Genomic DNA, 121,537 nt, shown 5'->3' with positions numbered 1-121,537 from the left:
GCTCAGAGAAGCACACCCCCGATCTCTGCCTTCACGCTCACCTGGTATTTCCCCTGTGTGCGTGCTGGCCTGTGTCCAAAATCCCCTGGATTCGGACCCACCCTTGTGACCTCTTCTTAAGTCAATCATTTTCAAAGACCCTCTTTCCAAATAAGGTCACATCCTTAGGTCCTGGGGGTTGGGGCGTCAGTGCCATTTTGGGGGGACACCATTCACCCCATAACATCCCCTTTTTACAGAGGAAGCAACGGAAAGTTCAGGAGGTTTTGCAGTCAGTAGGAAACAGAGCTGAGTGCGTGTCACCAGGAAAAAGACACGGACACAGGGAGGGGAGACCTTGACAGCCCCTCTTCGTGCCATCGGACACTGGCTCCTGCCCTGGCTCTGTGCCACTGGCCTCCCTTTGGCTTGCTCCAGCCTCATTAGTCCCGGCACATCAAGGTGACTTTACACTGTTTACAAGGGCCACTGAAGGTACAGTCATCCTGCCCCCACCAGCTTATCAACTCATTTACCTTTCAGAGCTCCCTAACAGGCTGCCACCGGGAGGGGTGGGCAGGGACCTGCAGCCCAGGAAGGGCCTGCGTTCATGTTATCTGGAAAGAAAAATCTACCTGCTTGGGAATAGACCTAAATACAACACATCAGTGCAGCTAGACCATTAATCATCCTCCACCAGGACACGGGAGACTAGGGCACAGCCATTGTGGGTGCTGGCTTCACACACAGGGGCCAGGTGGAGAAGCCGGGGACGCTGCCCGCTCCTGCTTCTGGAGGGCATTCCACAGGGATGGGGGAGCAGTAACAGCGCCAGGCCGACAACACCTTACATGGGAGGAGGAGATGGGCGGGGCAGCCTGACCCCATCCTAGGGGGGAGGGGCAGCCTGACCCCATCCTAGGGGGTCAGGCCTGGAAGGAGGTGCTCCCACTGGAGCAAATACCCCCCCTCCCACCACCACCAGCACTGGATGCAAAGCACCTCGGAACCGGGAACTCAGTTTGCCAGGGAACTGCCAGGCCCAGCAGTGCCGCACGTGTCCACAACGCCCTGTGGGGACCCTGTACTGTTCTCAGAGGAAGGGGAGGTGTCAGAATAGGGGAATAACAGGGACCTAAGGCAGAACCAGGTCAACACATCAAAGGCCCCCAGACCCCCGGACCCCCAGGCCCGATGTTTTTTCCATTCTTTACCCCAAGAGACCAACCCTCCCCTGCTGCCGACCAGCCTACACTGCATCCCATAAACAAGCCGTCCCTGCTGGGTGCATCCCTGGTTCTGCTGCCTTCCCAGTCTCTCTTACTTAGTTCCTATTCATTCTTCGCCATCCAGCTCACATGTGACGCCCCACCTGTCCACTCTGTGCCCTCTGGGGTCCTGACTGCTGGTCTCCCCCACCCGAAAACAACACATCTGACCATTGTTGATGCCGCCTCCCACTGTGCCTTGAGTCATGTGCTGTCTTCTCAGGCGCATGCGCCTCACGGCACAACAAAGCAATAAAATGGGAATAAGTTACCATGCACTGAGCACCTACTGTGTGCCAGGGTCTGTGTGAAACACCTGCTCCACATTGCCTTATGTAGTCCTCATAGCAGCCCTAATGGACAGGGGTGATTCCCCCCACTTATCATCATCATCCAGGAAACACAGTCAGAGGGGTGGTGCTGGTGGTTTGCCGGGGGTCACACAGGGGGTACATGGCAGAGTCAGGGCTTGCATCCACGTCCGCCTCACTGGAAGGCTGGTGCTCCTGGCTGCTGTTTGACCCTCTCTGCTACGGTTCCCTCCCCACGTGTCTCTGCCCATTTCAGGGGGTAAAACCCAAGTGCTTTGCCTGGCTCTAACCTGTAATCCTGCTCCAGCCTGTAGTCCTGGTCTCTGTCTCACCATGTCCTGCAACGTGGAGCTTTTTTCCCTCTGCAACGTTGCATTCCTCTGCCGGGGACACACCTCTGCCGGGAACACACCTTTGCCGGGAACACACCTTTGCCGGGAACACACAGTTCAGCCTTCCAAACTCAGCTCCAAGGTCACCCCCCTGGGAGCCTTTCCCATCTCAGCCACACCTTCGCTGCACCCCTGTAGGGTCTGCGACACAACACGCTGCAGCACTCTGCACATGGCGTTGTCGACACGAGTCCTCGAGTCGGTCTCCAGCCCTGGAACATAGCTCCCGGAGGGCAAGGACTGGCTTTTCTCACGTTTATATCATTCTCCATCCCACCGCCACTCAATGCCTATCGTAGGTCCTGGCATTACAGTGACCAATAAACGTTTATTGAATGAACAAACGAAAGCGAATGAATTAGGAAATACAGGGTAAGACAGTGACGAGCGAGGCAGGAGATCAGGAGGGGATGAATGAGGAACGAAGCGTCCCTGGGGCTGCTGGGTGAGAGCGTTGAACACGACCCACCTGCAGGGGGCGCCGTCACGTGGAGCTCCCAGATCATGCAGGTCGCACCCTGGCAGCAGCCCCCAAACAGAACACACTTAGGAAGGCAGAGACCCTCTTCCCGGGGAAAAAAGAACCGGCCAGTCGATACGAGTTGAAAGGGACTTTGGGAAAAGAGGACGTGGATGATAGCTACGGAAGAGGAGCCGAGCCGGTTTGGCTGCAGACGTGTGATTGGGGTCCTCCCCGCTGGCTGGCTGGGCCCCTCACGAACTCTAACGGGGGACAATGCCACCTGTTTTCCCAGACCCCATTATAGGTAGAGGTTGTCATGTGCCCCTGTCAGATGAGACTTAAGGGGGAGTCTGTTGGGGGACAAGGGCATTTGGGCAAGATTTTCCTCCATGGCCAAAAGAGAGAGGGAGAGACGGGGAAGGAGCTGCGGAACTCATCTTGCAGCCCTGAAGGAAGAAGCTTGGAGAAGCAAAGCCAGTCAGTGCGCAGAGGATGGCGGGCACGAGAAAAAGGCTGAGGCTCGGTGGCCTCGGGGACCCAGCACACAAACCACCCCTGGAGCACGTGCCCTAGTGATAGGAGGTGACGCACGTTTTCATTGCTTAGATCACTAGTACTTATTTTCTGTTACTTACATCCCAAAGCATTCTAACTGATGCGCTGGGCGGGGCAGGGGGCGGGGCCATGCTAAAACAGGCAGTGCCTTTGGGGAGCCAGCCAATGAATGTCAACTGGATGTAAATGAGTAGAACAGGCCCGAGCCCTCACAGGCTAAGAATCCCTAAGTGCAAACATTAGTACAATAATGCCAATGGTGTGAATTTGGTTTCATATTTTTGGTGATTCCATTTCTCTCTGATTTTAAGTATGATAAGTTGGCACTGTCTCCCCTTAGTTTCAGTCCACTATCCCCCACCAAACGATTAGTCTTTGGGCCAGAAATAATACCCTGCACATCCTGGTAGCACTTCACAAAGTGATTTTCCATTAGTTAAATCACAGTAGCCCCCACGCAGGTGGGACGAGGTATGGGAATGGTCTCAAGGCGCAGGCGGCAGCAATGAGATCACTGTCTGGCTCTAAATCAGTCGGGCCACGGGAAGAAGTTTCCAGAAGGGATCCTTTTGCACCTGAGCGCCTATCTGTGCCAGACACTGTACTGAGCACATCACCTTGGTTAACTCCTCCGCTCCTCCCAGCAACCCTCTGAAGTGGAGATGCGGTTCTCATCTGCATTGTACAGATGAGAAAACCGAGGCAGGGGGAAGCCCTGCGGTAGTCCCACCTTGAAAGAGGCAGAGCTGGGTTGCAAACCACGTCAGTCCCAGACCTACACTCCCCTCCACAAGCCTTCCTGGAAAGAAGAGCAAGTGGTTCTGTGCTTATGAACCGTGTGCCTCCAGGAGGAAGCCCAGAGCCCTGGCAGGAGCTGAGCAGCCCTCCAGCTCCGCTAGCCTCTCAAGGGGCCTCTGCCGCCCCAGCCCCTGGAGCTGCTAACTCCAAGATCCGACTTCTTCTCACCAGACTTCCCTCCCAGGGCTGACACCCATGGGTTGTGGGGGTGGGGAAGGGTCCTGTCACCTCCATGAGGACTGCATGAGGCTTACTTAATAAATAACGTGGACTCCACAATCTTTCCCTGTAGATCGCTTGGTATTTGCCTTCGGTAGGTTCAGAAGTAATTAAACGACCATGCAACCAGCCTGCAAACCTCAGGAAAGGCCCTGTGCTTTACTTTATTGGTAAAGTAAAGCCTTACTAATTACCAATTCAGACAAACGAGGGGAGGGATGAGGGAAAACCGAAAAGAACTGTGGCTTTCCTTTTAAAAGAAAACACATTTTTCACATTTCGAGTACTTATAGTAAATCACAGCAAACATTAATAGCAGCCAAATGGAGTTCTTGCTGAGTTTGTGTGAATGAATAAATAAAACTAATTTTAATTAGCATATTCCTTGTATACAGATATCTTCTGTTAATGCTCTTTGGAGAACTTGCTGTTTGAAGGTTAAACTCGCACTCGTGCGTCCCGCAGGCGTGCAGGGGAACCGGCGCCGAGAGCCCACAGCGGGCTCCTATGTACTCTGTGCCCACAGCCGAAGGTGAAGGGACGGACGGACGGACAGACAGACGGGGTTCAGGGAATGCCCTTGAAGCATCTACGCATGCAAGCAAACGAACTATGATACACTGGGCTAAGATTTATCAGAAATACCTAAGCAACGTGCTGAGTGACCACAATCTACGGAATGACCGACTCTCCCTACGAGGAGGTGAAAGAAGGCTTCCCTGGGAAGGGGATGTTGGAGCTGGGTTCTGAAGGATGAGTAAGAGTCTGCCAGGAAAGAAAAGGCAAGGGCGGACCAGGGGCCTGGCGGTGGTGCTCCAGTGGGCAACTCAGCAGTCAGGCGTCACAAACGGTCAATTGTTGGAGTAGAAGTTTTCAAATAGATGATTTAATGCAGAAAACACTTTAAATCTAGGAATCCTCTTAATACAGAAAAGTGCCAAAGGTAATAAATACCCAAATACTTGCCACTCAAAGGAACAAATGTTAACCTTATGTCATTAGCTACAGGGTTTTGTTTTTGTTTTTTGTTTTAGTAATTTTTTTAAGATTTATTTATTTATTTATTTATTTATTTTTAGAGAGGGAAGGCAGGGAGAGAGACAGACAGACAGACAGGCAGGCAGACACATCAATGTGCGGTTGCTGGGGGTTATGGCCTGCAACCCAGGAATGTACCCTGGCTGGGAATCGAACCTGCGACACTTTGGTTCCCAGCCCGCACTCAATCCACTGAGCTATGCCAGCCAGGGCTATTGTTTTTGTTTTTGTTTTTAAGAAACAAAATTTATATCAAGACACTGACACTGTCCATCAGGTGTCCTGTCGCCTACTCCGATGGCCCCGCCCCTCAGCGCCCTCTCCAGGCAGACCACCCCTCTCCTTTCTCCGTCGGGGGCCTCTGCTCGGTCCCCGACAGTCTGAGCTCACCTTGTGGGTCTGTTCACTCAGCTCCCCTGTAAGGTCATCTCCGTACGAGAGGTAGCAGGAATGTCTTACTTACCACGGGACCCTCCGTGCCTGACTTATACGAGGTGTTCCACAAATATTTGTCGAAGAAAGATAGGAAAGGAGGGGGGGAGAGAGAGAAGGTAGCAGGGAGGGAGGGAGAGCTTGTGGGTTGGTGCAACTTTTCAGAGACAGAAACAGTCTTCCACTGAAGGGACGGTGCCAGGAGAAGGGACAGCAGTTCGGTTTAACTCCACAGATACTTCTGGAACGCCTCCAATGTGCAAGGCCCCGGGGAGGCACAGGACAGGCCCTGCCCCCGAGGACCTACCCTCCAGGAATACCCGTGTTCCTGGGAGCAGGCCCCAAGGTGGGGGTGGTTTGGGGCCTGTCCGGTGGGTGTGAGAAATCCAGGCAGGGTCAGGCCCCTAGGGCTGGAGACAAGGGTACTGGGGCCTTTGTCAGTCAGTCATCCTGGAGCAGAGGTGGCTGGGCCTGTGGCAGGTCTGCAGCGGGACTAGGCTGCACATGGTAACCAAGGAGACTGAGCAAGGTGAAAGTGTGACAGGCAAATAAAGGACATCGACATTGAGGAAAGGTGACAAGTTACACATTAAACCGTGGAATGGGAGAGGGCTGGACCTGCCCCACAGCATATCCCTAAAGACCCGACTTTGTGCTCCCACGGAAGAAAGGCCCTCCCTTCCAGACATCATTAGCATTTCCCTTCCAGGTACCGCTGGGCATGAGGCTCTGGGCTGGGGGTAGGGGGACTTAGTAGCAGGTGGCTTAGGAAGAGGAGCCAACGCTGGCCCCTTATCCTAACTAACTGCCCTTCTCTGCCCAGCCCACTGATACCATTCATTGAATAGGTGTTTGCTGAGCACCGGCCTGGGGCCCGGCACTGGGCTGAGGACCAGGATATGGACATGAACAAGCCTTCTGAAGAAGGTGAACACGTGAAAGGACAAAGTATAATACAACAGACTAAATCCTAAGGCAGAAGTAGAACCAAGTGCTCAGAGGACTTGCCTCAAGGTGTTGGAAAGAGTTTATGAAGCAGTGAGATATCTGGGCTGGGTTTTGCTGCCTGAAGAGGAGCTTGCCAGGAATTAGAGGCAGACGAGCGTTGTATTCCAGGCAGACAAACAAAAAGCATAGAAGATCCTGGCGTACCTGGAGGAAAAAAGGGGGAGATGGGGCAGGAACTGGCCCCCGTGCCTGAAATGCTCAGTCTTGCCTGGTGGGCTCCTTCTTGTCATTCAGATCTCAGCTTCGTGGTCCCTCCTCAGAGAGGACTTCCCTGGCCACCCACCAGTCAGAGTGTCTATAATTTACCTTAAAAGCCCCCGGAGTGGAAGTGGGATATGCGGTGTGTGTGACTTAGGTTAAGCTGTAATCCCGGGGTTGCTAGTGTCTCCACCAGGAACGCACAGTGCGGGGCGAGGGTTGGCGATCACCCAGGAGGCCCACGGTCGGAGCGTCTGGTATTTGTGTCCAGATGAATAAACCACTCTTGGCTAAGCAGCTTAAGTGAGTGTCAGCAAGGGGGTTTTTACTGGTAAATTAGGATCGGGCTCTCCTAGGCAGTTTGAAGGTCTCTGGGAGAGGGTGCTATGGGCGCCCCAGCCCTGCCCATCTGGTTTCACTCACGTCTGGGTGGCCAGTGTCCCAGTGACCTTCCACTGCAAGTACCAGTATTTTTTCTCTTTTCTGCCTGGTTTCTCCACCACCACTGGAGCTTGCTCTGCTAAAAGCACGTCCATCCAGGAGAGCTAGTGCCTGCGGCAAATTCTCAACCAATAGGAGATACCCCCTGTCTCCCAGTCCTTTGGTGGGAAGATTCCGACATTTGCTCTGCATGGTATCTTGGGGGTCCTCAGATGGATTAAGGACCACCTGTTCATGGCCAAGCCTCTCTCCTTAGCACGCCCTTTGCTGCCTTCTCTCGGTTCCCTGCTTTAGTTCCCTAGTCCCTCACTGGCGCCTCCTGAAAGCACCTCCCCAGTCAGATAGCTGTACCCAAGGTCTAGCTAACATGCTTTGGAAGCAGTCTCCTCCCTCGCATGACAGAATATGAGTCCAGTGGAGTCTGCAGGTTTTACCCATTGGGGTGATGCTGTAAGCCAAATCCCCAGTGGTTCCCTCATCAGCTAGCCGTGAATTCTGGGAGATTCTGGCTGCTGGTGGGCTACCGGGGTAATAAGAATTCTGTCTGTGGAGTCTTGGTGGTCTTTGGAGTACTTGGAAGGACAGAGAGCTAGGATTCCCTTGAGCCCACAGAATGAGTGTATGAACTGGTTTTGTGCTTGCCTTCTGGTAGTTTAGTCCACGAAAGTCTTTATGATAGTGTAATTTGGTCTGTAATTGCTTCTCCTCTAACATGGTTGTAAAATTGCAGGGGTCACTGACACTCATCCTCTTCAAACTTCTTGAACCACTCCCATTATGTCCAAAAAGAATCTAAAAGATGTCATTGACCCGATTGGCTAGTTCAGTTTACAATACCACCTACAGTAGTCACCTATGTGCATTCACATAATCTTACTTTAATTCCGCAAATGGTCCTTACTGTGTTTTTAAAATATTATTCTTTTTATTTACCTGTTGTTTGTTTCCTGTGTCCATACTCTCTGCAACCCAACCTTGATGAAAGGTAAACTCAGGGCCTTGTCTGTCTCTGTCTCCCCAGCGCTTACAACAGTGCCTGGCGCTCCATAGATGCTCGACAAACCTTCTGTTAAGTGTGGAAGAGTGACATCAGGTACGGGGAGGCCAAATAATGGAGAACCTTGTATTTCAAAAAAGGCAGTTTGCATGTTCACCTTCAAGCCCATGATTCTTAGGCTATGGGGGACATGGGTACCTCTGAGAATGAGCTCCTGCCTTCTCCCCACAAAAAGCACACATAATGATACACCCCAAATTATACATGTGATTTGAGGGAGCATATAGACCCCCGGGTTCAAAATTCCTGCTTCTAGCCATGTGCAAGCTAGAAAGGCTTTAAAACAGACACGTGACAAACCCGGTTTGGTTTTTTATGAAGCTGACTCAAGTGGTCACAGAACGGTGGAGGAGAAGGGAGCGGGAGGCAGGGCGACCAGGAGAAGGTCTTGAGATAGGACCAGAGACAGAGAATGCAGGTGGAGATTTAGGCAGCGCTAGGGAAGGGAGAGAAATGAGGATTTCTGGGAAACATTTCTGAAACAGAATTTATAAGATTGATAACTGACTCCTTAGTGGAGAGGAGCAAGGAGGAAGAGGTAAGGTAGTTGTGAGAGTCTGTCCAGGGGCCCTGGCGAATGATGAGAACCTGAAATGAGGCAGAGATGTGTGCGTCCCTGCAGTGAGGGGGAGTGACGGCCTGACCTTCAGGTCCAGGCACACCTGTAGACTTTGGCCTCCCCTCAGGCTACCCTGCAGCTCCTGGGAAGTAGCCTGAACCAAAGGCCAGGAGCTGAGAAAGGGAACCCACTTCCTCTGCTCCCGAAGGAGCCCCCTTCCCTTGTACTAGTTTTCCCCTCTTGCTGAATCTTCATTGGCCCTTCCGTATTGAAATGCAAGTTAAGATACAGAAGTCTGAGGGCAGACAGGTCAGAACCTTAGCTCCTCTGGGACGTCTGTGGCCTGAAGCAGTTTGGCTGGCTCTGCATAGCTGTTGTTGAACTGTCTGTGCTCCTCACAGAGGTGACCCCCTCGTGTGCACGGGACCCCAGTCCCTCTCACCCACTCAAGGACACGGCTCCAGCAACTCTGCCCTTTCTCTTGCATCACCCATATTTGCCCTCTACTGGACTATTCATCCATCTTTGCAAATAGGCTACTGTTTATCCAGTTTGAAAAAGCTCTCTCTGACTTGTCTTCCCAACATAGCTTCTACCTTTCCTCTTTGTGAAGGAACTTTATTGCAAAGTTCCTTGAGTCGTCCATACTTTCTGTCTGTAATTTATCTTCTGTCAGTCTCTCTTGAACCCATATATAAAAGGCTTTCTTTCCTACCACTGCACCAAAGACCCTTCTCAGAGTAACCGACTGCCTCCACATCACTAAATCTGGTGGCCAACTGCCCATCATCACCTAATGGGACCTCTCTGTGACACAGGTGACACAGCTGGTCACTCTCTCCTGGATATCACACACTTTGCCTTTTCCTGCTATGTCTCTGGATAGTCCTCCCTCATCTCCTTTGCTGCTTTTTTTCTCATGTCTTGGACCTCTAAATGTTGGGGGAGCTGGGAATCAGTCCTGGGCCTCACTTCTTCTCTACCTATTTCTCTCTTCATGATATCCTCAGGTCTCCCAACTTCCAATATAATGCTGGCTATTCACAATGCCTCCTGCATTTACATTTCCAGCCAGGCCCTCCCCCTTGAATTTCATACTTTTATGTCCAACCATCTCATTCCACTTGAATTTCTAGTAGGCATCGCCAATTAGCCTATCAAACGTTGAGTTTCTATAATCCCCCTCTCTGCCTCTACAAACACGTTCTCCTCTCCTCATAGTAAATGGTTTTCCTGTTCTTCCAATTGCTGAGGCCAAAATCCTTGGAGTATCTTGACTTTCCTCTTTCTCAACCCATATCAGATCCTTTGGATTTCATCCTAGCAGTTTCTCTTTTATACCCCAATCCAAGACCTTTCTTCCCTAGACTACTGCTTTCTAACAAGTCTTCTTGCTTCCTCTGGTGCCCTTCTTCTACGAATTCACTATACTATAACCAGAGTGAACCTGTTAAATCATAAGACAGTCATGTCGCTCTTAAGCTTAAAACCCTCCCATGGCTTCCCATCTTATTCACAGTAAAAGCTGAGGTCCTTCTGAAGATCTCCAAGGTCCTCCATAAGTGGCCCCCACTTCCTGTTGGACCTCACCCTCTGCTACTCTCCCATCACTCATCTGTGCCAGCCACAGTGGCCTCCTCCCTCTTCCTTAAACACCCTGGGTGTGCCCTGCCTCGTGGTTTGGCAGGTGCTGCTCCGTCTGCCTGGAGTGCTCTTCCCCCAGATGCCGCATGACTTGCTCTCTCTCCTCCTTCAGGTGTTTAGGTCCCATTTCCAGTGAGACCTCAGCTGGCTGTCCTACGTAAAACTATAACTCACTCCCCCAAACATTTCTATTCCTCTTTCTTTATGTGTTTTCCCTCACACTTTCTGTTATTTAACACACTATATATTTGACTTAATTATTTTGCCAATTTTCCATCTTTCCCATTGAAATACAAGTACCACACATACAGGGACTTTTGCTCTTTGTTTATTGCTATGGCTTCAGCACTGAAACAGTGCCTGCAATTGTAAGTAGGAACTCAGTAAGTATTGTTCAGAAAATGTATGAATTCTAGTCCTAGATCAGAGCCTAAATGACAGTTCTAGGGACTGTAAGAAGAATGTTTCCTAAATGCTGTTTCTCAGTATGGGAGAGCACCTGTATTACACCAGTAGTCCCACCAAGAGCAAACAGAAAAGTTGGGGGGCATTGGAGAGTTTCCAAACAGTGGGATGTTGAGGAGGTAAGATGACTTGAAACCATCCTGAGCTCCCAGTCAGAACATCTGGAGAGCCATGCCCTGAGAGTGAGGAACGTCAGGGGAAGAGCAAGACCTAACACGTCTAGGTCCAGCTTTGAGTCATCTCAGTCCCCATTTGGTGAGCGGCCCTGCCCTCGCTGCCTTCCAGCAGAGAGAGTGAAACCTTTCTGGAGGAAGTTGACTTTATCCAGAGCCTCTACTACTGCTCTTACACCAACCTGGGGTTGAATAAAATTTCCTGGCACACAAAAGTAGAGGGCAGAACAATAGAAACAAGGCTACACCCTGGCTGGTGTGGCTCAGGGGATGGAGTGCCGGCCTGCAAACCAAAAGGTGGCCAGTTGTATTCCCAGCCTGGGCACATGCCTGGATTGTGGGCCAGGTCCCCAGTCAGGGTGTGTGAGAGGCAACTGTTCGGTGTATATCTCACAAATCAATGTTTCTCCCTCTCTCTTTCTCCCTCCCCTCCCCTCTCTCTAAAAGTAAATAGACAACTTAAAATAAATAATTTTAAAATCTTTTAAAAAAGAAACAAGGCTACAGATGAGCCAGATATTAGCATTATTAGACATAGACTTTAAAATAAATGTGATGAAATGTTCAAAAATACATATAACTGACAAAATGGAGAACTTCATCTAAGAATTGGAATGTGTTGAAAACATTGGAAATTCTACCACTGAAAAAAGTGCAGTATCAAATTTAAAAACTCAATATACGAATAACGGCACAATGGACAAAAATAAAGAAAGCATTATTTTACTGTAAGATCGGTCAGTAGGAAAAAATCAGACTGAAACACAGAGAAAAATGTAGGGGAGGGTGAAGAGCAAACAGGCATTAGTATGGTGAAAAGTTCTAAAAATATGTAGATCTGTGGTCCCAGAGGCTGAGAAGAGAGACAGTTAGTGAAAGCAGTATCTGAAGAAATAAAGACCTAGAATTTTCAAAATTGATTAATGAAATCAAACCAAATGTTCAACAAGCACTACAAATCCCAAGCAGAATAAACACAAAGGAAGTCACAGCCAAGCACATCCTACTCAAAGTTCTGAAAATTAAAGACAAAGAGAAAACCTCAAAAGCAGCCACAGTAAAAAGACAGGTCGTACTCGAAGGAGCGGCGATAACTCAGACGGCAGACTTCCCAATGTGAACAATGGAAGCCAGGAGACGAGGAGTGACGTCTTTGAAGTGCTTGTAGAGACCTAAGGTACTCTGTGGAAATCCTTCAAAAGTGAAGGCAAAATAAAGACACTTTCAGGCAAACAAAAATAACTATGTTGTTGCCATCAGACTCGCAGTCCACCACGAAGGGCAGTTCTCCTCAGGAGGGAGGCAAACTGCCCCGTGTGTCAACGTGGAAATAGAGTGAAACATGAAAAGGGCATATATTGTGGGTAAATCTAAAAATTATTAAATACAAAAAACAGCAGCTGTAATAGAACAAGGACACAAAAAAAATCCATATGAATATAGAAGCTCTGCCAACATGATTAATGAACTTGAACTAATTGATATCTATTGGGCACTTCATTCAACAACTTTAGAAAATACATTTTTTAAATGTGCATAAATGACGTCCAACAAAATTGGCCTTATGCTCACTACAAAGCAACTCTCAGCAAATTCTAAATGACCAAAATAAATCAAAATAAGTTTTCTGATCACAGAGTAATTAAGCCAGATATAATTAACCCAAGGATAACTAGATGATCCCCAAATGTTTAGGAATTAAGTGAAATACTACTAAACAACTAATTAGTAAAAGAAGAAATTGTGATGGAAATTAGAAAATATTCCTAATTGAATGATAATAAAAATGTGGCATATTAAAATTTTTTAGGGGAATTTAAAACTGTGTTTAGAGGAAAATTTATACCCCTAATTATACACACACACACACACACACACATATATATACACATACATATATATACATATACATATATATAAAATATAAAACAAAACAAGAAATGCTGAAAGCAAATGACCTAAGAATTCATCTCAAGAATTTAAAAATCAACAGTGAATTAAGTCCTAAGAAAGAAGCAAAACAGGAAACAATAGAGATTAGAGCAGAAATTATTTAAAAAGAAAATAAATGTATATAAGAGAAAAGTCAACAAAGCCAAAGAATTAGTTATTGGAAAAGACTAAAAACTATTAAACCCTCAGTAAGATTCACACAGAGACATGAAAGGAAAGAGAAGGGGACACCATTGTGGATGCTACTGACTTTAAAAAGATAAGAATATTACAACTTTGTACTGATACAGTAGCAATTTTAATGACATGGACAAATTCCTTTAAAAATAAACTGAAAACTGCCCTGGCTGGCATAGCTCAGTGGATTGAGTGTGGGCTGTGAACCAAAGCATTGCAGGTTCAATTCCCAGTCAGGGCACATGCCTGGGTTGCAGGCCATGGCCCCCAGCAGCCACACATTGATGTTTCTCTCTCTCTCTCCCTCCCTTCCCTCTCTAAAAATAAATGAATAAAATCTTAAAAAAATAAAAAATAAACTGATAAGAAAAAAGAGAAAATCTGAATAGTTCTCTTTATATATTAAAAAATTTAAATCTGTACTTTCCAGGCTGAAATGGCTTCATAGGTAAAGATTCACCAGAAAACGTCCAAATGGCCAACAAGCATTTAGAAATGCGCTCCACAGAGGCTGTTACCAGGACATGCCAATTAACTGCAGTCGGATACCGCTCCACACCGAATGGCTACAATTACACCACATAGAGCTGTACACATTGATTTGTGTATTTTCTGTATGTAGATATCAAAAATAACTCCAAAATTAGCTACACGTTATTCTTGATTGGTGCTTTTTTAACAAGTATGTTGAGATTGAATTTATATGCAATAAAATGCACTCATTCTAAGGTAATAGCTGGATGAGTCTACCCTAGGGGTTAGCAGGTAGGGCCTGGGAGCTAAAACCAACCACACCCATTTGTTTACATATTGTTTACATCCAGTTTCATGCTGCCGTGGCAAAACCCAGTAGTTGTAACAGAGACCACATGGTCCTCACAGCTAAAAATATTTATTATCTGCACTCTTTATAAGAAAAAAATTCTGCTGACCTCTAGCAACAACCACAATCAGAATATAAAATATTTCCATCATTCCACAAAAGCTTTCTCCTGCCTTTTGCCCACCTCACCCCTGGGCCTGGACAACCATTGATCTGCTTTCTGGTACCCTCAGTTCATTTTACCTTTCCTAGAGTTTTGTATAAATGGAATCACAGAGTATGTACTTCTCTGTATCTGACTTGGTCCATTTATTGTGAAGGTTTTTGAGATTCATCCATGGTGGTGTGTGTATCTGTAGTACTTTTTATTGCTGAGTAGTGTTCCACTATATTATTATACCATAATTTATTCTCTATTGGTGGACATGTGGGGTTGTTTTTAGTTTTTACAAATAAAGTATTTTCATGAACATGTTTTCATTATCTTGGGTAAATAACTCAAAGTTGAATCCTGGGTTGTATAGGAAATGTACGTTTAACTTTATCATAAACTAGCAAACAATTTTCCAAAGCAGATGACCATTCCGCATTTGGCCAGCAGTGTATGAGAATTCCAATCAGCCCAGTTCCTCACCAGTACTTGGTATTGGCAATCTTTTCAATGTTAGCCATTCTAATGGGCATGCAATAGTATGTTGTTATAGTTTTAATTTGTGTTTTGCTCATAATTAATAACGTGTATCTTTTCATGTACTTATTGGCCAGTTGCGTATCTTCTTTCTTCTTTTATCCATGAAAATCTTTTGCCAATTTTTAAACTGGGTTGTTTACCTTATCAGTGAGCTGTGAGACCTCTTTATGTATTCTTAGTACAAATCCTGTGTGTGTGTGTGTGTGTGTGCGTGCATGCGCACACGTCTGCTCAGTAGTGTCTGCAGTAGTTTCTTATTGATGCCATAACTAACTATCACAAACTGAGCAGCTCAAAACAATACAGATTCATCATGTGATGGTCCTGGAGGTCAGGAGTCAGTTTCACCGAGCTGGGATCCAGGTGTTGGCCAGGCAGCAGGGCTGCTGCTGGAGGCTCTCGAGGACAATGAGTTTCCCAGCCTTTCCTGGTTTGCAGAGAGAGCCTGCATTTCACCTGCTGCTTCCATCCTCACACCTTCTCTCTTACTCCTGCCTCATTTTAAAGGGACCCCTTATGATTATATTAGGCCCAGTGGACAACCCAAGAAATCATCCCTGTCTCAAATCCTTCATTTCATTACATCTGCAAAGTCTCTGTTACCATGTAACAGAGACACAGACACATGGTAACTGACCATGTTTACGTGAACATAGTCACGGATGCCAGGATTGGGGCATGGACATCTTGGGAAGCCATCATTCAATCTACCACAGTGTCTTTTACTGAGCAAAAGTTTGTGTCTCTATTTGTCAGGGTTCTCCTGAGAAACAGAACCAATAGGAGAGTAGATGGATGGATAGATAGACAGATAAGTAAATGAGTAGAAAGTTCAATAGATAGATAAGTAGATAGATCTTTATGTATATAGGGTATTTATAAGGAATTTGCTGATGTGGTTATAGAAGGCCAACAAGTCTGAAGGTACACAGGGTGAGCTGGCGAGCCGGAGGTACAGAGGAGCCAGTGGCACAGTTCCTGCCTGGGATCTGTCAGGTTTAAGACCCAGGAACAGCTGATGTATAAGTTCAAGTCCAAAGGCAAAAAAAAAGTAGCGTCCCAGTTCAAAGGTAGTCAAGCAGGTGGAATCATCTCTTACTCAAGGGAGTGTCAGCCTTTTTGTTCTAGTCAGCCCGTCCACTGCTTGGATGAGGCCCACCCACATTAGGGAGAGCCATCTGCTTTCCTCGATCTGCTGATGTAAATGTTAACCTCATCAACAAACATGCTCATAGAAACATGCAGAATAATACTTGACCACATACCTGGGTGTCCGACCGTTTGGGTCTACATTTGAACTCTCCCTCCTGTTCCACTCACCAGTGTGCCGGTCCTCATACCGATCACTTACTGTCGTAGCTTTACAGTTACGTCTTATAGTCTGGTAGTATACATTTTACAACTTTTTCTTTTTCTTTTTTCTTTTTCCAAATTGTTTTGGTTTACCATGAGGCCTTTGACTTTCCACATAAATTTTAGAATATATTTGTTAGTTTCTATTTTTTAAAAGCCTGCTGGCATTTTGATTGGAATTGCATTAAATCCATACGTCACATTCAGGAAAATTAGCAGCTAAAATTCCAGTCCTTTTTTAAAGTAATATTCTGACTGTTAACAATCTGAGGATCTTCATTGCTGATGATACTCATAACAAATCATAGCAAAGAGAAAAATATCTATAGTTTATTGAATTCAGCCTTGTAGAGACACTCTCTCTATATTATTTCACTTAATAATCCCAGCAACAAAAATGACACAGGCATTATTACCCCCATTTTTAATATTTATAGATGAGGACTCAGATTCTGAGAGGTAAAGTCACCTGCCTGAAGTTACAATATTAAAATACTTTCTCCAGAGTTAGGATTTGAACCGACAGCTTCCTGGCTTTTTTCAAAACACCCGGCTGTTTTACATTGGATTCCTTGTCCCCTGTCCCCTCCTGCCCTGACTGCACAGGCCACCTCACCAACTCCCTAATTAACATTGATTGAGCTCCTAGGATGTGTGCCTCCTGCTGAGCGAGGTGATTTCTGCACATCGTCTATTCCCTCAGAGGGATACATACTGGCTCCTGCACTGTCACGAATGGATGCGTGCGCCCAGCAGCCCCGCGACTGGGCTGAGGTTCGGTCGGCCCACCGCCAATCACGCCATGAAGGTGGGGGCGGCTGAGGGGCGGCTCCTCGGCCTGTGCCCCTCCCTCACAGCCAGCCCTAGACCTCCGGGGCTTCCAGAGCTCCTCGCTCGGCTCACCTGTCCGGTTGCTCCTTGTAGGAAGAATGACAGAATCCCATCTTTGGGGAAATGATTTGATCCTTTTCTCTGACTCTCAATAAATAAGCAAACTTGTGCAAACCAGCCAAGACGAGTCGCAGAGGACCCATCTCTAAATGTGGGAAACCAGCGCTGCTATTTTTAGGTAACCCACTTGCTCTGCAATCTCACCCCTCTGTGGATGGGTTCCATGTGCTCACGCAGGACTAGCTCCGAGGAAGCAGGTTTTCCGGACACTCTTTCATTCCCAGCCACTCTGTGTGGCTCCCCACCCCGACCCTGGCACACCCAGGCTCAGGCCCAGGCCCCGAGGGCTGCATCCGGCTCTGAGACTAGAGACCAGGAGCAGCAGCACGTGAATGCCAATCTCTGTCCGTGGCAGTCGCAACACCTGCGCGAGGTCTCCACTCAATGAACGTTAAGAAGGAACTTGGATATATGTGGGGTAAAATGGCATCTTGGGGACACTGTCATCTTTCTGTCATACTTAGCAGGAAATACTTAGACACCCCAGTACCACTACAGAGCGGTGTCTGTTGCAGCACAGAAAATTAGGGAAACATTTAGAGGCAGGCTGGATGTGAGCCAGATAGAGTCGTTCGGGCATTTGCTCCTTCATTCAGCAAACATTCATGGCACAGTCAGGGGTCCCTGGTACAACACTAAGTGAAGGGGACACAAAAGCGCACAAGACATAGCCCTTGGTCTCCAGAAACTCACAAGCTGGTGCATAGGCTACAAACAGCTGCTTGAACCTCAGAAGGAACTTGAAAGACAGAGCTCTGAGGAAAGAAAGGAAGAAACAGCGGTGAAGAGCCAGACGCGTGAGGCGGGAGGCTCCTCACCCAGAGAGCAGTGGGGCGCCCTGTGGGCCCACCCTGCTCACCGGGAAAGGGTGAGAGGAGGAGGATGGGCCAGCCCAAGAGACGGGGCCCAGGGCCACTGGCAGTAGCGCCCGATTCACTGCCCTGTCTCCAGTGAAGACAGGACATAAGGGAGAAGGCCAATGCCACGTGGCGCACATGTAGACGGCTTAGTGCTATCGTCAGTGGAATGGGTCGTCCAACCCTTTTTGTGGGTTTCCAAAATACAAAACTAGGTGATGGCCTCCAAGTCTCAGACCTCGGGAAAAATGGAGCCGGGGGGTTAGGGGGTCCCTTCTGAAGTACACTAAAGGTCCTGGCATGTGACACACTAAAGAAGGTGCCTTGAGAACTTCAGGGCAGAAGTGGGGAACTTAGACAAAGGAACACAGAAGAAGAGAATATATCTGGCCAGGTGTGCATTATCCATTGAGCAGTGCTTAAGGGTTGAATCAGGCCAACCTTAGGTTCAAAACTCAGCTTCACCACTTCTTACTTGCTGTGTGACTATGGGTAAGTTATTAAACCTCTCTGAGCCCCAAATTCCTCATCTATAAAAAGGGACTCAAATACCTGTCCCACAGTTGTGAGAACCAATGAGACGTGTACATTAATCTCCTGCCCCCGCCCCGCCCCTCACACTTGTTCAGTGAATGAACAAACGAAGTACTACCTGACGGGCAGTAAACAGCCAGCACCCACTGTGCTTATTGTCGTCCGGATTCCTACCCCATCTGTGCCCACCCTACCCAGGGCTTGGACTTACCAGTGAGTGGCCGTCCTGTGTATGTCTTTAGAGCCTGTGCAGAACGCTGTGAAATGCAAGCCCCCGTGCAGGTCTCAGCCCTGGGCTGTCTGCTAATCAGCGCCTTGCTTCTCCCCTGCCATCCCCTCTTTGGGCTTTGGACCGGGTTCTCCTTCCTGATCCCAGTCAGTAATTTTCTAAAACGAGCAGAGAGGATCCTGGCCCGCACCTGTGTCTGTGTCTCTGTTCCTCTCCCTCCACCTCCCCCCTTTATTTTGGCCCAGGAACGTGTCCCCAGCATGTCAACAGCAGTGGGAAGTAACCTAATTAGTAGTTATTTGATAGACTGCCCACCCTCATGTCCCACTGGCAATCCAGCAGCCTTTTTCTGCAGACAGAAAAATATTTCCTTGCTAATTAATCTGAGCACAGGGATTTGAGTTTGGACCAAGGCAGGGAAATCCATCTCCATGAGTCTTGTTCAATTGCATCTGTTTCTCCGGCAATCATTTCCTTCCCTCTGACTCCCCCTGCACCTACCCACCCCTCTCACATCTCATCTACCTTTATTAAGGCTGGTTACCCTGATGATTTTCCTGCGTGCCCCCTGTGGCCCTACTCATGAAGAGGCCGCTCTCGGAGGACTGGCTTTGGGTTCGTTTTCCTCCAGCACCAGGTGCTTCCCAAGGATAGGCGAGTGCACATCCCTTGGCTCGGGGTGGAGGAGACACTAACGGCCTCATCTGCTCCGCTCCCAGTCCCCATCAGACTAGCCCACACCTCACCACGGTGCCCCCTGCCCCCGCAATCCACACTCCCAAACAAATACAGACATCTCACTGTCGTTTTTAAATAAGGTTCAGCTTCTGTCCCTGGGCCCTGCCCTGGTCCTCTGTAGAATCGTCTATTTGCATCCAAAGAGGTTCCTCAGAAAGGGGCAACTGTACACATTATTTCACACGCTTTTCGTAGTTCCCGCCCGGGCCTGCTTACGAGTATGTCTCCAGTACACACACTTGACAAGGGCAGCGGGGAGGGCGGCCTTGGGTGCGGATGGGAGTCCGTGAAGGGAAGAGGGCCATCCACAACGAGGTGGTGCAGGTCTCGTTTCTGCTGGACGGGCCCGGGGTCAATGGAGAGAAAGCTGTGTTTGCCTGATGCTAACTTAATAGACAAACATGAAGAGTTCATGCGTGTGTGTGCACACGTGTGTGATTAGTTGTAAAGCAGTAGACAGCCTATTGTTTTTGTTTCCCCAGTGTACCCTTTTCCTGGCACCTTCAATTCAATTTTGTCTTGGGGAGCTGTCCCACACCCATTTCTTGCAGCCTTGGTGGTGCTGTCAATCATGTGACCCAAGCTGGGCCAATCGAATGCTTTCTCTGTGGGTGGTGAGTCTTGAGCCAGGTGTCCCAAAGGCTGAAAATGGCCAAGCATCCCCAGGGCTCCTGTGCCCTGACCCCTGGACTCGCTGAGGCTTGGCCCTGTCCATTCTTCCAGGGCACTGCCGTTTTGTTCAATTTAGCTCAGTCAGTCTCTGCCGCTTACAACCAGACAACAGTGGGGCTGCTGATGAGATACACCGACCAGCCTAATCTTTCCCTCCCTCTTCCCTCCTGTGATCAGGTCTGTGGGAATTTTCTTTATTCAGGGGGCGGGTGATTTTAGAATGAAACTACAACATAGGAGATTAGAGGTTAATGTTCTGCATTCTTTATTGTGTCCCCATGTTCCTTCTCAGAAACTTCTCCATCTCCTGGGAGAACCACCACTAACGAAGTAGGGGCTCCATGTGTCTCCGTCCTTCCTGTCTCCCTGCAGTGTGCCTAGGCTAAGCCTATCATGCTTTAACTGTAGACCAGGTTGACCAGATGGTCAGGATGGAGCTAACTCCACCCAAGTGGGATCTACCCGAGCTGGGTGGGAAAAGGTGGATGTGGGTCCTTCTGGGTGGAGCTATCCATCAGTAGCTGAATCAGTGCACACTTCAGAGAGGCCAGTTGCTTCATCTAACTGGCCCACTAAACTAGGCACATACACAGAAGACATTAATCTGGTGGGATAACACAGTGTAAATCAACTTGAAATGGTCATGTTTTTTCAGTGACCAAGGCATCTTTGCCTCAGAGAGTGCTTTCCTATGATTAGTATGTAGCGTCTCTCTTCTCTCTTGCTCCACACAGGTCCCGCCTGTAAAATGAATACACTACATTGTCCTTCACATTGGTGTTCTTTGTCACTTGAAGATGAGCTCTGGACTCTGCTAAATTCTGGAGTTTCCAGTCTCCCTGAGAGACTTTGCCAGTTCCTCCAGAGCTGAAGGAAGTCATTCACAAGAAGGGGAAAGAATGTCTCAATGAGCAGTTTGTGTTGTCCCTACTTCCAGGAGAGAAATGGCAGGATTTCACTATTTAAAGAGCACACTAATACATAAATTCAGATCAGTTCCATTTGTCCCCAGGGTTAGTGAGATCAAGTCCAGATTATTTCTTGTCATAGACAAGGTCCTCCAGCTCTGGAGGCAGAGCTGTGTCACACACTGCATGAGGCTTCCTCAACTTAGAAGTGTTCCTTGAGGATGCTGTCAGGGATTATTCCCTCCTGTTCTGGGTCTGAGACCCCCCTGATGACACTCCCTTTCTTACAAAAGGAGGGCTCTTTCTTGCCTACCAGGTAACTAAGGAATAAAGCTCCCCAAGACCTAAGTAATGTATATTTCTTAACGTTCTCTAGGACAGGGCTAAATGAATCTTAAGGGAGATGAGACATTTTCCAGAGGTCCATGGCAAATCTCTTTTCACCAGGACATTACTTTAATCTCAGTCTCAATCTGTGTGTAAGGTGACAACCTGAGAATGTCATCCAAGCTCACTCGCCCCTCTCAGACAGGCCTTAACCACCTGAGTGGCTCTGTCCCAAAGGGCCCCTCAGCCGCCGTGAGGCAGAGCGGTCAAGCGCGGGCTCTGGAGTCCAACAGCCTCAGTCCCAATCCTGGCCCAGTTCTTGGCTGTTGCATGAGTTATCCACTGCTGCGTAACAAATTACCCCCAAACTCAGGGACTTAAAACACACTTATTGTCTCGTAGTTCCTGCAGGTCTAGGCACTGCCTAGCTGGGTCGTCTGACTCAGCTTCTCCCCCAGGCTTCCATCAAGGTGTCTGACCAGGTGTCACAGTCATCTCAAGGTCTCACTGGGGAATGGTCCACCTGCAACAACACTCTCCTGGTGGTTGGCAGGTTTCTGCTCCTACTGGGCTGTTGACCAGAGACCATCCTCCATTCCTTGAGGTTTCTCCATAGTGCAGCTTACAGTATGGCAGCTTGCTTCATCAGAGCGAGTGACCTGAGGAGAGGTAGGAAGAGAGAGTGTGAGCAAGACAAATGTCACAGTCTTCCACAATCTAATCTCTGCAGTGGCAGCCCATCACTTCTGTGATGTTCTGCTCATGAGACGCAAGTCACTAGGTCCAGCCCCCATGCCTGGGTGCACATGGTGTAAATGCCAGAGGCAGAGATCCGTGAGGGCAGCTCAGGGGTGGCCCGCCACACTACACATCTGAGTGTGGCAACTCATCCCACCTCTCAGGGCCTCAGTCCCCTCATCTGTAAAGTGGGCATTTAACAATGACCAACACTTAGCCTCTGGGGGGTGTAGTGTGGATTAAACATATGGATGCAGGTGAAGAACTTAGAGCACTGCCTGGGAAGAGTGCATGTTCAACGTTGGCAGTTACAAGTATTAGAGTACATGAGAAATAACAGAGTGGCTTTGAGATCCTAACACACACCTATTAAGCTAGGTGCTTGCCTGCCTTGCGGCTGCTGCAGACAACATTCCGGCACACAGAGGGGAGGGGATGAAAAGGCTGTGGGTGAGCCCTGCCGAGGGTGGGAGAGGAACCTGGCAAGCCGAGCTATTCCTGGAGCCCAGGTCTTTGTGTCCCAAGCGCCCAGGGCCCCAAGTTGAGGTCTATCTCATCTGTGGTGGCCACACATCTGAGCTGTTCCTGTGTACGTATGTACTGGGGACTATGCGAAGTCCCCTATGAGCGTTATTTCATTTCATGTCCGCAGCATCCCTGTAAAGTCACTACTAACACTACCCTCAATTTACAGGTTGTGCATACTGCCATGGGGGGCGGGATTGTAAAGGGAGGGTCTAGAGATTGAAAATTAAAGCTCAGAGAGGTTAAAAAACCTGCCTGGGTCGCACAGCTCTGACATGGCAGAGTGCGGAATCAGATCGAGGTCCGCCTGATTCAGTGTCCACTGGGCTCCCAGGCAGGAGCCGGCAGAGAGCAGGCAACACACTCACAGCATCTGCATCGTGTCCCATGCTGAACCCCACTGCCGGCCTCCCCAGTGTGACAGGCAGTTTCCCTGGCCTCTCCGGATCCGAGGATGTCATGACCCCCGCCTCCCCTCACTCACCTCCTTAGCCCCAATGTGGCTCCTGACACGGCCCATTGTGACCCACCTGGCTCAGCCTCCTCGGCCCTGCACACTACTCTGTCTTAACAGCAAACTCTCACTGTGATTACGACCTCATTCTGCTCCTTCGCGTTGCTCAGGGGTGGCACAGACTCCGCATGCTTTCCAAAGTCACCTTTCTTCTCCACCCTCCCATTAAACCTCTCTCTGCGGATTATTTTATCATTAGGGGTCTGGCCTTGCTGACCTCTCATTCTCTGAAAATCACTGAGACCGTCCCTCCCACCGCCCCGTACATGCACAACCCGCATCACGCACCCCTGTGCCGCGCCAGAGATGCCCCCTGCCCGACCCACGGCCCTCCCGGAGCAGAGGAGGCTTTTCGCCGCCCCGGCGCCCGGCACCAAGATGGGAGAGAGGGTGCAAGGCCCACGGGAGGGACCAGACAGTGATGGAGACCGAGGTGGAGATGCGAGGGAAGCGAATGGGTTCCAGGGGGGCTATAAATTCCCTTCTAATTCCAAATAATTCCGATTACACGGATGAGTAGTTTTCAATCAGGAAGATAATCTCGGAGATGGATGGCAGGATAATTGTTCGTAGCGCCGACGTAAATATTGTGTCGTTTCTATTAATCTCGGCGAATCGGCTGTCAGAGGTGTCACTCATTCATCACAACAAATTAAAAATAAAATTTTAAGAGAGAAAGGCACGCCTGGGGGTGGGGTGGAAGAGGCTAGAGTTGCCGTGGGAACCATGACTAAGAGGGGGAGGTGCGCGCAGCAAGCTGTTGCCAGAAATAAATTTGGTTTACCTATTTAGTACACTTACTTAGGAAAGCGAGTGGTAACGAGGGCTGTAGATCTCTATTAACCTCCCTGTGGGGTATGCACGCTCGTGAGCAGGTGCGTGCCCGCATGTGCATCGAGGGCCACCCTGCTCACACTGCTCTGCAGTGAGGTGCATCTTCAGGCCCCTCTGGACCTGGGTGCACACATTCCAGAGGCAGGCCGCCTGTGTTCTGCACTCCCCAGCCTGACCCAGCCAGCAAGGGGTGACGGCAGGGGGGTCAGGGCAATGAGATCCCCTCGTCATAGCAAAGACCTGCCTTGGAGAGAAGCAGTACCTGGACCCACACTGGAGTTCCTGGAGCTGGCTGCCGATTTTTTTCACAACACTGTGGCCTTGCAGGGTTCCTCGGGCACCTCGGGGCATTGATCCAGAATAAAGCCTCTTCCAAGAGATACCTGAGAAGTACAAGAAAGAGCTTATTCCTCTGTTTCTCCCTTATTTAGATTCAGTGCAGGAGGGGGCCCCTCCGGGAAGAGGCACACACTTCCACACCATGCTTCCTCCATGCCTGACCACCCATGGGAGGAGGTATGCTAAAGTACCACTGGGCCGAGAACGTGTCAGTGAATTTTGCTCTCTTGTTCCATCCCCCTGAACCCCTTCATCCTCACGAATGAAAGAAAAGAAGTTAGAGATCACTGAGGAGCCAGGTGGGAGCAGCCTGGATGCCGGAGCCTCTTCTGGGGGAAAGACCACCTGACCCACACCAGGCCGTGAGGTGCACACACTGTCAGCCTTCATGGTGTTAAACCCCTGAGAACTCAGGGTTTATTTGTTGTTGCATCAGGGCCTGGAGTATCCCAACTAATACAGCTGCTTTTTATAGCACACTTCAGTAAAAGCCAAGAGCACATATTCCCAAGAGACGTTTGCACAGGGGGCCAAAGCCATCCAGTCGAAGTACACAGCTCCCCCGTGGTTCTGCTGGGCCCAGGAGTGCAGGTGGAACAACGGGAGACACAGCCAGGTTATATATGCTCCAAGCAGACCTCCATGATCATGAGTTTTTGAAATAAAAAATTTCCTAAGAGCTGGGCAGTTCGATCGTTGAGGTTATATGCCGTATCAAGGATGTGCCATGCAGACACTGTGTTCCCAGTTGAGTGCTGACATATAAGCTTTGCAAATGAGCCAGATGGGAGGCGGGATTAACACCCTCTTCTGGAAGTCAAGTTGCTAACCAGTACTCATGCCTGACTAGGACAGCTCCGAGGCCCCTGGAAACCAGCAGGCTGAGGGAATCCATCAGACAGTTCTAGAGTTCCTCCGAGAGTGGCACCAGGACTGTGGGGCCCCAGGACAGATGGGCACAGTAGGCATCTGTGCTTTGTCTGCTCGTCTGTTATTCCCTCTTTCCCTGGGAGGGAGGGTGTTCTCCTCAGCGGGACCTCTCCCCCTTCTCTTCACATCAGTGTGGGTTAGGTAGGGCTGGTCTCGCCCACTCATAACATGTGACCCAGTCTGGCCAATCAGCATGCTGTGTTTTCTAGGCCACGGTGATCAGATCAGGACAAGCATGAGATCTAGGTACCCTTGAGGGCGTAAACCTGGGGACTTTGCAGTAACTACGGGGGGAAGAAATGTTATTTCCCCTGGGATTGTTAAGCTGAATGAACATGAACTTGGTTTTGCTGTAAACCCTGCTGTTACCTTGAGGGGAGCAGCTCCCTGGAAATGAATCTAACTGAGAGGGGAACAGAGACAAGAGATGGAGGGAACAGAATCAACCGCATTTGAGCTCCTGGATTTAGTCAAACCTGAGGCCCATTCTGTGTCTAGATTTGAGGGCTGTTTCCTTTTTTGCCTTGGCTGGTCTGGGCTGTGTTTTCATACGTGCAATAGGAAGGGTCTTGTCTCATAGATAGGCCTTTCAGGCCACCTGTGACTCATTCTAAACTCCAGAGAAATTCCTGGGTCCATAAATAAACATTAAGAGCTGGAGTAGGAAGGAAGAAACTAAAGATATTGGACACTGTTTGGACCTCAGCGATTTCCCTCCCTTTCCCTTCAGCACAATTCACTTCCCTTGCTCTTCAATACCTACACACAACCTGTACCTCCAAGACCTATACCTGCCTGGCGTGAGGTGTTCTGTTTGTTTGTTTTTTTTTTAACTGGATTTCTTGATATTCAGAGAAGCAGTCAGGGATGAATATGAAGGCAGGCAGACCACCCCCCAAAAATCTACATGGTACAAGGAGAGAAAGGGACATCTCAAAAGCCACCAAACCCCATACTTTCATTCCTACCCATGATTCCTGGTATCTGTCTTTTTAAAATAATCAAATCGCCCCTGGCTGGCGTGGCTCAGTGGATTGAGCGTGGGCTGGGAACCAAAGTGTTCCAGGTTCGATTCCTAGCCAGGGTACATTCTTGGGTTGCAGGCCATAACCCCCAGCAACCGCACATTGATGTTTCTCTCTCTCTCTCTCTCTCTCTCTCTCTCTCTATCTCTATCTCTATCTCCCTCCCTTCCCTCTCTAAAAATAAATATAAATAAATAAAATCTTTAAAAAAAATAATCAAATTGCTTCTAAGGAAGGAAGGAAGGAGAAAGAAAGAAAGAAAGAGAGGGAGAAAGAGAGAGAGAGAGAGAGAGAAGAAGAAAGAAAGAAAGAAAGAAAGAAAGACAGAAAGACGAAAGAAAGAAAGAAAAAAGAAGAAGAAAGGAAGGAAGGAAGGCAAAGGAAGGAAGGAAGGAAGGAATGAGGAATTACGAATACTCCCCCTCCGCCCACACTCACCGCCCGCCCGCCCCATCCAAGCCAGAAGCCATAAAGAAAAAAAGAAAGAAGTACTGCTATCATTTATTGAGTGCTCACCACGAATCGGTCCTGATGTTTTACAGTGAGTCTGGGAAGCAGGACCCATTACCCCTATTTTACAGAGGGGGTCCTCGGTAGTTAAGTAACCTCCCCAGGTCTGCCAGCCAGTCAGTGGCATCACTAGGATTTACTGATTCAGGAGTCCATTGTCTGCCCATCGAAGCATTTGTCATCGAGGCGTCTGGCCCGCAGGGAGGACCCAAAGGCCATATGCACTTGAGTGTGCGAGACAGAGCAGCAGAGCTGTTGAAAGAAGAGAAAAGCTTGTCCTCCCCACCAGACTGGAAGCTTCCTGAGGACAAGAATGGCTCTCCTCCCCCGGGGGCCACACAGCACCCTGCACGCAGGAGGTGCTGGGACGACGGAGTGGGTGAGGGAACCAGTGATGATGCTTTGGATGACCTCAGCCGAGGCAAGTGCGGGGAGGTTCGACAGAGGAAGTGGTTACTAACCAGATAACCACGGTCACTCTGCAGTTAGCTGGGGAATCCTAGCTTCGGGATGGGGTGTCTCTCGGAACACACAAAATGTGGGAAGCGTGACGTGGGCGCATCAGTCACTTCTGCTCACTGCCCCTAAGGCAAAGACAGGAGCGCAGCCTGGGGCACGACCAAAGTCCAGGCCTCTGGCAGCTCTCCTGGGCTATTTTTGTTACAGAAAGGGGCCTCTGTGGTTTGAGCACCTACCAGCTCTCCCCTTTCCTCCCTCCTTGACAAGCAGCAGCTCCTGGACCATGTATAGGAGTGACCATCAGCATGGGCGGGGCTGGGGGGTGGTTCTGTGCCCTCTCCTGCCAGCAGGGAAGATCTGCTTTGAGAACCTGCCAGCTGACGGCCGCTGGGACGTGTCCATGATCATGAAGAGTCATCAAAATGCAGGCGTGATGAGGGTTTCTTACCTTTTGGCTGATGTGGCAGTTTAGAGTCTCCTTTCTTCCCACCGATTCCAGATCTGAAGCGTGTAGCAGTGTCCTGAGGATTCCCTTAGAACGTCTACCCACCCACCACTCCATCTGAGTAAGACCATGTTGCAATTTACACGGTCTTTTGGAGTCTCAGTCTGTTCCTGTGTGTCATGGGAACAATACCACTACGCCAGCTGTTGTGGGGTTTGAATGAGTTGACATAGGTCACAGGCACAACAATGCCCAGCTAGCGTTAGCTCCTCTCCTTCCCTTGTTCCACGAGGCTGACCTGCTTGCTCTAGGAACTGACACCTTGATGCTTGCTCAACCACTGTCCCCCCACCCCTCCACATTGTCACCCCACCATAGAACATAAAATGTGTTCTCCTTGGCATCTGTACTCCTCCGAAAACTTGGTCATCTTGCATCCTCTTGGAACCCCATGTGCCTCCATGGTCAGTATCGGGCCGGCGTGGCTCCCGACAGCAACACCTGCAACTCTGTGCCACAGGAGCTGTAAATAGAAACTTCAGCTCTCCCCAAAGCATGCGCAGTCACGGCCATGATCATCACTATTCTCACAGCTTCTCCGGCCCATCTCGCTCTACTGTGCTAACAGTCACTAATGTGAAGAGCAAGTCTTCTAGAAGACAGCAGGCAGCTCTCCCAGAGCACCAGCGGTATGCCTTCAGGTGATTCTGCACTGTTTCATAGCAATGAATGAGTATTGCTGCAAAGACCAAAGAGGAAAGGGCTGAGGCATCCTGCCCTGCCCCGTGTGAGGGTCTTTGCTTCCTCATCAGCTTCAGAGAGCAATGGGCCTAATGGGCTCCTGCAGGTGTAAGGGTTGGCTTGTCAAATGAAGCAGACTGCCAGTGATAAAACAGAACATCTTCCATTTTTCAAAACTGACCTGAGTAGTGGATGGGCCACTCTGTTGACTGTCTGGCATGTAACCCCCCCTTCCTGTTACTATTCCAATATGGGCAGTCCACACTGGGTGTCCTCTTGGAGGTAGGGAGTACGTGCCCATCATTATGGGGAATCTTGGGGAAGAGGGCGCCTGCCTATCGCATGGGGAATCTCGCACAGGGTGACATCTTGGGGGTAAGGCAGTCCTGCCCATCATCAGGAAGCCGGAAGTCAGTCCTGAGTCTTCTGGCCCGCACCCACAGTGAGCAAGAGCCTGAGTCCAAGTTGGCCAATCAGACACTCTCTCCCTGGAGCGAGTGAGACGAGGATGCATGATAGTCGGAGGTCATGTCGCTGCCGGGCACAGGACAGCCAGTGCCTGCCCCAGGGGCTTTGGCTCAAGTTCCTGCTGTTTGTCCTCAAAACAGCCCCTTGGCCTTGGTTCCTGACATTCCCAAACCTGGCTCTCCTGCCTCCTGACACATTCAGGAGGCCTCACTGTCCCATTAGCAAGTTCCCTTTTATCCATAAGACAGAGAGGGCCAATTTCTGTTGCCTGCAACCAAGAATCCTACCCAATACATTATATATATAACATGTAATGTATATATAATATATGGTGTATATATTATATGATATACAATGTATATAATATAGTGTACATTATATAATGTGTGTATATTATATAATTTATATCTAACATATAATGTATATATAATATATAATGCATTATATATCATATATATTGTATTATAATAGCTACCATTTCCTGAGTACTTTCTGAATGTGGGATAATGTACATCTTCCGGTATGACTATACCTACCTTATATAAATCACAAAAAGACACACCTTTAGGGTGAAAACATTTGAAAAAGGCTCCCCGTCTGGCAGACAAATTACAGAAGATGCCCCTCCCCCCATGCTGACACAGCCCCATGTGGACACGGGTCCCCCCTGTGGAGACACCAGGCTCAGTGGCCGAGCATGCGCTGGGTCCCTTTGAGCATGAGCCACCTGCACGATCATACCTGGCAGCCCTGATGCAATTCCTGCACCTGCTCTTCAAGACCACTGTTCTCAACAGGTCATAGGAGGCCTAGGCTCAGAGACGTTAGGTACCTCGTCATGTCACTCAGCCAGTTAGGTGGCAGAGCCAGGAGACAGACCACGTCCTCCCGCCTCCAAAGCTCGCCAGTTACTCAAGACCGCCTTCCTGGAGCCAGAGGGGCGGACTCACAGGGACGGGCCCTTGGAGTTAGAGACGGAAGAATGGTGGACAGGGACTGAAGCTGCGGACCGGTGGTTCAAGGGTCAGAGCCCGCCCTTCCAGTCACCGGCACCCAGCTGACCGAAGCCCACAGGTACCCGTTCAGGGCAGTCTGGTGGGCACCAGAGTGGGGTACGGACACAAATCCCTGGTAACCACTCCAGTTCACCACGTAAGGTAGCACAGCCATGACAAATGGGATTCCTTCTCCCTGCTGCTCCTCATCTTCCCAACATCAGCTAGAGCAAAGGTGCATGAAACACAACTTCCCTGTCGCTCAGCAGTTCCGCTCCCAGATACTTACATAAGGGGAAAAAACAGGTCTATAAAAAGATCTCAACACAAATGTTCATAGAACTTTTATTTATAATAACCCCAAACCAGAAACACAGCGCTGCCCACCAGTTAGAGCTAGACAAACTAATTGTGGTATATCCATACAATGGATTCTGTTTGGCAATGAAAAGGGACAGACTGTGGATGCACGCAACAGATTAGATGACTCTCATAAACATTAGGGGAGTGACAGCAGCCAGACAGGAAAGACTACATGGGCTGTGATTCCAGTTTATGAAATTCAAGACCTGACGACACCAGCCTATGGTACCAGAAGCCAGCATCCTGGTTGTCGAGGGCGGGGGACTGCCTGGGAAGGAGAGCTTTCGGGGCAATGCCAGTGTTCTGTGCTATGCTCGGGGTGGCAGTCTCATAAGGGTGTACATGGTCATAACCCGTGGAACAGAAGACCTGCACATTTCATTATACATAAATTATACCTGAATCGTATAACTGAATCACATTTTTAAAAAATGTGAATTAAAAAGAAAAAAAGCACAAAGGCTTCGGATGCCTCGGGTCAAGGCACCCCCCCCCACCCCCACCCACGCGGCTGCCTTACTGACCTCCACCCTCAGGCAAGTCCCTTTGCCCTCAGCCTCCAGCCTGCTCTCCCCTCCTTGGGCTGGGGGTGGAATGACCTCCCCGGGCTTCCAGCTGGGGGGAAAAAGACTAAAGATGCCTCCCAACATCCAAAGGAACTCCCGAACTTTGGTTACAATTGTTCCATTTGGGCCTCCCTTCCCCACGGGCTGACAGGACCAACTGCCAGCTGGAGCAGTCTGGGAGCAGCCCCAGGGGGTGTGAAGCCAGGAGCTGGGTCTTCCGGTGCAGGGCATCCCTCTGGGGAAGAGAAGGACCCATTTGTCTCCCTAAACTGAGGGTGTCAGCTGCAAGGCCAACTGCTTACACAGAGGTGCTCGATGAAGTCCATAGGATTTAACGGAGCGGGGAGAAAGCTCCTCTTTCCTGAGACACCTTGTGCATGAGGAAAAGAACAACCGCTTTGAGGCAGAGACGTCCTGGGTTCAAATCCCAGCTATGCCACTTGTCAGGTGTGTGACTGGGAGCAGGCGACAGCTTCCCCGAGCTGGAATGATGTCCACATAGACTCCTGCCTGTTAAGTCCCTGTCCACACTCACGCTGAGCCAACCACACGGGTGCTAAGGAGGATCCTTGCCGACACCCTGCTCTTCCCACAGCTGTGGGACAACACACATGTGGATCACACGTGTGTGCGGAGGTGACCTGGCTGTGCGTGAACAGGCAGTGCTCACTTTGTTTTGCACCTCCGGCTGTGTCACTTCTGCAGAGGCGCCTTCCCAGACCCCTCCCAGACTGAATGTCCCTTCCCACGCTCACTCTCCAGCACGCTCGTCTTAAAGTGTCATCAGCCCCGATATCATGTTCATTTGGGCTCATGCACCTCCTGCCCCCGGCACCCCTCGGCTACTCGTCCCGTGAAGGCAGAGACCGAGTCTGCTCCCTCTACCCACTATTTTCAGCAGCCACGTAACGTGGCGTTTGTGTCCAGTAGGGATTGGGGAGTGAACAGATTCATGTCCGTGGTAAGAATGGTTGGAAGATTCACCTGGTCGGACCCCCAGAATCTGGAAGGTGACGGCACCTGTGTGTAGCTACATGTCAGCAAAAATGCGAGACGTTTCTGCACAAATACGTGTGTTCGTAAAGACGATCATTGAAGTGAAACCCGCGGCACTTGACTCCCGGCCGGGATCCGCCAATAAACCAGCATCTGGCAAAAGCATTATTTTCCACTCAAACAACCTACAGCTGCAAGACTCACGTGCCCATAACCAAACACAGGCCTTTGTACTTGTAGAAGTTCAATAAATCATTGGTGATGTCTTTAATGGAGACCAAATTAAATTAATACTACCAGCTTTTATTTTTTATGCAGTTCACATTTTCAACATTTATTTTAATGTAGTTCAAGGTCTGCAAAATCCCGTGTTTCCAATGGTCTGGGGTTTCCAGGTTAATTTCCATATTCATTTAAACTATAAATATAATTAGGATGTAAATCTGCCAAAATATATATATATATATATAAGTGCATTCTGAAATCAAAGGTGCATTCAGGATTACCGGTGGATACAGATGTCCTCGGTGAAAGAGCTCTCCAATAATACCAGGGGAAGTAAAATTGCTCCATCTCTACTGAATTTCTGTGGAAGCCAGCTTTTGAAGTTTTGTGCTGCCCTATTAATCAGCAACTCCCCATTCTTACAATGTTCCCTTGTGACTCACTCCTTCTGGAAAGCCTGTTCTAAGCCCTCTGCAAGAAAAGCCACTCAGATGTGACCTGACAGCATGCCCCCCGCCCCCCGAAGGACTCTGTCACTCGGAGTGGAGTGCACGGGACTGTTCTGAACAAGGGGCCAGCTCCCTGCTGCTCAGCAGGGCCTCTGCTCTGCGCTGGGCGGCCTCTGTCCCACCTGCTTCTTAGCCTTGAGTCTGTACTGCCTGATACTCTCCTTTCTGAGCGTATACAGTGAGTGGGGCGCTGTCTGGAGAACAGTGGGTAGGTAATCTCAGCTCTGTAGTCTGTCCAGCTCTATATCAGCTCTAGACTCTATCCCCATTTTACACATAGAGAAATCAAAGCTCAGAGAGGTTGAACAACTTGCCCAAAGTCACACAGCACCAAGTGGCAGAGCCAGGCAGACCACCTACAGGCTGCCCTCTTAATCACTCTACTGCCATGCGCTGAGCCATCTCTGAAGCCAATGTGCTGGTGTGTGGGTGTCTGAAAAGGCGTGTGCCCAGAAGAACACAGAGAAGCACCTGAAGGAGCCAGGCAGACCTCCCCTCGCCCACAGAGCAAAACTCCAGTCTTGGGGTGGAGAACGATAACCGTACCTGCCTCATGGGGTGGCCGTGAGAATGAAGTCAGCAGACAGAGGTAAGATACCTGGAACATACTTTGTGTATGTAGTTGATCAATATTTCTGTTAGCTATCACTACCATCACTGCCACCACCACCTGCACTAGTACCGCTACCACTAGTACCACGGGAGCTCAAAGAGGGACGCAAAACCCACCCACAGGCAGTAGTTTCCTGCACCTACTCCGTCTGCTCTTGCCCCCTCCCCAGCCAGCTGGTGTCCTAAGACATGGAAGAAGAAGGCATTGGGTTACTTTCCCTGCCCCTACACCAGGGTCCCAAAATCAGCCATAGTGATCAATTCTCAACCTCATTTTGCTCAGAATCAGGCAGAGGGACACTAGAGCCACAATTAATGCCCTAGTTATTACGCCAGTGTCCTGTACACAGTAGATGCTTAAAAATGTTTATTGAATGGCTGTAACACAAGGGACGAGAATAAAGAGGAAAGTGAGTGAGAGTGCAGACAGCGAATGGACAAGCAGGCAGGAGAGCCACGTGCACCGCTGGCGGGATAGAACCTGGGGACCAGTGTCCTGCGGCCGTCTCGTCTTCTCCCCTTGTGGCCAGAATCTTTGCTCTTCCCCGGTCCTCGTCCCGTTCAAACCTGCTGCGCACCCACCCTGGAGCTCACATCGTGACCCGCTGGGCCACCTTCTGCTCACAGGGCAATGTGACGGAGTCGCTATTTATCTTTGTTACTGCAGCAAATGTCCAAAAAAAAAAAAAAAGCAGCTTCAGAGATCACGTCTGTTGGGATAACCTATTGATTTGTGCCACGTCTCTCCCAATCCCCATTTTATTGTTGCTCGAGACGGGGTCAGAGGGGGTCAAGAATAACTCTTTCCAATGGAGGCAACAGACTGAGGAATTCTACCAGGAATTCTAAATTCTCTGAAAGTGAGGGCCAAGGAAGCAATGAAAGACCGAGGTAGCCCAATGCCACACTGGAGACTGGGGCGGGGTGGGGGGTCAGAATGAAGTCTGCGATACACAGGCTTAGGGAGAACAGAAAAAAAATAGCTAGGAAAATAGACAGGATTCCAGCTTAGGGTGGACACCCAGGACAAGCTTTTACAAGGTTTTTTAAACATTAGTTTTTCATAGCTGTCAAACTACTTTGCTGAATACAGTTTAAGTGCTAGGCAACTATTCTCTGATCAATGAAAGGGAAAGCACTTCATTTGCATGAATACCAGACCCTCTGCTGAACACTTTATCTACATCAGGGTTGGCAAACTACAACTGAATCCAATCCCTGGCTGTTCGGTAAATAAAGTTTTATTGAGACACAGTCATGCCCATTCCTGTTTTTATCATCTGTGGCTATTTTGCTACAACCATGGAGCCGAGTAGTCGCCTCAGAAACTGTAATGCCCACAAAAACATCAATATGTACTCTCCGGACTATTGCCCCCAAAAGTCTGTAGGATCTTTGTTAATTGTCACCCCTCCATCTTACATAAGGAACACTTAAACTCATCAAAGTTAAATAACTTGCTCAGAATCAGATTACAGGATGGCATTGGGATTCTGGGATCAGAATACAGGTCTGCTTGGCATGAAAAATTTCCCCTAGACATGACCTACTTTCCAAAGGAGATTTTATGCTCACCCTTAATAATGCCACCTACGTACGTCAAATATCCACACGAATCGTACCTATGGAAGTCAAATCTGGCCCAAGGAATGTGCAAACCCCACCCTCTCACTGGACCGTCATTCAGCTGAGCAGTGTCGAGGTTAAGGAAGATGTCATTCTTGGGCTTAGAAATCTTTTAGTTGCACTGAGATTTCTGGTGCTGCCATTTGTCATTGAGTTAACCGATGCCTATTTCATCTTGTTAGCTCCCACTTGTTCCTTAGTCTTGACCAACACCGACCAGGTGGATGGGGGACAAATATGAACAATCTCTTAGAGGAGGCTAGGCAGAGGCATGGAAAAGCAGCAACAAGGCACAGCTGATAGAAATTTAAGGATAAAACTGAGTTTTCTGTGTATCTTTCATCTTCAGTCCCTTCCCTGACAGTAGAGTCATTTGCTCAGACACTGGGCCCAGCAGCTGGTGATATTCAGGATGAGGGAGGCAGGAAATCACAGAAATACCCAAAAGGCAGTGCTTTCCAAAGACGTTTCTATTCTCTGTCTAACTCAGAGGGCGAAAACACTCACCATGGACAGAGTGGAACAAGGAAATACACTGGTTTTAGGAGAAAATAATTACTACATTGGGGGAAAGGAAGGCAAAGGCAGAAAGATTCACAAAGGACGGAACATTACATCAGTGTCTTGAGAGCAATTGTTTCAAGATCGTCAGAGAAGGAACAATTCATAAAATGTGATTATCCAATGGCTGCTAGCTCCAAAGGCCTGCAGTGTGAGCCCCTGCCCCCAGGTGCTCTGCAGCTGTCACTACCAAGTCATTTGCACAAGCTGAGAGCAGCCTGACAGCAATGGCCATGGAATGGGCAAAGAATGGTGCCTGGGACTTAAAGAAGGACCTCAAAGGCAAGGAAAGAACCACCATGGCAGCATTTCATTGGATGATGTGAAATGAAATCCACCAATGCAAATGATGGCTGCTCCCCATCACCATCAACATGAATTCCAAAGCTAAATAGCTTCCGCAATGTGACTTTGCTCAGTCACCCTGGGGAGCCCAGGAGACACTAACCAAGCCTGTGTTTGGAGCAGGCACGCCACTGGTTACACCAGCCCTCCTCCACATGCCCCAGACTCCTGGGTTTGCTCCCACAATGTCATCCTTTCCTCTGACGATCCTGTAACCGGGCCCCTTTCTCGGCCTTGCTAGCCTGAGGGGAGAGACCATGTGGCCTTGCAACTCACCCTGTTCTTGCCACACAGCTGCCCCACACAGAATGGCACCTCTGCCCCATTGACACCCCGGAGAAAGTTGAGTTACAGTGATGGGAAAACCAGAAACACAAGGCCCGTGAAAATGACAAGAACACATGGAGAGACGCAAGAATAGAACAATAAAACTACCACCCAAAAATTTCAGTTTATCTTGTTTCTTCAAACTTTCCACCTTCCCACTGAAAGGAAAATGAGGGAAAAAAAGAAACAAGTACACACTAAAAGTAGAAAACGATATGAGTCTCTCATATCAAACCTGACCCTGTTTTCCCTCCCCCTCAGGACAACCCTTTCCAACAGCAGAAATTAACCCCCATTAGTCTCTCACCGCTGCTGGGGTGCACACGGGCCCGGCCAGAAGCAGCCCTGGTCCTGGGCAGCGGCACAGCAGGGGTTAACCAGGGGTATTTATTTACAGGTTAAAGAGGCGCGCTCTGGAGCGAACAGCGTGCTGAGGAGATGCTGAGCGTGAGCTAACAAGATGCTCTCTCTAGCGGCATTCTGGGTGATTACCCCCGAGCACCCAACCATACCAAAATCAATAAACAATTTCAGCGCAGCCCAGGGAACTTTGCCACACTTAATAAAAGTCTCCAGCTGCAGTTATGGCTTCATTTCACCTTAACGTCTTCTTTAACTGTCCCCTCTTTTCAAGATCAATTAGAGGGACATGCAAAGAGAATAAAGAAATATGCATGGGCAGCGCGCACACGCCAACACTCACGCAGCGAGCAAACAAGGTCAAAAGTAGTTATAGGTGCGGCGGGCTCCCCTCCCCACTCGTCTCTTCCTCTGTGAGACGGCCCACGGTGGCTAAGGCCTTGGATGGAGCTGGGGCAGTGGAATTGGTGTAGAGGGGAACGAAGAGGGAGCGAGGTAAGGGATTGGTCCCATATTGCCTAAGCACATGTAACAAATCCCAATATGAAGGGCACTCCTCCTCTGCTCAGAGACTTCCCAGGATCTCTTCCTCTCTGAAAATCACCTGAGAAACCTTGCTTTTGACAGCTTCCTTACTCCCCAGAATATCCATTCTGGAACAAGTGAAAATAGAAAGGAAATGAGGACACACTGAGCTGATGTTCTTGTTGGTGTCGTGAACGAAAGAGTTGAGAGACAGGCCTGGGGCAGGGGGGTTGGAGGGAGAAGAGAGGAACCCATCAGCTAACGTGACGTGTGGTGGTGAACTGCCAGTATGTTTGTGTCCTGCACACCAGACGCCCACATAACGCTGGCTCTGGAACTGGGCCTGGTGCTTGCCGAACCAGCCAGGCTCATCAGCCACCTTCTAGGCTTGGCTGGATAGGGAATGAGAGTTAATGAGAACCTGTTTAATTTTTAAAGAACGGCCCCAGTGTGCATCACATTCTACACGTCCGGAAGTTCATTATCTGTGCACAACTCCACGTTCACATACCCCTTCCTCTCGCTTTAGAAAGTGACCGGACTCTGTGAGAGGGGCCACCCACCCTTTCGGGAAGTCAATAACACTAATTAATTCATCATCTTTCTTGGATTCTTTGCCACTCAAGTGTGGTTAGAAACAAATACAATAGAAGCTCTATCTGCAAGGACCCCAAAGATAAAGACCTTCTGTGACACCAACGCACCTTACAGAAACAGAAGGAGTCCCTCAGTGATGGGAAGAGAGATGGTCTTGGCCATTTGGAATACATAAGGAAATGGTGACTCCCTTTCCCCCTCCTCCCCTGTCTCCAATGGCAGCCAGCTCAGAGCAGCGAGCCCCAAGCGTAGGTCAAGTGGGCCAGCTTTCTCCGTGTAGAAAAGTCCCTTTGGAGGAGGAGACAGTGGCTCTTACTGCTTAATTGGTGAGCTCTCCATTCCCTCCACGGCCAAGGCACCCTTGCCCTTGGCCCTGTGAGACATGCACACGTGGAAAAGGGAAGGCTTTGCCCGGGGGCTCTCATCTCAGCCCCAGAATCCTCTCTGCCTCCAGGTGTGTCAGTGCATCGGTGCCAGTTCTCCGAGCTACGGCCTTTCTCCTGTTTTCGGAGGACTTGACTCCATCATCAAGACATCGCCATCCTCTCCTTAAGTCTGTCTCATCTTCTCATTCCCACCTGCCATTTCCAATAGACTCGCACCCCTCCCCAAGGTGACCAAACACTCAGAAGGGTAGAAGAAAGAGTAAAACAATGACAGCGCGGTTCACATTTCTCCCTGACGGTATAGAAAGTGGTTCTACTTAAAACGTGCAATTCATAAGAGGAGCACAAATCATTGCGAAGTATTTGGCAACTTCCAGTGCAGTTACTGCAGCTGGGAATGCTACACACTGCAGTTTGGTAGGATGTTGTTTAACGGTTTGGAGCAAAAAATAAAGACATACCAACCACAGAAAGAAAACGCTTTCTAAATTTGTCTGCGTGTATTCAAGACCAAACTAGGCATGTCGACAAGTCGGTCACAGAGCTGTCCACATGCTAGACATCTCCTCAGGCTCCAGCGGCCTTCTATGGCTCCCGGGCTGTGACAGGTTCATCACACCTGGCCAACACATTAGGTGGGAGATGGAAAACCTACTGGCAGCTGACACAGGACAAACCACAGGTACGCCCGCCTTTCTGAAACTCGGTCAATAAACACATTTGTAAAAATATTCCACAAAATGAAGATAAAAACCACAGGTTCCGGCGGGAAAAAAACATAACTACAAAGTGTGTGTTCTTGTGCCTTCCTCATGCCTCTATCCTATTTAATATTTTCATGGTGAGCACAGAGGCGGAAGCTTATGTCTAATTTTGTCTCTGGATGCCCTGCAGGAGCTCGGGATGTGCGGCCATCTTTGTAAGCAACCTTCACAAGCACACTCATTTGAAAAATAATCAACTGGGACTCTGGTTAGAGTAATGCTTAGCTATCAAAGACTGAAAAAGGCCACATAGAGATGAATGCAAAATAGATAGGATGCTAAAGAGAAGAGGCACTCCACCTGGGTATCTGCAGACCCCTTTGCTTCAAGGAGCACATACGACTTGTAGGACAACGCACCTTCACGTGGTGACTCGCATGGTGTAATGCACCAAACTCACAAATGACAAGGGCTGATCTTTGTATGTTCTCTGATCTCGGCATGGTTCTGTGTATCACACAGAGCTTTGAAATATATATTTAGAGCCAGGCAACAAACACAGACACTTATTTCAGCTATAAATCAATTCCCAGTTACTGATTGCTTTTTAAGGGAGTTATCTGAAAATTAAGTGTGTATAGAAGCCATAAGAGGCAACTGAAAATCTTCCTCTAGGAAAAGAGAAAATTCAAAACCATCGAACAGCATGCTAACCGGGCTGCTCCCCTCCTAGGCCGCCTCCAACGCCCACACTCATCCCCCACCACAGCCTCCATGATAACTGATGGCCTCACACCCAAGTCTTGGCGCTATTCACTGGTCAGGTAATACCCAGAGTCTGCACAGCCATGGCTAGAGCTGCCATGGCCGCTCCACCAGGGCCTGCCTTTTACTCACCCGTGTCATCCAAGTCCCGCAGGAAGATCTGAGTGCCTACACAAAGAAGGCGAGGGCCTCCATTCCTCTCGACTCCAGGGCTGTGGGACTGTGATTCTCGGTGGGTCTCAGCCTCTGTTGGGTCGTACGGGGTCCCCTGCTGGGCCAAGCACACGATTGGGGCCTTTCTTGGTTCTCCAGGGCAAATAATGAGCAACTGCAAAGACTGTATATATATAGTCTTTGTGTGTATACACACACACATATGTATATACACACACATATGTATACATGTGTGTGTGTACATATATGGCTAAGGAGTTCTTACCACTAACCCCTAAGGAGAGTAGTGAAGATCACCGAAGTTTCATATGCACAAGCTCGCACGGGCACAGTCCCAGGGCTCACCAAGGACCTGTCACCCTGGGGCTGCTGAGCCACCGTGCATCTGTGCAGCCCTTGGCCACTCCGCAGAGCAACTCCCGGACATGCTCGCCCAGAGCCAGGTCTCCCACAGCCCGGGAAAACAATCTGTCATCCGTGTGCCACCGGTCATCCATGTTGTCTTGAGTCGGTCAGGGTTTTCGATACTTGTCATTCTTTCATTTAAGTTGTTAGTTGCTGTTGGTTTGGCTTCAAACATAACAGGTTGGTTCGTCACAAACCCGGTAGTATTTTCTGATACGTATGTGTCGATCTACTTGGGGTCTGTCGTTTTTCCAATTAGTTGAATTGAGGAACACCTTTCTTTTTTTTTGGCATTTAAGTGTGAATCACTCCCACCCTTTCTCACAAAAGATGTACTGACGAACCTCCCCCCCCCCCCCCACAACCCCGCACACACACGATTTTGTTGTGGAGACCCCGGACTGCCGTCCCTCGTGAGTTCTCCTTTCCGTCAGGAGCTGAGAACAGACAGGTGCTCAGCCAAAGTCATGAATTCTGGCTTTTTTTTTACAAGTACACAGAGTTCTTGGACATTAACAGTTTAAGATGGAAATTTAACATCTGTGGGGAATTAGATATTTCTCAGTGACATTAAATTTTTTCACGAGACCATCCAAAAGGAAGCACACGGCAGTATTTAGTTTAGAGTTCTCCTGCGATTAAAAACAACCCTCCAAGACTGTAATGTTTCCATTCACAGAAATTCTGGAAGTTGTTCCTGGCTTTAGGAGACAGTTCACAGAGACTTGTGCTAATATTACTTTGCAAACCAAGTCCTTTCTAAAGGTTGAATGGAAAAAAAAAGCATTCAGAAAAAGGTGGTTTGTTGAGAACAAAAATAATTCTACGAACATCAGTACTGCCTGTCAGAGCCCGTGCCTGGCCGCCTTTCCCCGGGCTGTTCGCACACCAGCAACCTGGCCCTTCCCCTCCAAGCACCTAACAAGGCTGGTTCTCCCCCCCTCCGGCACCGTGGAGGAAAGAGAACCCCTTTCCTTGTCAATACCCCTTCCTCACAAAGGCCTGCTTCCATTCCATCAGCTACCGTGAGGAAGATGTTGTAGCAACTTCCAGAGTCCATACCAAGGGCAACGGAAACACACCTATGGATGAGTCCATTGCTAACCCAAATTTCATGTGGGAGCAGGAGGCCCAGCCACCCCTGGCTGACCCACACCCTTGGTAATCCCAGCACAGCATGTTTACTGTTAACTTGCTAGGGCTGTTGCTATATGTTATTTTGTTACACCCGACTTGGAGATCTATATGCACACACATCTGTATATGTGTGTGTATGTACAGATAACTATGTAACAATTATTTAAGTCCCCATTATGTACAATGTAGGTTCTTTGAAGGGAGATTGACAAGAGGCTAACAAATGTGAGTGTGTGAGCGGTGACACAAAGATGAGTAACTACAGACTGAACACACGTCTACTCTGTGACCCTTCAACCTAGCCCCTAGGTATGCGCACCCATATTCACCAAAAGAGCGTTCAGGAATGTTCAGAGCAACCCTCTTTGTAATAGTCTCAAACTGGAAATGAGTCAGATGACCATCAATGACAACATGAATACATAAGCTGTAGCGTGTTCATGTTGTCTCACGAGAATGAACAAACTACTGATGCGTGTCCGTTGAGATGACTGTGTGGTTTCGGCCTGTCGTTCTGTTAATGTGGTAGGTCCCATGGTTTGATCTGCAGATGTAAAACCAACTGTATATACATACGTTAAATCCCACTTGGTCATGGTGCATAATCCTTTCAGTGTGTGGTTGAATTTGGCTACTGAGGATTTTTGCCTCGATGTTCATCAGACACACTGAACTGTAGTTCTCTTTCCTGTGGTGTTTTAGTCCGACTTTGGCATCAGGGAGATGCGGGCCTCGTAAAATGAATGTGAAAGGGTTCCCCCTATTCCTATCTTTGAGAGAGTTTAAGAAGGATTGATGTGAATTCTTCTTCGAACGTTTGGAAGAATTCACCCAGGAGGCCATCAGTCTGGTTTTGGGCTTGCTTCTGCCAGACAGTTTTGAGTACTGCTCCATCTTCTTATTCGTTACTGGTCTGTTCGGCCTTTCTAGTTCTTCTTGATTTGGTCTGGATAGGTTGTTTCTTCCAGGAACTTATCTATTTCTTCTAGGTTGTCCAAGTTGTTGGTATATGATTAATTGTTTATAACAGTCCCCTATGATCCTTTTCATTTCATCCATTGTAATGTCTTTTCTCTTTTGTTTTCAATTTTATTTGAGTCTTCTCTTTAGTTTTCCTTAGTCTAGCTAAGGGCTTGTCAATTTTGTTTTTGCAAAAAAAAACCCCAGCTCTTTGTTTTGTTGACTTGTTTTTAGTTTATATTCACTATTTGATTTATTTCTGCTTTAATCTTCATCATTTCCTTTCTTCTGCTTACTTTGGGTTTCATTTATTCTTCTCTCTCTAATTCCTTGAGTTGTAAAGTTTGGTGATTTGAGATATTTCTCCTTTTTTAGTGCAGGCATTTCCCACTATGAACTTCCCTTTCAGTAGAGCTCCTGCTGCCTCCCACAAGATTTGGTAAGTTGTGTTTTTGTTTTCACTTGTCTCAAGGTATTTCTTAAGTTCCCTTTTGATTGCCTCTTTGACCCAGTGGTTGTTCATGAGTATAGAATTTAGTTTCCATGTATTTGTGAATTTTCCTATTGTCTTGCTCTCATTGATTTCTAGTTTCACGTGCTGTGGTCAGAAAAGCTCCCCGACACGATTCCAGTCTTCTTGGACTCGTTTTGTGACACGTGATCCATTCTAGAGATCGTGTGCCTTCGAGAAGACCGTGTATTCTCCTGCTGTGGGGTGCAAAGTTCAGTGTTTCTTTCTTGATTTTCTGTCTGGACACTCTATTCATTATTGAAAGTGGGGTATCGTAGTCTCCTGATAGTATTGTATTGCTTTCAATTTTTCCTTTCAGATTTTTCAACATTTGTTTATATACTTAGGTGCTGTGATGTATATACACACAATTGTTATATCTCCCTGTTGAATTGATTCTTTAATCATATGGAATGACCTTCTTTGTTTCTAGATACAATGTTTCATTTAGCCTGCTTTGTCTGATAGAAGTACATGCAGCCACTCCTGCTTTCTCTTGGTTACCGTTTGTGTGGAGTATGTTTTCCGTACCTTCATTTGCAGCCTATGTGTGTCTTGAGTCTAAGGTGAGTTTCTTACAGACAGTATAAAGTTGGATCTTGATTTTTTTATTCAGCCAATCACTCTGTGTCTTTTAATTGGGTAGTTTAGGCCATTTACATTTAAAGTAATTCTTGGTAGGGAAGGACTCACTATTGCCTTTTTCAAAACAATTTCTGTTTGCCTTGTAGTTCTCTTGCCCCTCTTTTTGTCTCCCGCTATCTTCCTTTCAAAACAAGAACATTTTTTTTGTATCCATAGGTGTTGATTCCTTTTTCTTTTGTGTAACTTCTATAGATATTTTCTGTGTGGTTATACTGGGGCTTTTTAAGTATTTCTCTGTTTGTATGTCTCACTTTGATAGGTGTACAACCCCTGACCTCCAGATTAGAACAGGATACAACAGAAAAGTGAGCACAGGGACCATTTTACTATGTCTTAAAAAGTGTCATCAGGTTTTTGTGCCAATTAGGACATGTTCAGCTGCAAGTTACAACAAAACCAACTTTGACTGGCTTAATCTAAAATATCTAAGAAAAGAATTTCACACGCCATCAAGCGCAAAGGCAAGGCAATAACAAGATTGCCTAATTCATGATCTGAGAAAAATCATAAAAGACCCAGGCCCTTCTCACCTTCTGCTCGCCCATCCTCCAACAGCTTCCCTTGCGTTTACCGGATGGCTACCATGATTCTAGAACTCGTGCCCACACAGCCATGTTCAGCAGAACTGTTCCCTCCACGATAATCTTTTTGAAAGAAAAAAGCCTTTCCCAGGTGTAGACATTTCCTCATAATTCATTGGCCAAAACGATACCACATGACCACTCATGCACCAATCAATGCCAAGTGGTTTGGAACCACTGTGGATGGCTTCAACTACTCGGGATTTGCCCTGAGTCCAAATGAGGAATGGCCACCCACACCTGCAAAGAGGGAAAGGCTACTGGTAGGCAACAAACAAGAACACAAAGCAAATGGGGGTTTGGAAGAAGAGGGAGACATCTCAAGAACAGTTTATGAAGGAGGCAACTTTGGGGGCAGGACCTGAAGATGCAAGGATTTTTAAAGGTGGAGATGAGAACTGTGGAATAATTTCCGGCTGGTGGGCAAAGGTGTAAGAGCCCACGGGGTGTTTGGGCCCCAGCAACTAGTTCAGCTGGGCCTGTGCAGGGAACACGTGGGAGATGACACGGGAGGGTCTGGGCCACCTACCTGAGCAGCGAGCACTTAATTTGAGATCATGAAGAGTCCCTGAAAGTTTCTTAGAAGGAGAGGGACAGAATCGGCCTCAGCAGAGGTAGCGGTGTAAGGTTTGTCATACTATACATAATCTGCTCGTTTTCTATTACCGTGTAGCAAATTATCCCAAAACCTGGTGCCTTAGAACAACGAACTTTCACGGCCTCACCGTTTCTGTGGGTCGAGAATTCGGCAGCAGCTTACCAGGGCGGTGTGTCGCACGGACTCCTTCATGAGGCTGCAGGCAGAGCGTTTCTGGGGGTGCGGGCGTGCAAACTGGGCCGGAGGGCCTCCTTCCCCGGCGGCTCCCTCACGGGCCATTGGCCCGAGGCTTCAGTCCTTGCCACGCGGGCCTCTCCACGGGGCTTCCTCACGGTCCTCACAGCACGGCAGCTGGCTTCCCCCGGCCTGGTGACCCCAGGGAGTAGGGAAGGACAGAGGAAGCTACAATGGCTTTGATGACCTACCTTCAGAAGCGGTCAAGTTTCAGGGAAAACAGGACTTCTGCCGTAGTCTCTGATGATAAGAGAGTCACTAAGTAGAGCCTGTCCCCAATGGATGGAAGATTAAAGTCCACCTCCCAAAGGGACGAATGCCACAGGACTTGCGGGCCTGTGTTAAAGCCACCTCACGGGGCACTGACTCTGTGCCCTCGACTTACCTGCTACCAGACACGGGGCCTCGGAGGTGGCGGCAAAGGCGGCCAACAGCCCCAGGAACGCAAGGTGTTACGTGGCTAAGAAATCTTCTCCCTACTTGTTCCTGGTCTTCCCTCACCCTCTGGGGTTGGTGACAGTGGCCAGACTCCGGTCAAAGTGGGTTCTGACCAGCAAGTGCTTTTAGTTTCAAAGGACGGTGTTGGGAAGGGAGCCTTAATCTCTACCCAGCAAATTCGATCTTTGCGCCGGCTGCCTGCATTAACACACGTATATTTGCAACACATACGGTTCATGTTATCTCTCTAACTTCTAGAAGAGTCTACAAAATCTGAGCAGCACCATATGGTGTTTTGCCCAAATGAGAACTGAGGAAACACCCAATATATAGTAATTATAATATAGTATAGTGAAGTATAGCATAGCATAGTATAGCACAGTACAGTATAGTGAAGTATAATACAGTGCACTATAGTGAAGTAAAGTACAGTACAGTATAGTGAAGTACAGTATAGAGCAGTATAGTGAAGTATAGAACAGTAGAGTGAAGTGTAGTACAGCATAGTACAATATACTGAAGTACAGCACAGAATGTGCCTGCTCAGATTTTAAACGTCTGCTTCCTTGTGACTCCAGCATATGCTGCCCCTAACCTCGCCCAGCCTTACTTCTACACCGGGTTCAGAATGGAGCCCAAAGACGAAGGCTGTTTTCGGCTAGCCCAGGTGAAAAAAAATGAGATGGGAACTCCCAGATGGGTCACAGCTGGTGGCCCATCTTAGGGTGCTCTGGGGAAAGAAAAGGAAGTTTCTTCCGAACAGTGGTTCTCAGCGTGTGACCCTAGACAGACAGGTAACAGCACCATCGAGACAGCTGTTAGAGTGCAGATTCCCAGGCCCGCCCCAGCCTCACTGGGCCAGAAACTTGAGGTGGAGCCCAGCGATCTGTGTCTCAGCAAACTGTGTGGGAGGTGCTGACAGGGGCTCAAGTCTGAGAACCGCTGGTTAGAAAATCCCTGCCCGGACTCCCCGCAGCTGACTGAGCAACACCTCGGTCAAGCAGCGGGCTGGACACTTTCATTTACTCTTGTCTGTGCGCAGACACACAGTCACAGACACGTGCACGGAGACATCGGGCCCCACCCAGTGCAGTGGCACAGCCGACGGCTTACAAAGTCAACCGCGGAGCCCAGGCCCCTGATTCCAGAAAGTGGAAAATGTCTCGTGTTCTTTCAAGAAGTGGAATATGAAGGAGGTGAGGGGGTTGGGGAGAGGAGGAGAAAAATATTGTGAATTTTCAAACTCGGTTCCATGAGACACCAATTGTCTCTAAAGACCATCATGGAACTCAAACACCGGTGATCTTCACAGATGCCTTACTAAGAAAATTAAACGTTTTAAAAAATTTTATACCTCAAAAAACTCAGCCATTTTGAGGGCATGGCTCACGTCTTTAAAAGAACAAACGTCCTGCCAGAGATGGGTCTGCTACCTCAGAACTTTCTCCTGAACAACAATTTGCTTCTACCTCCTAGACACCGTGATGGAACCGCTGGTCGGGTTTCCTTCTTCCAGAGAGCTCGGAACCGGATTAGCCTGATGTGAACGTCAGTCGGGCTTTGGTGTGAGAGCCTCGCGTGGCTGCCCGAGCTCTCCAGCCTGTATTTCCCTGGCCGATGTTCTTCCCTTACTGTGGTCTCTGCCTTGCCACGCCACCCGTGTTTCTGTCTGACATTTCCAATCCTTGTAGGAAAGAAACTGGCAATAAGGAAAGAAATGTAAAGCAGGGGTGGGGAGGGCAGACTCCCCGGGCAAACTGAAAACCTGGGAGGGGAGGCCGGGCGTGGCCGCCATGGGCCCCAGGGCCATGCGTGGCGGCTCCAGAGTTATGGCCGTGGGCCCACAATCGGGGTCACCTCCTGACCAGCAGGAGTGAAGACAGAGGAAGAACAGCTGTCAGCGGCAGAATCACTCTTCGTGCAAGTCGTTTCCGAGGGTGGGGTAGGAAAAGGGGGTGAGAAGAGGCCCCTGAGGTCTAGCTTCTCTGTCTGCTGAGAGGGGCCTCCTTCTGTCCTCCTCAGTCTCCTCGCTGTAAGACCAAGCCGGCATCCTCGAGGGCTGGCGAAGCCGCTGCCGGCCCGCAGATCCCAGCATTTCTCCCTGCGGGCCTAGTGCACCAGCTGCAGCCGGACCGGCCCGGCTCCACCCTGCTCTGGCTCCCAGGGACCCGATGGTGGCTTCAGGACAGGGAAGTACAGGCAATTAGGGGCGTCTGGTTCCAGCTTGTTGCAAAACCGACAACACTTACTGTTCCGATTTTCTATCAAGTTTGGAACAGGTCAAGGGTCTTTTCCATGGGTAGCTGCCTCGGAAGGACTTATTTCAGCTTCAAGACAGGCTGATTGGAAGGAATCAGGGATCAGCCACGGAGCAGGGGCTCTTTGGAGCTGCCCCCTCCACCAGCCAGCAGTGCCTCCCAGGAAAATTTCCATAAACAGCTCCGTCAGGACGGAGCGTCAACCTTGACCAGTCACTTCTGAGCCCAGGTACATCCATAATGACACTTCTCCACCTTCCCCTTCCCCCGGAGCATGACAGATGAGGGGCTTCGTGGAACGAGTCCCCGAGCTGCGATGGGGATCCGTCTCGCTCCGCTGCAGGAAAAATATATATGCCTGAACAGCTGTGAGGAATTCTTTCATTATTTATCTGCACTGTTACCGCTAGTCCGCGCTTCCTCTTTTTACAATAAAAAATGAAAACAGATTCAATGGCATATTCTGACGACGACTGTTTTGAAGCACCCAGGCTGGATGGACCACGGGGGAGGGGTGCTGGTAGAGAGAACACTGAGAGAACACAGGGTTTGGGGAGCCCGGGGCCGTGGAAACAAAGGGGAGACCTGCCCCTGCAGAGAGGAAGGGCGGGGACGTTTCCCAGGGTGGCCTGTCTGCACGGCGACCACACAGGGTCAGCTCAAGGCTGCATGCTTATTTTATTGGAAGCAATTTATAACCATTCAGAAATCACACTGGGGGAGCCAGGCAGAGGGGAGCAGGTAAATTATAGCAAAGGCAGAACGATTCACAGGGTGAAGGAAGCACAGGCAGACACCCACAGGCCGTACGCTCAGTGCTGTTCACTTTGGAGGGGAAATTACCGCGTGTGCTGAGAAGGTACCAGTCCTTTGGGAAAAGTTACTGGGAGGGTGCTTATCTCCCCGGAGACGCATCCTGAGGTCATGTGAGGGGGCAGAGAGACGGCCACGGGGGTGGCGTGGGGTGAGGGGTGAAGCAGTGCTGCTGGAGTGTGCGCGGGAGGCCTGACCACACAGTCAGCACTGATACCTGCCGCAAGACCACCTCCGAGGCAGTGGCGGTGGTGGTGGGTTCGACCGTCCGCTCACTGGCTGGAAGACTCACTCAGTAGAAGCGGAGCCTGGCCAGCCCTCACCCAGCCTTCGCATGTACGCATTCAGTCACTTCGACGTAGATTCCGTGGACGCCCACTGTTCACTCTCTGTACCCCTCACATCATCACCACCAGCGTAGCAGCTTCAAACAACGCACGTTTACACCCACGTGTCCTGTAAGTCGGGAGCCCGCCTACTGTGCACGTGAGCTCTCTGCTCGTGGGTCTCGCCAGGCTGCAATCCAGGCGCCGGCTGGGGGTGCTCCCACCAGCGGCTCGAAAGAGAAAAAATCAGCCTCCAAAGTCCCTCAGGGAGTTGGCAGGATTCATTTCCTCGTAGTTGGCAGACTGAGGGTTTCAGCTGTGTGCAGGAATCTACCCTCAGCTCCTAGACCCTGCCCACAGCTCCTCGCCACTTGCTTCTTCAAAGCCACCGACAGTGAGGCGGGGAGGTGGCAGGGAGGTGGGGGGGTGCATCTGGCAGTCAGAGGACAGGGGCTGGATTCAAAGCTGTATCAGCAGATCTCAATATCCGGACCTCATTTGAATCCTGGTTTTTCTTAATATAAAAAAAAACTCCTCATAATTATGCAATTAGAGATTTGAATATCAACTGGGCATTTGATGACACTGAGAAATTACTGTCAATTTGTAAAGTATGATGATTGTATTGGAGAGCCAAGGACTCCTTGCTAGAAGGAGTCCTCGGCTCTGAGGGCTCCATACTGAAATATTAAAGAAAAATGCTACATCTAGGAGATTTTCTCCAGAAGCCCACGGGAACAAGAGAAGGTGGAGTTATGGATGAGGGGGAGTTCTCTGAGGGCTGTGGGCTCCTGGGATGGGCACAGGGGTTCTGTAAGCTTCCGTGGGCACTCAAACTCCTGCATAATACAAGCTTTAAAAATAAACATATGGGTATATGACCTTACTAGCAACCATGGAAATACAAATGAAAACCATGCGATTCTACTTTGTGTCTATTAAATTGCCAGAAATTTTTTAAAATGGCAATACCCACTGCGAGTAAGGGTGCGATAAAGCAAACGCTCGGATACACTGCCGGGTGGGGGCTGGGGAGGGGTAGAGTGTAAACTGGCACACACATTGGAAGGCATTTTGATATGTACCAAGAGTCTTGAAAATGTTCATATTCTTTAATCCAGTGATTCTACTTCTGGGAATTTACCCTAAACAAATAGCCCCCAAAGTGAACTGGGTTTGGGCACAAAGATATTCACTACAGGATGTGGAGTGGAGTCCACCTTACCCAACGGGCGGCCTGGCCTTTGCCCTCAGCTGCCGGGAGGCCATCCCAGGGCTCTTGGAATGTCCCGCCTGAGCCGAGTGTCTTTGTTTGCCTGGTGGCCTTGGCCACTAGGCAGTCTAGCACTGTGACTAATGATGGGGGCTTTGTCTGAGTGGTACCTACTCTGTGTCTGCAGGGGCAGGAGACTAAAGATCAGCCCTGCGGGCAGTGGGCCATGGCGCCCCAATAAAAACCCCGGGCCCAAGGCCCAGGTGACCTCCCCCGTCTGGCAATACTTGGCGCACGCTGTCACACATCGTTGTCAGGAGAGTCACACTGTCTGTGACTCCACAAGAATAGGACACCTGGAAGTCCCCCGGCTGGCAAATTCCTGACCTCCGCCCCCTGTGTCTCTCCCCTTGGGTGACCTCCCTCTGAACCCTTTCACTGCAGCAAAGCACAGGCCTGAGCAGAGGAGCTACGCAAGGGCTACCCGTGAGTTCTGGTGAGGTCTCGGACCTCCAGGCGAGTTCGGGGATGCCCTAACTCACAGTCGGTGCCGCCGGTAAGGCTGCCTGTGGGGACCGTCCCTAATTCCGCAGTTGGTATCAGAAATGGGGGCAGTCTTGGGGATCGCGCCCCTGTAACCTCACATGGGGGTTTTTATTTTGAAAAATGTCCTGGGAATATATATCTTCACTGATCAATAATAGAAGCACTGAGTATTGCATGTGTGCAATGTTATGCAAGCTTTAAACATAGCATTTTAAAGAATTTACACCAATGGAGGGCATGTAGCATGTCTCCCATGAAGTGTTGATACACAGTACTATTACTGTATGCATGTAAATTTCACAATACATGTAGAACAATGTCTAGATGAATTCTACTAACATGCCAATGAGTAGCTGTTTTAGAGTGGTAAGATTATGTGATTTAAAAACATTTCTACTTCTGTAAACTTTTTTTTAGATTTTATTTATTTATTTTTAGAGAGGGAAGGGAGGGAGAAAGAGAGAGAGAGAGAGAGAGAGAGAGAGAGAGAGAGAGAGAAACATCAATGTGTGGTTGCTGGGGTCGTAGCCTGCAACCCAGGCATGTGCCCTGACTGGGAATCAAACCTGTGATGCTTTGGTTTGCAGCCCGCGCTCAATCCACTGAGCTACGCCAGCCAGGGCTAAACTTTTAAAGTATACAATATGTATAACTTACTTTGATCATCAAAACCGTGTATTTATTTTGTAAAGTTTTGCCACATTAATGGTGATCCCATAGCACGAGGAGGGTCAGTCACGATTAGCAAACTCTCTAACGCTCACACGTGACTGTGGGACCAGAGTCACCGGAAGAAGAGAGTGGAGGATGGAATGTAAGGAAATTTATGCCGCTGCAGGAGGAGCTGTGATGAGCACGAAGGTAAAGTGGAAGAAAGAAGCACAGAACCGAGAGCCTACCTAGCAAGCAGCTGGAAGCTCTGAGGACAGTGACAGCCGGTGCTGCGGAAGAGCAGATCACGATGACAGGGTGCCGTGAGTCTATTTCACAGGGGCTGTGGCCTGGCAGACCCTGTGGTAGGCCCTTAGGACCCCGGCTAACACCAACAGCAGGGGCCTCGGGCCTTGAGTGAGACAAAAGGAGGTCTTGATACAGAGCTCAGAAGCACTTTCCCACAGGACCGTTCTGTTCTGTTCTCATGGGCTTCTTGTCTTCAAAATCTCGGCAGGGAGGAATGTGAACAGAAGCTGCAATAAACAAGATGGGTGTTGGTTGAAGAGTACAGGGAGGTGGAGGCCAGCAAGGAGTCGAGACCTACAGAAACAGCCACGGGCGTCAGGAACGGCTTCTACTTCTTAACGTTAAGTTTAGGGCAAGTGGAAAATAAGAGGAGACACGGGCCACTGTTTGGGCACGGCAGTGATTTGCATCAGAAAGAAGGCGGAACTCATATACCCCTAATTTGCTCCCTTCTTTGCTGTCAATAAAATCTTTTACCAAAACATGGGTAGCATAAATGTCGATAAGAGAGAATTAAAGCCCTGAGCGAAGAGATTGTAAAAAGTACACCTGTTCCCGAGCTGCTCTACTGAATTAGGCACTTGCCTCAGTGAATTACTTTCTAGGATGCTGATAACCCTTTCAGACGGGATTGCTAAATTATTACCAGGAATCTCGGAGGCAATCAGGATAATAGGAGATTCTAGAAGATGAGGGCTGGAGCTTTTATAACAAACTGCAGACTAGATAAATTAATGAATGACTCTTCACTAAGCATTTTTACACAAATTCTTGTTTGTTTTTTGCAACAAATATGGTTGGATCAAATGAGAAATAAATACTAAAGGGTAAAGTCCCATGTGTCCAAGCCAGAGCTTTTGATGAAAAACCACAAATGAGGGTTCAATCTAAGGGGACTTAGCAGGACTATGGGAACTGGATCTAAGTGGAAGAGGTGGAAACGAGATGGTGGTTAGTTTAAGAAAATACTTTCTAAGAACTGAGCTTGCTGACAAGGATGAGCAACACTGAGAGGCAGGAGTGTCCAGGCAACCGTGGGATTTCTCAGGAAAACTGTAGCAAGTTCACACACGAGATGGGAAATAGGGATGGACCACGGATGCGAGCCCCTTTCGCTTCTGACTCTGCAGTCCTGTCACACGACGGCGAACACAGAACCTTGTTCTGACTACAAGCACAGCACCCATCACGCGAAGGAACACCAACCCGTGACGTAACCCAGAAATTAAAGTTCAGGAAGGCCACCCCTAAGCGGCCACGTCTGATGGGTAGCCAAGCTCCTGACACAAGAGTTCAGAGAAACTGAAGTCTCGTTTTCCTTGATGCCCACGGAGAGTCTGCAACCAGCCAGCTGAGGGCCGCAGCCCTGCGCACGGCGGGCACGGCGGAGTCAGCACCCGTCTCAGGAGACTGATGGAAGCTGGCCACATGACCCCTGGTCCCACATCCATTCCACCAAATGGAGAGACATGACAAGCCTTTTATTTTCAGGACAGAGCGCCATTGATTATTCCCTGTTAATGCGTCCCTGTCGATGGCAGGCAGGGACTGGAGGGAAATGGAAGGATGTGATATCCGGGTCCCCCAAAGGGAAAATCAATGTGATATGGTTTGCATTTCATCCTTGGATAACCTCCTTCTCAGAGCCCGGGCCCACAGGCCACTGTTTGTCTCTGAATCAACTCCTGCAGACATGTCGCCCAAGGACAGGGAGGGAGGGGATAAGGAGCAGGCACCGGGAATTATTAAACTCTGCTTTCATTTTCTTTTGGGAATTTGCAGACATGAAACAGGCTACAGGAAGCACAGAAACTTCCTCAGCAAGTTCAGATCAGAGGGGAAGAGCCTATCAAGTCAGCCCAAAAACACCCTTGTCTGACTTATTACAGATGCATCCAGCAGCCTGCTCGTCTCAAAGAATGACCTTGGAAAACCGACAACCCAGAAACTGCGTGCCCCCTGGCACAATGCTGAAAGTTACAAGTTCAGAGGAAGAGGCAGCAACTTGTAAAGCGGGGAGGTGAGAGGGAAGAAGCAACCTTTCTTTGTGTACACACACACACACACACACACATCAAACGCCGGACGTGTTTGTGTTCCTGTCTCCCCAGAAGGAGCCCGACATTTGAAACAAAACACTTGAGAATCTCGGATCTAACAGAAAGGGGAATTTCTGTTCCCTCTTAGGTTGCAGGGTGAAGAGAAAGCAATACTACTTTATTGCCTTTCAAGTGGAGGTACAAACCAGTAATATCCTGGTACCTAGAGCTACAGTACTCCTCGGGTTCCAGACAGGGCTTTTCATTAGCATTTAACCTCCTCAGCATTACAGGAAAGGTCCAGGATTGTCCATCTTTCCCCTCCTCGGAGGGGTTGCCTGGGGAGCCAGACTCTCTGTAGGGTCTCGGTGGTGCAGGTTGGAGCAGCCTGGCCTGCAGGTCTCTTTTCTACTTGCACCGCCTGAGCAACTCACACTTTATGGACCTGCACAGGGTGGATACCAATTCCACTGGACCTATAAGCAGTGCCTTTTCCAGTGCATTTCTAGATGTACAGGATTGTATCTGTACAGGAACATGAGCTACTTTTTAAAATATCTTTGCAATAAAAGCAGGTGTCCTGGCAGGAATCGGTTTTGTTTTATGTTAATTCACAAATGACCTTCCAGGAACGTGAGGCAGTGGAACTTGGACATTCTAGAATGGTCTTGAAGCTGCCCCTCTCTCTACACCCTCCTAGATTCCTCCCCCCAAGGGATCACCTTCAGGCCTTGGGCTTTGTGCCTTCATGTGGGCATCAGCTGCGCACAGTCACTTCTGCCCCGAGTCCTCCTCCCCTGGGCCCTGGCCCTCTGGCCCTCTGACCTCCCTGTCTCCTAAGCTCTTTTCTCCATGCCACACTGACCAGACAGGTGCTCAGGCCCTCTGAGGTTGGGGGCAGGGATGCTAAAGACATCATGGGCAGCTGCTTACTCTCACAGCAGGATACCCTCCAGGGAGGGCCACCGTCCTATCAGATAGGTGCTGGCCGGAAGACCCAGGCGGAGTCCCAGCGCGGCCTCTGCTGTGGAAGCTCCTTTTCACACAATGTGCGGAATCATACGTAATGGTGTGCCCCTAAGCCCGGGGCCGGGTACCTAGGAACACCCTTCTACTCCACTTACCTGCTGCTCCTGGAGGGCTGTTTCTCTATCAGAGCAACCGTGAATGGACTCACCTCTCCCCTGGGCTTCCAGCATTGAAGGAAAATAGGCAATTTCTGCGGCATCCTCTTAAAACAACCTGTTCTTGTTTTTGAAAGCGACTAGAGCAAAAGTCAATGAAATCTTTCAAACCTATGGCCATATAAAGGTATTATCCTTTGTGTGCCAAAGCAAAACTGATCCATAAGCCAGGACAGGTGCTTTGAGCTGTTAATGGTAGTGATGGAGAGTCCTGAACATCTCCTATGTTCAGACTGTTGCTAAACACCTCATAGACCTGCTAGCAAAATAGCTGTCTTCCAGTCTTGGCCTTTCTAAATGCACCTTTATTTATGTTAGATACGTACAGAACCCATTTTATGCCAAGCAGTCTGCTAGCTGCCGAGTAAAGACATTCCTGATGTCAGGAAGTTCACGGTCTTCTGAGCAAGAGACTAGGAAAGCAAATATTACAATATAAAGCGATAAACTTTGAAATAAGAATATCAGGGCATTTTGGTAAGAAGGAAGTCACTAACTCAAACAGAGCAGGAATAGCATGTAAAAAATACTGAACCTGAAGGATAAGCGGGAGTTGAGTGAAGAAGGGAGGCTACCCAGTGTAAAGAGCATGGTCTGTTCAGGGTGCTGCAAGTAATTTGGTCAGGCTGACACATAAAGTGCGCAGAGGAGCAGGGAGAGGTGGGCAGGAGGTGGAAAGTGAAGGACCCCGCGTACACCAGCTTGCTTGTTGATTTGGGGGGGCTGGTGCAGCACTGTGCTTAACTGAGAACTAGAGAAGGGATTTCATTAAGGTCAGGAACAAGACAACAATATCCACCTATTATCACCAACACTTAAAATTTGTCAAGAACTCTTTGTCAAGAGTTCTGCAGAACTTAGACAAAGCAATTAGACAAGAGAAAGAAATTAAAGGTATAATAACTAGAAAGAAGTGGAGGATAAAATTATAATTTACAGATGAGGTGATCGAATTGTTTGCATGGAAACTAAAAAGGACTAACCAAAAACTTACAACCAAAAAAAAAGAATTTAATAAATTAGATGGCTACAAAATTAGAAATCAACAGACTTTGTGTATACACTGTCCAATTACATGCATAAGGAAAGACCTATTTTATAAAAGCAGCAGAAAGTGTATGAAATACTTAGAAATAAGCTCAGGAAATATTATTTGTAAAAACTTGAAAATGCCAATGAGAAACACAGAACGAGACCTGAACAAATGGAAAGATGCACCATGTTCCTGCACAGGAACATCAGCATCATGTGGCAAAATTTAAAAATAAATGTAAAAAATAATACTCTAAGTGTGCTATAAAAAAGAATTTTTTTTAATAACCTAAGAGTGGAGAAGGCCTTTCTAAATATGTCAGAAGACCCAGAAGCCACAAAAGATTGCTAGATTCATCTTGGAAGGTGTAAAATCTGTCTTCGTGACAACAGCACCGTAAGCAAATACAAATGAGGTCGTGGGGAAGACATCCGTGACTCCACCCAGATGAAGGCTAATTTATCTCATCAAGAAGGAGCCCCTCAAATAAAAAAGGAATAGATCAGCACTCTAATATAAGCAAAGGAAATTAACAGGGATATTTCATAGAAGACAACATACAAATGACTCTTAAGCATATGAAAATAGGCTAAGTCTCACTTGTAATGAGATAAAAATTTTACTTATCAAAAATAATAAAGTCTGATAACACACTATAATGGTAAGCATGTGGTTAAGTAGGCAGTTTCACACATCGTATAAACTGGTGCAAACTAGGAAGGGTGGCAACATCTATCAAAATTATAGAGGCACATTCCAGCTTTTAGCCCAACAATTACAGGGATTTTTCCTACAGACACACTTGCATACACCGTTTTCAGACACACACAGCCCAAGAGTCCATTTCTATTGTGGAAAGGGGTAGCACAGGGCATTGGCTGGTGATGGAAACTCTAGCACCAGACAGACTTGGAGCCCAAATCCCGGCTGACTGATTAGCTATGTGACTTGGAGTGAGTTAATCTACAACTGTGGGCATATTTCATTGCTTTACAACAGAGATAAAAGTATCTTACCCTAGGGTCATTGAGGGTCAAATGAGATTATTTAAGACCAAGTGAGATTATATTACACGGCATATAATCGCTCAGTAAGTACTTTTTGTTGTTGTTATTGGCTCTGAGAAGGGTTCTCCTCGTTTCAGGGGTTTAAGGAACCTCAGAAGACCCGGCTTCGGGGCAGCCACCCTCTTCCCCTAGAGAACTCTGAGGGTTAGTGAACACTCAAGCAACGATTTTTCTGAATCGAACAGGGCAATGGCTCTAGTGGACCTTTGTTATTCCTTCCAGGGGTCCGGCATCTAAACTGCCCCCTTATGTTTCATCTGTCCTGAGAAAACATTCCGAATAACCTCATTCTCACTTTCTACAGCTACAGCCTAGGTACATGACTGCCTATCAGGTCCTTCTATCCCAGATTCTGAACCAGGAACTAGTGATTTGAAGAGGCCAGAACACACAAGGTCCCTTCTGGTGGTGGGGGGGTCGGGGGGGGGGGAACGGGACCCCTACCTACAGTTCCCAAGACAGCACGCAGTGATGGTAGCGAAGTAAAACATCAAGTTCCACTTTGTTGTTAGTCAAGGTAATTAGTGCTGTAGTACCTGAAAGCCCAATATGAAGTTCTCTTCATATTGGTAAAGGTCCAACACGGTATCCAAGGTCACAAAGTGGTGAGGAAACGGGTCTGTCTTACCGCCTAAGTGCAAACTGAAATCTTACCAGTGGCAGAGAGAACCTGAAGAGAGCACTGGGTGCGAGGAGGGGCGAGTGGGGTGGGGGTGGGGGAGTCCTCTGTGCATGCAGAAGGGGGCCCGGGCCTCCTCACCAGTCCCAGATCCCGGAAAGGAGAAAGCCGAAGAGGCACCACAGTTCAAGCCTGACTTTCCGTGAACTGGAGCTCCACCCACTAATAAATAGGGTGGTCCATTTCAGAATCCAATGTGCTTAGCAAGCCTCCCTACCTCCACGGGCAGGGAGGAGAAGCAAGGAGAAGTGAAGGAAGGAGCAGAGACCTTGGGTATGTGTTCCTAGACATTTACAGTATTAATGAAGGTAAATTTTCACTCGAAGCCCGTGCATTACGGTGATTTGGCAAAGGAACTCATCGGCACATAGGTGTTAACTGAAGTGTTGGAGGTGAGGACAGAAACAGACATTCAGTGTGTGGGACTGACCAAGCTGCCCACCTCTGGAGAATGATGAAGAGCGAGGAAGGAGAAAAATGAGAGCAGGGTCCGAAAAGAAAGAATACCAAGAAGAAAATGGTTATACAGTATCAAGCCACGAAGTTCAGCCTAAGGACCAAAACTTGGCCGTTAGAGGCCCTGGTGAGCCCAGCAAGCACCCCTGTAATGGCGGTGCGGGCAGCGGCCGGGTTTGGGCGTGCTGCCTGCCAGTCTCACCTCTGCATTGCTTTAACATGACCGGGGCCTGTTCCCCCTCCCCATCCCGATGTCACTGAGCTGGGGTTCACCTGGGCAAATTCGGATCTTTACAAATCTTCCAGCGAGCCCTAACGTGCAGCCAGGGGTAAAAACCACTGTGTCAGTGGGTTGAGAACTACGGGACAGAACGGGCCAGTGAGGGCAGTACTTCGGTGACAGTCAGGGGTCCTGAGGGCTAAAGAAGGGCATTTCATTTGAAGGCAGAGTCTGTGGACGTGTTCGAATACAGAGTTGTATGTGCCAGCAGTGAGAGGCTGCAGCTAGACTGTGCGAGGCAGCTCTCTGGTTGAGAGAGGGACCGAGGGCATCGGAGAAGGGACTTGTCTTGGGCAGGGCAGCCGCTCACAGGGAAAGAAGGTGAGGAAGGGTGCGTGTGAAGGTGGGTAAGTGGGGACGCCTGTCTGTAATGTTCTATTGTCTGCAGGGAAGGGGGAGGGGAGCTGCTGAGGTTGAGAGGAGCTGGGGGAGAGATTTTAAATGGCCAGTTTTCAGTGGCTGCCGACAACAGGTGGGAGGCTGAGTGAGGTAAATACCAAGAGCAATGCAGAATGACACCACGATTTTGGGGTGGTGGAAGCTTGCACAGGCACGGAAATTTTTCATGGAGAAATACACAGCCCACTGGAAGGAGCAAGGTAAGAGAATCTAGCCCTGGCTGCTGTGGCTCGGAGGACTGAGTGTGCAAACCAGAGTCACTGGTTCAATTCCCACTTGGGGCACATGCCTGGGGTGCAGGCCGGATCCCTAGTGGAAAGCATGCAAAAGGCAACCACACATTAACGTTTCTTTCCCTCTTTTTCCCTCCCTTCCCCTCTCTAGAAATAAATAAAATCTTTTTAAAAAGATAATCTATTCATAGCGAAGTGGGTAGATTTAAGTGAAAGTTACTGAGGCCACTTGTAAGCTCTCTGATTATTTCCTTTCCTTTTTCAACTAAAATCATTTGAATGAGAGATCTGCAGGGTCAGAAATGACTTCTAGAGGATGAAAATACCAATTTCCATAATTTACATCTTAATCTTTTTATATTCCCACACCTTGATAATATCTAGTAGCAATAACATTTTTGGCCAAAGGTACTTTTCAATGGTTTCAAGATTGAAAAAAAACTAGGTGGTGCTATAAAAGAACTGCAAGATTGAATTAAGAGGTCAACAGCCTTGTATGTGAATTAATCATGATCTTAGAATTTCTGTAAATGACCATGCTTTGACACCCTAAGAAACCTTTCTGGCTGGGGGAGGACTGCACTCCCAGGACCAGGCAATTCTTAGGGCAGGGGATGTAGCCAGCAGCACGCTTCTGGCGTATAAACCTTCCAGGTACGATGGAGCCACACCTCCTCCACCTGGCCCGTACACCCAGGAAGCGAACACCCCTGGGCCAGGTACCAGGCAACCAGAGAGCACACGACAATCCAAAGGACCTGGAAGTACTCAAAGTAGCTGCTCCTGAACGGTTCACCCTCCGGCCGGGCCGGTCAGGAGGGAACCCCGACACAGGCGCTCTGGACTCACCCTGTCACTGGCACCTGGTCTTCTGCCTCCTGACCCAGCCCTGGTGCCCATCCTGCTGGGCTGCATGGCAAGGGGCGCCCCGTGTTTCTCAGGAAACTCTAACATGACACTGACCTCTCCATGTTGTCACCGGTCACCTTTACGAATTAAGACCCAGGCCCAAAACCACACGAGCACCTGAGGAAACGATGCTCGAGTACTCCTCCGAGCCACACATCTTCCCTGGGCTTTGGTAGTCAGTTAGGGCCCAGCCCAACTCACAAAACAAAATCTGAAGGAAGAGAGTGGTCATGATTTCAGTTCAACACCTTAGGATTAGAGTCCCACGTTCTGAAAAGCTGAATCCATGAGTCGGACAAAAGCCACAACACGCTGTGGCTGTTGGTCCCCAGCCCCCGCAGAAGCGCTGCTGGAGGGAGATGCTACACAAAGATGACAGGACAGGGGTAAGCAGGGTAACTGAACACGGGATTTCACATGTGCGAAGCCCTGGAATTAAGTCCTAGCAAGAGATTACCAATCACTCAACAGGTATTTGATACAAAAACTACGTGCATAGGGTAGTTTTTCTTCTAATATTTTTTCATATTTGAGTTATGCTTTAAAGCCTTCATCATTCGTAACATTTTCCCAGGAGACTACGATATAATGAACAAATATCATAGAATCATGAATGGCAATATCTTACACAAATGTCTTACTGTCAGAAGTGAAAAATGACTATCACTCACAGACTAAAAATTCATTGTTGTATTTTAATCCATTTTAAAATGTTCCATCCATTTAAATGGGGCCTTGATGGCATTTTCTCCACATTATCCTTTCTAAATTTCCGGGTAATCTTTCAGGAGCACGAGGGGAAGGGTACGGGGGATACAGACATAACAGTCTTTGCGAGTATCACACACAAACATCTCCCACGGAGGGGAACAGAAGAGAGCACCTCAGAGCTCAGGGACGGGGTACATTAAAACAGTTCTTTCTAGCTGCAGAAAAGCCCGTGGTTCTCAAACGACAGCGTGCACCCGAGTCCCCCGAGGGCTTGTCTCGGACTGCCAGGTCTCCCCCTCGGACTTCAGACCCCACAGGGCTAGGGCCCGAGGGCGTGCTGTGCTATTGGCCCACGCACCCTAGCGCCCCGCCTGCAAGCATCCCACCCCCCCACCCCCCCCACCCCGCTTGCCCCCTCACTTCCGGACCTCGTCAAGATTGCTTTCCTTGGTGAACAGCGTCAGGGTTTGTCCCATTCGTCAGTACTGTGCTTTAAATATTTTTATTTCCAAAATTTGGCAGTTTTACCAAGTGCCTATGTCTGTCTGCAGTAGGAGAACATTGTCTTCTTTTGGCCGTCTGTTTTGCTGGGTTTGTTAAAAATCTTGTAATCTACGCCCTTCAGCACCATCACTCATTTTCCTTGTTTTTTTTCAGTCCTGCTGTTCACGGGCAGTTGACACTCATCTGTTGTGACCTTAATGCAGGTGGGAGCATCTCCGGACCACCCTGTGGTCAGCACTAACAGCAGAACCCGCCGGTTTCCTCGCCTTTTCCCTCTGTGCCAGTGTTCACTGCCTGTCCTGACTGGCGTGGGAGATAAGGAAATACTGACAAGTAAACCGGACAGCCCAGGCATTAGCAAACGAGGCAGCTGACAGCAAGTGCAAACCGCCCCTATCATCCCTCCCGCCATCCCATAAACCACAACACATCCTGCAAGCCACGCCACTGACGTGACTGCGTCCACAGCTGCTGGACTGAGCCACTCCACCCTCACCCCAGCTCAGGGAGGGCTCACCAGACACAGAAAATACTGACTGTGGCTTCTGATGCCAAGATCTTTACACAGCCCAGGAAACAAAGTGTGTGGCTCAGAAGCACAGCAATGAAGTCAAAATACAGCGAACACCTAGAACAAATCGTGCATCACCAGGAGCGTTCACCCAGAGCCTGAGTGGAGAAGCCATCGCATCAGCGATGCCAGCGTGGCCAAGCTCCCTGCCCTGAGTGACGTCAGTGATGACCCCGCCCCTCTGCTTCCCAGCATCAGGACTTCCACTGCTCTGGTCCCAACTGTGTTTCCGACTCCACAAGGAAAAGATGTATCCGATTAAGCTATGTGGGATTCATACACAGCTTAGTCACCTGTGCCAGGTGTGGAGTTTCACTTAGCAAAGGATGCCGTAAGCGCTGATTAGACTGATTGCAGCTTTTGGTCGTTTTGCTGCCCAAATGGCCGTGTCTGCAGCCTGTTTCATAGCCCAGCAAAGTAGTGTCAGATGAAATTTTCCATAGTTTTTGATTTCTAAAGAATTCAAGTGTAAAGACACACACACCAGTCAATAAAGACCATATTCTGTCCCTCCCAAATTTGCCACCATGTCAACAGCTACTAATTTCCTCTTCTAGACAGTTCTTACCAAAAAAACAACACAAGTGTTTTGATGCAAATGAAGTTGCTCCCTTTAAAATACTGCATCTGAAAATCTCAAATTTCCTTAAACTCACACGCAGAACTTAACTTTTGTGAATGACAGCAGAAGATAATGCCCTGACTTTCGCCTGTTGTGGAAAACACACGGCCAGGACCCAGAGAGGCAGGCTGCGCGGGCAGCGGGGGTGAGTCCGAACCCCGAAGTGCGTGGGTGCGATGGAGCTCAGCTGCAGGTGCTGCTTTAGAGCGGACCAAATGCACGGAAGCCCAAGGGTTATCCTCACAGGAAGTAACACCCTTAGAGGTTTTTTAACGTTATTATAAAACTGGACTGAAATTGTCTCTTTTGTTGAAAGGTAACAGACTTTTCTTAATTTATGACATTACATAATTTGCTGTATAAAAAGATTTAAAATCTAAGATTCAAAATACACGCAATTCTAAGGTTCCTCTGAAGGGATCCACACAGAAAGCAGGTGGAGTTTTAACCATTCTGTCTGCGTGCACACTCGCACAGCAGCTTACAGGGGAGAACACAATTTAAAAATCTCTACTGCAAAGTACTTGTGTGTTTAATTGCTATTTTCGTAGGCAATTAATTTTCTTCCCCAATTACTATAGGTAGATGGGACATTTTGGGGGCTCCTGCGGAAGCATTGGAAATACGTAGAAAAGCACGCCCAGTGAAGACCATATACACTTGTGGCAAACTGCTTCAGAAACATGGGCCTCGGAGCAACCCCGGCCTGTCAATGACAAACACAAGACCACAGCCCAGGGCAGAGAGAGTCTGGAAGTCGGGAAGGGCAGTGCACGGCTCCCAGGGCGCCTCCCGCTGCAGCACTGCTCCTCGGCCCACGATCCGTGACTGTCCTGCCCGCCACCATATTCCTCGTTGGGGACAACTGACGTGTTCTCAGTCTTACATAAAGTGCCATGTAAACTTAGCTTAAGTCTCCCTCTCCGACTGGATTCACGCCAGCCCCCCAGACAAGGAATTCTGGAGCCCCCACTGAGAAGGACTGCCACTTTCAAAGGGAACACGACAGAGCAGCCCACCGTCTCGCTCTGTGGGAGAACTGGGGGCAGCCGCCCTTCTGGGGGAGGAGGCTCAGCCCACTCAGTGCCTGTTTTTAAGCGCAGACACTATCCAGGTGCGAGGCCAGGAGTTCCTCCAGATCATTAACTACCATAGCAGGGGGCACTTAGAGAACAGCTTCTGTACACTTCAGAGTAAATGTACTCAATTTGTACCAGAAAAGAACCCTACTACCAACTAGGCGCATGATAAAACTTTTTAAGAAAGGGCGGCTTTTCTCCAGCAGCTCCGGGTAGCCACCGACTCCCCATTTTGACGACACAGCACCCAACCTCAGGCACGGCTGTGTGTGCGGCTCCGCCTGCAGCTGGGCTGCCACGAACACGCCAAGTAGAAAGGCAGGCCCAAGACATTTTCCTCCCCAAAGTGTAACCCCAAGAAGCCATTATTATAATCCTCGAGTGAATTTCTGCTGCAGGTTACTGACCTATACACTAACAGTAAAATCCCAGTCAGTACATAAAGGCGTACACCGCAACATGAACTACTGAGACCCAATCCACTCTTCACAGTCTTCTGTACGGGTGAACCGTCCTTCCTTACACCAGTGTGTGTGTGTGTGTGTGTGTGTGTGTGTGTGAGGGAGCACGTGCGACGTCCTCTTTTGGTAGAACTCGAACTTTGGAGATGAAGCAAAGTACAGGGCAACTGCCGGCCATCCCACGAGGCCATCCAGAAGACTGGAAGAAGTCCCGTGCTGCTGGTGTCGCTTCTGAGGCTCCAAATTGAGACCGTGGTGGATTTTCCTCATTGGCACTCTGAGTGACTCAAGGCCAGGCTCAAAGGCAAGCCTTACCTCCCGCAAACACAAGCCCGCACACAGCCCCCGACTCAGCGTCCAACTCTGCCTGGGGCTGACTGCGAATGCGGCCCTTCCTCGGGTGATATTAAAAGCTCTACACAAAAAGTAGGTAAAAGCAGTTACTAGTTTCGCAAGAAAAAAGACACACCTGCAAAAAAGCAACAGCTCTGTACACGGGGCTGGCAGTAACTGTTGAGACGGCAACAGCAGTGTAACAAATACAGTATAAGATGGCTTTTTAAAAAAATCTGCTGCCCTAATACTTCACTAACTTTTTTTTAAAAAAAAAAGGATTTCCACAATATGATTTTCTGAGAGAAAGAGTCCACTGCTTTGTTGCAAGAGGAAGGAGCCAGACTTGGTGATAGACAGACTGGGAATATCTATTAAGATATGCAAGACTACGCAACACAAAACCTAATGTTCACTTCACAACTCCCCACTGGCTCCTGGTGGGTCGAGTCCTGCCCTCTAGCTGCACCCAGGGCTCTTCTCCTGTGGCATTTTAAAAAACGCAGCTGCGGCCGAGTCGGTGGCTTTCTCTGTGGCAGAGGTCCTGACCAGCCACTCCGCGTTTGGAGGTTTCTGGGCTTGTGATACTGGCGTGGCTGGCTCCATGGCATCCACATGGACTGGCGAGATTACTACAATAAAAGTGAACAGGAAAAAAGTCAAGGGAAGACACGTTAGAATGAGACACACTCCAACCCCAAATATTCTCAATCCTTGTATCCTATGCCCTAGTAACCCAGGAGCCACATAAGGTTTTTCTTCACAAAGAAATGAAAGCAAGATTTAAGTGAGATATGTATTTCTCTACCTGAGAAAATGACTTAACCACATGAATAAATTCAGTAATGTGAATTCATAATGTAGTAATTATCACTTAGCAAGCACTTATGTGCTAGGCACTGTCCTGTGTAAACACTACATTCATAATCTGATTTCCTAATGCAAACTCTCAGACGTGGGTGTTGTCATCTCCATTTGCCAGGTCAGAAGACTGAGCCACACCAAGAGGGCAGGTAAGTGCTGCAGGGACAGAAGAGAGCTGGTTGAGTAGCCACATTCAAACTCAGACACTGGACTCCAAGCCCTCCGTTCCTTCCACCACACCCCATGCCTCTGACGTACGTGTCAGCAATAAACAGCAGGCAATAAAGAAATGGCAGAAGATCCCATAATCACACCGTTTTTCAACAGAAACACCAAGCACATTCTAGAGAGAATAGTACTTGCTTATACAGGGATGTCCTGTATGTTTGAGGACACTTACCACTCTGGACCCCATCTACTGAATGCCAAAAGTCCTCCCTAGTCACTCGGACAGCCAAACAGCCCCCTCATTTCCAAATGCCCCTGAGCAGAGTAGTAAAAACCACCATCACACCCACTCTCTTGATAGTGAATATAGACTAACATGTAACAAAATCCAGATAGTTTCACGTTTAGCATGTCACTCAAAAATTCCAGGAATATAACCTACAAGAATAATTTTCAAATTGTGGGTAACAGAAATCAATTTAGGGGGTCATGACCATACTTCTTCTTCTTCTTAATGAAAAGGAAGAGAAAATATCAGAGTGTACCCAAAGACTTATTTCAGATTTACATGTGTACCCACACATACATTCAAACACGAGTTTCTTACAGGGAGTCGTTGTAAGAATAACCTTGAGAGCTATTACTCTGCGGCACATACACGAGTTTCTTGAGGGCAGTCGCTTTCAAATGCTTTGGAACCTCAAACCACAACAGCAGGAAATACATTTGACATCACAACCCCAATCAATCAGTCAATCAATCACTCTGTCTTGTGAACTCACACTCACTCATTTAACTGAAATTTCACAAAACTATATTTACCATTACTGTATGATCATTAACCACAGTGGGGAAAAAAACCCTACTACCCTAGAAAAACATTTTTTATTTTGCTACATTTTTTATTATGGCAAAATATACATAATATAAAATCTTTCACTTGAACAACTTTTAGGCGCACAGTGGGCGGCGTCAGCACACGGACGACACGGCTTCGTGGCCACCCCACACTCGTGCGCAGACTCTCTCATCCCAGACGAAGACCCTACAGCCATTAAACAGCAGCTCCCTGTCCTCCCCTCCCCCGCCCCCAGGAACTACCCTTCTGCTTTCTGTTTCTATAAATTTGACTATTCTAGGCACCTCCCTTAATCGGAACCATATAACCTTTGTCTGTTTGTGTTTGGTGTATCTCACTTAGCCTAAGGTCTTCACCCACACTGCAGCATGTGTCAGAATTTCACTCTGAATCGTGAAGGCGCTCAGGTTGGACAATGCCCCGCTGTATACAGTGTGTGCCACGTTCTGCTTATCCATTCGCCCAGCAATGAACATCTGAGTGGTTTCCACCTTTTGGCTACTGTACACACTGCTGCCAGAGCATGGTATACAAGCACCTGTTTGCCTGCTGAATGCCTACTTTCAATTCTTTTGGGCATATACCCAGAAGCATTACTGCTGTACCACATGGTAGTAATTTTGTTTAGATTTTTTTTAACGGTACAGAGGCCCTTTTTCCCCTGTACCACGCCATGAACTCGCAGGGAACGGGCTCCCACAGCCCAGGCTCTGTCCACGGGCTCTCACACAGGGTGCTCCTCTGGGCGGAGCAGGCTGGTGGTCAGCTGAACCCAGCTACCTTCCTCTTTGGCTTCCTTCTTTTTCTGATCATTTTCCTTCCCATGTTTCAGGAAGTCACCCTAGCTGTTAGAGTGCTTTATATGCTCAATATGTACATTAGTTCTCTTGGCAAAAATCTTGCCCTGAACTTGCTTGTTTACAACGATGCCCACCGCATGCCGGGTGCCGCTGTAGACCCCTCCAGCTCTGCACGGTAACATCTGTGGGGCGTTCCTTTCTGAACGGCACCCATTCCTTTGATGTCCACAATGTGGCCTTTCTGGTGGATGTGCATGTGTGTGCCCAAAGGAACAACTCCACGTCTTCTAAGGGCCTACAGAACATACAGCAGGTGTGTCTTCTCTTCCCCTCTGCCTTAGCCATTTTGGCAAATTACTGGCAGATGGTGGTTCTGGCTGAAAATGTTGTGTTTAGAAGTTTGAGGAACCGCCATATTGTTTTCCACCGTGGCTGCACTATTCAGACTCCCCCCGGCAACGCACGAAGGCCCCGATTTCTGCACATTCTTCCCAACACTGTCTGACGGGTGTGGAGTGGCCTGGCCTGGAAAACACTATCGCATGTGCTCGCCCACAGAACAATGCCGTGTTTTTCACAATAGCATAAAACGGGATACAATCCCAGTGTGCATCAAGAATTTTTAATTGTAGTATATTCATTGTATTAATACAAGAGAACACCACAGATGTGGCAGAGTGAGAAATGAATGAATCTCAGGAACATAATCGGGTAAAATAACTTGTAAAACATGACACTCCATTTACACAAGGTTCAAAACCAGGCAAAACTAGACAATATACTGCTTAGAGATGCCTGTGTCTTAAAGCAGTTTTTAAAAAAACAAGAATGATAAGTGATTAACAAAAAATAAATATCAGGATAATGGTTACCCCTCAGGAGAGTGGAACAAAATTCTAGACATGATATTCTTTTTCTTCACATTGTTGGTGGGTGCATGGGTATTCACTGTGTCATGTTTCTTTACTCCTTGTATTCCTTCTATAAGGCTTTTGTATAGCCATTCAGTACTTATTAAAAGGCCTTTTTAACTTTAAAAATCATTTCAACTTTAGAAAGGCATGGTGGGGAATAAGAATCTGCCCTATGGCTCCCAAGACCAGGGTAAACCTAAAACAGAACTACTGAATCCAATCACAGAATTAGAGTAATACTGAGAACAGCTCCGTTTTGACTTTAAGACTCTATTCACGTGTTCATACAACTATCTAGTGAGATCCTCCCATCTGCTGAGCATCACTTTAATGTCTCGGGCTGCAGCAGCAACAGAAGGGAAACTAATCCCTGTCCTTGCAACCGCATCTCTAGCACCGCTGGCCTGATGTTCGGAATCTGACAGAACTGACTGGCAGATTCAGCTTGACTGCGGGCACCCTTCCGGCTGACACTCTGAAGACACCTGTCCTGTCCCAGAGAGACGAAGGTCAGCAAAAGCAAAACAGGGCTCTGAAACCACGCCCTGCCATCCCGGTTCTCCTTTATCTAAGGCCGAGCGCTCCCTTTTGGAAGGAAGGGGGTCTGTACACCAAGGCTCTGCCCTGCCGTTCCAATGCAGAAAATCTCAAGAACATAAAGTCTGGTTTTCACCTGTGTTCCTTATGCTTTTCCTTATGCTTTTTTATAGCTACTTAATCGCAACCTGGGGAGAAAACAGCCCATTTTTTCTTTTCCAGTTACATTCGTTAAGAGCACATACAGTGAATTCATTTCGGCACGAGGTGGTGACGGCTGGGCAGTCCCTGTCCGAGGCACGGGGCGTGTAAGCAAGTTCACACAGTTACGCACTCACGCAGATCCACAGCGGCTCTGTGCGCCACATGGCTGCATTTACAAAGCCGTAAAGAGAAGGGGATGGACATAAAAAGAAGAAAATAAAGGTGCTACACCTTCCAGAAGGATCTACTCAAGGACCCTATGAACAAGTCCTTTTCCTTGGCCTTCTGTTAATATTAGTACAAAAGGACAAGGCACGCTACTCCTTTCCGCTCTTCACCTCTCTAGCCTTATTAATATCTTTAAATTCAGTCACTTTCAACTCAAAACTTTCCACCAGCGGGGGAGGGGAAAAGGGGAAAGATTTGTGGCTGCATGTTTAAGAAAGAAGCTGAATTCATCACAGTGACAAGGGAGAGTGTTGGCAGAGATCTGAGCTATTTATTCTTTTAGGAAAACCCTATAAAGAATGACACAAGGAAGCCTCTATCTGCAGTCTTGTTCATCACACCGGTGAGGAGTCCGATAACAGATGTATGCGGCAGCGTGATTTAGTGCCAGGAGCTGGCCCCTGATGTGTATTAATACGGCGGCAAAGCGGAACGCACCTCTCTTCATCAGTCATTCCTATAAAAGAGGTGGAATCTGAGATGGCCCAGTGTTAGGCAGAGCAAGCCCATTTGTTCTACTGACTGATGGCGCGGGCCCGGGCTATGTCCTTCACCTCCGTGGGGCACTCGGGTTGCGGATGAAAAAAAAGAAAACATTCAGTGAAGCAAGCCTTAGTCAACAAGTGAGGGGCGGAGTCTGGGTGAGTAGGGGAAATGTTTAATGCTCCAGTCTTGTGTAATGCTTCCCAGTACATTCCTCAGCTCGAATACGGAATAGGGATTTCAAGCCCTTCTCAACAGTTCTTCTCTTATAAACAAGTAGAAGCAAAAAACAGAAGCTAGATATTAAAGACAAAAAAGGAACAAAAAGCTCCAGGAGGGGAGAGTGTGTTTTAGCGCCTCCCGTACCACAGACAGGATGAGGACCTGGGCCTGATGCGGAGGCACCGTGTGGAACCAATCCCATCACGCAGGAGACAGAGCACCTGCAGGGTTTAAGAGGGCAGCTCTCGAGTCACAGGGAAGCAGGTCTGACCTTGGCTCTGCAATCTATCAACCATGTGACCTTGGGGAAGTGATTAACCTCTCTAAGCCTCAAATAGCTCCTGAGTATTGGGAATAAAAACAGCACCTTAGAAAGTTGCTGCAGAGATTAAGTGAAATAATGTACGCACAAGGTTTAGCTCAGGGCACGGCCATGTGGAAACCACTAGAAACGTTTACTACAGCCATCAGACCTGTGGGTAAGACTGTCTGCGACCACGTCCGTGTGAACCACTGCCCAGCAGTCCTCTCAGACAGAAGCCTAAAGGGGTCGGTCTCACTCAGAGCGTGCTGAAACCCACTAAGTAGGGAGAAGAATTCCACACAGATGTACTCCCTACTCAACTATCAATTGCTCTGATCTATATATACAATATATATAGAAATGCAGTATTTAATTATAATATATAGTATTTTCTGAAGAAAATAAAATAATCTATAATCTTCTCAATTTCCACAGAATAAATTCACGATCCTCAAGAAAGTAACTGCAGGGATCAGTGGTCACCAAAGAAAGGGACTGAGGGTACGTGAACGTGGGGAGGGGGCCAACTGTATGGTGATAGATAATAACTAGACTTTTGGGGGGCAAACGCTTTGTACTGTACACAGATGTCAAATTATAATGTTGTACACCTGAAACTTACATAATAAAAAGAAGGAAAGGAGAAAAAAAAGAACTGTGGGTATTTTTGATTGGTCCTACAACCAGATATGGTCTTTTTATCCAGAGCAATTCACCCTAAGCTGTATTAAAACGACAAAGGATTTCGTACGATTACTAATTGCATTTAACTATCTCAACTCCAAAGAAAAAGACCTACAGACACCCAATACTCTTGCTGATATAAATAACTATCCCCCTTTGTTTTCATTTAAGGATACCACGCACACAGTTCAGTGCATAAGTCATAAATGTATACAGTTCAGCGAATCTTTACGTATTGTGTACCCACGTAACCCCACCCGATTCGTGACGCGGAGCACCCTGGCATCCCTGAAGATTTCTTCACGTCCTCTCCTGGCCCCCAGTGAAAGCCACTCTTTTGGTTTCTACCAAGTAGCTTTGCTCAGAAAACTAAAAGGTTTTAACTTGAAAATTTGTTTTTAATTAGAATTTCATGACTGGTAAAATATTAGCACTCTACTATACATAAAAGGATGTCTGGTGGAGCATGTATTGTATTCCATACTAAGTTTAAAGAGCACACACACCTGTGCTGGCCGGGGCGGAGCACTGTCCCATAAACCGAAGGGACGCAGGTTGGGTCTCTGGTTGGGGCGTGTAGGGGAGGTGACTGACCGATGTTTCTCTCCCTCCCTCTCCCCCATGCTTCCCCTCTCTCAAAAATCAGTAAGCATGTCCTCAAGTGAGGATACAAAAAAAAGTAAATAAACCCATGTGGCTCCTTGGCTACTGGGTGACTCACCGCCACCCTAATGAGACATTCATTAACAAAGACCTAATCTCCTACCTGTGCTAAAATGAGAGCACCAAAGACTGAAAACTGTTTTTAGTGAAATATAGGGATTCGAACTCAAGAAAGCCGTGTGACACAGCGAGAAACAGACTGCAGGGTCAGACAGAAGGAGGTTTAAATTCTTCTACCACGTGTGACCTTAGGAAACTGCTTCTCGCACTCTCAGTTCTCCCATGAAATAGGAGTAAAATGACCCGCCGTATCATCAGAGTGGGAGGGAGAGGCATGTAAACCACATCACTCTGTGTCTGACACCGAGCAGGCGCTCCGTACGCAACACCCACGCACGGTTACCTGCACTGGGGCTGGAGAGAGACGCTGTGGCCACAGGTTTCCGCTTCCTCTTGATGTCGCGTGAACACGGCGGCCCCAGGTGTATGTTCGCCTGCCTGCAGGGGCAACAAGGAAAATACTGCTTTAACTTGGTAGACCCCAGTGTTTACGACCCTAAGTTCAGCCCAGATAAAGTCCTCGGCCCATCACAGGTACATGCTAACAAAGTCAGCATCATCTTTGCCATCAAGTGGCAGTACAAGATTACTCACAGTTAATCATAACTCACTCTTTACTCACGAAATCTACCCATTCTAAAGTTTTTAACTGATTACAAAAGAGCAAACATTCAAGATTAATTTCAATAAATATGTGTTTCATTACATGCTGATTTTTCATAAAAACTATAACCTCAATTGCTCTAAACTCACTAATGAAAGACCTAATCCCAAGAGGTAATATATTGAAAAGTTTAATGTTGCATGAACACAGACATATACATGGAATTTGAATAGGAAGCTTAACTCTTCTATCACTATATATCTGGGTTTTTAATAGTGTCTGCATGGCAAGTTAAGTTTCTGTGATTTTTAAAAATACAAATTATGTGCTAACAATATGTCCCCTTTTCTGAATGTTCAGCTTATTTTATTTTTTGATTTTTACTTTTTAAGACTTTATTTATTTTGCCCTGGCTGGTATGATTCAGTGAATTGAGTACTGGCCTACAAAGCAATGGGACACCGGTTCAATTCCCAGTCAGGCCACATGCCTGGGATGCAGGTCAGGTCCCCTGTGGGAAGTGTGTGAGAAGCTACCACACATTGATGTTTCTCTCCCCCTCTTTCTTCCCCTCTCCTCTCTCTAAAAATTAATAAACAAAATATTTTTTAAAAAGAAAAAAAAATATTTATTTTTAGAGAGAGGAGAAGGGAGAGAGAAAGAGAGGGAGAGAAACACCCGTATGTGAGAGAAACACTAATTGGTTGCCACTCACACACCCCAAACCAGGGACCAGGCTGCAATCCAGGTATAGGCTCTGACTAGGAATCGAACCAGCGACCTTTCGTTTTGCGGGATAATACCCAACCAACTGAGCCACGGCACTCAGAGCTGTTCAGCTTATTTTAAAAACAAAACAGTGATAGCTTCAATACTAAAAAAGCAGAAGATTGTCTGAAAGACAATAGGCCAACACTGAAGTAGGAGGCATGCTGTTCTGGTTCCCCACTTCCTCCTTCCTCTCAAACTACACAAACACGACCCCTGATTAAGGACCAAACTGAGTCTCACCTTTACACAGTTTCCTTGAATAGTCAAGACCTTATCTACCATGAATTATTATTTAACTGCTGTACACATATTTTGTTTCCCTAATGAGGCTTAATCTTCTTGAGAGCAGAGACCATATTTATATTTCTTTCATAATTTTCAGTCAGCTACCAAACTCAGCAAAAGGCACATAGCTGATCCCCATTAAATAAATACCTGTTGAGTAGAACTGACATGAATGATTAAGTTTTAAAAAACCAAATAGCCAATTATACACTTAAAATGATTAAAATATACATTTTATCACAATTTTTTAAAAATAGCCAGAATACATAACATACATAAAGGAATCTAGTAAAATTACACTAGATGGCCTCTGAATTGGTAGTCCCAGCTGGGGATGAAGTCTCATGTTCAGCAGTCTTAAAACTGGAGTCACAGTCAAATCTAAGAGAACTAGTTAGCAAGTCAAGAAGACCACTGTTGAATGGACAAATTTTCCTATCGGGTGCCAGGGGACCCCACCTGCCAACTTTCACAGTTTGAAAGAATATATGCATGCTTCTCTCCTTCCCGCCCTCACTCCTCTCTCCCTTCCTTCCTTCTTCTCTCTCTCTCTCTCTCATGCTCTTTTCTCCAAATAGTGAAAGCTTAAGAGACCACTCAACATATAAACAAGGAAAGAAAAGTATTGACTGAAATCGCAAGAAATTTTATAGAACACAAACACCACCAAAATAGGCAGATTTACGATATAAAGCCTGTGGCTTGGAAAGTCCACCCAAATCACCTTTTATCAATCACTCTGTTCTGTATGGAAAAGAAGTTAACTTTAAATTAAATATCCCATGAATAGTTAATTCCAAAATTCCAACGTGAAATGTAAATATAAGTGTGTAAAGAAGGGAACACAACTCATTTTTCAAACCTTACACAAGTCCTGGGAATAAGTCCAGACCAGCATGCTGACTTAATAAGGAAGACAGATGTCAAAGTGTCAAAAGCAGGCAGGCCGTTAGTCTAAATGCAGAGGTGCTGATTCCCTTTGAAGTCAGACAAAGGCTGAAAAGAAACTGACACTACAAAATTTTGGTTCTCCTAGCCCTGACCAGTGTGGCTCAGTTGGCTGGGTGTCGTCCCGAAAAGTGAAAGGTCACTAGTTCCATTCCCAGTCAGGGCATATGCCTAGGCTGTGGGCTCCGTCCAGATAGGGGCATGGACAAGAGGTAACCCCTCGATGTTTCTCTCTCACATCCATGTTTCTCTCCCTCTTTCTGCCTCCTGCCTCTCCAAAATTATTTTTTTTTTTAATTTCTGCTTTTCCTCAAAACAGAGAAACACACAGAACAGTTTCCACCTTTTCTACAAACGAGGCACCTGAGCACAATCAGATGAAACTCAGACTGCCCGAGCACTTCGTTCTAGTTCTACCTGCTTCTCCTACGGAGCTTCAGAAAGAGAAACGAGTCAAACACAGGCTGACAGTCTATATTCATGCTCTTTCTCCTGCACTTTAAGCTCACTAAAAGACTCTCCAAAACCTTTTAGATTACATGATAACACCATTTCTTGAAACTTTTTTTTTAAAGGTCAAGTGAGAATTTTATTTTTTTAAAGGTTTTATTTATTTATTTTTAGAGAGAGGGCAAGGGAGAAAGAGAGGGAGAGAAACATCAATGTGTGGTTGCCTCTCACGTGGTCCCCACTGGAGACCTGGCCCGCCACCCAGGTGGGAATCAAACTGGCGACCCTTTGGCTCACAGCCCATGTTCAATCCACTGAGCTACACCAGCCAGGGCCACTTCTTGAAACTTATGTTGTCAGACATCAGAACAGCAGTTTTCTTTGAGATGTGGGGGGGTGGGGAATAGAGACAGTGACGAGGAGCCTCTGGGGTTCTTTATGGTAATGTCTGTTTCTGGATGCTGAAAATTCATCAAGTATATATTTCTTTGTAAATTCTCTATGTACACTGACCTTCAATTAATTAAAGAACACTTCTCCTGGCTGGTGTAGCTCCACCTTTGGAGTTCAGTGGGTTGAACACAGGCTGCAAACCAGAGTCGCCGGTATGATCCCCAGTCAGGGCACATGCCTGGGTTGCAGCCAGGTCCCCAGTAGGGGGCATGTGAGAGGCAACCACACATTGCTGTTTCTCTTCCTCTCTTACTCCCTCCCTCCCCTGTCTTTAAAAATAAATAAATAAAATCTTCGAAAAAGAAATAAAATCTTAAAAAACACTGCTTCTTTAAGATCAATGCTTATAAAATGCTGTTTTAAGAAACAAGATACAAAATGAAAAGCCTAAGAAAAATACTCAAAAGAGCTTTAAGATCATTCTCAGAGTCTCAGCTTGGGCTGAACTAAATAAATGCTGCATTTTATTTACACTCCATCCATGTTGCCACAGCTCTGTACGTCTGACGTATGTCAGTGAGGTGGGTAAGGTCACCTACTGACCATGTGGCTCCTTCATGGACCTAGTCAGTATCGCTTCTCTCGCACTTTCAAGGAATGACACATTTTAGAGTGAAAAGATGAAACCATGCATGTGCCAATGTTTAAAATTTTAACCCTTTTCAATAGAAATGCAGTGGTGTTAAAAATATCTATTTTAGTAAAATAAAAGTAGTACCTACTACTGTGCACATAGATCATGAGACTGCACTGCACTCTGAAGGTCCTCGGGGGCTGCCGGGACCCGGAGGCTCGGGAGTCCTTAGGATGCCCTGCCCCTGTGGGCCACGGTTCTCAGACCCCCACTATTGCCCGCCCAGTGACGTTACGGGCTTCAGGGTTAATTGTCCCTACAAAATGCCCCCCAACTGCTAAGGCTCCTGCCTGTTACTTCTCTCTGCAGTAAACGTTCTACTTCTGCCACCCCATTCCCACTCCTACTGGTTATCTTGAACATTCTCAAATCCTCCAAATCTTGTAAGTTTCCTCTGGTTATGACTTAGGACACAACTGAAGGCTTTCCAAGGAAACCAAGTAACGAAACTTATTAAGTCAATAACCTTATTTTGTTGTAAAAGTATGTGTTTTGTGTGAACTATTTCCTGTCCACCAGCAGGTTTCTGCCCCTCCCAGTGCTCGCTGAGTCTTTGGCGAGCCTGGGGCACGGTGGCACACAAACCGTCCCCCCGCCAGCCCTGCAGCCCGGTGCTACTCCAGCCGCACAGCCTTCCGGCCGCAGAATCTGGATCATAGAGAAACCGAGGAACGGACAAAGAAAAGTCGTGCTCATTCCTAAAACTCAGTTCAATGCTTCCTCCTTCTTAAAACATCTCTCTCAAGGCCACTTCCAGGTTGGAGAGCTACTTCGTAAGAGGCAGAACAACACCGCACCTTAAGGCTGAGCACAAAGGGGCTGTCTGTCTCAGGGTCTCTATGCCCCTGTGGCTCCCTGTGGGTAGAAAGGGTAGAGGATTTAACTAGACTTCTAAAAACTCTTTTTCAAGAGCAGGGTACTGTTGTGTTTGTGTTGCAAACTATGTACTATGGGGGGGCACTCAATTATGAAGAGGCTAAGTTAAGCTAAAATCTCTACCAAGTTATTAAAACTTCCTCCTCAGCTGAGGTGGCAAATGTTCATTACAATGATGTAAGGAGCTTTTACAAAATGTACAACCCCCTCCCTCCACGTGGGGGTGGAAGAGGAATCAGTAATATGTTTATTTTGACATTTCTCCTCAAGTCATATGGATAAGCTTCTACCTACTATGAAAATTACTGAGTTAAAAATATACCTATTCCCAAAGCTAAGCTAGTCAATAAAAGAGATCTAAATATTTCATGTGAAGAATAACAGAATGATTAAAATGAAGAGATGTTTAGACAAAAATACTGTTCCCTGGTACGCAGGCAATCAGCCTGCAGAAAAGGCGGGCTAGGCTCGTCCAGTCTCAGCTCACAGCCGCAGCACCTGCCCCGCAGCACCCCCTCCCAGCAGGAGGCCGGGTCTGTGCTTCCCCTGAAAGCCTCCCATGCAGCAGCACTTGCCAAAAAGGATTTATGAGGGGAAATGAGCATTAAAAGCAACAAAAAGTCTTTAAAAACTCTTACTTCAGGAAAAGCCACTCAACTCCTATCACGGGGGAAAGGTGAATGCTAAAGACTGACAATTAATTGAAAGAGTGTTCTGTGCATCCACACGTCAACACGACATCTCCACTTTGTTGTCTGCTGCAGGAGCCGACGGATCGGGTGAGCCGTCACAGCCGCGGGGGTACTTAGGAGACTGGGATCACCATGTCCCTGGGGCAGGAATGTTCTTTTAGGGAGAAAAAAAATTACTTTGAGAAAAACATGCATGTTTAATAGAACCAATGTTGGCAAAAAATAATCGAAGTGACTGCCGTAGATTCAGAACAAAGATGTGCACAGTCACTCCTAAGGAGACAAAACAGCCTTCATCTGCCAATGGTGAGCTAACGCAGGACCAGCTCACCTTCAACAATCACTCCTTCTTAAAACCCAATGGGGAGTTCACTTTTTTACATAAAATTTATCGTGAAAAGGTATTTATTTGCTACACTTTTCCTTAAACACCTACAAATTAGTAACACCAAGAAAGAATTACTGATCTTTCTCAGGAGCAAAGGTCATAATATAACCCAATTATTCTCCTTAATTGCTAATCTATTTGCTTCAATTATCTTTGACAAAAATGAGTGGAGGCCTACCCTGTGCAAAGCACTGTGCTGGCTGTGGAGGGGACACGCAGGTGACTGAGCCCAGGGCCGCTCGGCCGGGAACTCACGCACGGCGCGGGGGGCTGACGCGTGCGGAACTAACAGAGACAGACACTAGGCTGTGACTAAGGAACACGCGGAATGCCGAGGCCAGACGAGAGAAAACAGGCTGAAACCTGGGGAAGAAGAGGCACCCCTTCCTCACATGTGATTTTACCTTCAGGGTTAACTGACGCATACTAAACACCCAGTAGGGAAGTGTGTTCACAGACCGGCATGTAGGAAAGGGCCCAGGCCTCTGGCGCGAGGAGCAGCTGGGAGAGAAAACCACCTACAATTACAGGACATGGCTCACCTGCCAGGAGAGACCCGGGCCGTCCCGCTAGTGCGTGCACTCCGAACGAACCCTCGGCAGTCTGTCACAAACTGCCCACCAGCACCTGGCACTGTCTGTAACCAACCTCCCTTGCCTGAGCCAAGGCTGACGGGAAGCTGCCAGGTGCCACCCACCCACAGGAGCAGCAGCGCGCCCCATCGGCGGGGAACACGGGCACATCACAGCAGCAGCACAGAGGGAGAGGAACGCTTTCCTCGCTCCACGTAGGCAGTGAGACGCCAGCCGGCTGAGAGGTGCTGGAAACAAGGCTCGCCAGCAGAGCACAAGCAATCCAAGGACGGTGTACTGTAAAAAGGGGAAGTTCTGGTAGGACTGGCGGCCTTGTGGACAAAATTATAGCAGAAACACTCCCTCACACGTGGCCGACACCGAAGCACTAAGAGGTGAGGAAGAGCCGCCGTGCACCGCGGCCCCCGCAGGAGACAGGAGACCAACAAAGGTTCCTCCCCGCAAGCCCCGAGGTGAAACCGCAGGCTGTTTACTATGGCTCCAAAGGTCAAAATTAATAGAGTGAATTGAGTCTTCTTCTTGCTCTTTGAAACTCCTTGTCAAGTGGCACAGCCAGCTGGGCACACAACTCTGATATGTAGATCATAACGTTTGTGAACAGAAAAAATGAATTACAATGAGCACAGTCTATCATATTTCAAATCTCTAAAGGGCAGGAATCTCTCTTTTTAACCCCAACACTGTCCAAATGCCTCCTCTTACAGTCCATTTGAGGCCATTCAAGCACCTCAAGAATCTGTGCTACATCTCATTAGCAAACAGCTCTGGAAGCCAACTCAGTTAGTAAAACTATAATTATCCTAAGCACAGGGCAGGGCAGTGACTGTTTAACAAAAATAATAATATTAGCTACCAGTATATAAAATATTCATATGTATTATTTCATTTTGATCACCACTAGCCAAATAAATATTGATATTTCCATTTTAAAGATGAGGAAATTGAAGTGTGGGGAGGTTAAATCATTTGCCCAGGTAAAGCCAAGATTCTTACCTGGGTCTAACAGGCACTGCTCTGAGACTAAGAACTTCAAGAAGAAATAAATGGAAATGGCGATACATTACCAAATTACTACCCGAAACGGAGTTAAGGTCAGCAATGGTGGAGAAAACTCCAAGCTGCCACAAGGCATTCACAAACCATGACTGGTGACCCGTGCATCACACAGAGAGATGCAGCAGTTGGTAAGTTCTAGTTAGGGTTTTCTAAGGCAATAACGGTTAAGAAAAGCCATCCCGGACGATCAATAACTCTCTCACTTTGGGAAAAGCTGCCTCCAGCACTAGCTCCTCACTGCCGTTCTCGGTGCCCTTGACAGCAGAACCGCTGCCTCTCCCGGCACACCAATCGCACCACCTGCTGTCGGAGCACAGCAGTCCTCCACACCGACGCCACCTACCCTGGGTCATAGCAACGCCCCATCCCAGGAACAGAAACAGCTGGTTTGAGAGTGTCATCCATGCACCTCGCCAGCTGTCCGCCCACCCACACGCCCACCCAGCAACTCCTCCCACAGGTTAATCACTATGTGCAGCACCCTATGGGAGACCCTGCCCTCTCTCAGCACCTTAGCACTCCTCCAGAGCTAAGAGCTGTCCAGGGCTCCACCTCCCACAAGGAATCCCGGCATCAAAGCACAGAGCTGAGCTGATTACGGAGTGAGCGCTCGCTCCGGCAGTGCGGGTTCTACAACTGGACCGATCCACCCGGAGCGGATCAGCATGGCCCTGTGCGCGGATGGCACACAGACTCGTGAAGTGCTCTGTGTTTTTTTTTAAATATGAAATGAGATTTCCTGTTAAGCAAATTACAAAGCACAGGACATAAAACCACATGCATTTAGGGCAATAGGTCTTAACCCTGGCTGCATATTAGAGTCGCCCGGGAGCTTTAAAATAATGCCAAGGCCTGGCTTGTCCCAGATCAATTAAATCATCATCTTGGGGAATGGGGCTCAGCATGAATATATGTTTTTTGAAGATTTTTTTTTTTGAGAGAGAGGGAAAGAGAGAGAGACAAAGAGGGAAAGAAACATCCATCAGCTGCCTCTCAAGCACGCCCTGACCAGGGACCAGACCCACAACCCAGGCAGATGGGCTGACCAGGAATTGAACCTGCAACCTTTCGCTTCACCCCACCCAACCCACTGAGCCGCACTGGTAGAGCTAGCATGGATATCCTTTTTAAAGCTTCTCAGGTGATTCCAAGTGTAGTCAGGGTTGAAAACGACCAAACTTAAGTATTTCCAGAGAGGTATTTCTGCAACCCTCTTAGCCACGAAACTGTTAGGTGGCACAAACACCTCAAAGACTCCTTCCCCATCGACTGCAGCTGCCATCAGAGCTGTATTAAAACCAAACATCAATAAAATGATCTCTTAAAATCACGGTCTCATTATTTCTTTGTTTATAGCAATGAGATACGAGACAAGAGAGAGCCTTGAGGCCGTCCCGGCCCCCAGCGGCCCCCTGGCCCCACGCGGAGCGCCAGAGCTGTATAATGAACGCTCTGGCAGTGAGGAGGTGCTTGGGGTCCTCCCTCTCCTGCAGCTGAGTGTGGGGACTGTGGGAGCGGCCGTGTCCAGGCAGGAAGCAGCCGTAGCTCAGTAACCCAACAGGAGGAAACCTTCACAGTTCAGGCACGATTATCAAACTCTTTGTGCTCTTAAAGGAGAGTAATTATAGGCATGTGAAAAAAGAAAAGCACTCCCCGAGGAACTCTTCCTCACATGCTTCCCAAGAGGCACCAGGGCCATTAAAAATTCCATGATGAAGAGGAAAAACAGCCTGGGAACAGCCAGGAGGCAATACAGCAAATTAATACACCAGCCCTCCTCGGGGAAAGCTGTGATAAAACAGGAAACACTTCTCTCTTCGCAAAATAAAATTATACCACTAATGATAACACAGTCACCACCATACACACACAAACCGTTCTAATGATGGGTGTGAAATTCCCAATGCTGCCCAAATGCTTTGAAAGAAATTTTTCCTACTACAGATAAAATGGAACAAGAAAAAGATAAAATTTCCATTCGAAACAGTTTTTAGCACACTCATTCACCTGACTCTTCCCGACCACCACCACTCCGACGTCCCCCTCCCAGGGGCCGGGCTTTGTTAAGTCGCCCACTCTTCACAAAGCCCCCCACCCAGCTCTGAACCCAGTCCCACCCACCAGCCCCACTGGAACGAGGCTGCTGCTTCTCCACTGACCACACGCTGGGCAGGGACCCCACGATTTTAAAGAAATGAGAGGGAGCCCCAGGGGGTCCGTGTTTCACCACCCACATTTTCTGAAAACTACAGAGAGGTCACTTGTGCCAACCACTCCCATAGATCAGTGGTCACTGCACTTCACTGAGTGTGCACCTTCATGGTTAAAAAATCTGAACACTGCGTGTACATGTAGCACATACACGTAAGACAAAAATATATGCTGCTAGACTAAAGTATGCACAATTTAAAACAAAAAACCTCATACATGCAACCCACTTAGTATCCACTACCCTAGAAATGAGGACTACAAAGACAGACTGAGCCACAATCGTCCACATTCTTTTAGCAATAAGCTGTATTTCCCTGGAGCTGAGTCACCAACATGTACCCCTAAATTTCCTTATGTTTCCCAGTGCAGTGACAAGCACTGCCAGCAAGAGAGTGCAAACAATGGTGTGGATAACGAGGTACACAAAGAAGCAAGCGGCTGACACCCACTCCAGCTGGCACAGGGCGTTAGAGGCAAAGGGCAACCCGACGCAAGCGCAGATACTGAGCACAGCCCGGCTCCCGGTGGCAGAGATAAGGGAAGGCAGGCTAGCAACCCACTCGCAGCTCTGATGGGACTCCGTGCCACTTCCATGCCACTAAGACTAAAAGCTTGAGGACTGCTTTCCTATGAACGGAAATCTAGTGTCTTCCAAGATGGCTTGACCACTGCCTCCTCTAAGCAAACCTCCCTGAGCCTCTGAGTTAGGAACCTCCTCTGTGCTTCATATCATTCTGGTGCACACCTTACACACTTACCACTCTGAACAGTCTTAAAATCATGGTCTCATTATTTCTTTGTTTATAACAATGAGATGCGAGCAATTGAACGGTAATGGTCCATTTCCACACCTGACTTCCCCATGAGAATGGGAGCTCCCAAAGGGTAGTACCTAACCAAAGAGCCTGGAACATAGTAGGGAGTCAGCAAACATTGAATGAATGAATGAATGAATGATGAATAAACTGAATGCTACTGAAGAAGAGGCTCACATCATCATCCCGCAATGTTCCACTCTCCTAGTAACACCATCTGTGATGGTCTCTCTTCTCAAAAGACTTTCCCCATTAACAACTACTTCTCCAGCAGCAGCTCTGGCAGCTGTTAATGGTACAGAGTTTACTGTCATAGCCCACGGTGGGAGTTCTAATAGTAGCCATGAAAGAATAACTCCTTTGTGCACTCTGTAACCCAAATCTATGAACATGTCCATTTAAAAATGTATTAGGAAGAAAAAACAACCCTCAGACCTTGGAAAGAAGTTCTTTGTGCTGCTAGAAAGAATAAAAGTCTTTTGGTTCAGCCTATCAACTGCTCTTTTGGGCACAATAACCCTGCTAGGGATGCTACAATTAAAGCCATATTTACTATGCCTGTCACCTAACTTAAGAGAGGGTATGCTGAGAGGCGCTAAAATCATTCTGCTATGTAGGCTCAGGACTCATTCTGACTCATACATACTAAATGCCTGGCAAGTGCCAGACACTGCGGGTCAGATGCCAGGGCTGTGTCAGGGAACAAGACCAGGTGCCTGCACGTTCAAGTTTCTGTTCTTGCAGGGGGAGGAAGAGGGGGCAGGGGGAGTCCAATAAAGTCATTAGTGACGGTGTTAAAGCTCTAAAACAAAACAGATAATAAACAGAGAGTGGGAGAGATGGCCCCTGAAGCAGGATGGCGGCGGAGAGGTCCTCCCTGAGGAGGTGGCCCAAGCTGGGAGGAGGAGCCGATCCTGGGAACTGCTCTCAGACAGTAACCCAAGCAAAGGGAGCAGGTGGAAGGTCAGAGGCAGGAAAGGGCTGTGTTCTGGAAGAATGAAGTGGAGCTCCCTGGTGCAGAGGAGGAGGGAAGTCTCTGGAAGGGGTCCGCACACACAGGCAGCAGATTATGCAGGGCTTTGCAGACCGTAACAAGGACCATCGATAACGGCCTGCAAAGATGGGCTTCTAGCAGAAGAAATATGAAATACGAGCCAGAAGCCTTAGGTCACAGTTGAAACTTAAATCACATACTCGTCACATGACTGCAGGAAAGATACCTTGCCACTTGGCCTCACGTTCTGCATCTGTAAAACATCCACTGACCTCCAAAGGTTGTTGCAAAGACCAAACTGGGTAGTACATGTAAACATACTTTATAATTTAAAAAGTGTCATAAAAAGGACACTGGTATTGCCTGGAAGCATCAGCCTCGAGAAGACAGTTACCTGGCAGAGCACTGTGCTGGTGAACACCTCCGGTGAGAAGCATCAGCGAGAACGTCCAGGGAGTAGAGCGGGGAGAGGGGGTTAAACTGCAGAAAAAAACAAGACTATTTTAGTAAGGCTTGTGGGAAACGGACCTGACCTGACAGGACAACCTGCTACTGGATTACTGCGCCCCTCTGACCGTCCCACAGACACCATTCAGTGAGGCCGCACGTGTCCGGTGGCACACCCTAGCACACCTCGTCTGCCACGCCTAGAAAAAGGACTGCTCTTCTTCAGAAACTTCTGATAACAGTAACCACTCAAATGGCAGAAGACAGCACAAGCGACCCTTTGCACACACGGGGTGGTCAGGGATGCCAACCCCAGCACAGCCGAACACCCACGTATAGCGTCTCACTGCCCCAGACCTGACTACCGACAGCCTACTGTTGACCGGAAGGGAGCCTTGCTGAAAGCATGGTCAGTCGGTTACCACATATTTTGTATGTTATATGCTTTATATACTGTATGCCTACCAAAACAGCTAGAACATTTTAAGAAAATCATGAAGAGAAAATATGTTTCAGTGTTTAGTTTTAAAAATCTGTGCATAAGTGGACCTGCACAGTTCAAATCCCTGGTGGTCAGGGTCAGCTGGGCTTCATAACTGACATATGGAAACGTGGGCCTGCTGAGCATCAGCCTTTGTGGTGAAGCAGAGAAATTTCTGCTTTCATTTCCTACGTGAAATTTCCTTTTCATTTCCCTACCCTGGCCAATGTCCCCAGTGAATGGCTGCTGGCACATACCAGCAGCAGAGTGTAGTGAAAACGGAACTACACTAAGAATCAGAATAACCAACATTCAGTTCCAGTCCACCACCGAGTTGCCATGTATTAAAAACAACATCATCTCTTTGAGCTTCACTATCCCTACCTGTGAAATGGATGTGTCACTGAATGTCTTCACTATTTTACAGAATTATCATGAAGACTGAATGAAACATTACTTCAAGCTTATTAAGAGATTTCACTTTCTCATCTGCGAAACCTCTGTGGACCTCAAAAGGAGGTTGTGGGGAACAAAGGAGATGCTATACATAAAAGCACCCCACTTCATGTTTGCTGGCTCTCTTTGGATTTTTTCCACTATAAATAAACCTCCCCCCAAATTTCAGAACTAAATATATGTTCAGGCTGAAAGAGCTCCAAGTGGTAATTTCAAAAGAACTTAAAGGAGTACAAAGTAGGATGGCTGTGTGGCCCAGCGGGTTGAGAGCCGGCTTGAGAACCAAAAGGTCACCGGTTTGATTCCTGTCGGGACACATTTCTGGGTTGTGGGCCGGGTGCCCAGTTAGGGGATCTCAATTGTGTGTGAGAGGCAATTGATCAGGGTTTTTTTCTCCCTCTATTTCTCCCTCCTCCCCCACTCTCTAAAAATAAATAAGTAAAATCTTTAAGAAAAAGAATACAAGTCACGGAACTGTTCTCCGTGTCGGAAGCTCTACGGCCTTGGACAAACAGTTAATCCCTCACTGGAAATGAAGGACAGGGTGACCCTTAAAGGTCCCCTGCTGCCGTCAGGTCTCCAACACGAACGTGATGAGCGCTCTGGCTCAGGGTTCCCCCAGATGCCGTCTCTGCCTGCCGCCTGCTCTTTCTACGTCAGTCATCCCCCCTCAGCCTCGTCCTTACTCTAGTTCTGGGAATAACAAGTTTGCTGTAACAATTACTTCTACCCTATAATGAATCACCAAGATAGGGCAACCTCTCCCTTCCAAAATCCAAAGGTTTAAACAAAGGAACACTAGCCACTGCCGTAATTTTTAAATTACGACCCTTACAAAGGACTCGATGTTCCAAGGGCCCCCTCGGGGGGTAGCTAGGGACAAGACCAGGAGGACAAGGCTCCAAGGCCTCAACCCCACGTCACTCAGAGCGGCACTTCCTCCTTCCGTTTCATGTGTGTGGGCGTCCACACTGTACTTCTCAGCACAAGGCTCTGACATTGAAATTGTAAACCACAGCAGACGAGGTTCACTCTGATTTCTTACTGCAAAGTTTAAAACTAAAATAAAAATGGGGTTCCTGTGAAATACGTGTTGGTAATAAACTAAAGATCACAGCTGAACCTAAAGTTCTTATCGGTGGATAGCTGTCCTTGCGAGACGGGCCTCCAAGAAAATCAGAAAAACATAGACAGCAGAAGCCTTACCTCATGTGCACAAGCAGAAACGTGAGGAAAACCAGAAGCCAACACTTTATTCTTTCTAAAGAAAAGGAAATCAAATGATAAAATAAAGATAATAAAGAAAAGACCTTACCTGATTTCGTTCCCTTTTGCCAGCTGATGGTAACCAGAAGCTAAAGAGAGGAAGAGAATGACAGTAAAGAAAACAATAAAGGAAGTGGCAGGAAAATTACAGGCAGGAGAAGACCGAAAGTTGTTGGCATAATGAACTGAATACAAGGAAAGAAATGGGAAAAGATGGAATTGGAGGAGAAAAGGAAAGAGGCATTAACTGTGTACAAAGTTTTTTGCAGAAAGTAACTCTTCAAAGGAACAAGCCTCGTAACGGCATGTAAAAGACCTCACGCTCTACCGGTAAACCAAAGGTCACACCGATGCACTCTCGGCTGTGCAGTGACAGAAGGACCCCCAGCTCAACAAGGGCATGAACTGCACATACACCTTGTCTGTTTTGTGAATTAAAAGTCTGCCCAGACTGGAGAGGTAGAGGATCAGAACTGGGACTGACTGTGACATGTATTCGGCAAGGAGACATGGAAAAGCCAATCATGGCAGGGGACCAGACTGTACAAGAAGGGGTGGAATGATTTCCCCAAAGCTACAAACAGGCTTTTTAGCTCTACTTACCACAGTAGTTAGGACAAAAAGATATTTCTCTATACAGAGGTCTCAAAATGGGAAGAGAATATAAGAAAATGTAGAGACTATCAACCATTTTGAACAAAAAAATTAAGAGACAGAAAAATATAACATTTTTATTGGGGGCTACTTTTATAATATAGCACCTATAAATATAAAAAGCAACAACATAAAAACTACTTTAGAAAGGAGAAACTAATCACTCTCACTCAAGTTTAGGGCAGTAGCCATGCTGACTGTTATAAAGGACAAATCTTTAAGATCCCCTCTTTCAGTTCTGAAGTCCGATTTCTAGGTTCCTTTACAACACCTTCCTCTGGCTCCTCCTCCTAGGAACAGACTAGAACAGCCAGTAAATACATACACACTTACTCTTTCTGCCGAGAGTCACTAACGATGTGGCCTATCCTCTCAGAGCCCAAAGTACTCATGCTGGTCTCCTGAAAAGACAAGGCAGACAAGAGTGTCAGCTAATCACAGAACAGATACAGGAAGCACAACCCGTCAATCAAGTGCACACTTTCCCGTAACAGTGCCAGCAACCCCAAAGGCGCATGTCAAATGTCAATCTTAAAATCCAACAGCAACTGTATTTCTTTTTATGGGAATCTAACTTAGAAGCATTTCATGTTACCCTAGACTTACTTTTCTCCAGTACTCCAAAAAACGTCATTTTAAATATTGTGTAATGTATATAGTGCTTTACTCATAGTAATACCTCCTGGAGTTACTAAGGTATATAGAAATAGAAACACTTCTGTAAAGCAACCCGACAACAGCTAATCTGTACGAAGCTAGCAGCACACCGAGCCTCCAGAATCGTCTGATTGCAGCCCGACAGGCTTCGCAATGAGGCGTTCACAGAGTCCTCGCTGCTGACACCGGAACACCTCCTGGGTGAACACATACATGTCAGAGGACTTCTGCAACTTACAAAAACTGCCGCCCCATACTTCGTCTGTTAAATGTCATCTTTTAAGTAAAAGTAGTAGTTCGCACAAATTAAGTTTGTAGATTTGGGGTTCTCGAGATTGCAATATGAAATGTTACCGTAACACCACAAGCAATTCAGAACTAATCATCTCCAAAAAATCGGAGACTGACAGGAGGCGCTCGCCCTTCGTCCACTGTGAGCGCATTTACGGCGAGTGCCCGCCTCGGCCCCTGGGGAAGCACAGCAACGGTGCGTGTGTGAATGAGGGCTGTGCGCGGCGTCGGTGCGTGTGGAGATGGGGGAGTGTAAGTCACAGGCGTGAGTGTCGAGAATGTCAAGCCTGTGACTCACACACATTTGTTTCTGGGTAAATATTATTATCTGCATTCATCTGTGTGTATAATTAGCTTAAACATTAGGGTAACACATTTGAAACTGGCTACAGAAACATTAATTTGAGGTCAGATTCTGGGCAGGAGTGGAGCTCAATGAAAAGGTTTCACATACTGCATTCCTCACATCCTTCATCCCTTACGCCTGTGCCTCTCGGTCACAGACAAAGCCACGGTAGTGGGGCCCAGGGAAAAGATGGGTGAAAAATGAGCTATTTGTTACAGCAGAAAAATTATTAACTTAAAGTGCCGTAATGTTTAAATTTACAGTTTATTACTGTGTAAATTACAAGCAGTACTTTGTGTAATTAGCAGCTCGCTGGCAGAGAGCTGTGAATAAAACTCATTATTTATGATTACAATTTAGAAAAAGAGAAGAAAGGTGGGGGAGGGGGGAAAGGAGGATAGAACAGTGACCTCTGCTAAAAATGACAAACACCCCTTTAAGGTGATGAAGATGAATTAAACAAGTAAATATTATTCTATTCATTTGAAATCATTAGAGATGCCCAATAGGTCCTAGCTTCTTCCAGGCAAGCTAAAGGGAGCCTTCAAGGTAAGCTGATTTACTTCCACAGAAGTGGAAGGTTCCTATTCTATAGGAGCCGGAAGCCAGTAAGGTAGGAGGTACAAAGAACACTGTCAAGCTGAACAAATAAAGAGGGGAAAAAAATCAAACCATTGCTGTTTCCCACTCCCAACCTCCTGCTCCCCTCCACCCCACACCCACTCCCACCCTGCTGGCTGTCACGAATACACACCCAGAAGAGCAAGTGCAGCTTCTTACTGTCGGGAAAACAAGTGATCCAAAAGAAGGAGGCATCACTCTTTCAATAATCAAATGTCTTTCTAATTAGACATTTGAAATTGAATTTAAAGATAAAAAGAAACTAAGTTCATCTGGAAATAAAGAGCCTCACTTCTTTTGCATGACTAAAACTTCAAAAAAAACCAGTGCCCTAATTAAATTATAAAACAGTAGCTCTCTGAGGGCAGGCAGACTGTGGCCCCGACCACCACAAACACCACAAACCCGGCGGAGCACAGAGCCCGCCCCACGGTAGGCACTCAGTGCCTATTGAGTAAACCAAGCAATCAAGTGCTCTAAAATGCTCTCCGCCCTCACTCTTGGCCCACCACCATCTTCTCTGAGTATGAGCCCCAACCTGAACCTATATATTCCATCTCAAAGCTAAAGTAAAAAATAAATAATTGTTAAAATTTAAATTAAAAACAGTAGACCTGGGTTTACTCTCTGCTCTGCCACTCATAACTGGATAACATCAGACATCACTGAGCTTCTTTGAACCCAAGTTTTTCTCACCGGCTAAAGGGGAATAGCACCTTTTTCACAAGGTCGTAGGCAGGGTTAAATGAGCTGAGTGCCCAGCACAACCCTTGGGAAAGGCAGAACTGAGTAAGTGGTATATATTCCACTGGCAGTGAGGCAGTTTTGAAATTTGGTAACAAGGTTTTTCCCAGTTTTTTCTGTTTTAATGAATTCTAGAATAAAAGACCAAAGATAGGACAGAAGAAGCATCCATGAACCCAGAAGGAGTCATAAAGAAGCCAAGAGTACTTTAATTTATATAATAATAAGATTAATCAAACGGACAGAAGAGACAAGAGACCAGGCCTACAGATTTATAGACAACAGATACTGCCACGGCAGCGTCCGCTTTGTCGGAACTTCCGTATGGACTAAGCTTCATCCTTTATGTGTGTATCTACTCATATGCTACATGATGTTCCCTCTTAAGAACTTGCAAAATCTTCCAGCTGGCTCAATGAACTCCAGGTGTCCTGCGGCGCCTCTGGCTGCCAAGAAGGTACACAGGTCCCACGGGAGGCAGTACGCTCCCACGGAGCCTGGCAAATGAGAAGAGCCATCACCTTCCCCACGAGCCTTCTTCGTCCCTTTCTGAGGCATCGGGCTGCGGCTCCCGGCAGGCGATTCAAGCGGGCGTGGTACCCTAAAAACAGAAAGTCCTCAGTAACTAAATGCGCAAGATTCGTTAGCGATGACATGCCACTAGCACCCCAGATGCCTTGCCACCCAGGATCTACTAGACTGACCCTCAAACCGGTGTCACTAGGCTACTTGTCAAGGATTCATTATTCCCAGGTCTTTGCTGTCAGCGGGGTGAGAGCAGGCGTGTCGTTCACCTGTGACGGAGGCATCCTTCTCCGCAGGAGAGGGGTCGCCTCTCGCTCAGTCCTATCGCGTAGGGGTGTTCTGAAACCAAACTGGACTAGCACATGGAAGGTACTAGTAAACTGAAGAAAACTAAACAAATATAAGGTATAGTCAACAATTTCTAATTATAAGTTAACGACTAGTTATTACTCAAAACCATTCTACTCCATGCAATAACGGTAGAAATAGCCTGTATAATCTAGTCACGCTGTTCCAGCCGCTGCGTGTGTTCTGCACACAGAAAAGACGGCTGGAAGGACACACCAAGATGCTCCCAATGACGCTGTCTCTGGATGTGCGGTTACAGGCCATTTTGAGTTTCTTCTTCTTCTTCCTACTCTTGCTTATTTGTGTGTGTTTTAACTAGTCCATAAAGAGCTTTCAGACACGGTCACTGAAACGCTCCATAAACATTATTAAGGTAGCAAACAGCGTGACTAGCCAGAGAGTAGTCTTTACCGAGAACCAACTCCTCTGAGAAGACCTTCCATCACTCAGATTCCCTCCAACAAAATGCTACGGGAGTTCACAGCTCTGGGCGAAATTCAGACCACCAACCGATGCTCAACAAATACTAGATAACTGACTGACTGGATAATCATTGATTATTGGGAATCCTATAAATTTTTTACAGAGCTAAAAGAAACCCCTGAAACAGCTTTGTTCCATGTCACAAAACCTTAAATGACCCTGACATCCCAAGGAAATGAGTGCCTGTCACAGTCAGAGCGAGGCAGGCACTCCCAGAGAGCATTACCACATTTCTTTCGCCCTGTCCTAGGCTCTTCCCACCCCGCCCGGCTATCGTCAGTGAAGGAAAAGCAAAGGGATATATGTTTGTGTTAAAGTCCGCAATAATAGAATTATTAAAATTACTTAAGATTTTATTTATTTTTAGAGAGAGGGGAAAGGAGGGAGAGAGGGAGAGAAACATGGATCGGCTGCCTCTCACACGCCCCACCCAGGGACCTGGCCGGCACTCCAGGTAAGTGTCCTGACCAGGAACCGAAACCTGTGACCTTTCAGTTTGCAGCCCAACCCACTGAGCCACACCAGCCAGGGAAGCATTAAAATTTTTAAAGAATATTTTTAAATCATCCATTCAAAGCGTCCACTGTAACTTGTAAGTGAACGTTCTTACTGAAATCTGTTCTCTCCCAAGACCCAAGGCTTCCAGCTACCTGGAGCACTGAAAAGCCCAGCAGCCACAGAAGGACAAACAGGCACAGCGGGCTCCTACATGGGCACACAGGGCAACGGATGAGCTGGAGGAACGCCCTGCTGATACATAAGCTGAGTCTCCAGGGACTGACTTAGGAGAGAACCTCACGCTTTGAGACTCACCCTTGAATCCTCTAGGAAAATCCCTGGACTAGCTCCAAAACTCAGACAGTGCGTGTGTGCTCAGAGGAAGAAGAGTATGTATGCCATGGGATGGTTCCCCCCAGAGACAGCCGTGAAGGTGTGGATTTGGTCTCCTCAGAACTTACCCCTCTGAGCTGGCCGAGAAGGCAGCAGAAACGTGGGATCTGACCGCTTGTCCAGTCCAGAGTCCATCCTTTCCACCTCAGCGCGATGATCGGGAGCCCACTTGGGCAGAAGGTTGGGGACGGTGAATCCTGGGACACATTCTCCTTCATAGAACCAGTCACTCTGCTCGTCATCCCCTAGAGTAAAGAGACCGTTTTCATAGGCTGGAATTTCAGCTCCCTCTATCGGGAGGATGACTTCTCGGTGCTACAGGCTTAAGTACACTTTCAAATAAAGTCAAAGTATAAAAACCTGTTTTGATCCTTCTTGTTGATCCATATTATGATGAAAACTGGGACACCAAAAGAGTTTCACATAAATTTCATAATGTGTGATGCTGGATTGCTTTTAACAGTACAAAAATAAAGCTACCATTCCCTAAACCCTTACCACCTACCAGGAAACACGCTAACAAATCTATATATATGTTATCTCTTCCAAACCGTACACTAGCTCCAACTTACAAATGAGGCAACTAAAGCCCAAAGAAGTCAAGATCAAGGTAGTATATGATGAAGCCAGGATTTGAACTCAAAGCCTGATTAACTCCAAAGCCTTTACCACAAAAATAAACTGCCTCCCATACACTATTCTCAGCAGTATAAATGAACTTAGGGATTGAAAGCCCACAAATGTTTCTCAACACAAAACTAGCTGTTCCTGGGGGGATTTCTTATTACATTTCCATTTCTCATAATAGGTGAATACAGGAAATAGACTCATACCTTGTTTTTCCCTTGGTACCTCACTGATGGGACAGAAAGTCATCTTGACACTAGCAATACAAGCTACCAAGAAAAAACTAACCAGAGAAAAATAATATTCCCCACAGTTGATGTCAAGAAGTTACATCATCTGCCCAAGGCTATCCTCTTCAATGACGACAAAGTCAAGACTGGGTTCATACATCCAGTCTCTTGGTCCGAACTTCTTTCTATTGGCTAAAATAATACCACCTCAGTTTCCACTATTATTCCTGCCAACAAAGTGTAAGATAGATAACTTTATGTCTGCTGTCACCACCCCCCCAGCCTTTCAAAAAGCAAGGATGAAGGAAATTATTTCGAGAACATCTAAAAAGTTCACAGGGCATTCATTCTCTAATGTGTCCTGGGTCCCGGGAAGCTGCTTGGGACGCGCTAATCACATGAGGTGTCAGCTTCAGGGGCTACTACCCCCAGGGACACGAGAGCTCTTCAGTCACTGCGGAGATCACCAAACGGGGAAACGCAAGCTGCACACTGGTGAACAGCAGCGGATGTTGCCAGCAAACAAGTTAAAGTGGTCTCTTAAAAAACACACCACCAGCAGCTCTTTCTCCTGCACAGTGGTTCTCAACTGTTAGCGTGCAGCAGAAGATGAGGGGGGTGTTGTTGAAATACAGACTACTGGGGCCTACCCCCAAAGTTTCCGAGTGCAGTCTGGGCGGGACAGAAAATGTGCACTTCTGACAAGTGCCCCAGTGATGCCACTAGGGTGCAGATGGTCTGGGGATCCGCAATGTGAGAACCACTACTCTAAAAGCCTCTCATCAAACAATGTATCCAGATGAATTAAAGATGGGCACTAGAATCAACTGTAATCAGCTTCTCTGAATGTCAATATATTAACTCCTCTCTTATTCATAAGCATTCTTTAGGCCACGGATAAAAACAGTGTATTTACCTAGACCATGCTTTCTGATGACAAATGGCAAACTATCGTGGAATTCTTTTTGGTTCTCCAGCATTATTCACTCGAGACTTCTGATAACACAAAAAGAGACTCACTGAGCGGGAAGCAACCTTGCGAGACCACCTAGACCCGCAGTCGTCAGCCTGGCGGCTCAAGGGGCCCCACACAGGAGCTCCCCAACAGAGTGCTGTGCTGCCAGGGAACCAGGGAGAGGCTGCGAGGGCCAGGCTCTGGCGTCCCACTCCTTCGGTTAAGACAAAACAGGTTTAGCTGTTTTACAATTTGAGGTTCAATATATAACTCTGTTTGAGGGTAAAAAGGGTATTTTCCCTTCAACAGGGCTTCCCAATAATTATTTATTAAGGGCTCACTATGTGCCAGGCAACGTGTTACCTATTGTGGTTGCAAATAATTTTCTTTAAATTTTCCGTCTTTGAAAAACTTCAATGGAAAAGACACACAACTACAAACGACAACGTAATACGGTACGTGGTAAGAAAACAGCAAGCACGGGGAAGAAGAGAGGAAGGGCCCTAGGGGAGGGCGCCTACAGTGAGAGCGCCAGTCGGAGCCCCTTGGGAACCTCGTGCGCGGGTAAATGGGGTCCCTGAGACCTATGAAGTGACGGTCCACAGAGGTGCAGAGTGTGTTGAGAAACAGAAACCAGTAAGGCAGGGGGAGCCACCCCCCACCCACCCAGCCCGCACAGCGAGGAGCCTTCGAAGTCACTAAACCTGAAGCAGCATGGGGAAAAAATGGCTGTCAGAGCCCAAGGAGGGAGCTGGGGTCACGGAGAGGCTGCCCAGCAGGAGCGGGGCCTTCAGCAGGACACAACCACAGCCAACCGGCAGTGCCACAGAAAGGGGGTGGGGGGGTGAGCTGGACTCCAGAATGCTGGACTGCATTAGCGTTCCCACCTCACCATCACTGCCTCCCTGCCTCCCTCCCTCCCTCCCTCCCTCCCTGTGACAGAATGATGCGCCCCTGCCCTTTGCCAGAGGGTTCCACAGAGCCCTCCCCCAGAGGCAGAGCACACTTCCTCACCCCACAGGCACTGGCCTTGGTCATATGACCTGCCTTAGGTAGGAGAACATTAACGAATGTGATTGAAGCAGAAGCTTTAAATATTCATGCACAGTGGGGCTTGGTCACTTGGCACTCAAGTCCTCCACCATAAGCAGACCCTGAGACATATACGGCCAGTGCCTCTTTAGCCTAGTGCCCAGAATAAGATGCACTGAGCAGACACAAACCTAACTTGAAGCCTGGACACCCGCTGAGCCAGAGCAACTGAACCTCAGCTGACCCCCAGCCCCACAGTAGGAAATAAAAGTGAAAAGCCACTGAAATGTTGGCGTTGTTAAACAGTACTGTCTTAATGAAAACTGGACCACTCCACCCAGTCTCATTCACCTGCCTCCCTCCCTCCCTCCCTCCATTCTTCTGCTGATGCCTCCTATTGGCCAAACCCCTGAGAGGAAAAAACCCACTGATGCAGCCCTTAAATAAGCCCCAGGGAGGAAAAAGGAGAAGTGTGTCTTGGACAAGCAGCCATTCAAGGAACAGTGAGGATGAGATTCAGGTGGAGGCCAGGGTAACAGAGCCACGGAAGCAGGAAAGAACATGTGGTAGAACTCTAAGCCTCTAAAGTATCACCAGAATGTGTGAAGCTGAGAGACAGACAAAAAAGAAAGCTCGGGCTACAGAATATCCCACAATCTTTCATGATAACCCAAGGATTCCTTACCAGCGGAAAGGTTTTCCAAAGGCCCAAAACAACGTGTTGTAATTGGCCCACACTTTCTTGTACCTCTGCATAATTAATTATGCATCATGACCTTTTAAGAGGTAGATATATTATGATACTTCGTAGCATTCAGTAAAAGCAAAGAAAAAGAATAATTCTGAACAGTATGTACCAGCTCATTCACGGAAAGACGACCGGACTTTTCTGGCACAAGATAAGACCAGACCCTGGCTACGACCTACCAGGGAACACACACACACACACACACACACACACAACCCCAACTGGCACAAAGCTCCCTCAGAATCAGAAAGGAACAGAAACGTACTCACAACCTCCACGTAGGGGGAAGCTTAACACCACCACCCTCGCCCACAGCTCTGAGGCATGGGGAGACGCCACCCACTCCATGGTCTCTCCAAAAGCAGGACTGGGGCCTGAGTCTCACAGCCCCAGGATCCCTTCCGTTACTAGGGACCACTCCATATCAACCAAGACACCCAGCAACCGCACCTCCACCCTTCAATCACCTCACCCTGCCAGTAAGATCACTGATTTCAGAGCTAGGAAGGACGTTAGAGACCTACAAATAAATCCCTTATTCAGAGGAAGAAAACTAGTCCAAAGGAGCTATATGAAATTCTTGTTTGTACACAATTAGTGTGGCCCTGAGTAAGTGTACAGGACAAGAACCAAGTTTCAAATTACTGTTTAGGGAGTAAAAATAAAAGACAGATAGTTAACATACACCAGCTTCATTCATCGTGTTCTACGCTAAACTTCAGGAATTTTAACTTTAGAAAGATGTTTTCTATAAGATATTCACCCGGAACACTGTGACTATTTATAAATAAGATTATAAAAATAAATTCTCCCTATGTGAAAATAAGAATGCCTTAACATCCAAAAGAAAGAGTAACACATGAGGATATTTTTGGTTCTAGTCAAAAGCAACTTCCCAAAGTCCCATCCTTGAACCCACGACCCCCTAGATCAATGAATCTCAAAGTCTGAACTGTCTGCATAAAACACACAGTAGGTGCTTGTGAAAAATGCAGATTCCAGGGGCAAACACTAGACCTATTTGATGTCTAGGAGTTTGGGAATTTGCGGTTCTAACAGTTACCCAATGGCTCTTACGTGCCCTCAAGTTCGAGGACCACTGCTACAGACAGCCCTCACACTCTCAGCGACCCGCGCCTGTACCCATTCAGACCTTCCCGGGGCTGGGGCTGGGCTGGGGCTGGGTTACCTTGCCGTCCTTCGTCGTTCGTGAAGAGGCCCGGGTCACTGCTGCTGCACACGCTGCTGGTCTCACTGAAAGCACAGAGAACAAACGGAGACCACCCATCAGCTGCAGTCACACACAAAGCACCGCCCACTCTTCTTCCGGTTCCAAACCCAAAGTTTCCCTGATTCCATCAGCCAATCGGAAACATGAAGTTCATGGTTAGGTCACAGGAGAAGGTTTATTAAGAAGAGTTCTTTTATTCATATTTCAAAGTACTTATAAAAATATTTAAAGTCACTTTGTTAGTTTAGCATTAGAAAGTTATTAAGGGTCATAATCACAACCTTTCTTGTTATACCAAATGACATAAATTTACAAATTTACCAACTAATTCCATTTCCAAATTTCATCAACTATCAGTTTTTATAACACTATCCAGCTTTATGACATCTAGCATCTCTCAAGTTTTTTCTCCCAGTTACAAAGCAGCAAACAAAAATCCATGAGCAGGGAGAAAAATCATCATGACAAAGTTGTATTTTCTAAATTTAATGTCTTCCTTCACATCAAGCATATACAACAAAGCTTACTTTCAAAAAGGAAGATATAAAAACAAACTCCATTTGAACTCACTGCAACAAAACTTTTGCCCCATGGATTTCCATCCACCAAGCTCCATTTTCTGAGCTATTGCTCACAATTGCATCTGCCTCTTCTCAGGCTGTTTTTCTCTCACATAATCATCAAATTTGATTTATCTGGTTCAAGAAAAATGTCTCTTCTTTTTAAGATTAGCTGTTTCCTTGACGGGGAACTTCAACTACTTCATTTTTTTTCACCTGTTCTAAGATGGAAGAGTCCAAAGCACTGCAGAAGCATCCTCACCATGCTGCATGAGGCTTGGCAAAATCCCAACCTACGTTTCTGATTCAAAAACCTGAAAACATTTTGTATTTTGCAATGTTTCTAAATATCTTGCCAATACTAAATCCTAAAAAAAGTTGTCTGAATTAAGTAGCCATGCTCTCCTCACTTAAGCTTGTCTCTGAATAACGGGTACAAAAGATCTGTTGCAGCAAGAGCCAATAAAACATATCCAGTCTCTTTAAAGGTTCTTTCATTTTATTTTCTTCTGTGCTTGTAAGTAGGAACATTCTCAGACGTCATTATAAGAAATTCTATGAAATGACACCACTGGATCCTGAGGACTTAAAAGCTTCAAAGCTTGCGCTTACATCCCGAAGACACCCTCACAGACTACTTACTGCACTCTTCCTACTTCTGGGTTCAAAGCCCTGTGCCTGCTGGCCCTCACGGCTCTGACTCCGTGTGCACGCTGACTTCACGGGCACGCTGCTGCTCTCACTCCAGTGAGTCTTCGCAGCACACCCTCTCATCCCACTACTCCAATGTCCTCATCTCTCCTCAAACACAGAGCAAATTTTACAGTTTCAACTCATCTTGGTGTGAAGGAGGGCTTAAAAAGCACACGAGGCCGTGGGACAGATATGATACTCCACTGCTGTGTTATATTCTTTATTGGCTAGCAGTCTCACTAACTGATTTAGGGCTTAGCAAACGACAGCCAGTTACCTATTTTTGTATGGCCTGTGAGCTAAGAATGGTTTTCAGTTTCAAATCCCTGGGGTGGGAGGGGGGGAATCAAAAGAAAAATATTTTGTGGCATGAGGAAATGATGAGAAATCCAAATTTTAGTGTCCACATAAAGTTTTATTGGAGTAGAGCCACGTTCATTCATTTACATATCCTCTACATCTTCTTTCACACAACAAACACAAAGTTGAGTAGCTGAGAAAGAGAACACCCAGACCATGAAGCCCTAAAATATTTACTCTCCGGCTCTTTACAGAGGAAGTCTGCTGACCCTGCTCTGCACGTGCCACAGGTCCTCCCCTGCAATGTCTACGGTCCCCTCTGTTTGGGTATCTCCAAAGGAAAGATTAAAACTGTTGCTTTAGTACAAAGTCTTGTCGATTCTTTTCCCCGTCCATTTCCAGCCCCTGGTAAGCATTAAGAGATACAGCGCTAACTTGATCTCTTTTGCATGCATTCCATTCTCTCCTCATATTCTAAATAAAAGCTGCAAGCTCAAAGAAATCTGCTGAATCAAGAAAGGTGTTGGTAACCTAAACCCTTCCTGTCGCTCTACATTTTCTATTCCTGTCAACAGCATTAAGGAGACTCAATGTTCTTGAAAGAGCTTCTTGGACTACTCTCTTCTGTCAATGTCTATATATAGTTAGAGTAATGGTAGTGATGTCACAGAACTATCACCAGGGTTTTAAGATGATGATCAAGAGAGAGACATATTTTCTTCATCGAGAAAATGATTCATGTCTTACAGAACACCTAGTTAAAAGTATCATTCTGACCAGTATCTGGAAATGACTGTTTCATCTGATAGCACCTGCTGACTCTTCCTTTCAGAAGAACTTGCATTGTAGAAATCTAATGATGTGTAAGAAACTGTCAGCATACTTTACCAAAAAGGAAAAGAACGGAGACTCATGGCATGTTTGCACAAGAACACTGTGATGACACAGCACACAAAATATGGTGCTAGCTATAAAGTGGAACCAAGTATCTCCCTTTCCAAGTTACAGGCCAAAGTTGTCCAGTCCCGTGGCCTTCCTTCATTTCTGGCTGAGTGATTCTGATTTTCAAATAAAGTCATCTCCAAAGCAGACATACAGATGAACAATAAACATGAAAAGATGCTCAACATCACTAATCATCAGAGAAATGCAAATTAAAACCACGATGAAGTAGCACCTCACACCTGTCAGAATGGCTGTCATCAATAAATCAACAAAAAAGTGTTGGCCAGGACACAGAGCAAAGGGAGCCCTCGTGCACTGTGGGTGGGAATGCAGACTGGTATAGCCACTATGGAAACTAGCATGGAGACTTCTCAAAAATTTAATAATGGAACTGCTTCATGATCCAGCGATTCCACTTCTGGGAATATAGCTGAAGAAATCCAAAACACTAATTTGAAAATGTAAGCACCCCTGTGTTCACTGCAGTGTTATTTACAATAGCCACACTGGGGAAGCAACCCAAGTGCCCATCAGCAGGCTAGTGGGTAACAAAGCTGCAGCACATACATACAATAGAATGTTACTCAGATTAAAAAAAAAAAAAGGATGAAATCGTATCATTTGGGACAGCATGGATGGACCTAGAGGGTATTAGGCTAAGTGAAGCCAGTCAGTCAGAGAAAGACAAACACCATATGATTTCACTTACACCTGGAACCTAAAGAACAATAGAAATGAATTAACAAAAGGGAAACAGACTCCTAGACCCAAAGAACAGACTGACGGTTGCCAAAGGGGAGGGCGTTGGGGCACTGGAAGAAAAAGGTGGAGTAAGAAGCACAGACTGGTGGTTGTAAACTGGTCACGGGGATGTGAAGGGCAGCATGGGAAATAGTCAGTATCACTGTAATAACCATGCATGGTACCAGGTGGGTACTGGAAATATCGGGGGGCACTCTGTAAAGTGTGTGACTGTCTCACCACTATGCTATACACCTGAAACCAATAAAAATAAGACTGAATGTAAACTGTAATCAAAAAACTGAAAAACAAAATATTAGATTAGTAGGATTTTAGTAATGATTCAATCAACATTTAAATGTTAATTTGGCTAAACAAAATGTTTAATATTCTGTTAAAAATTAGCTCCTATCTTTTAGTCAAGACAATTTTTGTTTAGCACCTGTGTAGATCACAAGGTCAAAGAGTTCAAAGAAGTCAGGCACCTAAATATCTTCCCTATGCCAGAACCTTCAAATTAGTTTACTTTTTTGCTCTGAGCCTTTTTCCTAGGTAAGAAAAAAAAGCTCTGTTATTTCTTTTTGTAAGGAAAACAACATGACCCTACCTCTCATGTCCCCTCCACCCGTGGTCTGCTGAAGCTTAGTCAGGAAGACAGAAACTCAGCCTTTATTAATCTCAGGACAAACCAACAAGACAGGGCCCACCAAACCAGTAGGTAACGAAACCGCGTCTTTTCCTACAATGGCAGCAACACCTCGAGGCATCGATGCCCCGTTTTTGCAGAGGGGGCTGCTCTGTACTGCTTATTTTTACTTGGTTATAATCTATAAATAGTTTGCATACAAAAATCTTCCTAAAATATTTCTACACTATTTTGGAACAGAAGAGTATTAAACCTACAAACAATTTATGCATCACTCAAAAAAATTCAATCTCAAATAGAACCAATAAAAAGTCCCCAACAGGAAAAGGAGGAGGGATTCCCCTTACTATTTCCACTAAACTTCCCCTCATTCACTTAGTATTTATTATTTACCATATACCAGATGCTGCTATAATCAGCACTAAAACTTTAAAAGAAGCATGTCAATCACAATTTAAATGCATGCATTTTATTACAAACTTAGTCTAGACTATGGCAGAAGTGTGTGAAAAGGTACAGAGAACAGTGCTTTCCAAGGAAGAATACACTGCAAATTAGGGCTGGTGCTGCCTCGGATTCAACCTTACAGTGCTGAGGAAATCACCCCATTTTAGAGGCCAGAAAATGTCTCAAAAATATACTTACGTGAGTAAAAATAGCAATAACATATCACACTTCTCTATAACGGTGTTCACTAAAAAGTGTTCCCACATGTAATTCAGTAGCACAGGCTTCATTTTTAAGAAGACACAAACAAAATTAAAGCTCGGATTTCAGGCCGCCAATGGTGTCACCTAGTTATTATATGTAATGCTGTTAGAAGAGCAGCTGAGCCACACCCAACTGCAGTCATGTGAGTGTAAAGAGAGTCAACCTAACCAGCACTTTCAGAGGCTTTCCTCTCCCTACCTTTCCTTGTGGAAACGTTCAAACACAAAAAAAGTTGAAAGAAGTTATTTACCACTTACGCTCCATCACCTAGACACTGCAACTAACATTTTGCTTGTTTGTTTTAGCGTGCATCTTTCCATCTAACCTTCCCACCTGGGTATCTTTATAATTTAAGGCTTCTCAGGAAACCTCCTGACTGCATGTGGATGCATCATAGGAATCAAGCCTAATAAAACACTACTGCTATCTCTTATCCACTTAATTAATTCCAGGGCAAACCAAACACTCTAAACTTCGGCACCAACTTCATAATGCTTTCCATGTGAACTGCTTTTATTTCCAACTTGTGAGCAATTAACAGGTATTGTTTTCAAATTCGCAAAAACTCTTAGTTTTTACACTACAGTACTTTTTTTTCTATAGGATCAATAATTTGGTCTCACAAAGTTCTGTATTTTGAAACTCATGCTTGTTGGAAAAAGCAGGGTCAATGAAGTAAAACGCCAGTCTCAGTACCAGAAACTTCTAGAGCAGCGGTTCTCAGCTGGAGGCGGCTTTGACCAGCACAAACCCCGGGGGTCCTTTGGCCATGTCTGGAACCACTTTTGTCAGGACTTGGGGGGAAGAGGACGTTGGTGTGCTACAAGTACCTCTTGAGTAGAGGCCCCAGACCCTGTAAACACCCTGCAACGCACAGAACAGCCCTCACCACGGAGAACTATCTGGCCCGGAGGGTCAGAAGTGCCAAAGAACCCTCACCTAGAGTTAGTAGTGAACAGAGCGGAGGGATGGAGAGGTGTCATGTTAAGGGAGACCACGCAGAGAGGAGCCTGTGCACTTTGCTGGAGTGAGCCAGCCTTCAGGGACAGAGGTGTCACGCCCTTCCCGGGGCTGGGGAGGGCCTCAGACCCTCTGAGGTCTCCAGGTCCCAGGAACCACGAGAAGGCAGCTGGCTCTTCAGGCAAACTAGAACTGAAATGACTCAGAGTTGTACAGGCCCCCCTTCTCTGCCTAATCCAAGCAGAAAAAAAACCCTACAGCCACAGCAGAGAGAGACCCTCCTATAGCCACATAGAGGGAGATCCAGGCTGGAAAGGAAGCACCTTGCTCATTCCAACATCCCCAGTACCTAGCACAGCACCTGGCACATAACAGGCGTCCAGTAAATGTTACGGAATGGGATGAACCCATTCAAATCGGCTCTGTCACTGCCCCTTGCTTTGCCTTTGTAGTAGGTCACTTTACCTCTCCGACACTATTTCCCCGCATATCAAATGCGGACGGACTGTTCTGAGGATGTGACAATATGAGGCAAGTGAACCCACTTTGTGAAGGAACACTAGAGCATTATACAAAGGAAAAGGATGAAAAGATTAGAAAGCTACTTCTGGAGTACTGATTCTTGTATGTGCCCAAATATTTTTTATTCTAGGAGCTAATAACAGTAATTTCCTCACTGGCATTCTTATTAAAATAGTGATCTAAATTCTATGGGGACTCTCAATAATACCTCAATTTAAAAAAATTCCATGGGTCTTAAATCTATTTTCATTTTAAATGAAAAAATAAAATGTAGCCTATGAAATCTAGTTTTCATATTATATTTTATTGATTATGCTATTACAAGTTGTCCTGGCTTTCCCCCCTTTATATTCCCTCCACCTAGCAGCCCCCACTCCCTTAGGCAACTGCCCACCATTGTTCAGATCCACGGGTCATGCACATACGTTCTTTGGCCTACTCCATTTCCTGTGCTGTACTTTCCATGCCCATGGCTATTCTGTAACTATTTGTACTTCTTAATCCCCTCGCCAATCACCCATTCTCCCACACCCCCGCCAATCTGGCAACCATGAAAACACTCTCCATATCCATGATTCTGTTTCGGTTCTGTTTGCTTAGTTTGTATTTTAGATTCAATTGTTGATAGATTTGTATTTTTTACCATTTTATTGCTCATAGTTTTGATCTTCTTTACTTAAATAAGGTCCTTTAACATTTCATATAATAATGGTTTGGTGATGGTAAACTCCTTTAGTTTCCTCTTGTCTGGGAAGCTCTTTATCTGCCCTTCCATTCTAAATGATGGCTCTGCTGGGTAGAGCAATGTTGACTGTAGGTCCCTGCTTTTCATGGCTTTGAATGTTTGCCAATCCCTTCTAGCCTTCAAAGTTTCTTTTGAGAAATCAGCTGACAGTCTTATGGGAGCTCCCTTGTAAGTAACTCTCCGCCTTTCTCTTGATGCTTTTAAGATTCTCTCTTTATCTTTAACCTTTGGCACTTAAATTATGATGGGTCTTGGAGTGGGCCTCTTTGCATCTATCTTGTTTGGGACTTCCTGTGCTTCCTGGATTTGCATGTCCATTTCCTTCACCAAATTAGGGAAGCTTTCTGTCATTCTTTTTTCAAATAGATTTCCAATTTCTTGATCTTTATCTTCTCCTTCTTGCACCCATATGATGCAAATATTGGACCTCTTGAAGTTGTCCCAGATGCTGCTTATACTATCCTCATTTTTGTGGATTCCTTTTTCTTCTTATTGTTCTGATTGGTTGTTTTTTGCTTCCTGATGTCCCACCTAATGGATTTGATTTTCAGCTTTATGCACTCTACTGCTGTTTCCCTGTAAACTGTTCTTTATATCAACTAGTGTATCCTTCAGTTCTGACTGCATCTTTTCTATGCTGTTGAGGTCTTCACTAATTTCCTAGAGTGTTTTTAATTCTGTATCTGATGATTGCTTATCTCCATTTCATTTAGCTCTTTTTCTGGAGTTTTGATCTATTCTTTCATTTGGGCCATGTTTCTTTGTCTCCTCGTTTTGGCAGCCTCCCTGTGTTTGTTTTTATGTATTAGGTGCAGCTGCTTTTTGATAGCGTGGCCTAGTGTAGTAGGTGTCCTATAGGGTCCAGCAGCACAGCCTCCTCTGTCACCTAAGTTGGGTACTCGAGGTAGACCCTTCGTGTGGGCTGAGTACACCCTCCTCTTGTAGTTGAGCCTTGGTTGCTGTTGGCAGATCAATGGGAAGAATTTACCCAGGCCAGTCAGTTGCAAGGACTAGCTGTGACCATTGGCCACCAACCTCTGCCCTCCATGGAGGATCAGCTGTGCAGGGGCAGGGTGCTGGTGCTCCGATGTGGTCTGTAGTTCTCCACTGGGTATGCTGGTCCTGGGGTTTTCCAGGTGGTGCAGGTCAAGGTTGGCCCTCACCTATATTCTCCCTGGGGCCACCCTGCAGAAGCTGTAAAGCAATCTGAGACAGTTGCTACTTGTGCTGGACTTGGAGATTCCCAGGCAAAACCAATCTGTTCATCTAGGCTGGCTGCTCCTAGTACCAGGTGTGGGGCTCACTGAGGCCAGCTTTGCTTGTGTGAGAGGATTTAGGAAGTTGGAAAGCATGAGCCAAGACCAGCCATTCGTATGGAAAAGCTGCTTGGGTGAGCCCATAAGTTGGGTGGGATAGAGTCTCTGGGGATCCCTAAGGCAGAACAAACAGTGTTAGCCAGGCTGATGGAATCTCAGATTCCATCTGAGATGGAATTCCAACTGAGCATGCCAGCTCAGTCTGGATGGATGTGGTTTCTTTAATTCCACAGTTGTCAGACTTCCATTCAACTTGATTGCTGATGGTTCTGAGTGATGGTTGTTCTATATTTTAGTTGTAATTTTGACTCGGTTGTGCAAAGAGGCAAGACATGTCTGCCAATGCCACCATCTTAGCTGGAAGTTGAAATCTAGTATTTTTCCTGCACTGGGTTTCATCCAAGAGGGAAAGAGACACTACCCTCAACAATATCTAAACCACAAGTATCTCAAGAAAAGATTTGGCATTTGAATTGAGCTTATCAGGGAAATTATTAACATAGAAGGTTACTATTAATTATTGACACCAGTAAAGCCATTTATTCAGTTCTACTATAGGCCACGTGAAGTACTAAGTGCCTTATATTCATTATTACATTTGTTCTACCCCAACCCTCTGAAGTTACTTTGTCAACCTCCTGTTACAGATAAAAGAATGAGGCTTAGAGAGGTGAGCACCCACCAGCACTGCACAGGGAACAAGCAGCAGCCCTGAATGGCCACTAAAACATGGCTGGTGCACAGAGAGATTCACCTCACTTACTGAAGTCAACCCTCTAAGTTTCTTTTGAATTGCACCACTTCTCATTCTCATTCTCCTGAAAATTTGAAGTGACTAACTGAACTAAGTAAAGCACTCCCTTGCTTTTTGCTACTTAAAGCATTCAGACACAGCTGGAGTCTTAGTTGTGCTCTGACTACTGCTTATCAGCCAAAAACAGGTCATATGTGCTGAACACCAAGAAAATTCATTCTGTACTCACTCGGAAAAAAGCTCTCCCCCTTCATGCCCTATTTTGAGTTTAAAAAATAAACATTTATTTTCAGTGTACTTACTTAAAACACAATAAAATACATTCTTAGGGATATATATCTATTTGCCCTTATAGTTCCTGAATGCACATGCTCTGAAATGGAAGTAAAAACCTTCTCCTAATAAGTTCTGGGGAAATGCTAGTCTGAACTATTCCTGAATTTAGCCTCACACTAAGTTAGGAAAAAAATTCAGATGACCAGTGGCCATCTCTGATAACCAAACTCCCAGACAGCCTGCTTCCTGGTATTTCACACCCTGGTTGGTCTGTGTAACCAACCACAGGCAGAAGTAATAGGTATATCACTTCTGAGAACAGGCTTAAGACAACGGTGGCTTCTATCCAGGCACTCTGGAGATTCTGTCTCTCCCTCTCCCTCGCCCCATCTCTCCCCCCATTAAGAGCCTTACAGAGAAGCCCATGTGGAAAGAACCTCAGACTCCTGGTCAACAGCCTGTAAGGAATGAGATCTGCCAACAACCCTGTGAGTGAACTTGGAAGGGGATCCTTCAGTCCTAGTCAGGTCTTGACAAAACTTCGGCCTCAGCCAACAATTTGACTGCAACAGTATGCGCTTCTGAACCAGGACCAGCCCACTACACTGCTCCCTGATTCCTGACTTCAGGAACTATAAGAATGTACGTGTTTGTTGCTATGCTTTAGGGCATTTTTTTCTGCAGCAATAACATAGCATCTTTATGAATTCTTTTTTTGAAAATAATTCCCTACCTTCTAGCCTTAATGAGAAGCTTCTAGTGTCGATAAGACAAATCTCTCTAAATTCCCACAGTTGAGAGAAAAACAAAGCTCATCCTCCCACCTGAGAATCTGCTAGTTCTTTCATATTCCTAACTACAGGAGACCGTAAATTTAGAACTGAATGAGAATATTTTACGCCTGTCTCAATTACAACAGGGAAGTACAAAGTAAGTTTATCACCTATAATCAGAAGTTGGTATTAGTAAGTGACCACCTGGATTCCTCATTCATTTAAGACTAGCCAAGTAACTTGAATAAGGGGTATCTCTTACACCTAATCTTAAAAGAAACAAGCAGGTCAGAATGGCTATTGTTAGTAAATCAACAAACAAGTGCTGGGGAGACTGTGGAGAAAGGGGGACTCTTTTGCACTGTTGGTGGGAATACAAACTACGTGCAGCCACTGTGGAAAACTATTGAATCTCCTCAAAAAACTAACAATGGATCTGTCTTTTGACCCAGCTATCCCACTTTGGGGGATATATACAAAGGAACCCAAAACACTAATTTGGAAGAACATAAGCACCCCTATGTTCATTGCAATGTTACTTACAATCACCAAGATATGGAAGTAGCCCAAGTGTCCATCAGTAAGTAGATGAGTGGATAAAATAACTATGGGACATTTACACAATAGAATACTACCTGGCCATAAAAATGAAATCTTACCTTTTGCGACAGTATGGACGGACCTGGAGAACATTATGCTAAGTGAAATAAGCCAGTCAGAGACAAGACCAATACCGTATGATTCACTCCTATGTGGAATCCAGTGAACAAGCTGAACTAACAAGGAAAATGGGAACAAACTCATAGATGGAGAGCAGATGACAGTTGGGAGAGGCTAGGGGGTGGACGGATTGAGAAAAAAGGAAGAAGGACTCATGGACATGGACAACTGTGTGGTGACTGCTGGGGGAGGGGAATATAAGGGGACTAAATGGTAATAGAAAAAAATACAAGAAAGATGAAATGAATTAAATAAATAAGCTGGATGGTCTTATGGCTTACAACATGCTATAAAATAAGCTTTTGTTTTAATTTCTTTATTAAATAATGATATATTTAATAAAAATCTTAAATTGTCTCAGCCTTCAGTAAAACAGAAAGAAAAAATGTCACTCCTAGATCCACTGCCCAAAGACACCTCTGCTCAATTTTTCCCCGTCCTTTTCCCGGGTCAAGGTGGTACATTTGTAACCATGCGTAATCAGACTTCTGAGACTGAAAGTAAACATGACTGAGTGAGTTTTTCATAGAAATATCTCACATCAACTGTGAAATCATTCCCATAATAAATTATGAGACTGAATAATGAAGGAAGTTCAGTCTTTTTAGTTTCATTCAGATGGAAAAATATTGCCAGGAGATATGTAGGTACAGGTATATTTTTCATTAGTTGTCCCTTTTAATCTTTATACTTAATTGTTTTTAAGGAACACTGTTGGGAACCACCCTGCCTGGTTTCAGAAGCTGTAACCCCCCCCCCACCCCCCAACCCTCACCCCCTGAGCTAAGGCTGAGTGAGTGACCTCCAGACCAGAAGCCACTGAAGAGACAAAGCTTATCTCCCTGGCCAGAGCACCGCATCTGCTCCTTTTTCTTCACCCTGCCTGGCCCCCAATGCTTGATCGGTTAGATAATGACAGGTAAGATTCCTCGAGGGAGGAATGATCTAAGACAGGCATGATCACAGGGAACCCCCAGGGAAGGAGTTCGGGGGCTATAGCAAAAGGGGGTGATGGACCCTCGCCCCTCAGCTTTGACATAGTCAGAGTCCTCATTCTGTCTTTAAGAAGTCTCCTAATCTCTTGGTTGCCTTACTTCCCCTGCCTCATTTTAGCCTGAAACAATGCCAGAGGGCCGTGCTGCCCTGTGTGGGAAAGGGCAGGTTCCCTAGGGCAATCAGGCCTAAGAAAGAATGAATAAAATCCTGTGAAACCTTTGTTTAGAATGCTCTCAATTAAATGATAAGGGTCCAAGCAAGAAGTGAGTTTGTTCCTCAAAGTTTTGTGGCCCTTTAGCTATCTGACCCTGACTCAAATAGGCCCTTAGAGTTCTTTGTGTATTATCTATTGTTTGATCCTTACTGCCTAACAATGATTAATGAGCTTTACCTGAATTCTTGTGCAAACGAACCCAATAAAAGCCCATTGAGGAACAGGCTCTTGGCCCTTCCCCTTTGAGAGATCAGCCACCTTTCCTCCCCAAGCAGCTCATGTCTTGGTAGACTTATTCTCATCCGTGGTGGCCAGAGGGGACCCGGCGAGTGGAGCCCCCCCACAGAACACTTTTTCTTTTTAGTTCTGTTTTTTAAACCATTCTTCTAATCCAATGCTTCGGGTTCTTCCTTGGGAATATGTACATGCTCACTGACCGGGGCTCTACTCTCTGCCCCGCAGACCTATGGCCTTCCCTCTCATTTCCAGCTCCTCTCTGCGTTCTGGCAGGGCTGCTGAGTTCCCACATCATCAGCTCACTGCCCAGCAGGATGAACGGTCCTTCATTTTTACATTTCAAATTACATTTCAAATTTCCTACAAATTTTCCTCCCATACACATGGGTTTTCAAACAGGCACCTTTCTGTCCTTACGACTTACTGCTCCTGTTCCAAAGTGGTTACACCTCCTGCATCCTAATGAAGGTTTTCTAAAATGTTCTCCTGGTGTCCAATGGCAGTCATTTTCAAAGATGTGTTGTTCCTCTGAACTTTCAGGATGCAAGTTCTCTTTTCTCTATTCTGCACACGTTGTTGAAAGACCGCTTGTTGAGAACTGGTTTCCCTAGAACCTGGTCTTTGCCAGCAGAAAGAGTTTGTAAACTACCTCCAACCCCGTTCTGTCCCCCTTGGATATGGCAGCACCGTGCTCTTCTCACATCTACGGCTGGCCAAGAAGACTGCAGACCCCAGGCCTAGCTCCCAGCGTCCGTGGCAGGCTTTTGTCGCATAAAGCTGCGTTGGACTGAGACAGGATCTTCTAAACCTCACTGCCTGATTCGGACCCCGTTTTCGGAGTCTGCAATAAATGAAGATATGTAAAACAATACAATTTTTGGAATGCTCTACTATGAGTGCTTTTTCCTTCCCTGTCCATGCAACTTTATTTTTAGAGACTATTTCCTAGGACTCAGTATGCTGCGACTGCCTTCTCCTACCTCAAACACAAATAAACACGGAGAAACAGTAAGACCCCCCATCCAAGAGTATTCAGGGAACTGCAGCCTCCAAACAGACACTGAAAGATGATGTTTGGGAAGTAAAGGATAAAACACCACTCCGGCTCAGACTGCAGCTGCTCAATTTTCTGATCGAAGTGCCCCCCCCCCCCCATTTCTGACCCCAGGGCTGACTACAGAGAAAGATGCAGGGCCTCGTGTCCACCTGCAGGGCGGGCTCAGCACTGCGGAGCGGGGCTTCCAACTGCACTCTCAGCGCAGTTCTACCCTCCTTGGACTGTGGGGGAATCTTGGCAGCAGGCCAGCTGTCAGTCCTAGTTTCTGGTGACATGAGAGTGCAGTGTTTTATGCCTTCGTAAGTACTTTAGTGAGCAGTGGAGGCTGCTTATCAGGTGCTTGATTAAAAAATGAAGTTCAGTGATGGGAGGGAGGTTGTAACTAAAAAGAATGATAGAAACTCCGTGGTGGCAGGGACTTCAGAAGTCATTCAGTTCAAACTGTCTGACTTTACCGTAACACAGTAAGTGGTCACCAAGACCAGGCTTGAATCGCACCAGTGACCTAGAACTCATTCATTACCCAGTGAAACAATTCACTTCATTTTCAGAGTTCTAATTTTTGGAATGTTGTATTTTATACTGAGGTAACACTTAACTCTCTATTTACCATCTACGTGCCATTAGTTCCCTCCACTGGAGCCACACAGAATATCCTAGCATTTTTCAAGAGGAAGACATTTCTTCCAATAGACAGATGCTCAAATACAGTAGTACCAAATCCACCTCCCAAGTTGTCTTTTTGCCGTTGTTCCTAACGATGTACTAGCACAATTTGACTAAATCTACATAAGCACACTATGCCATCTATTCAACACTCTGAAATGCAGGAGTATCGTTTGTAACAATGGTAAAAATACTGCTGGTCAACACCCCTATTTACAGAACAGAAAACAAAATATCCTCGACCTACCACATATATTCTTTTCCACGGCTCCAGTAACCCCTGATTAATGACCTCCACTTGCAAAGGAGGCTACTTACCTTAACCATGAAATAATGAATGCTATTGATCCAACAAGCTACTGCTATAGAATGTTATTGATCACCCAATCTTTGGTTAAAATGGTCCTCATTTAGCAATTTCACCGTTGCAAACACCTGGAGCAAGGCCAGCTCATAATTAAAGAGTTTGGGGGAGTTAAAGTGAGAGGTGATAGACAGAGATCTCAGCTTTCTGCCATTTATTCTTGCTTCTGAGCTATTGTTTGTGTCAGAAGGGATATTGATTTTCTATAAAAATAAGAAAACAAGAGGCACCAAGGGGCCGCAGAAGGTCAGCTCGGGCTGCAGAAGGAGGGGGAAGGTTCAGCACTCTATCTCTGTCACTTGCCTTCCAAGAGAAGGAATATTTTCTTTCCTGTAAAAATCAGCCTCTAATACATCACCCCAGGAAGGCTCTTGACTGCAACCTCAGGCCATCACCAAACCTTCACTTATGAAAGGAAAGAAGCTAAACCATATGCAAAGAGAACAAGCGAATGATAGGTTAGTGGAGGAAGAGAGCAAAATTTGGCTATGAATCACCTAATTAATAACTGCTATATAGGCAATCTGAATAAAGATCAGTAGAAAGTAACTTGACAAAAGAGTTGTCTCATTTTAGAATGGAACACACATGCACAGGAAACTATTAAAATAATAATTGATCTTTCTGCAGGCATAAGAACACTGTTATATCATAATCAATCTTAGTTCCTCAGAACTCAAGGAATTGGTTGGAGTAGAACTGAAGAACAGAGAAAAAGCAAAAAGAATTATTGGTTACACTTAAAGAGACTCCATGTTTAGTTAGAGTGAATTTAAGGAAATTAGAAATAAAGCTCTCTAATTGAGACATACATTTTCAAACCTAAAGCACCTAATACATGCTTTTCATAGGAACTCTCTCTGTGCACTGACCAGGCTATGCTAAATGATCAATTCATCCTCCTAATTTTATAAGTTGGATCGTATACACTCTGATAACCCTCAATACCACTGATGAAAAGTCAAGTTCTACACTTTGATCTATGAATAAACTGGTCCATCCAAGCAAATTTATGAAAAGAGTAACCAAGAGTATTCTTAGAAGCAGTTCTTCCAATGCAGAAAAACTAAGATAATTTTAACAGAATCAACTCACCAAGACAGTATAATATCCAAATCATACACTATAATCTACTTAAACACAATCTCATGCTACTCCTGTTTATAAGGTGTACTTAATAATTGAGGGTAGTAGCCCTGACTGGTATAGCTCAGTGGACTGACTGCCAGCCTGTGAATCAAAGGGTCACTGGTTCAATTCCCAGTCAAGGCACATGCCTGGCTTGTGGGTCAGGTACCCATAGGGGGCGGGGGTATGAGGCAACCACACATTGATGTTTTTTACCCTCTCTTTCTCCCTCCTTTCCCCTCTCTCTAAAAATAAATAAATAAAATCTTTAAAAATAATAATAATTGAGGGTAGAAGATTTTCAGGTCCACCTCACTATTGAGAGGCTGAACGTAATGTGCAATCAAAGAATAAGTAAGAATCACCCCTCTTTCCCATAGAATAGGTTTAGGGGGAAAAACAGAAAGCACTTCTGTTTATAACTACATATGAATCATCATAATCAAGACAGATTTAAGACTCCTAAATATTCAGATTCTGAAGAATTTGTCTTTTTCTATTTCTGCTACTACTCTACCCACTATATTCTCCTAGCCAGCTGCAAGGACTTTGGCATCCACATTACTGCAGAAGCTCTGGCCCTGGCTGGTGTGGCTGGGTGGACTGAGTGCTGGCAGGTGCAACAAAGAGTTCCCAGTCAGGGCACATGTCTGGGTTTCGGGCCAGGTCCCCAGTCAGAGGCACGCAAGAGGCAACCACACATTGATGTTTCTCTCCCTCTCTCTCTCTCCCTCCCTTCCTCTCTCTAAACATAATAAAATAAATAAAATCTTTAAAAAAAAAAAACCTCTGAAGTCAGACCAGGGAGATAAAGGAGAAACAAGGTCTTCTCAATTTGGGAAGAGTAAGAAATTCGTAAGAATCGCTGCCTACTTCAATTTATCCAGGCTCTCAGATAACTAGAATGTGTATTACCACAACCTGACTGTAATGTGCAACAGATCGGGTAAGAAGGGACTAGGAAGACCAAAGTGCCTCATGCTAGGTGACAGGCTCTACATCTGGAACCATACGTGGGCTGTTACCTTATAGGAGACAAGTCAGCAGTCGCTCTCACACACACAATTGTGTCAGAGTTTAACAAGAAATCCTTGGGAAGAAATATACACAAGCTATCATCCCAAAACACTATCTTTAAAATCACCATTCTCAACAGTTAAGATTCCTATCTGGTATGTATGCTCAATATTAAAACAAACTTGACCACCTCAGTTGAGGGTTTCAACATCGTGAAAGGCTACCAGTTGACTAAGTATTTCTTGTTTAATTAAAAATAGCATGATGAGGGGAAAAAATCTTTTCTTAAAACATTTTATTTTTATTTACTTTTAGAGAGAAGGGAAAGTGGGAGAGATGGACAGAAGCATCAACCAGTTGCCTCTTGCATATCCTAGCTGGGGACCTGGCCCACAACCCAGGCATGTGCCCTGACCAGGAATAGAACCAGCAACCTTTCAGTTTGCAGGCTGGCGCTCAATCCACTGAGCCACACCAACCAGGGAAGGAAAAAAATCTCTATAATCCAAAATTATACATGTAAATTGGATAACTAGGCCTTGGAGTATACATTAGAGGAAAATTAAAAACCAAATTATAAGCCTACCGAGTTGTGCAGCTAGATTAAAAACCACTCGTGAAAGGTACAGGCACACGGACCTACGAAGCTTTTCCTGTTACTGACACAGCCTCACCTCCGAGTTCCCAAGGCTTGGCTTTTTCTTTTCTGACAAACTTTAGAAGCAAAGCCCTAAGAAAGGTCATACACCCCACAGTGGAAGCTGAGAGTAACAGAGCCAAGGAAAAAAGCTAAGTCAAAGGGCGGGAAACTCGGTGGTTACGCATGAGCTCCAGGGTCCAGGTGTGATTTCCAGTTCTGCAGCTTTGGGCAACTATCCCACCGCTGCCGACCTCCACTGCCTCTTCTATAAAATACAAACAGTACCCAACAGTACCACAAGACAGTGGGGGAGTGAACATTACGTGAGAGTGTATGCTCTGTACAACAGTACAGTACCTGGCATACAGTGCTCGTAAATGCTAACTAATGTTATCATTAATACAATACAATGGCTCTCAGTCACTCAACCCACCCAGGGAACACCTACGGAGCCATCTGGTTTGATACTATGAAGAAGGGGTGGGGAAAATGTAGAAATCCCAAACACCAGCAAGGCACGGAACGGTGTCTCACCACAAAGCACTGCCCATCTAAAACACCAACAGCACCCCCATTGGGAAACAGAAATCATACATTATTATTATTGTTGATATTAATATTAATATTAAATAATCAATCTGGGGAGTTTCAGTGTTCCTAGGACTATCTGAAATGTAAAAAATAAAATCCAGCCCTGGCTGGCGTAGCTCAGTGGATTAAGCACGGGCTGCGAACCAAAGTGTCACTGGTTCGATTCCCAGCCAGGGCACATGCCTGGGTTGCAGGCTATAACTCCCAGCAACCGCAGCTTGACATTTCTCTCTCTCTCTCTATCTCCCTCCCTTCCCTCTCTAAAAATAAATGAATAAAATCTTTTAAAAAAATAAAAATAAAATAAAATCCACAATGACATTATAAACATGCAACTATTACAGACAAATTTTTCTGGCTCAATGACATTGGACATAAGACTAATAGGCTTCGGCATTGTTAGTTTCAAAGCCTACCATGTATTCAGACCACTTGAATGTCACAGCCATAAAAAATAAACTCAATACAGTCAAACTCTAAGCAGTAGAAAACAGAATTATGGCCCAAAGGTATCTAAAGCCATGATTCTTAATGGATAAAGGTAGTACCAGGAATATTTACAAACTCCATGGGCCTGGCACCTCATTTATTACACACACACACACACACACACACCAGCTTCTGCTGAGACTGTGGTTCTAAAGAATAATACCTATGTATGAAATGTATGGCATAAACAGCAGCACACTTTTTAAAATAAAATTCTGGTTACGTACAAGTTTTGGAACACAAGTTTTAAACGATTTTCAGAAACAACTGTGTTTCCATGAATTAAATAAAATCATGAATGTTCTTTTAAAACTGAACACTAGCGGATTGGTTAAAGGAGAGCTACAAAGTGAACATCACAGTGGCTGGTTTGAAAGGAAGCTCATTTCATCAAGACTGTGGATTTGCACTTTGGGTCAAATTAATCAGGAAATTCTCTGATCAAGTTTAAGAGAAAGCTCACCATTCTGACATGTTCTCATCAGAGCCCTGTTTTTGCTCATCTGCTTCACACTCCATCCTTTCTTTCCTTCCTGTTTTGCTTAGGAAAGTCCTATTTTCTGCTGATTCACACAATCCGTGGCCTGACGAGGTCCAGGGAGTGTTCTCCTTCCAGCGTGACAGACGCTGCTTCTTCGCAGACTTGAACCTACACCCTCTCTCGTAGCTCCAATCTGATACCTTGAGCTTCTGCTGAAGGCTGGCAGCCACCTCTGATGTCACTCGCTTCACCTTCCGCCGGCGCCTGAGCGGTCGGCAAGGCGCGTTTTCAGTAAAAGAGTCAGATTCGTGCCAAGAATGTTGCTTACTCTTAACAATGGTGTTGAGACCTGGGTGCTGCTTGGCTACAACGGTGTCATCAGAGTCACTAAAATTGGTGACTGGGGCCATTTCTCGACAGTCCTTGATGGCCTCATCCAGACTGGACTCAGAGGCCTCGCTGTAGCAACAGGTGTGCTCTGCCAGGTGAGTGAAGTCTGAACGGCGCTTCCGGCCCCTCCGTTTGCGAAGTTGCCGCCTCTGCTGCCGAGGGCTCAAGGCCATCTCTTCCCACAGCTCGCCCAGCTTACTCTGTTCAGATGTCTGCTCCAAGGCTGAGGCTAAGTCATGTACCAGCTCATCCATGAGGCCACATCTGCCAAAAGGAAGTTCAAAAAAAGAGAGAGAGAGCCTGAATAGGTTCTGTTGTTTTAGAACAATGTGACAAAATATATCACAGCACTGCGGAGTCTACCGTATCTAAAGAAAACAGTCACCTTTCATCTGGCCACACTTACAATCCTACCATCTGTGCTCACTCTGGCCACTGAAAATAGTGTGTGGCCCTTGTTAAATGCCTAAAGCCAACATGTTTTTAAGCACAGAACTCACTCACCAGATGACAACTGGGATATTAACATAGACAAGCAAACTCAGGGGAATAAATTCTCCCTCCCCACCACTTTCCCCAGTTAAACCTGGCACTAAATTACCTGATGATATCATCCAAAAAAAAAAAAGAAAAAGAAAAGAAAATGTCTCATCAGACAGGAGCAGAAAAACACACAACTTCAAAACCACGGCTGAAGGACTGCTTTGCGGTCTAAGGTCATTGATAAGAATGCTTGTGGAAGGGAGCAGAAAGACAACTTCAGTGACGCACTTTAAGGAAAACTGTTTGCAGTCTCAGTGACCCAAGAATCTGTCCTCTGAATGGAAAAAAAAAAAAAACAGATGAAGCTTACACCCACTCTGCCCCCAGCTACCACCTGGAAGCTACCAGGGAAAGAACCTTGTAAGAGTACAGCATATATTTTTTAATAACTAGCAACTTTTAAACTCTTGTCCCACCCTTCAGAAAATAAGCGATCTTGCCAACTCTGTGCTTTTGTGCTGGGCGATCACACGGAAACAGGGCGTGACCGAGGCTGCAGTGACAGGCGTGGGTGGAGGCCTTAACATTCCCAGCTAACTGCGTTCCTCCTTTTCTATTCACTCCTGTCAAACCTTCATACTCCAGGGGTCACTCCGGAGGCAAACCTTCAAATGGATGAAAGTAGTAAAGACCAATTTTCAAAATGCCCTTTTAAAAGGAAACATCTAATATAATTTGTACAATAACTATTAAACACATATTAAGTTAGCCCTTTTTCTCTAGCCCTTGTTAAGACCAAAGTATTTCAAGACCATAATTACAGTTTAAATCTCTGAGTGGTGCCACCCTCTGACCGGATTTCCATTCACGCAGTTTACATTCTGCTAAGGACTTCCACAACCTATTTTCATGCTGCCCCAGTGCCAAGGAACTCAAAGGCACGAAACAGTCCACTGGCTTATCTGCCACATCGGTGGGCGCAATGGAGACATCAAGTCCCCAAATTACCAACCAAACAAAACTTCTCTAAGTGTCAAAAGCCACACAAACACACACACAAATGACTAGTTTCCTTTAGAAAATAAGAAGTAGTTTAAAACGCCCCGACTGGGGTTTGGGAGACAACTGTCCCTAAGACCAAAATAGTCTAAACCTATTTCCCAAACGAAGAACTACTGCTGCAAAAACTCTGGCAGAACTGTACAAACTTTAACATGGAACTAAGTTACCAGACAGCTCCTTGTGCAGAACCTTTTCCTGCCTCCAAGACCGTAATTCGCAAAGTAAGTGACAGAAGAACCCCGGGACCCCCACACCTCCAGCCTCGGGGGCACAGTGCAAGAGGACCCCTGGGGCCAGGCAAGCACTCGGGAAGAGGAAAGGTTGTCTGGTTTACGCAAAGGAGGAAGGGGAAACTGGCAGAATTAAGAAGGCAGACGCGGGGTCGGAAGGGAAGACATGGTTGGGGGCCGAGAAAGCGAGAAAGGCAGGAGGACTTCTCGTTCGTGCTCACCAGGGCCAAGGGGTCAGTCCCACCAGGACAGAAACTGCTATAAAGCAAGACTTGGCGACTGAGCTCCCTCCGAGATCAGGTGTCGCAAAGGGGCCACGTGTGGGACAAGGAGGGGCGTGTTTCCAAGGACTCCCCAGCGCCCACGCCCCCACCCCCCCCACCCCCGCCCAGGACTACAGCGATCACAGCTCTGGACACCAAGCCCTCGCGCTGTCGCCAGCCCAAAAGAGCCAGAGAGAAGAGGAGGTGACTGTCCCCACCAGATTGCCGGACTCTCGACCCGTGGGACAGAGGCGATGGGCCCTGAAAAACAAGGCCCGGTCACCCTCGCCCCCTCCCGCCGGCCGCCACGGCAACACGAAGTCTCCGGCCGCTAAGCCACGGCCCAGAGCTCCGCTGGCGCCGGACCCCTGGACCCCAACCCTCTCGACCCACATCTCCCCCTCACCAGCTGTTGCAGGAACCTCCGACAGCCGCCGCTTTTGGGGCCGAGTCTCCCCGGCGAGGTTTCCCTCCCTGACCTCATTTCCGGTCTGGGCCGGAGAGGAGGGCCGGTGGCGGAGAGGGTGGAGCTGTCTGCGCCAGAGGGCCCTCCCTGTCCAGCGCTTCCGGCAAGCGGCTGCGCCTACTTCCGCCCCAAGTAGGGCGGGGCCCTGGGGAAGCTCGGGTACCCACCGGGTCAAGGAGGGGCTGCGATCGGTGGGGGCAAGGCAGTGGGTGAGGTGCCCATCTGGGGAGGATGACCCCGTCCTGGCCTTATCTTCATCAGAAAATTGGGCGGTAGGGAGGAGCTTAGATCTTGTCCTTTCTTACTGACCTTTGTTTCTTATAAAGTGTGTGTGGAGTTGGGGGGAAGAGGATCCTCATTTTAACCGTTTGCGTTGGTACAATCTTTGGCAGGGTAGCTTTGCAGTGTTTTAATACTCAGGGTATTAAAAATACACATGCCTTGAGCAACAAAACAAGCTAGGTACCACTGAATTATAGCTAAAGAATAAAAGAAGTATCTAGGAGTACACACAGACACTAGGTAATGATGTGAATAGTGATACGAGTAAATTAATGAAGGGGAGGAACAGTTAACTCTCTAGTGCAGAAGAATTCCAAACAGTTTATGTAGACTCCCCACCGTGAAGCACAACTGCCAATTCCTGAAAGGTGGGCTGTGCATAGTAACGCCAAGGAGTACATAAAGTGTGGGAATTAGTGACTTTGTAGTAGAGAGACTAGAGAAACGCAACCTCAGCCAGGTGATCAAGGTTAGCATCTGCAGTGCTAAATCATGTTGACAGAACGTGGGCTAGGTGTGATGAGAGCGGTACTTTATCTCTTTCCTGCCCACACCCACGGCCCCACTCTGACCATAAGAAGGAAGCCAGACAAACCCCAACTGAGGAACATTCTACAGAATGCCTCACCAATATTCCTCAAAATTATCAAGGTCATCAACGACAAGGACAGTCTCAGAAACTGTCACAGCAGAGAGGTGCCTGGGGCAACGTGACAAGTTGATATAATGTGGCACCATAAATTGGATGCTAGCACAGCAAGGAGGGTATTAGGTGAAAAGTAAAGAAATTTGGATGCAGTATGGGCTTTAGTTAATAATAATATCTCACTATTGGTTCATTAATTGTGACAAATGTGCCATACCAATTTACACAGCTAGAGATGTTAATAATACGAGAAACTGGGTGTATATAACAATGATTTGTAGTGCCTTTGTAATTTCTGCAAACCTAAAACAATTCTAAAATTAAAGGTTTATTTTTAAAATGCACAGGACTGTTAACCCAGAAATTCAGTCTCTAGGAGTTTTATTCTAAGGAAAAATTGGAAATGGGCAGCGAAATGTTAAATACAGGTAAGTTTATCTTTGCAGCATTGTGGAAGGAGAGGTGACAAGACTAGAAAAAAGCCAGAGACCCGACAGCCATGGTTAGTTACCTAAATTACGGTATGTCTGTGGGATGGAGTACCCGCGAGCTTTCGAAGTTGTGGGAGAATAGCTAATGACATGACGTCATCAATTTCCGATTGTGTACATTTCTGCTGTTATACTTTAATAAAACTGTTACTTTAAAAATGTAGAGTATGATTCTAATCATGTATACAGAAAATTAAATCTTTACTTGCATAGGAATATGACCAGCATGATACACAACAGAGTGGTTCCATTAGAAAAGACTATGTCTAGGATCTGCTGTTTTTATGGATTTTCAGAATTTTCTATGGTGGAAACTTACTGTGAAAAGAATTAAGGGAGGAGACTTGGATGACTGAGCTTTCAAGCCAGAGTGCCTAAAGTGGTTGGTGCCGTTGGCATAACCAGAGGAAACAGGAAGAGAACAGGTTTTGTGGAAAGAGGATTAATTCCGCTTTGGACATACTGAATCTCTGACTCCTACAGGACAGGAGTCCACAGCCATCACCCTCTTTTCTGCTTCGGTGAAGTTCCCCCGCAAATCCTGTCAGCTTCCTTGGCGTCAGTTACCTCCCTCAGCACTGAAAGCACTCACATTTCTTGAAATCCAGCTTTTATATCAGCTCTCTGCTAGACACCTCCACTTGTTTACCCCACCAGCATCTCCAATTTAAGATAGATGGGGGGAAAAAAACTTTATTTTTTTCCCAGCCCCTGTCAAATCTGCCCTTGCTCCATTGTTCCCTGTTTGGGAAATGCCATCACCATCATGAAGTCACCCAGGTAAAAAGCTTCAAGGCCATTTTTTAGTTCCTGCTGCTTCTTTGTGTCTCTTCGTGTAATTAAATGCCGATCTCCGTGGATCCTACTTCTATAGTATTTCTGCACCAACCCTCCCTCTTTTTGCTTTCTCTCTGCTATTTGCCACGTCTGGGTAGGCAGCCACTCCTCTGGATAGCACAGCTAGGCCAAGACTGGCAAAGCTGCAACTCATTGGGGGGAACGGGGAAGGGTAATAAAAGGATTGCTCACACTGACTTTGTGGAGAGTCCAGAAAGGAAAATTAGAATTTGTGAGGCACCAGTGTGCCAGGAACTGCCTGAGAAATGCATAGAAAATTAAGTCGCATGATAAAAGAATATAGTTATGTGTCATATAATGATAGAGATGCATTCTGAGAAGATGGCATAGCCTACTACACACCTACGCTCTATAATGTAGCCTGTTGCTCCTAGGTTATAAACCTGTACAGCACGTTACTGTACTGAGTACTGTAGGCAATTGTGACACACTGGTATCTGTGTATCTAAATATATCTAAGCATAGAAAAGCTACAGTAAAAATATAGCACAGAAGATTTTTAAATGGTGCAGCTATATAGGGAACGTACCATGAATGGAACTTGCAGGGCTGGAAGTTGCTCTGAATAAGTGACTGAGTGGCGGGCAATATGAAGGCCTAGGCCATGACTGTACACTATTGCACACTTTATAACACAGTCCCACAGGCCCTCCCCTTGCTTCCTTTGGACAAGGTCAGAAATAGAACACTGAAGCTGTCAATGGTGCCCCATGAACAGGGATGTGGGCTGGATGGCTTGGAAATATCGAGGAGAAACTGGCTGGGTAAGGTATACATAGCTGTAATAGTGGCTGTCAGGCAGGAGTGAAGGTGGCCTGAGGATCGGTAGGAACGAGAAATCTAGATGGAGAGATCAACTTCCGGCCAACATGGAGGCGTAGGTAGACATACTGTGCCTCCTTGTGCAACCAAAGGACAACAACAATTTAAAAACAAACAAAAAAAAACAACCAGAACTGGAAGAAAATAGAACTGTATGGAAGTCCAACAACCAAGGAATTAAAGGAGAAACATTCATCCAGACTGGTAGGAGGGGCGGAGACAGGCAGCAGGGTGGAGAGGACTCGCAGCAAGGCAGTGACTGGTGGAGCAGGCGGTTCCGAATTCACATGCCAATAAACCAGGAGGAACACTAGGGGAGTGAGACAGACCTGGCAACCTGGGGTCCCAGCTCGGGGAAATAAAGCCTCAAACCACCAATTGAAAACACCTGTGGGAGTTGAGACGGCAGCGGGAGAAACTCCCAGCCTCACAGGAGAGTTCATTGGAGATACCCACAGGGTCCTAGAATATACACAAACCCACCCACCCGTGAATCAGCACCAGAAGGGCCCACTTTGCTTGTGGGTAGCAGGGGAAGTGACTGAAATCCGGCAGAGAATGGAGCAAGTGCCATTGTTCCCTCTTGGCCCCTCCCCCACATACAACGACACAACCCAGTGACAGGGTTGCCCTGCCCTGGTGAACACCTAAGGCTCCGCCCCTCACTACGTAACATGCACACTAAGGCAAAAAAAATGACCTAAATGAAAAAACAGATCAAAGCTCCAGAAATAATACAGCTAAGCGAGGAAGAGATAGTCAACCTATCAGATGCACAGTTCAAAACACTGGTAAGCAGGATGCTCACAGAATTGGTTGATTTTGGTCACAAATTAGATGAAAAAATGAAGGCTATGCTAAATGAAATAAAGGAAAATATACAGGGAACCAATAGTAATGGGAAGGAAACTGGGACTAAAATCAATGGTGTGGACCAGGAGGAAGAAAAAAACAATCAAACAGAAAAGAATGAAGAAATAAGAATTCAAAAAAATGAGGAGAGGCTTAGGAACCTCCAGGACATCTTTAAACATTCCAACATCCGAATCATAGGGGTACCAGAAGGAGAAGAGGAAGAGCAACAAGTGGAAAAGTTATTTGAACAAATAATAAAGGAGAACTTCCCCATTCTGGCAAAGGAAGTAGACTTCCAGGAAGTCCAGGAAGCTCAGAGAGTCCCAAAGAAGTTGGACCCAAGGAGGAACACACCAAGGCACATCATAATTACATTACCCAAGATTAAAAATAAGGAGAAATTTCTAGAAGCAGCAAGGGAAAAGAAAACAGTTATCTACAAAGGAGTTCCCATCAGACTGCCAGTTGATTTCTCAAAAGAGACCTTGAAGGCAAGAAGGGGCTAGAAAGAAGTATCCCAAGTCATGAAAGGCAAGGACCTACATCCAAGATCGCTCTACCCACCAAAGCTTTCATTTACAATAGAGGAGCAGATAAAGTGCTTCTCAGATAAGGGCAAGTTAAAGCAGTTCATCATCACAAAGCTCTTATTACATGAAATGTTAAAGGAATTTAAGAAAAAGAAGATAAAAAATACAAACAGTAAAATGACAGCCAACTCACAATTATTAACAACCACACCTAAAACAAAAACAAAAACAAACTAAGCAAACAACTAGAACAGGAACAGAA

At 46.7% G+C, this 121,537-nt stretch overlaps 1 protein-coding gene across 4 annotated transcripts; it reads right to left on the bottom strand.

Moving 5' to 3' along the window:
* Positions 1-59,956: 59,956 nt before the first annotated feature.
* Positions 59,957-116,889, bottom strand: GPATCH2L (G-patch domain containing 2 like). Of its 4 annotated transcripts, none has more exons than XM_028507713.2 (10): positions 116,732-116,889; positions 113,880-114,551; positions 95,314-95,378; positions 90,601-90,777; positions 88,807-88,886; positions 85,960-86,027; positions 85,022-85,061; positions 82,717-82,802; positions 70,896-70,990; positions 59,957-64,194 (listed from the first exon to the last, which is right to left on the bottom strand). In XM_028507713.2, the coding sequence occupies exons 2-10, from the start codon at positions 114,539-114,541 to the stop codon at positions 64,022-64,024; spliced, it is 1,446 nt and encodes a 481-aa protein (XP_028363514.1). In that variant the 5' UTR covers positions 114,542-114,551; positions 116,732-116,889; the 3' UTR covers positions 59,957-64,021. The 4 variants fall into 4 exon arrangements, with proteins under 4 accessions (XP_028363514.1, XP_028363515.1, XP_035868411.1 ...); XM_028507714.2 differs by lacking the exon at positions 85,022-85,061 and adding an exon at positions 84,913-84,967 and having other exon boundaries at positions 116,732-116,840; XM_036012518.1 differs by lacking the exon at positions 70,896-70,990 and having other exon boundaries at positions 116,732-116,840.
* Between the last annotated feature and the right edge of the window lie 4,648 nt (positions 116,890-121,537).

This window comes from Phyllostomus discolor, chromosome 1 (genome assembly GCF_004126475.2).
Source record: "Phyllostomus discolor isolate MPI-MPIP mPhyDis1 chromosome 1, mPhyDis1.pri.v3, whole genome shotgun sequence".
Classification (NCBI taxonomy): Eukaryota; Metazoa; Chordata; class Mammalia; order Chiroptera; family Phyllostomidae; genus Phyllostomus; species Phyllostomus discolor.
This window is presented reverse-complemented; position numbering and strand designations above follow the sequence as displayed.

Excerpts from the sequence above, each read along its gene's own strand:
- GPATCH2L (XM_028507714.2), bottom strand. The coding sequence starts at position 114,541 with ATGGATGAGCTGGTACATGACTTAGCCTCAGCCTTGGAGCAGACATCT. Across the intron at positions 82,803-84,912 it reads TTTCTGCTTGTGCACATGAG|TTTAACCCCCTCTCCCCGCT; the intron begins GTAAGGCTTCTG and ends TTTTTTCTGCAG. Across the intron at positions 64,195-70,895 it reads TCTCTCCAGCCCCAGTGCAG|TAATCTCGCCAGTCCATGTG; the intron begins GTAACCGTGCGT and ends CTTTTATTGTAG.